This window comes from Furipterus horrens, unplaced genomic scaffold (genome assembly GCF_987537825.1).
Source record: "Furipterus horrens unplaced genomic scaffold, mFurHor1.1.pri manual_scaffold_5, whole genome shotgun sequence".
Lineage (NCBI taxonomy): Eukaryota > Metazoa > Chordata > Mammalia > Chiroptera > Furipteridae > Furipterus > Furipterus horrens.
In genome coordinates this window covers 197,641,405-197,778,749 of record NW_028327175.1, presented here as the reverse complement: position 1 = coordinate 197,778,749, position 137,345 = coordinate 197,641,405, and the positions used below count along the sequence as shown (strand labels likewise).

At 51.7% G+C, this 137,345-nt stretch overlaps 1 protein-coding gene across 1 annotated transcript; it reads right to left on the bottom strand.

The window, feature by feature from the left end:
* Window positions 1-20,331: 20,331 nt before the first annotated feature.
* Window positions 20,332-103,973, bottom strand: CPXM2 (carboxypeptidase X, M14 family member 2). Its single transcript, XM_090278712.1, has 14 exons — window positions 103,573-103,973; window positions 94,023-94,121; window positions 84,542-84,651; window positions 71,686-71,825; window positions 49,778-49,862; window positions 48,736-48,886; window positions 43,588-43,676; window positions 35,997-36,120; window positions 34,661-34,857; window positions 33,367-33,546; window positions 30,805-31,102; window positions 26,637-26,776; window positions 23,931-24,030; window positions 20,332-20,850 (listed from the first exon to the last, which is right to left on the bottom strand). Exons 1-14 carry the CDS (start codon window positions 103,877-103,879, stop codon window positions 20,582-20,584), a joined length of 2,289 nt encoding a protein of 762 aa, XP_090134838.1. The 5' UTR covers window positions 103,880-103,973; the 3' UTR covers window positions 20,332-20,581.
* Window positions 103,974-137,345: the final 33,372 nt, after the last annotated feature.

Here is a 137,345-nt window from a genome sequence, read left to right as displayed (position 1 = left end):
ACCCCTTGGTGGGGAAGAGTGGACCTGAAGTAGGTGTTCATTCAAGAGAAATCTTAAGCCCCGATCCCCTCCTTTCTTTTTGTTGGTGAAATCTAAACCCAGGGGGGAGGAGTGCCTGTCGGGGGGAGACTTCATTACTTACATCAGTATTTCTTACTTTTCTTTTATATTGTATTTTTCAGTTATAGTTTACATTTGATATTATTTTGTATTCATTTCAGGTATGTGTACTGCACAGTGGGTAATTGTGTCCTTTACAAAGTGATTCCCCTGGTATCTCCATACCCACCTGGCTCCAGACATAGTCGTTACAATATTGTTGAGTGTATTCCCTGTGCTGTGCTTTACATCCCCATGACTATCTTGTAATTGCCGATTAGTGCTTCTTAATCCCATCACCGTTGTCACCCAGCTCCCCAAACCACACCCCTACAGCCATCAGTCTGTTCCCTGTCTCTCTGAGTTCATTTCTGTTTTGTTTGCTCATTTATTGTATTCTTTAGATTTCACATGTAAGTGAAAGTACATGGTAATTTGTCTTTCTCTGTTTGCCTTATTTCACTTAGCATAACTCCCTCTAGGTCCGTCCATGCTGGTGCAAATAGTAAGAGTTTATTCTTTTTCATGGCCGTGTAATATTCCACTATATATATATATGTACGACGGCTTTTTTTATCCACTTGTCTATTGATGGGCAGTTGGGTTGCTTCCATAGCTTGGCTATTGTGAATAACACTGCAATTAACACAGGGGTGCATATATTCTTTTGAATTAGTGTTTTGGGTTTCTTTGAATAAAGTCCCAGAACTGGGATCACTAGGTGATAAGGCAGTTTCATTTTTAATTTTTTTGAGAAACCTCCATACTGTTTTCCACAGTGGCTGCACCAGTCTGCATTCCCACCAAGAGTTCCCTTTCTCCACATCCTCGCCAGCACTTGTTTGTTGATTTACTGATGATGGCCATTCTGGCCGGTGTGAGGTGATATCTCATTGTGATTTTAATTTGCATCTCTCTGATGATTAGTGATGTTGAACATCTTTTCATATGTCTATTGGCCATCTGTATGTCCTCTTTAGAGAAGTGTTTATTCAGGTCTTCTGCCCACTTTTTAATTGGATTGTCTGTTTTTTTGGTGTTGAGTTGTATAAGTTTTTAAAATAAATTTTGGATAGTAACCCCTTATTGGATGTATTAGTGGCAGATATCTCCTCCCATTTCGTAGGTTGTCTTTTTGTTTTGTTGATTTGTTGTGCAAAAATGCTTTAGTTTGATGTCGTCCCATTTGTTTCCCTTCCCCGAGGAGATATATCAGAAAAAAAATATTGCTAAGAGAAATGTCTGAGGTTTTACTGCCTCTGTTTTCTTCTAGGAGTGATATGGTTTCAAGTCTTACATTTAAGTCTTTAATCCATTTATTCTTGTAGATGGTATGAAAGGTGACCTAGTTTCACTTTTTGCATGTATTTGTCCAAGTTTCTCAACACCATTTATTGAATAGACTGTCTTTACCCCACTGTATGTTCTTGTCTCCTTTGTCAAATATTAATGGACCAAAACAGGCGTGGGTTTTAAATCTCTGATTCTGTTCATTGGGATCCAAGGGATGAAGCTCCATCTTACTCACGTCTGTGCCCGGGTGCTCTGCACAGAGCGAGGCATGCAGCGGACATTGGACAAATGCTTCTATATATGAATTCCCGTGATTAGCCACACTACGTGAGTGGCACTTCCATGATAGATTTTTCTGTCACCTCTTGAGTTTCCGCAGCCATTAGGAGTCGCTGAGAACGCTGTACTCAACGCCAACACATTCCTCGGGACACGTGCTGTTTGCAGGCCCCACAACCCCGCTCATTATTACCCTACAGTGAGTTCAGGGCGGAAGACAAACCTCTCGTGGAGGTCGGAGCTCTGCCTCTACACTCGGCAGCCTTTTCAAGGGCACCTCTCTGCTGACCTTGACCGGGAGGGATTCCAGGCCTGGGAGCACTGGCCAGGGGGCGGTCAGCTGGACAAGACCCAGTGACCCAGGCCAAGAAGCCCCTGCACCCAGGGATCACGACCCCTCCTACATGTGCCGACTGCATCACGCTTGTTTGCAGTGCTGGGTACCCTTTCGGTCCTCAGAGAAACAGATCCTTCTGTTTGACATTTTCCCGTTCACCTCATAAAATAATAGCTGAGCAGCGCAGACCTTTGCTCCTGGTCTCATTAGCTGCCTCCGCATAATTGTAGGTTTTAAAACAAACCCAAGGCAGAGCCTCTCGGGGAAATTAACGCAAAGAGGCAGAGAGCAGGCAAGGGGCCTGGGAGCTGCGTAATTACGCGCCTGCGTCTCTGGCGGTGGGATCGGGTCAGGCGTGCACAGCAGCAGCAGAGGGGGTCTCGACTGAAGGCAAAATGGAAATGAAGCTTGGCTTGGGCGCAGGGCGCAAAGCCAGCCCTGAGGACATTTCAGGACAAGCCCACGAGCGCTCTAGCTGGTGAGTGATTTGTCTGGAGACCTGACTTGATCACTGGCTCTGATGTTTCTCTCCTGGGCCTGCAAGCACTCGGCTGGCCCTCCTTCTGGCTGCGGCCAGGGCTGTGGGTCACCGGACACCAGCCAGGGTGGGGGTGAGAGGTCAGCCTGCACTTTCCCTCCCGGAACTCACTTGAACCCACCCAGCTGCAAACCTCACCGGGGGGCGTGGGCTCCTAAGGCTGTACCCTCACAAAGGAGATGCTAGATTTTTTTTTTTTTTTAACCTGAATTCTGTTTTGCCCCTCCTCCAGTTTGGGCAAGCAGAAAAGTTATAGATTTTGCAATCCGAATGACCCAGTACAGAATCCATTCGTGGCCGTCCTTGGGACCGTAACCTCTCAGAGCCCCCATCAGTGAAATGGTGACAAAGGTTCCCAACCTGTGAGGACTATGAGTGCCGTACCTCTGGAAAGTGACCACACACAGCAGGTACCCCACTGACGTGAGCTCCCGACATACCTCCAATTCCCAAGAAATGCATCACATCCTCTGGACAGGAAGGCAGAAGACTCTTCGGGGTTTTCAGAGTTTCTAGCTTCCAGGGAAGCGTCTACAAGGGACAGTGAGGGGCAGTGGATCTTCTGTGACCTTGGCCGTGGCCCCGTTCCCTCAGGGCCTGTACCTCCTGGGCTGGCAGGGACCTGGAGACACTGTCCGAGGCCTGGCCTGCTCAGCGATGGGGCTGTCATGAGTTCCGGGAGGTGAAGGTGTGAGAAGGAGCTCCTAAACCGGTAAAGGGGACCCCTCATTCCAACCCAAGTGGGTGGCCTCTGGGAAGAGGCAGCTGCAAAAACCACCGAAAACAGTTCTAATGAACTTGGATTGGGGACTCCGCGTGGGCTGGTAGCATGACAGCCGTGCAGCTGGACGTGGTGTGGGGGAAAGAGTGACCACTTTGGAGTCACTCGCTGACAGGTCCCTGCCATGTGACTTCAGGTAGTTCCTCACCTGCCAGTGGACAATATATTGTGACAATGGACACATGTAAGTTGTCCAGCACAGGTCCCCAGTGAGGTGTTCCTGCAATTCTTCCCTCTCCCCTCAAGGATGCTCAGCTCAGCATCAGGCACTGGTTGATACTTAATTTCAAGTCCCTGTAGCCCTGGCCGGGTGGCTCAGTTGGTTGGAGCATCATCCCACACTCCAGAACGTTGCGGGTTTGATTCCCAGTCAGGGCACATGCCTAGGTTGTGGGTTCGATCCCTGGTTGGGGTGAGCATGGGAGGCCACCGATCAATGTTTCTCTCTCCCTTCTTCTCTCTCTAAAATCAATGAATGGATCCTCAAGTGAGGATTAAAAAGTAAAAATAAAAAACTCCGGTAGAATGGAAGCTAGCTGGACACTCACTGAAAGCCCGTTAGGTTCACGCAGCACTGGAAGCAATTAGCCTCCACCAAATGATGTCGGCAGGATGACAGCTCCCTAAACATGCCCACGTCCTCATCCCCGGAACCTGTGACTGTGTTACCTTATGTGGCAAAAGGAGCTTGGCAGATGTGATTGAGTAAAGGATCTGAAGACGGGGAGATTGTCCTGGAGAATCTGGGTGCACCCCATGTCACCACAGGATCCTTGGAAGGCGGGAGATGAGAAGCAGGAGAGTTGGAGGAGACAGGATGGTGGAAGTGGGGTCAGGGTCAGAGAAAGACAGGGAGACACTGTGCTGCTGGCCCAGAGCTGGCAGAAGGGGCCACGCACCCAGGGGTGCAGGAAGCCCCTGGAAGCTGGGAAAGGCCGGGGCATGGATTCCCTCCCAGAAAGAGGGAATGCAGTTCTGCTGACACTGTGAGATAATAAATCGGTGTTACTTTAAGCCACCACGTTTGTGAAACTTGTTACAGCAGCAAAAGGAAACTAATTTCACAGATAAATGGAAACATCGCAATTTCTGTACAAAACTCCAATAGCCCAGGTGCAAAATGGGGAAACCTGGTTTAGCGGCCACATTTCGGAGCACAGCTCAGTGAACAAAGGTCGGTGATGTGGCCGTGGTCACAGGGTTGATTCAGTGTGGAGGGGCTGACGTAGGAGGGGGGATGGCCCACATTCACTGTGGCCATGGGTTCACACAGAAAGCAGGTTTGATTTGGGGCAAAACCATTCCAGGAGGGTGTGACAAACTGACCCGTCTCCTAAGCCTGAGGAGAGAGCCGAGACTCTTCCTGGGGGGATCTTGTACCGTCTCTTGGATGACAGTTTGGTGACGAGGGTTCCAAGGTCAGGTGCACACACATTTGATCTGGCAGTTGCCTTGCTGTGAATTTATCCCACAGACAATGTACACAAAGAGGCAGACACAAGGCGAGGACAGTAACGATTGCTTGGCTTACAGCTGCAGGAGACTGGACACCACCTAATGGCTGTCAACAGGGGACTGGCCACCTAAGGTAACGTTTTCCCTGCTCTATCAAACTGCACGCGCAACTTTGAAAAGAATCAGGCGGAGCTTCATATACTCAGATGGACTCATCTCCCAAATTCATTATTAGGTTTAAAAAACCAGGGTGCAGAATGGTGTATAGAGTATTTTTGTGTAAAAAGTTGTGTAGAGTTTGTAAAGACGTAGAATTCCTTTGCGAAGAGAGAAAGCAGTGGCACGATGGGTCTGGGGCCTGGAGGACTGGCATTTCCGGTCTCATCTGCTCTGCCCCTTACCTTTGACACGTTCTTGCTCCCTGTGCCTGCATTATACATTAAAGGAGAGGAAGATAGGAAGGAAGGGAGGGAGGAGGGAGGGAGAGGTGAGGGAGGGAGGGAAGGAGGGAGGGAGGGATGGAGGGAGGGAGGACAGAGAGAGAGAAAGAAAGAAAGAAAAAGAAAGATCACGGAGACCAGCTGCTGTGTGGGGCTGTTAGAAGAACTGGAATGTTTACTCCGTGCAGAGGTCAAGGCTGAACCCACGGAGCAGATTTGGACATGAAACAAGGAAGAATTTTCCAACCATTAGAGCCGCCCGATGAAGAGCCAGGCTGCCCCCGTGACAAGTGAGCTCCCCAGGGCTTCTGGGCGGCTGAAGCAGGGGCAGTGTGCACCTTTCTCGTGGGGCCAGCCACGCGGGGTCCCCAGCCTTGGATGACTCGGTATAGTGCAGAAAGTCTCCCCTCGGCCCCATGGCAGAATCACACAGGGGACTTTTAAATCCCACTGCGGCCTGGGGCCCCACGGCAGAGCGACCGGGTCAGCAGAAGGTGTCTCTCTAGACTCAGTTCCTGTCCCAGCCTGCCCCGCACAGAGTGCAGAAGGACTGTAGAACATCTCACAACTCCCTCCGGAACCTTCCAATGGCTTCCCATGGCACTTAGGGCAAAGATACGTCCTTATCAAGGCCCGAGGCCCCCTGAGTCCTGGTCTCCGCAGGGCTCCCCACTCTGCCTTTGTCCCCGTCACCTGCTCCCCAGGGCGCCTTTGAATGGCTCATGACCTTGCACTTATCAGAAGCCCTGCCTAGCACATTTCCTGTGCCTCTCCCCTGCCCCTCGTTCTTATTTTTCAGGTGGATTAAAAACGCAGGTGCACATGCTACTTACTTCAGGTGACACAGGGGCAGAGCCAGCCAATGAGGCCATTACAGAAATCAGGCACCTTGAATAACAATTATGCCTCAGAGGAATCCAACCTCATTCATCTGGATGCAGTAAAAGCATCTATGTGGCTCCCAAGGAAATCGGGCATGGACAAACTGACTGATTTGTCACCAGGGGAGATACTAGCTCGGGTGGCCAGTGGCTGGAAATTCTGCCAACCGAGATCAGGAAGCTGGGGTGGGAATGGCGGGTCCAATCGGGGGTAGGTTGAGCCCGAGGTGCAGGCAGGAACTGCAGGGGGAGATCTGGTGCAGAGCTGGTTAGAGGATTTGGAGAAGGAGGGGGAATTCTAGACGGGAGGGAGACAAGAATCTGGGAATCATTAAGAATCAGGAAGTGGCTGAAACCAAATGAACGAAGACATCATCGCCCGGCGAGTGTGTGTTCAGTGAGAGAGCCCCCGAGAACCCCAACGTTGATGGGGAAGGTAGAGGGGCAGAATGATGGAGACAGAGAAGATGTGGAGAGGCCGAGTGGCAAATCGAGGAGTGAGGGAGTTTCAAGAAAGAGAAAATGCAGCAGAAAAGACCAGTAAGCTGAAGCCATCTAATTAATCTTGACCAGAGGAACGCGGAGCTGGGAGACAGTGTCCCATAGGTCGGGTCAGGGCACAGGGTGGGGGTGGGGGGGAGTCAGAGCCCAGAAGACGGAGCCGTGAGTGAGAAATAAAGCGAGGCCCCATAAATTGTGGGTTGTGTGTGTGCACGTGTGCTGTGTTCCAATCTCTTTGCTTTCAGACTCTTGCCTTTAAAACTATGTTTTAAAAAATGTAGCGCATCCCATATCGGTCAGGGATCTCCAGGGAAATAGAATATGTAAAGAGATTTATTTTAAGCAACAAGCTCATGTGTGACAGGAGCCAGCGAGGCTGGAATTTGTAGGGCTGGCAGGGTAGACACTCAGCCTTGAGACGGAATTTCTTCTTCTCGGGAAATCTCAGTGTTTGCTCTTAAGGCCTTCCACTGACCGGACAAGCGCCCCCTCCCGTTAGGGAACGCGACGCTGTGATCTCCTTTAATTAACGTCAATTGATGGTAGTTGTTACCCACACCTGCAAAACACCTCCCAGCACCACTGAGCAGTTGATTAAACAGTGGGCCGCTCTGATCCAGCCGAGCTGATGCAGAAAGTTAACCATCACGCATCCGAAGTCTTGCAGACTGCTAGTCTCCCGCTCCAGCTAGACCACTGGTACGGTGTCATAGTTGCCTAATAGAATACTAGAACATGGAAGGACTTTGGGGTCCTCTCAGGGCCCCTCGATAAGTCATAAAAAAGCAGAAGAAACTGCAACCCCTCTTTCAGGTGCTTTTCTGCTCCTTCGGAATCTCCCCCACATGGCCTCGAAGATACAAGGAAACGTCTTATTATTTACCCAACACTTGTAGTCGCAAAGGGACTTTCTCCACAGCGTGTCGGGAAGCAGGTGCCTTTCCTGTGACAAAGTTGGGGAGCTGATAAAATGCTCCCTCCCACGCTTCGTTCTTAGGGTGTATTTAGCAGGATTACATTGATCCGATGCGCTTGCTTCTTGGTTTTTTCCCTCCCTTCTTTGAATGTCAACCTATTAGCAACTTGAGCAGATGTTCCTCGAGGCCACACATCTATGATCAGGAGGGAAGTGAGATGCCCCCAAGACACCCACTCCACCACACCCGAAGATGCTCTTCGTCCCAACAGAATGTGGCCGACCAGAAATGAATCCGACCGCAGGACCCACGCGTACTGCGCAGGCAGACAGTCCCTGCTTTAGACCAGGAGGGAGGGGGTGCCGGGGTTGTGGCTGTGGGGGCTGCTGGGGTCCCTTCCTGCTCACCCCTTGCCATTAGCTCTCTGGAGCCCTTACTCCTTTTCCAGCTTTTACATCAGTAGATCCACAGTGACCAGCGCCCTCAAGAAGCGTGGTTGTAAGTCCACCTGGGATGTGAATCAACATTTCTCTAGGTGACCAACAGGACTCAGTAGCTAACAGGAAAAAAATGATCAATAGTGGGCAACTGGGGGCCCCTCCGACCAGTTATGACAATTACTAATCCACCGTAATGCATCGGCTTTTCCTCTGAGTGCCTTTGATCCTGCTGCAATAAAACGTTTGAGATTATTGAGATCAAGTGGGAAGCGTGGCTCCACCGGTCCAGGATTCCGGTCCGGGAGCCAGGGGTCCCCTGGGTTCCATGAACTTGAATGGGGGAAAACCTGTTTCTTCGTTTTCACTAACTTTTAAAATTTAACATGTCTTCAGTTGCCACAGGTAGGTGGCTTGCCAGCGGAGTTGCCCCAGCACCCGCATCTTGTCACCTGCGTTCATCCCAGGTGTGCCCACGTCACGCTACGGTGGTGGCAGAATCCTCAAAACCTCACCTTGCTCCTCGCCCCTTCAGAGTTACAGTCAGCATGAGTCTCTGCCAGTTCTTTCGTTTCCTGTGTTTTAATAAAGCACATATATTACTACGACCCACATTGGTGTTCAAAACTGTTTATAATTGTGTTTCAGTGCGGTAACTCTCTGTTGTAACCCAAAGCGTTGAAAACCAGGATTCTAAGAAACAGGTAGCCAAGAAAAGACACAGAAGCTCTGCACTAGGACCATGTTTTTCAAATCGCCAATGTGATCCAAGCCGTCATGGGTCATAAGATCAATTTAGGGGGTTGCGACTGGCCCTTAAAAATAAGATAGAAATCATCAGAGTGCATCACGTGTACTAAAGACATATCAGACTTTTATTATTGTGGGGGGGCGGGGGCATGTGCACTGGTCCACAAAGGCTAATGCATTTCTTAGGATGCTCGTGGTTCACCAATTTGGAAGTCATGGCCCTGGACAGCAAGCCTCATGGGGACCGGCGTGGTGTCTGCATCTTGCTCACGATGCTGCTTCTCTCTCCAGGTCTTAGGCCAATGCTTGCAGTTAGTAGATGCTCATCAAATATCTGTAAAAGGGAGAGTGGAAAAACCCATAGAACCATACGCTACACACCTCCACCAAATATGGTCATGAAACCACTCGGGAAATATGGTTTGAGTACTTCCTGTGTGCCCGGCACTGGGGTTTCAGAGCACAGTCCCAGGAGGACAGTCACAGCAGAGTGCGTGAGTGCGGAGTCATCGGTGCTGTGGCATCAGGTGCAGCGAGAGAAGAAAAGGGGTCTAAGACCCGGGTCGTGTCCCCTAGTGTCCCCACTCACACCAATCAGGGTGCGTGATACAATAACACCTGGACATTGGTGGCATCTTTAAAATAACTCAAAGGTCTTTCACGCCTACTGGCTTGGCAGATACCCTCTCCACAATGCCCCCGGGGGCCACCCTGGCCCAGCCGACTCCTGGTCACTCCCAGCTGTGTCATCTCCACTCACTGCCCCTCCCCGCCTACTTGCTTTTCTCTCTTTGAAGAGCTCTTCCCCATTTCACCAACTGCCAAGTGTCCCTTAGGAACTGACCACCTCCTGGATTCAGCAACTTTCCGGTGGCTACAAGGGACAGAGAACAGACTCAGTCTAGTTTAGGAAAAGGAGTGGGTGCGTTTGGGGTTGGTGGCATTGGTTTAAGTCACAAACACAGGGAGAGAGAGGTGCCAGGCCAGGACGGTGCACCTCGTGGCTGTCTGCTCCGAAAGGTGGGGTCGTGGGAAGATGCACACCCCATCCCCTGTGTGTGTAGAAGGAAGAGAGGGAGCTAAGCAGGTCTCTCCAAAGGGCAGGGACCCTCCCGACCCCTCCCCGGGGCTGTACTGCTCTGTGTGGCACATGTGTGCTCTGGTCCTGGCTGGCTTATCTGCCTCCCCAGGTAGACTGAGAACTTCTTAAGGAAAAGGGCTGCATCTTATTCCGCAGCACGTGGAACAGTGCCTGGCAGGTGCCAGGTGCTCAGTCCGAGCCCCATGGTGAAGCCACAGACGAGGATTCCCAGACAGAGCACAAGGCTGGGGATGCAATAGACACATAGACCCGCTTGTCCTCACCCCCTTTCCCAAAGCACACAAGCCCAGGCCCCAAGGCGCCACAGTCGCTGCACCCACCTCCACCTTTGTAGCAGACTGGGTGCTTTGCACCCAAGCCACTCACATTCCAGTAAAGAAACTCTGACGCAGTCTAAGCTCTGACCTGAAAGGTTAACAGCCACCAGCCACCGAGCAGCCCGGCTGACCTTCGGCAGGGGGGGCCCGTCGGTCGGATTTGCGGTCAGCAGTCCTGGAGATTTCTCCTACGTCACCCAGGCATGGGTGCTGGCTTTTCATCGCCGTTTCCAGGAGCGCATCGTCTCTCCTAAGAGAGGACCACCTGTGCACACATGGGTATATAATATCAAGCCTCTAACATACAAGCATGTGCACACGCACACACATGCACACACATGCACACACACACCTCACCACCCACCCCTGACCTCGTAGAGCAGCACCCAGGACTGCCAGTCTGCTGGCTGCTTGAGAAGGAGTCAAAGCTTCCCAAGCTACCTCTGCCTCCATCCCAGTCTCCATGGAAACCTAGAACCAGACAGGACGAGGCCAGGCTGAGCATCTGTCTCTAAACGAGGCGCTCCCTCCGAGTCCGGTCCCCGCGGCTACGAGTTAATGGGACAGTGACTTTTCACATAAACAAGCACAACAGCTCTCCAGCTCTAGGTACTGGGGCCACGTAGACTGGGGCCCATCCTTTAAATAGAACCAAATGGACTTCTATGTCAGTAGAGCCCGTGGAGGGTCCGAATGTGGGCTAATGTCTGCCGAGAAAGGAATAGCTATTGTTAAGATTCTGGAACTACTGTTTAGGAATCATAATAAAACTAAAATAACAGTAGCTAGCAATAGCTGAGCACTTACTATGCTTTCCTGAAAATCAGCTCCTGTAACCTGCACAAAAGTTAATCTTGTTGTAGTTGCGGAAACGCCCTCAGATTCCCTGGTCCCCCGGTTTTCTCCCTGTGCTGGGAGCCCTCTGTCATCCAGGGGGTGGGCTTCTGCCTGGGTCTGCTCTGCCCTGCACTCATCACCCCTCTTCTGGGCACCGCACTTGGATCTCCCTTTGGGAAAGGACCCGGCCCCTTCTCTGTCTGGGTGGCCTCTGTTTGAGCGCTGACCCCACTCCAATGTCAGGGGTGACCCAGGGCTGCCTGCCTTGCACCTCCCTTGGCCACTAGGTCCTGGATGAGCACTGGGCCCGAGTCAGTTCTAGGAGGGACGCCTCCAGGACATTTGCAGGAAGTGCTTTAAACAGACCTTGCTTTTACACGAGAGTCACTGAGCTAGTAGGATGCAGGTTGAAACTGCCAGGAACTTACTGGGTTATTTATGGCTGTAGAAGAAGTCACCCCATGATTCAGTGGCTTGATTGGGATCAACTTGGAGATTCTCCTGCTCCGTGTGATGGTGGCTGGGAGGCAGCCACCTGGGGGCTCTACTGGGCTGGCACCTCCAAGGTGGCAGTCACTCAGTGCTGGCTGTGGGCTAGGAGCTCAGCTGGCGCTGCTGGTGGAGGGTCTCTGCTCTTCATGCAGCACCTGCCCATGGCTCTGGCTTCCCAGGACAGCGACTGAGCTCCAAGAGCAAGGTCAAAAGGACAAGCGCCAGTGCGCAGGCGCTGATTAAGCCCTGTCACTTTGTGACCGGTATGTAGGTAAAATCCTACCGTAGGCAGCTTTCTGAGCTGGGCACTTTCTACTTACACAATGACCTTGAGGTTCGGCCAGCTTGCTGTGTGTTATCAATAGCCCCCCCCCTTTTTTTTATTCGTGAGTAGTGGTCCATGGTATGAATGGACGACAGTTATTATTTTTTTAATCTATTTACTAGCTGATGAGTATTTAGGTTATTTCCAGCTTGGGGCTATGACAAAAAGCTGCTATGAGCATTCACGTCCATGTCTTTGTATGGATACATGCTTCTGTGTGTCTTGGGTAAATACCTATGAGTGGCATTGCTGGATTATTTAGTAAGTCTGTGTTTAAGAAACTACCGTACTATTTTCCAAAGCAATGGTGCCATCTTGCATTCCCCCTAACAGTCTATGGGAATTCTAGGGCCTCCACACCCTCCCAACACTTTGTGTAGCTGGTTTTAAAAATTAGAGTCATTCTCTTCATACCTCAGGGACGTTTGTGTCATAAAATGAGATAAAAAGTCCCTGGCAGAGCCCGACTGCTCGCTGGGGGTCATGCAGACACAACGCTAATGACCATTGAAAGGGGGTAGTTTCATGTGTGGAGACCACAGTAGGTAGAAAGGCAGAGCAGATGCAGGGTGCGGGGGTGGGGGGGGGTCCCTGAAAGGGGATGGAGGGGCTTCTGCAGAAAAGGGAGGCAGGAACTTGGGGGCAGAGCAAAGGATGCTAGGACTACTCTGCCATGCTACCGGCCCCTGGCCTGCTGGGGGGTGAGAGACGGGGGACAGCGGAGCTGTAGCACCCAGCTGGCTCTCTTCTGCAGTCATTTCAAGCCTCCCGAGGGCACCACAGGGGGAGGGGCAGCCTCTGGGTTCTCTGCAACAGTAAGATTCTCCTGCTTGGGGACCCCCAGGTTTGGTCCATTTGCTCCTTGGAAGTCCAGCCTGCAGGTATCCTCTCAGCCTTCCTGGGCCGTGTGTGCCTTGTCGTTGAAAACAGACATGGTGCCCGGACTGTCTCCAGTCACCAAAGCTGCCTGAGCCCCAGGCTCACCTGGGGACTGGCTGGTTCAAAGCACAGGAACGCCAGGCCTCCCTGCCCCAGCCCGTCAGACTCCAGGCATTTCTGAGCACTGCCAAGCCATTTCCCTGGGGACAGTGCGATGTCGCATCCCCAGTTCCCCAGCCTGTGTCTAGCCTTGGTCAGGTTCAGGGTCAGGAGATGAGAAGAAAAATCAACAGGTGGACAGAGTGACCTACCTGCCTGCTCATGACTGCTTTCACCCCTCACCGGCTCCTCACAGAAAGTCCTTATTTAGGCCACCCCAGACCCCAACCCAGAGGTGGCATCATCTTGACATTGCAAAGTACACTTTTTGTACAGACATCCTTAATTACAAAAAGCATTTTGATGGCAGAGATGTACTGTTACATGTTCAAGGGTGTCCTCTCATTTTCTCAGACACAGACTAAGAGAGGATACTCAACCCGCAATGCAAAGGCTCATAAATAGAAGGATGGGGTTCGGGAAAGGCTCCCAAACAAGGCGCAGCGGCACATTGAAGTTCCAAGTGTGACCCAAACCAGAGCTGTGTCATCTGAGCTTGCTCCCTTCACATCCAGGAGTCCCCAAGTCCCCGAGGCCCTTTCTTCTAACACAGCATGCCCTTCAGGGCCATTAAATGTCAAAGGGAAAGGGCCTTCCCCAGCTCACAGGCGGGGCCGCAGAGAGAGAAGTAGGGGGGCTACCCGCCCACAGGTGCGGCTCTCGTAGACCCAACATGGGGCTGTCCTAAGTCAGAGAGTGCAGTTAACTTGAGGACTTCATCTACTGCCCCCAACACAAAGGGTGCAGGCATGGGGTACACCCATTCGGGGGGCAGACAGACATCCTGTGGGGCTTATGGAATCTTATTAATCGGACGCGAAGACAGAGAGGCCCGGTTATGTAAGATGGGTTTATCGCGATCACTTACAAAATTGATGCTGTAATGGCCAGGCCAGGTGTTGCTGCTCCCAGTCCAGGGTCCTGTCAACAGAGTGGACACACATCCCACATGGTGGTCAACCAAACAACAAGCACCTGGGTCCTCACGCAGCGAATGTGCAGCTTTGGCAGCCCCAGGGATCTCTTTTCCTGGGAACGACAGTCCGGTTTTCCCTCTCCCCGATTCAGGGTCCGGGTGATTCCCCGCCTCCAGCCCTGGAGCTGGGCATGGAGCCCAAGCCCGGCCACTTCGGGTACCGCATTCTTCATGCAAAGACATCGGGGCACAGATGGGCACGCAACGTGTGAAATAATAAGCAATAGATATAATGTCTCTGCTCTTGGTTCCCACCAGCATTTGGTCTTTGACCCAGGTTTCTAACACAGAGCTCCTGAATTCCTAAATCTGGGGGTGTAGCTCAGGGGTGCAGCGCTTGACTGCAGAACTCCTAAAGCCCTTGAAATTTCCTGGGTAACAAGAGCATCTTTTGTTTTTACGAGGAGACTCTGGGTGGGTTCCTGGATTGGGGGCTTGCCACCAGAAAGACCAAGCCGTAGTTAGAAGCTTGGCCCCAGTTCTTCAGAGAGGAGAGAGGGGCTGGAGATCTCAGTAACCCCCTTCCCCTTAGAGCCCCCACGTCCCGGGGACCACGTCTTGGGGATTGGCTGAGAGTGTCATTGAGTTAAATGCTTTGAAAAGATGGCATCAGCTTCTAAAGCTGCAAGTAAATGCACCTCTTGTTTTCCAGAGTCATTGATATTATTTTATTTTTGAAAATGTTTCCGTTTAGAGAGAGTGGAAGGGGGGAGGAAAAGGGGGAGGAGCATCAACGTGCGACAGAAACATCCATCAGCTGCCTCTCTCATGCCCTCAGCTAGGGAGGGACCTGGCCCACAGCCCGGTCATGTCCCCTGACAGGGAATAGAACCGGCGACCCTGTGGTTCTCAGGCCAGTGCGCAATCCACTGAGCCACACCAGCCAGGGCTATTGATATGATTTTAGAGGCCTAGGTTACATACACTAGTTCTTTGGAGAAGAAAAGGAAAGGAACAATTAATATAGTTGTTTCTATTCAAAGTCACAAACTCAGCCCCGTACAGCAAATCTGGCTCCTGACAATATTTTTAAATTCATGACCCACATATGAATCGCATAAAACTCCCAATTTCTGGCTTTTCTTAAAAAGTGAGCAGAATCCAGTAACGCCGGGCTGCCTTCCAGGGTGGTATGCGGTAATTCTGGGCTGGGCAGCCCCCTGCCCCCAGCAGGTTGCCCCTCCTGTCCCCGGTGCCAGCTCCAAGGAGAGCACAGTGGCACCTCCCGTCACAACCGCTGCCTGGCCTGGGCACCTGCTGGGGCAGGCAGGTGACTCACCCTTCAGGAAGTGCATGGGCATGTGTAGGAATGCCTGACCTGGTCTCGGGCTAATAATATGCAGGTCCCCAGTGGCTGTGGTTTTAGGAGACTGGCAGCTGGCAAGCGGCACCCACTGTAGGGCACCCCGCAAAGAGCCTCACAGTGCTCTCGCCCACGGTTACGCTCCTGTTGCCTGATAAATACGAAATCCAGCACTCGTGTCGGGAAGGAGGGTGTAAATCAGCCTCCGACGTCCAGGCTGAGTGGGAAGACGGATGGCCGGTTAGTTAGCTGTGTACGCTGGTGCCAGAGGTCTCCGGGAGACTGACGCATCCCCGGGAGCACACGCGCCTTCTCTGTAGGACACAGCTTCTGGCGACAGCACCTCCCCTCCCACAGAAGGCTGCTCGCTGTTCTATGTGGGCAACGCTACGTACACATGGGACAGAGGGAGTAGCTAAAAGGAATGGATTTAATCAGCTCAGCTCAAAGAACTATGGTCTGAAAATGGGGGGAGAGATGGAGAAGGCCCGTGGCAGCCTGGCTAGTCCCAAGGCATTGGGTTCAGTCTATCAGATGGAGGCAAAGGAGGACCGGCTTGGAAGCACCAGAGGCCATGGCTAGAGCAACATTTTTAAGTACTAACTGGATGAATGAGACCTGTTGGACGGGAGACTTGCCATTTCCACTAGAACCTGAAGCACGAAATCCTTTGAGACAGCCCTAGAATGTCTGCTATGCGACGTCACTTCTGCTGCGGTCACTGCCCTGCTTCGGACCTCTGTCATCGCTCACCTGGGCTGGGGTAGCTGCTTCGAGGTGCCTCCTCCTGTCCCCAGTCTTGCCCTTGCCCACTCCATCCTTCTTGCTGCCGTTGAAACTGTTTCTCTAAAATATAAAACAGATGCCCTGGAGAAAGACCACCCATGCTTGGCTCTACGGCATTCTTCAGTGTTGCTCAGCCACCTATGTGTGGGGGTGAATAACAGACCCTGCCGCCTTAGCCAGGCCTCATAGAGGTGGGGAGCATTTTCTTCCCAGAACATCTTGTTCCCTTACAGTTAGAGGACCTGCATCTCCCAGTCCCACTGCCCCCCTGACCCCAGCAGGAAGGCTCGAGATTTATTCCCAGCCTCTACCTCCCTCCAGAAACCCACTTTCTTGGATGGAGATGCTTCCATCCTGCAGCCCTCTCCCCACGTGTCCACCTGATGACTTTTACCTGCACGGCAGCCGAGCCCATCAGTACCTTGGACAAGAAAGGCGTCACCTTGGCTGATCCCCTCCACCTGCAAGCTCCTGGTCCCCCGCCCTGCACAGCCGCAGGAAGCACGCCAGGGCTGCCGAGAGCTGCTGGGAAATGCTGCTTCCCTGAGGACGTTCGTCCCTCCCCTTGGTCCCTCCCGGCTGCACCCCGAGCCTCAGCACAGTGGCTGGTGAGCGCTGGGCTTCCGTGCCTGGGAAGTGAAGGAACCCATGACCAGGAGTCTCTGTCCCAACTTGCAGGTCACTTGTGGCCCTCCAGTTATGGGTGGCTTAGGTAGGATTCCTTGTGACCCACAGAGTATCTAGGAGAGGAGGGGACAGAGATCACGGAGGTGTCCCCTGGTGCAGGACACTGAGGGGTGAATTAGGAGCCTCTTCTCCTCAGCCGTCACCCACATGCGTCAGTTTCCTGAACCCGCCTCTCAAACACGCCTTTCTCAGGGTTGCAGGTACATTTTGGAGACCAGGGCCAGTGCCCCTGCGTCCACCTGTCACCGGAACGTCACCCTCACTTCCTGCTGACAGTGTCCCCTCAAGGCTCTGTGGGGCTTGCATCTCACACTCAGGCCCTACGCTGACACGCAGGAGCCCACCAGGCCTCACACCGGCTCCAGCCAGAGGATCCACCTTCTTCTCAAAGACCCCAGGTGGGAACCGCCCCTGTCCGCGGCAGCGACTTTATCTATATGGGGCTCCCTTCCTCCTGCTTCCTGTGGTCACCCCACCCTCCCCTAAAGAAACTCCCTGCACCCACATTCTTATCTCAGACGGGACTTTTAGGGAATGCCAAACCAAGGCATGCAGTTAGAAGAAATATCCCACTGTGGACAGTTTTCTGCTCCAAAGTCTCATCTTGCAAAGCTTTCAAGGATCGATCCTTTTACTAAATGCTATTCCCTAAAAATTTGTGCTTCCCCATAAACTGAAAAGAGCATAGGGGACTTAGCGACCATCCTCAGGCCCCGCTTCCCCAGTGGTAAAGTGGGAATAATTTCACCGCCCCCACCCCTCCCCCACCCCGCCGCCCAGTCCCACTGCGGTCCTGGGGGGCAGCACCAGCCAAGTTGCTGTGTGAGAAGTGCTTGCAAAGGTGCCAGATTGCCCAAATTTAGGTTCGCAATGAGGTCCTCAAGCCCATCCTGCAGTTTCTTGACTTTTTTTTTAAAAAGCTTATTTATCCTCCTTTTTATAGAATTAAACATTTCCCACTCCGTTTATTAAAAGAAAGGTTCTTAGCATATGTATTTTTAGACTCACTGAAATGGCCCCATTACTTCCCAGCAAGAAGCCATGTTTCTGCTTTCTTGTATTTCTTAGAATTTTGTGTGTCGCCTCTGCTGTTTTCCAAGGGCCCCGTAGCGCTTACAGGGTCCTGCTCAAAACCTAATCCAGCCCTGGCCAGGTAGCTCAGTTGGTTAGAGTGTCATCTTGATACGCCAAGGCTGCAGGTTCAATCCCTGGTCAGAGCACGTACAAGAAAAAAAACAATGAATGCGTACTTAAGTGGAACAATGAACTGATGTTTCTCTCTCTCTCTCTCTTCCTCTCTTCTCTCTCTCTCTCCCGTCTCCTCTCTCTCTAAAATCAATAAAAAGACAAACAACCCAACCCTGCTTTCCTCTGCCATCACCTGCCTTTCCTCACCTGATTTTTCCCTGGTCCGATGGGGGTCCTTTTATAACCCTTCAAAGACAGCACACCTTGTGTCTCTGTGCCATTGTACAGATTATACAGACTGTCCCCTGTCCCCAGAGAGTCCTGCCCTGCTCTTCTTCTCCTGGGCTACCCAGTGAATGCCAGTTCACCGTCCCAATCCAGCTGATGGGCGGACCCCCTCTCCTGCCCTACATCCCCTATCCCTGTCACTAGAGAGAAGTGACCAGTCTCTAAAGTGGCCAGCAGAGTACATCAGCGTGTCTCTGCGTTTGCCTGTGCTCCAGCTGAGAGGCTGGGGTCTTTTCTATCCTCAGTCCCAGTGTGGTCTCAGGAGGGGACCACAGCAGACACTTTCCTGATAAAGGCCTTTGACAACAAAGCTTGTCTTATTTCAAGGGACTCCACACTGCATTGCTTACGGCAGGATGCAAGATTTCCATTCCAGAAGCAAGTAAGAGTTACTGTAATTCCACACGGTCACTGGAATGGTTGGGTGTCTTTCCACCTCAACTATAAAGGGTCCCAGGACATACACTGGGTACTTTGGTCACATCTGGCTCAAGGCCTCTCCCAAATTTCCCCTTTTTCCAGGCCCCCATCACACCTGGGGGTTGAACTGGCAATTTCAGCTCCTCTGCATGCTCAGCCTTGCTCCAAGGGCCGGCTTGGAGGAGGCCCCAGAAAGCCGATGGATGGATGAGGCGTGGACAGAGTCCATTGACCAAGGCCCTGTGGGTGTGAGCAGAGTCCTGTCCCCTTCCTCCCACGATAGACCAGATAGCAAGAAATGGCAGCTGACCTGGCGGCAGGTGACGCGGAAGCTGTTCTTCTGATGAGCGGCACAAACCGGAAATCAAAACGGGGCCACGCGTCAGGACAGCACCCAGCTGTCAGGTCGCCTCCAAGTGGACGGGGAGTCATGATCGCAAAACAAACCAGACTCAGGCTCTGCGACCTTCTTTGGGGTTACACACACGTCATCAGCCCCTCACGAACAGTTTCCCCAGACAAGTTGATCAAATGAGGGTTCCCATCTTTTGTCCCCTGATTTCTGAAATGTACCTGAGGCTCCTAAGGCTTCTATCAGTGCCTGGGGGCATGGTCTGCTCCAAAGAAGGTCAGGCCCGGAGGCCGAGCCCAGGGCTGTTCCTGGACCTAGTCATGGGCCTGCGGGGAGGCAGTTCAGGGAGCGTTACCCTGGGCATCCTGTCCCAGCTGCTGTGTGCAACGTGACTTCGGATGCTTCGTGCCCTCTGTGGGCGTTGGTATTCCTACGCCTAAACCCAGGGGGGCAGGACTAGCTCAAGGATGGGAACTTGAGGCACCCCTCCTGCACCCCTTCCTATCTCATCCCTGTGCCTTGGCTGTGAACTTGGGGCTGTGTTTACGTGGCAGGGGACAGACGGGCAGGAGGAAGAGCTTCCAGGGCCTCGTGGAATCGAGCTGTGGGGAACCTGCCTCCACCGCCTTCCAGCCAGTCCTGCCGGGTGTGGTGGCGAGGCTACCCAGGAAAACCACACGCTAGAGGCATCTTACCATTTGCTTTTTTATTTTTCTCATTCTTCCCAGGTCAGGGAGGCAGCAACAGTCATAAGAAGTGAGACAAACTTTCTGGCATGGTCATTCAATAACCCCTCCTGAACCGACGGGCCCCAGATATTAGTTCTCAGAGCTTTTCACCAACTTTAGTGCAACCTGGAAGGTCGCGGACGTCTGGTATTCCATACGTCGGAAGTGCCTGCCAGGTCAGGAGAGCTCACGTCCGTGGAAGGAGGAGCATCTGGGGCAGAGAGAGGGCTGGAGGTCAGCCTGTCGCCTCCTTCCAAGTCCTAGCAGCTCACAGAGGAGCCCGGCTATGCTAGACGCGGTCCCTTAGGAAGCTGGCACCTCCTGCTGTCATCACCCAGGAAGCCCCCAGGGCTGCAGGAAATTCGGGGCTTCTCTGTAAACCCAGGATGCACACAACCAGCCCCCGGCATGCCTGCTGCCCAGCCATCACTCTTGACTTATTTCAGCCATTCTCCCCTTTTATGAGCACGCTGTCCCTTTGTGGAAAGGGAAATACATGGACTCAAGAGGCTGCCTGACGCGGCTCACTTGGTAATGCCTCTATTGTCAACAGACTGCAGAATTGATTTGTAGCAGCTTGGATTGTCCTGGGGCCAGAGAGGGTGGATTCTCTTAGAATGTGAAGGGTGACATTTGGGACAGCAATGCACCAGGCACGCAGCCATTTCAGCCACGCACGTGGCAGGTGCACAGGAGCCTGCTGTCACGCAAACAGGGGAAGCACCAGTTACCCCTCCTGCGCAGCCGGGAGCCCCTGAGCAACCCCCCCCACCCCACCCCCCCCGCTTCTGCTTGACCCGCTGACTCCGCTCACTCGCACCAGCCTCTCTCTGCTGCTCCGTCCAAGTCATTTGGATACATGGGAACAAAGGAAAGAAAAGACCCCGAGCCTTCAGCCCTCCCCTGGAGACCAGCCCTGCAGCGCCCACATTCTCCCAGGCCTCCTTGAATTACAGAGCCAACGACCGGGAGCGGGTCCTCTAGGGAGCTCTGGCCAGGGGGGGCGGTGTCATCTGCCGGGGTCTGGGCGCGGCTCAGGTGGCAGGAGGTGACCCGCGCTGCCGCCTCTTCCGAGCCCGCAGCTTCAGCTGCCGGGCGGGCAGCCGGAGAGGCTGCTTTCCAAACTTCTCCATGATCTCCCGGATCCTGGCCAGGTTGGTCTTGCTGAGCGTGAAGTCGCAGCGGGTGGCGCCCATGCCGTAGCCCACCATGCAGTTCCTGGTGGACGAGGTGAAACCTTCCGCCTTGGCTGTGACCACGTACTCCCCGGGGTTCAGGAGGCGCCAGTAATCCCCGTCGCTGGCTGTGAAGGGAAAGCAGAGGCGTTGGGCGCAGTTCCTGCCCAGTGCGGATCCCAGCAGCCCTGTTATTTCAGGACCAGAGAGGGACTCCGGGGCGGGCTGTGTGGAAGCCAAGCCCCTGCGGATGCAAATGCTTAATGCGTTTTGGAAGCCAAGACGGTTTCCTCTTTGGAAGCCCCCGTAATGGTTTGAACAGGCAGGGACTGGGGGCGTGGGCTCCTCACAGTGTTAATACACACAGGCAGAGGGGGAGAAATGATCACCAACACTCTGTACTCCGTGACAATACGTGCCGTTCATTGTGAACTTGGGCTTCCAAGCGGTGTGCCCTCGCCGTAAAATGCCACCTTGAAAAGCCATCAGTTCGTGGCGTTTTGGCTTTCCTTAGCGCGGCTATAAATATAGAATAGTAATTTAGGGGTGGGGCTCCTCACTTCTGGAAAGAGAAGGGAAGGACGACGTGGGACAAGGGCCAAGGGCCTGGGAGGAGGTCCTGGTACACGCACCTCTGCCCACAGCCCATTTCCAAGTCCTGGGTCCAAGAGAGGCTTGGAGCTGCAAGGCCGACCCGCTGCCTCCCCAGTTACACCGTCGGTCAGTTATCCAGCGAGCACCTAACGGGACCTGTATCCATCCTGAGCTCTAGGTTAGATCCCTTTTGTGTAAAGCAGGGGTCTAGGCCAAGGCCACTCCTTGCCGGGAGCCTACCACCTGCTGGGAACACAGACCCCTGACCTTAAAAAGGCTGCCAGACAGAAAACGAGACACAGCAACCCCCACAGGGAACACCGCACGCGGAAGAGGCCCACGCCGGCCCGCTGACCCTCCAAGAAACTCTGATGCAGGTCGGATGAGCCCTCCCTTTCCCGTGTCAGCACGCGGATGCCTGGGGAGCTGTGATCTCCTGCACAAGGTCACACAGCTGGTGATCAGCCGGTCTCCCAGGGGCAGGGTTGGTTCTCTCTCTTACAACAAGGGGAAGGCCCTGCCTGGTCTAAAGCTTCAGCGGCGGGTAAAGGAGAGAAAGGGCTGGGTTTGATGAAGTGTGAAGTCAGCCCTGAAGTCTTCTCCGTGTACATGGGAGTGAGCACAGAAACCCACCCCCCCGACCTAGATAACACCGTGATGCAGCGTGTTTAAGTTCACGTTCCGACCTCGATTCATCTGAGATGCCCCACGTCACATTGTGAGGTCCCGGGGCCTCAAGTTAAGAGAAATGAAATCCGTCAGCAGGTCTCCCGCGTTCACACAGTCTGCTGTCCGGTAGACCGGACTCCATGTGAGAGACCAGGAGCTCCACCGAGGTAGGGGGCTCCTGCATTTCTGCGCCCTGTGTCTTCCTTTAGTGAAAATGCAGTTTTCCACCAAATCTACTGCCATTGCACAGGCGATCAAATGGCCACACAGTCCCCCTTTAGGGGACGGCTCTCTGGGTTCCCACGCTTCCGGGGAAACTGAGGGAGCCGGCCCTTCTCCTGCCACGTGTCCTCCTGCCAGACCACACATCCTCTTCCTGTCCCGCCCCTGGGTTAGGGGGTGGGCACCTCCCCCTTACTCTCCGGCACTTTGCAGTGTGTTCTCCCCAAGGCACTTTCTCCACTATGCTGGCTCCATTGAGTGGGATGAAGACAGACATGGTTACGTAAGTCAGACTGTCTTATGGACACGAGAAGCTGGGCATGCTCAGTCTCAGCTACTGTTGGGTAACTGCCCCCCCTGAGCCATCAGGTCCGCTCGGGGGGGGTGGGGGGAGTGGCGGGGGTGGCAGGGAGCATGCTGTGGAGCTGCAGGGGTAGGTGACACACAGCTGGTGCCATCGACACTGGTGATCTGAAGGGCCAATGCAGGCCCCAGCGACTGTCCACTCGACAGCAGGTCAGGTTAGCATCCACCAAGCGAAGGACAGTCCCATGGCATTCTGAGCCTGGTACTTGGCCAACCTATTTCTGTGCACTGAGAGAGCGTTCTGACTGGCTTCTTTCTCTGTAGCATTCCATTTCACACCCCTATTTATGTGGCACAAAATCCCCCCTGAAATAAAACTTGTCGGATCATGTAAACCTCAGACAGAAATCCAGGCAAATTCAGAGCCGATGCTCAGCACCGAGAGAGGCTGAAAGGAAAACAGGAAGGCACCGTGCATGAAGTGTGGAATTCAGCGGCGCGAGAACACACCGGGAAGTTATTCATGGGGCCCATAAAGGCAGAGGGAGACGCAATTCCCGTTAGCCCATCGAAACTGTCGCCTTGATTACAGGGGCTTGGAATTCAGAGCTCATTAGGCAGAGGACTCTCTGCAAGCTTGTGGGGCCCCGGGGCCTCTTTATCTCTCACTCGGTTTAAATCCCCCATTTTTCTCACAGTGCGTACAAGGCATTAATAGTCCAAGGAATGTTCCAGGCTCTTTTAGGAATCACTCTTTCAAAGGGGTCCATTAGCAATGTTTAAAGTAGAGTCCTATGCGGAGCGGTCCAACAGCCTCTTGTGTTCATAAGGAGGCCCTCACCGCACAGGCAGCCGGCCCCTTAGGGGTTTGCAAGTGCATTTGCTGGCTGAATAAATGAATGAATGAATGAATGAACAAATGACTGAATGAATGCCTATGAGGGGTTACAACGCACCCAGGACCATGCTAGATGAAGAAACAGGCAACTACATGGACAGAGCGTGACTCAGGGCGTTACATGGCCATCGGTCGCTTTGTACAGTTCAGACACATTCCAGCCATTCTCATAGTGACTGGCCTCCTAGGCAGGTAGCCTGGCATCGCAGGACACAGGGCCAGGTCTGAATTCCAGCCTCACCCACCCCGAGGCCCCGGGCCCTCCGTCTCCTCGCAGGTCAAATGGGGTGCTTGGTTGGGAAGACAGTGTCAGCTAATGCAGGTGAGCAGCTTGGGGGGAAGACCCCTCCCCCCCTTCAGGAGGTGCAGCAAGGAGGACCGGAAGGGGCCCTGCACTGGCTCGCCCACTCACTGCGCAGTCTTGCAAACACCACGTGAGGTCCACGCGTTCATTCGAACACTTCCAGAAAATGGGTATTTATTCCTCCGGAGAGAAAGTATGCACACGTTTGCAGCTACCTGTTCGGACGTCATGGCTGATGCCTTCTACGGAGATCGCAGCGTCTGGAATCCCTTTCCCGTGTAAATCCCTCACCAGGCCTTTGATGCCGCGATGAACCTGCTCCGCAAACACAAGACACGGGGTGAGCTCACCAGCGCACCCCACCCAACCCGCACCGTGAGAGCAATGAACCTAGGGCCCGCCCGGCGCCACCAGGAACGCCCACGGTGCCGCACCAAGCTCCAAAGCTCCCTGGCGCTGTGTGGATTTGGTGTGCAGACTTCTGTATTCCTTTTGGGCCTCTGCACCGGAGTGAAAACATGTCAGAGGGTTCAAAAGTATTAGGCTCTGAGATGGTTTGGTTTAAAAATATCCACTTGAAAATGGACTTTTTATACATATATTTATTTTAATTTTCCTGTACTATATGGACTTTATATTATATGTAGACGAGAAAGGGTGAGAGAGAAAAGAAGAGTCAGCCATTCCGGTAAACAGCAGCTCGGGCTGCAGCCCTTCCGCTGATTGGCCGAGTGACACAACACATCCGTTCTGACCCTCGGGCCTCAGCTTCCCACCGGCAGTAAAATGTGACAATCCAAGGTGACATGGCTACGGTTCCAAAGACGTTCTTTATACTTATCACTCACCCTGGGCATTTTACCCGTAGGAGGCCCTTTGGCTAAACTGGGATCGTGACTTTAGAAGGATCAGGATTGTCTCTCTTTTCTTTTCCCTCACGAAATCCCAGGGAGGAGACAGAAACTGGGCGCACAGCTTCCCAAGGGTGAAGAGCTAGCTCACACGCCCTGTGCCCACTCAGCGCCCTGGGGGCTGCACCGACCCGCCGGGGACCTTCCCGGGACAGAGGTGGACGCTGGGTCCTGGGTCAGCCTCTGCCACGGTGCGGAGCTGCAGGTGCAGGAAGCTGGCAGCCCAGGCCATTGCCAGATGCTCCTTCGGACTCACCTACAGCACGCGGGGAAGAAGGGGCAGGCTCCGTGCACGGCCTCGGGAGCTGACTCCCGAACGGGCCGGAATCATGGTAGAGTCATGCAAGAGGGTCAACACACATCTTTGTTTATTCCTCTGGATTCAGGTTAGTCTGTTCCTTTTTGGGGCATGGGGGCTACTCAGTCAGTTTTAGCACCAAACTCTAGCCTGTGCCCTCAATGCTCCACGGCATGTCCTCGAGAGCGGGAGGCAGGGAAGGGGTGCGAGGTTCCTCATGTATAGAGCAGCCCCCCACCAATGGCTGCAAGGGGAACCTCGAAACCTCAGTGGGCACTTGTTAGAACTGCTCCCCGGGGGCGGGGGGGCGCCCTGTCGCCCGCAGCAGGGACTCCTCGGCCTGAAGGTTGTTATGGGCTCAACTGTGTCCCCCCCAAATTTCATATGTTGAAGACCTTACCCGCAGTACCTTAACATGTGATTATATTTGGTGAGTGTCTTGAAAGAAGTGATGAAGTTTGTTAGAACGAAGTCATTAGAGTGAGCCCAAATCCCATTTGACTGGTGTCCTTATAAGGGGAGGAAATGTGGACACACAGAGACACCGGGACTGTACGCCCTCACAGGCAGGGCCACGTGAGGAGGCGGGCAGAAGGGGGCCGGCTGCAAGCCAAGGAGAGGGGCCTCAGAGGGAAACCACCTGCAGACCCCTTAATCTTGGACTTCTAGCCTTCGGAACTGTAACCCCTGTTGTTTAGGCCCCCAGCCTGTCTATTTTGTTATGCAGCCCTAGCTGACTAATACAAGGAGCCTGGACATCTCACCTCCCTTCTTACAGAGTAGTATCTGAAAACCCCCCGGACTAGCTTCACCCACCGTGAACCTGTGGGAGTGATCAACACTGACTTACATTTCACTGGCTTGAGTCCAACAAACAAACATTGGTTCCTTCCCACACTGGAGTGGCCAGCCCAGGACAATGGCAGCCCAGGATGATGGAGCCCAGGATGATCAAGCCCAGGACAATGGCAGCCCAGGATGATGGAGCCCAGGATGATCAAGCCCAGGACAATGGAGCCCAGGATGATGGAGCCCAGGATGATCAAGCCCAGGACAATGGAGCCCAGGATGATGGAGCCCAGGACAATGGCAGCCCAGGATGATGGAGCCCAGGGTGATGGAGCCCAGGACGATGGAGCCCAGGATGATCAAGCCCAGGATGATGGATCCCAGGACGTTGGCAGCCCAGGACGATGGAGCCCAGGACGATGGAGCCCAGGGCGATGGCAGCCCAGGACGATGGAGCCCAGGACGATGGAGCCCAGGGCGATGGCAGCCCAGGGCGATGGCAGCCCAGGACGATGGCAGCCCAGGACGATGGAGCCCAGGGCGATGGCAGCCCAGGGTGATGGCACCCCAAGATGATGGAACCCAGGACGATGGAGCCCAGGACGATGGAGCCCAGGGCGATGGCAGCCCAGGGTGATGGCAGCCCAGGATGATGGAGCCCAGGACAATGGAGCCCAGGGCGATGGCAGCCCAGGATGATGGAGCCCAGGGCGATGGCAGCCCAGGGTGATGGCAGCCCAGGATGATGGAACCCAGGACGATGGCAGCCCAGGACGATGGCAACCCAGGGCAATGGCAGCCCAGGATGACCAGCCTAGGGTGACGGCCACAGTCTGAGGCACTAATGCGATCTCTCACTTTCAGCCGCCTCAAGGGCCTCACTCCTTCTCTACTTCCCCATTGCAGCGCGGGCCACGCCGTACCTGCTCCATGAACACGATTAAGGATTCCCGGTTATTCTCCCACTCCTCAGGCAGCTGGCTCTCGTGCGGGAATTTGTCACAGCCCACGTAGATGGACAGCTCGAAGCAGTTGGTGTGAAGGTAGCTGAAGTCATTGAGACCTGCAAGCCAACCGACACGTTACTGAACAAGGCTCAAGGCGGCACTGGAGAGATAGCAGGTACAGGCAAGGGCATGGTTCAGAAGATGTCCTGTGAGCAAGGAGGTGTCGAGCATCTACCAGGGACAAAAAGTTAATTAGAGCAAGTGCTGGGGGATGGGTCTGGGGTGCAGAGAGGAAGAGGATGCGGCGGGATGGTTTACGGGAAGACAGGCACCATGGAAGCGCCGTTGACAAAAGGAGAAGTGACGTAAGTGCTTTTCAGATCAAATCCTCTTACGCATTAAGCTCAGGTTAACACTACTTTCAGAATAAGGGTATCATTAGTTAACAGCATGCGTTTCTTAGTAGTTAATTAAATTTATCTCTGGAATCACGCTGCTCTCAGCTGCAGCTTTGTTACAGTTTTCTATCGTCGTTCATAAAAGCAGCTGTCCAGGCCACTGTCACCCGAGCGCCGCACGGGAGCCAGGACCTAGCCGTCTGCCCCAGTCTTCCCCACAGGCCAGCAGAGCAGGACGCAGCACGGCCCAACTTTACAAATACGGAAGCTGAGGCAGAGAGCGGTTAAGAGATACGTTCAGAGTCGTGTGTCTGGAAAGGGCGCGAGTCAGGGTTGGAACCCAGGTGTCCTGTCCAGGGGCTGCGGGGCAAAGGCCCTCACCGCGGAGCCCCAGAGCTGGCCGGCCTGCGCATCCTCACATGACTGCATTGCACGTGAAGGGCCTGGCCTGACATGGAATCGGTCCCTGTTCCTCTCCTAGGGCTGCTGTTACAAATGACCACACAGTGGGGGGCTTCACACAGTAGGATGTGATCTCCCCATAGTTCTAGAGGCCAGAAGGCTGAGATCAAACGTATCAGTACTGTGGGCCCTCCAAAGGCTCCAGGGGAAAGCCCTTCCTGCCAGTTCCAGCTTCTGGTGGCCGCTGGTGGCCCTGGGCTTCTGGCCGCATGGCTTCAGTCTCTGCCTCTGTCATCACGGGACTCTCTCTTCTGTGTCCATGTTTTCTCCTGTTGTTTATAAGGACATTTGTCAATGATTTTAGGGCCCATCCACGTGACCCAGAATGATCTTGTCATGAGATCATTAAATTAATCGCACCTGCAAAAGACCCGTTTTCCAAATACAGTCACATTCACAGGTTCTGGAGGTCAGGAGGTAAACATATATTTGGGGGGCTACCAGTCAACCTACTACTGTCCCCAGTATTTGGGAAAAAGATTAATGAATGTTGGATGGCACAGAGTCCCAGTGGCTCTGTTCCTAACACTTTTGCTTTTGGACAGCAGAGTGATGAGCAAGAACACAGTGCGGCAACCTTCTGCGTGGTCACCAGCAAGCTCACCGGCAGAAGGTGCCTCTAGGGAGCTCTCAGGGCCACGCGCACAGACAGCGGAGTGGGCGGGCTGGGTTTCCCTGTGTGGACTGAGAACAAGAGCAGGTCCTCCCGTGACCTGACCAGTCTCGGTCCTCCCCTGTCCTGCCTTCCCTTCCTCCTCACTTCGCTCGCCATAATGCTAAGTGATGCATCGCTCCGTATACATGTGTAGCTAAAAATCACAACTTTGGATACCAAGAGAAATTCTGTACCAATCTGCTGCCTAATCTCTAAAGTCACAGGCAAAATGGTACAAAACACACAGTCACTCTCTCTGCAGATTCCAGATTCAAACCACTCATGTGTCATCAGCTACAACCTGTGTGATACACAAGGACATGTGAGCCGTGGAGTGAAAGCATGGGACGCTGTCACGTTCCTGGAAAATCCTTCACCGGGGCCTGGTCTGGTTGAAGAAGGCGGGTCCAAAGGCCAGTTCCACTCACTCAGCTGAACCCCAACTGTGGAGTTACCGAGGACACCGGGAGGCCAGCCAGTGGCACGTGCGGGCAAGATACTGATAGCTCTTCCTGAGCCATCAGTCCTGGCCGGGGACAGCGAGACCCTCCCTGTGTCCTCTCCTTGCCCAGAACCCTGCTTGGTCATGAGCTCCCACAGGGGCCCAGAGCTCAGTGTGCCCAACGCTCTCAGGACACCTGTCTCCATTGTGGGGGAGGGCACAGGAACAAAGAGGGTCTCCCGCCACCTTGGAGTCACAAAGCACACCCCACATACAATGTGCATTTGGAGATGCGCGGAGCTCCGCTCTCCACGAACAATGCCTATCAGCGCCGTGCTAATGAGTGGGTGAGACGTGAGCAGAGAGACACGGCGGAGGCGGAGGGAGAGGCGAGGAAATGAGAAATCACATCTCATTAATCTACAAAGAAATGAATCCGCAGGCCTCCTCACAGCACCAGGAGGAAGAATGATTAAGGAGGCTCGGGCCACCACGTGGCTCCGCCACAATAGTCCCTGAAATAATGGAAACTATAATTGGTAGAAAAAAAAAATTAAATGCCCCCAATGGGACTGTGTGGCAGTCAACTGTTCAAAACATGACCGTTGACCTGACGCTAAGGAATGCAGCTGTGCCCACACTGAATTCGTCATGGCAGCCAGGAAAATAAACACAGGGTTCACGCAAAGATGATTGCAGGTGTGAGGGGCTAGAATTGAACAGCAAGAAGGCTTTTGGACCATTAGGAAATTTTCTTGACAGATAGGGATTTGCATTTATTTTTTTATTCTGTGTAGAGCAAATCCATGACAGAGATAAATAAAATGCCTCTGCTTGGTAGGTCACCACAAAAAAAAAAAAAAGGCAAGCTTTCGTGTGTTCAAAGAGCCACATATACAAATATTTCTGCTGCTTTTTATTTATCTTTTCCCAAGGGTGGAAGTATACCTGAATGGTATGTGAAGGCTGAGTCTCCAGCAAAATAAAATGATATTAAAAATAAAATGGTTTTGATGTTAACTGGTGCAGTGCAACGGAGAGATGGGATATGCTTCTGCAAGAGGCTTCGTGGGTTTCATGGGATTGGAACTGACCACAACTGAGTGTCCCCAATAAGCCAGACATGGAACAAAGGCACATCTTTCACCTACCCAATCCTCCTAACTATACTAGAGGGATCATCATCACCATTGTTATCAGCATCATTGTCATCATGCCCATTTTACAAATGAAAGATATGGGGGTTCAGAGAGGTAAAGTAACTTGCCCAAGGCCACACAGCATCCAACTGATGAACCAGACTTTGAATCTAGGCCTATTTGACATGGGATGTTTTTCAATTTCATCAGCAGCTTGAGCAACCCTCACAAGGTCAAGGAAATGACTAATGAGCAATATGCTTGGGGTCCTGCCGCCCCAACACAGAGGGACCCTAGGGAATGTGACATCCTTAACCATCCTTGTGGGGGAGCCCTGGGCCAAAAGCAGCCCTGACAGAGGAAGTGAGTGGTTATCCTGACATTTGGACCTGAAGACTCTGTGGGAAGCATGTGGTCCTGTGTGGATGCTGGAGCAACACCATGTCGTTCCCCCCACCGGGCTTCCACCAGAAAGACTGCGTGGGAGGCCAGCCTGCAGACCTCCCTGGGACAGGAGGCTTGTGAAACAGTCTTCCCCAGCTGTCAGGCCTCAGGACACACCTGAAGCTCAGAGCCCCTTCACGCCGGGCCCCCTCTGCGGGCTCGCAGCACGTATGGGGTGTCCCCACGGTGGGAACAGCACCATGCTCTCTGCTGCTTTGCTGGGTTTGCTTTTCGGTCAGATATTTCCCTGCATCCACATTAACCCACCTCTGACCCTATGAAGTCTGAAAGGCTCAGGGCTAAGAGCAGACCTCGGAGTCAAACAGACCCCAGCTCTGACCCTTTCTCGCCAGGGCAGGTCACTCCCAGTGCCCAAGCCCCGGTAATTTATAAAAGGGGAGCAAGTCATGCCCCTCCCAGGCTGGTAAGGATGAAAGAGGACGGTCTGCAGAGCTGGGACCTCTCAGTGGCTACCTGTGGGGAGCCGGTGTTCTGATAATGCCAACAGGAGGGTTAGGAGGAGGTGGCCCGCAGGGTCCCTCCCCGTCCCTGCGGTTCATCATCATTTGGCCCCGTGAGGACACCCAGATGACCAGAGACTTACTTCCGGCCACAGTGTGCCAGGAAGCCCCGTTGACCGTCCCATCCTCTTTCTGGAAGTCTTCGGTGTGGCACACCCTCCTCCTGGCGTCCGTCATGAGGCGGTGCGTGGAGGCGTAGGAGTAGGCCAGCCAGCGGAACACGTGGTCGTCCGGGGTGGGCGTGTGCTCCTGCGTCTTCCACAGGGACCTCACCATGTCGTAGGGGTACGCCACCACCAGCTCGCCCCCCTGCAGGTTGCCGCCCAGCACGAAGGGGACTTTTTCCATCCAGGCTATGACCGCCCTGGTCTCCACCGCCACCTGCGAGCGTTCCAAATCAAGTGCACTTGGATGAGAAAAATAAGGAGCAAACTGCTTTCTTTCCCCGGCTTTCCAAACAGCAACAAGGTGGAAAAGGCCATAATTTCATGGACGAATCCCAGCAAAACTGAGACTTTCAAAATCAGTCCTGAAACAATGGCACTTTATAGAAATAATGGATTTACACAAGAGAATTCCAGGTAAGTTTCTTTTTATAGGAACATTCCAGTTAATGACGAAGAGGGAAGGGTAAAATCGGAGGATGAGCATTTCGAAACTCTTGGTGAAATGGCCTGGGGTGCCTTCATCGCTGGCTACGGAGAGTCCAGACAGAAAAAGAACCACACACACTGTTACAAGCCTCAACTATATTTAACCCCGAGTCAGGCCAAGCTTTCAGCCCAGACTCTTTCTGTAAAGGACCAGGCAGTATGTTCACATTTTAGACCTTGCAGGCCATACGGTCTGGTCTGTGTCCCGGTTACTCAACTCTGTGGGGAAGCACCACAGACAATCTGCAGATGAATGAACGAATAAACAGAGGCCGGGTTCCAATAGCCACCATTGACAAAAGCAGGCCTGGGGGGACGCGGCCTGCGCGCTGGAGCCTACCAGCCTCTGTTCTCATTAGCCTGGTCTGAATTCACTGCCAATTTACAAGAAGTAGCGGACTCCATTACAGGACCTCACCAGAACACAATTAGCCGAACCCAGACAAGGGAAAAACGCTACAAGACAGTCTAGCTGTTTATAACCTAGTTGTTACAAGATCAAGAGCAATAAAATTGCAAGGGGAAAGGAAAGCGATAGAGGAGAAATCTGTCACTTAAATGAGGCGTAAAAGATTATAAACCAGTCAAAATGATGGGCTTTATTTGGATCCTGCTTTCAGGGAGCTGAGAGAGAATGATGATAACAAAATGTGAAGACTGGCTAGATATTTTTATAATATTAAGACATAATTTAGTTTTCCATGATAATGGCAGTAATTTCCATTTTGAAAGAGAGTCCCATCTTTTCGAGATAGTAAACATTTACAAATGAAATGATACAGTATAAATGTAAAAGTGGGTGAAGGCAGGCAGGAAGGGCACTGACCATGTTAGAAACTGCAGCTGGGAAGCTTGATATGATCAAAGACTGATCAATGAATCGGGTATTTGTCTTAAATTACTGATCCCTATAAAGATCATTCCAGTAGAATAAAATTAATAATGAAAAATAAACATTGGAAATGATTTAAGGGAGTTTGCCATGTGCTTGCCTAAAATATACCATTTCCCACCCTTCCCTGCAGTGGTCAGATAGCATCTTTTGACTAAATTCTGGCCAATGAGATTTAAGCAGAAGCATTAGGTAGGAATTCTAGGAACGCCCCTAGAAGTTATGAAATTCTCGGAGAGGAGGGCTTCTCTTTAACCCTTCCTCTTCTCTCCCTTCACAGACACAACAGCCAGAGCCCCCACTGCTATCTTAGATCATGACTTTGAGGATGAAAGTCATATGCTGACAAGATGGAAGCAGGAAGATGGGTGAGTCCCTGGTTCCTGATGACCGTGGGGCTTCTGGGTGGCCAGCCACGGATCATCCGCCTCCAGGGTCCTTTTATGTGAAAAAAGAAATAAACTTCTACCTTGTTAAGCCACCGAAATTTGTTTCTTTGTTTGTTTGCTTTTTCTGTTGGTGCCACTGAACCTAACCCTAACTCACATAGACCTCTTCAGGACATATACATTCAGAGACCGGGGGTCAAGACCATGGGCAAAGAAGGCAATAAAAAGGGCAGGAAATTCTGTGAAAATTATTTCTTCTACAACATAGTCTTTGTGAAACAAAGGACTTAAGATATTTGGGGGAAACATTTCTCACCTCATTGTGTTTCTCCTTCCAAAGAAGGATCCCATGTAATAAGCCCATGGGGCATTAGTAAAATAAAAATAAGGTATTTCCAGCAATCAGTGAGGATGAAGGACAGAGCAATAGAATTGCCAAAGGTGGGGTGCTAATGACAGGTGCAAGCATGCAAATCAGGGAGGTTTTTTAAGCACTATGTTCTTATAAAGGAATGTAACTCAATGTTTGTTTTTCTCTGTAATAAAGAATCTCCTCGAATATCAATTTGGAGGGTGTTTCATTATCTCGCACACTTCCCCGCTTCTGGAGAAGACGTGTAGAAGCCACGGCTTTGCCCTGTCCCCCCGCAGAGGCCGGGGCTGCCCATGCCGGCCTCCCGCTGCCCTGAGGATCATGGGAACTGTGCTCACAGTGGCATTCTCAGACAGAAACCAGTCGGGGATGGCGATGTAGTGGTTGGGGACTTTCTGGGGGGCGTTCTGTCGGTCCTCTGCCTCCCAGAGCAGCGTGTTCAGGTCAGGGAAGTTGTTGTTGATATCAATGCCATCGTGGGTCCAGCGCCCCAGGGACCAGCCTCCCAGCTCCGAGCCCTGGGAGAGAATCCAGAGTGAGAGGGGCCCACAGACCGCGGGGCAGTGCTGACGGGGCCACACACAGGACGCCTCCGCCACCCTCCGGGCCATGTCTCTAAGCTGCCGCCCACCCTCCGACCCGATGACAAATCCCGAGCAGAGCGCCGAAACACCTCGTCATACCTGGTGGGGGATGGATGACAGCCAAGTCACTCCAGAGGGAGGGGTTCCTGCACCAGCGCTCAGAAAGTATTGGCACCCCTTACCCCCACTCACTGCCCCTGAGAGCTTCTGCACTGGTCCGATGAAACCCTTGCGTAGTAACGCGTCTGAAAGCCCATCATCACTGCAAAGTCAACAGCCTCCCGGTCCAGCCCCCAGTTCTGGCTCACAAATCCCGACCGACTGGCTCCGCCAATCCCCATGTGTGTTCATAAACACAACCAAAGTTCTGTATCGTGAAGCTGGTGCCTGGTCGGTAGCATTGCTTTAGGTAAAGTTTTCCATTTTATTCCTAGATAATACCGACTCTCTTCTCTACGTAATTCTACACATAACTGTACCCTAAGCAAATTCTACATCATATTCAGAATGTGAAATACAAAGGATGTGTCAGAATCCTAAAATGACTGTCCCCAGAGGACTGAGGAGAGCCTTACAGGCCAGAGCATGCCCGGATAAGGTGCGTATGTGAGGTGCCATTACTCTGTTATGATCAACTGAGTATATAACAGTATGATTCATGTCTGCTTTCTCCACTCGTTGACATGTGCCCCTCTCAGGGTCCCCACTACTCTCAATTCCAGTTTGGTGTCTTTCATAAACCTTGTGTCCCTGCCTCAGCGTCGAGACTCAACAAGGAAGCTCCAAGTGGGCTTCTATTTATTATTATCAGTAGTAGTATTTTTAGGGGTGAAAGACATTGATCTGTTCTACTTATGGATGCATTCATTGGCTGATTCTTGCATGCACCCTGACCAGGGACTGAACCCGCAACCTTGGCGTATCCGGACAACGCTCTAACCAATGGAGCTACCCAGCCAGGGCCCAAGTGTGGATCTGAACTCCTGGCCAAGTGAGCTGTGCATCAGGGGCCCAGCTGTCGCGTTGGGCGGGGGCACTGGGCAGTTACCCCTTCATAGGCCTTCTCGTAGCCGTCGGGGTTGAGGGAGGGCACGATGTGGATGCGGGTCTCCTCCACCAGGCGGACGATGCGCGCGTTGCCGGCCAGGTACTCCTGGCAGAGGAACTGCACCAGCAGCAGCAGCAGCTCGCGGCCCAGCACCTCGTTGCCGTGGGCCCCCGCGATGTAGTGGAACTCGGGCTCGCCTGGACTCAGAGACGGGAAAAGGACAGGGTCCGGTCAGATGCTTGTAGCAAAACAGCCCTCATCACGTTGTGCTGGGACAGAACAAACCTCTGAACGCGACAAACAAACAATCTCAGCCCCCTCGGTTCTTTCAACTAAACCTCCAAAATTCTGCCACCATCATTTTTTTATACCCAAGTAGGTAATTAAGAAAACGTGTAGAAAAATCTTAGGGGATACCTACCACTGGGTAATAATGCTTCTTCCTGTCTGAGGGTAATAGATAAAAGAGGGTTTAAATTTACAAATTAAACACAAACCAGAGCCATTATTTTTCTGTTTGGGGAGGCAATTATTCTCCCTAAAAACACCTCTTATTAAATTTCACAAGGCCACAAAACAAGCAGAAGACGGTTCAGCAGGGCAAGTCACGGACGACCCAGTTTTGGAATGGGCTGAGTTGGAGCTTTCTCTTGGCAAAGCTCGGCTTTTCCAGTGGTGGGTACAGAGGGAACACCGCGGCCCCCCTCCCTGCAAAGCCACTGCCTTCGAGACGATGGAACTTTACCGGCAGATACGCCCCATACAAGACACTCCTGAGAGGAGGTCCAGAAATACTGGTGAACACCCAAGTTGGACAAATCAGACTAATCTCTGAATGGAAATATCGGGAATCCCCCAAGGGCTCCCAGATTTACCAGAAGAAAACCAGAGAAGCCCCTCTGACTTAGAGGTGGAGATCGGCTAGGGGCGACTAAGGGGAAATGGGATTGAAGTTTTTAAAAGTAATCAGGGACCTCCTCTAACGTGAGCCACTAGTGACCAGGGAGCCCAGAATTTATTTCCAGGAAAGGACCCTGTCCCAGCCGTCTCTGGCCATCTTCTTCTTTGGTTCATGTGCCTGGACTCAGAACAGGATGGAAAACGGGAGAGATCCCCCCTGAAGAGAGGAGGGCATTTCCAGCCCCAATAAGCCGACAGCCCGTATCACAAGACAAGAGGCTCACGGAAAGAATGGCGCAGAATCTGTCTAAGTGACAGTGGTGCATGGGCAGCCCCTGCCCTGTGCCCAAATGCCCTCACAGACCAAACCACCTCTGGTGCTTTAGGAAGGCCCCAGACACGAGGGGACACGGGCGTCCCAGAGGGGCTGCCTCACCAACTTCATGCTCCCCGGGGTGGTCGGAGATCTCCACAGCGTACAGCTTCAGGCCCTGGTGGCTCTTGCCAATGTTGTAAATTCTGGTGACATTGGGGCACATCTCATTCACGACCTTCATCAGCTAAAAAACAGAACGGATCAGGGCTCTAAGTAATGACTGCTACACACTGAAGGGGGAGTTTCCCAGAAGGCAGACACCAGCTCCCCTCCCACAGGCTCCCATCGCCCCACCCTCACTACACAACAGTGCTGTCCTGACCTCCTGGAAAGTCATCCTCCGGTCCCCTCTGCCCTGCCCTCCCAGAACCCTTGGCTGTGGTTCTCACCTCCCTTGGTTCTGGTTCTCACCTCCCTTGGCTGTGGTTCTCACCTCCCTTGGCTGTGGTTCTCACCTCCCTTGGCTGTGGTTCTCACCTCCCTTGGTTCTGGTTCTCACCTCCCTTGGCTGTGGTTCTCACCTCCCTTGGTTCTGGTTCTCACCTCCCTTGGTTCTGGTTCTCACCTCCCTTGGTTCTGGTTCTCACCTCCCTTGGCTGTGGTTCTCACCTCCCTTGGTTCTGGTTCTCACCGCCCTTGGCTGTGGCTCTCACCTCCCTTGGTTCTGGTTCTCACCGCCCTTGGTTCTGGTTCTCACCTCCCTTGGTTCTGGTTCTCACCTCCCTTGGTTCTGGTTCTCACCTCCCTTGGTTCTGGTTCTCACCGCCCTTGGCTGTGGCTCTCACCTCCCTTGGTTCTGGTTCTCACCTCCCTTGGTTCTGGTTCTCACCTCCCTTGGCTGTGGTTCTCACCTTCCTTGGCTGTGGCTCTCACCTCCCTTGGTTCTGGTTCTCACCACCCTTGGTTCTGGTTCTCACCTCCCTTGGTTCTGGTTCTCACCTCCCTTGGCTGTGGCTCTCACCTCCCTTGGTTCTGGTTCTCACCTCCCTTGGTTCTGGTTCTCACCTCCCTTGACTGTGGCTCTCACCTCCCTTGGCTGTGGTTCTCACTTCCCTTGGTTCTGGTTCTCACTTCCCTTGGTTCTGGTTCTCACCTCCCTTGGCTGTGGCTCTCACCTCCCTTGGCTGTGGCTCTCACGTCCTCAGCTTGTGTTATCACCTCCCTTGGCTGTGGTATCAGGTTTTCACTGTGTTTTTCTGCTCTCTTTTCTCCCCTCACTGGACTGCAGGTTTTTCATGGGATGAACTGAGGCTTTTATCTCTAAACCCCTGCCTAAATAAATATCTATTACTGATTATCAATTTTCCTTCTAATTGAGTGAGCATCTATGATGTTAGGCCTGGAACACACAGGGCAGCAGCAGATGGCAGTCCTACAGTGACCCGCACAGCATTGGTGTGGTGGGGGGTGGGGTGGGGGGAGCAGGCCTCCACTAGGAAGAGAATTCATGCGTGCTGTCTTCTGAATTTTAAAGTCAAGTTCATGAGACTGACAGCTGCCATCTGCAGGAAGGAGACAGGCTGCCAGGGAGGTAAGGAGGGCTCTGCCTGTCACAGGACACAAGCTGCCCTCCGGGGACAGGGAGCACAGAGACACCCTCTCCTCAGGTCACTTCACCTCCCATCTCTGAACAAGGACCTGTGAGTGGCCTGTTATGTGGGCTGGAGTTGCTGGGTGAAATGGTTCAGCCATGCCCACGTGAAAGACCAGCTTCCATCGTGGTGGGAGCAGGAGCAATGGGACCGCTGTGGTAACAACCTGGTGTTAATGACCCGGGGGGCCATAGAAACAGCGAGGAAGGACATCCCTGCCACAGAAGTGGGCAGGCAGGTGCCCATCAGAGAGGGCTTCATCCTTAGAACAATGGCAGAAGCAGGGTTGGTGGTGGCTGGAGGAAGACCTGGCCCAGAGGGATGTGCTCAAACCATCTTTCAAAAAATCCATGATCAGCCAAATTATACATAAAATGTCTTGTAAATTGCAAGCACATCTGTTGCGAATTTTATGGTGGGTTAAAACCTATGAGGACTAGAGAATTGGTAGTACGTGGAAATTTATGACACAGAGGAGTTATATTGCTGTGTGCTTCATTTCCCTTTCCTAACACAGCATCCTGCATTTAAGAAGACTCAGCAAGCCTTTCTGCAGGAAAGGAGGGATTTCCAGCTGGTGGGGCTCTGTTTTATGACATGTCTACGAGGTGCGACATGGCAGCCATGGTCAGGAACACAGGGTCTAATTCTTTCCTGGGGGCAAACATGCCTCCTTCATAACAACTCACCTTGTGTTACAATATCTTGTGTTCTATCTCTCTACTGAATCGCACCATGACCACCAGGCGACTGTCCCCACTCTACAGATATGGAGACAGGCTGAGAGAGACGCTGAGTGACCAGCCCGGTCGCCCCTGCTGGTTCCCAGTGGAGCCAGGGCCTTGGACAGGGAGGGCCCTCAGCTGTCTGCAAGGAAACGCAGCACTGCTCCGCTGCCGGTTTTCCTTGGCATGCTGTGACCGTTCTGCAAGGTGGCCACAGCACCCTCGCCCTCTGATCTGGGGCCCCGGGTCCTAGTCCCTGCCGGCTTCATTCTCCGCTTCCAGCGTTGACCTCCGCAAATGCTGAGCAGCGAGCAATGCACTGTCCAGCGTTCCGGTCAGTCACGAGTTCTGCCGGCACAGACCCACGGGGCTCGTCCTGAACTAGGCAAGGAACGTAAACACTCCGCACAGAGCCTGGCCGTCCTGAGCTGCTGGAGAAATGGTCCACCTGTGTTAGCGGTCATGACCCTGACACTGGAAAAAGACAAATACTGTCTTCCCTGGGATGCACACTTAGCCAAGGGTAGTCTCTCCGTCTGGGATGCTCTCGGCCATGAGTCGCCGCCTGCTCTGTCCATCAGACCCACCGGTCAGTGTTATTATAGCAGCCACGTCCTCCCTCTTCGGGTTGTGGTAATAGAGTGCATTACTGTGTTGTTACAAAGCATCCTTCCAACACACAAGAATGAGAACACTGGCATCTGAAGAATCTTTTTCACAAGCTTCTTGACGATCTTGTCTGCACAGTGGCTGTGGTGGCTTCTCCCGTGGCCAGCCGCACCGTCAGAGACCTGCGTGATGACCCGCCACACTTGTTCCTGAAACTGGTCAAAGATGGTTTTTTTGGAGTTTGGGTCTTAGAGGTAAGTGTTTGGGTCTTGATGTGTCTCGAGGGGAAGGACTAGAATTTCTTCATGGCCTTAGAAGAATGATTTTCAACCTCTTTCCATCTCAAGACACATATAAACTACTAAAATTCTGTGGCACACCAAAAATATATTTTGTTGATCTGACAAAAAAAAAAAAATAGGTATGGTTTTGATTCATTCACACCAGACGGCTATTGTTGTGTTGGCGGTTGTCATTTTTTTAATTTGACCGTCTAAGGGGAAAGAGGTCAGTGCCCCGACTCAACAGTCAGGCATGCGTGTTTTAAATTCTTGCAGCGCGCCCACGGAACGTCGCTGCCTGCGAGCACGCATTCTGGACAGGGATGACGTTGCCTCTGAGGAGGTGGGGATGGGCTCTTAGGGCTCAGACGCGCTGTGGCCCTCCAAAGCTCAGCCCTACCCAAAAACACAGTCGGGGAGGGAGGATAACTCATTGACGTTTCTAAAAAGTCCGCTTAGGGAGGAGCTAATGAGACAGTGTTGAGAAATGGCACCCGAGAGAGGACCTGCACGTGCAGGACTCACGGCCCCGTCAAGACCCCATTTCCTTATCGCCGAGATGGGGGGTGGCGTGGGGGGTACTTCGCTGTCTGTGCACCTTCTGAATTTGGGGTTCCGTTGCTTCCCCCCTCTCCTGAAGGAAGGAGAAGAAACAGCCTCCTTTCCCGGTAACCAGTTTCCAGCAACACATCGGAAGGAAATTGTCCACGGAGAGGAGTGAAATGACAGGCAGGGTCACAGCGGCTGCGGTCCACTTCGTTAAATCCAGGAGCAGCCCACGTGCTCCGGAGCGGGAAGATGGCTGAGGAAACGGGGAGGCACGCGCTCCCCTGAACCTTCTGCAGAATTACGGTTACTATGACAGCACAGAGCCTGGCTACAGGTCCCGGGTTCTCTGAGAAAAGCTGGGCAAAGTCATCACCAGCCTCTAAACAAAACCACGTGAATTCCGTGGACACGGAGAGATGCAAACGCTGGGCAGAAAGGGGGGGTGGGGGCGTGAAAACCGCTGATTCCTGAGGTTCATGAGTTCATGGATGATGGACTTTCAGACTTCTTTTGCACGTGATGCTGACAGAATAGTATTTATCCAGTGAGTTAAAAAGGAAAAAAGAGGAAGTCCTCTTCTACCATCTTTGCTCATTGGTTGGAGAAACACGTTATCTTGGATCAAATGGAAAAGGAATTCCAGAGGCGGGGAGGTGGGAGAGAATCATGGTGAGAGAGGCGCCCATGGGTGAGCACTGGGGAGCACTGGTCTGGGTCTGCGGGCCTGCTGCCCTGCCCTGGCTTCCTGCCAGGCCACCCGCCCCAGGGGCAGGCTGAGCCACTCCCCTCCCAGGGCCCCACGCCCCCACCCCTGCCACGGCCCACGGCCCCCCAGCCATGCTCAGCTGCCCTACAAATCAGCACCGCTAGCTGGCTGCCTTCCAACCATGTTTCCACTGACTCCCTCCTCGTGCATCACGCTCTACTTCCCAGCCAGAACCTTGCAAGCATTTGGAACCTGACAACCCCATGCTCAACTCCAAAGTCAAATCAACCTTTTCCTCAAAGCCACCTCTCTTCCTCCCCTTGTGGGTAGTACCCCACACTCTAGGAAGCATGCCAGTCACCTCTCTGCCCAACTCGCTCCCACAGCTGACCTAGGTCTAGCCAGGCCACCTCAGAAATGCATCTCCCCTCAGCCCCCTCCCGGGAAGGTCCCCCTCTTGGGGACTCAGCAGCACCCACCAGTCACACTCTGTACAGCTTCCAGGCTGCTCCCCCTGAGCTCCGCTCACAGAGAAACCCCCCCCCCCCCCCCCCCCGATGCCCAGATCCAGCACAGAAGCCTCTCCAGCACTCAGGCCAGCTTCGTTCCCAGCAGACGCCCCCTATTCCAGAGACGCGCCATCGGTCCCAGCTCTGCGCCTTGGCTCTTGCTGCCCTCACCGCTCGGAGTCCCCTCGTCCATCTCTGCCTGCCCAGGCCTGGCCCGCCCCATCTCAACCAAACCCCACCCAACCGTGGCCAGCCGGGCCGGTCTCTTCTCCCTCCCTCCTATTCCCCAAGTATCTGCCCTGGGGTAACATCACACAGACATTTTACCTAGTGTGCATTATGAATTTATGCTAAAATGAGAGCCTCTGGCCTCACGGTCCCAAGTGCAGGAGTCGTGAGGAACAAGCAGACAAACGCGTGCTAAGCACCTATAAGCCGTAACCCTGCTGTGAAAGGCCTTCGGCTCCCTGGGAATAACTAACGCATTCTGCCTTGGGGTACCAGTGTTTGAGAGGCACTCTCTCTCCTCTGCCTTCCCCACCTGGCCCCGGGGCTCCCCTGGGGAGAACAGGGCCTTCCGAGTCCCTGTGCTGGAAGAATCTCCTGCCCACGGGAGTCACACACGTTCTCAGGACTTTCTCCTCCAAGGCAGTGTGTTTTTCCATTTTTCTCTTCTGTCTTCCTGCTCCTGCTGCTGCTTCTCATTTTTTGTTTGTTGGGAACGTCTCTTTCAGTTCTAGGACAAGCGAACTTGTCTTGCCCCCGAAGTAGAAAGATTTCTACAGTAACCTAGCAGACTCCACGTGGGAAACTGTTAAAAACGCTGGTTGCTCTCCCACCCCCGGGAACCAGGGATGAAGTGGCAAATCACTTCCCACTGAACACTCTGCAGGACGGACAGATGCCCTGCAGGTGAGGGCTGCTGGGCCCTGGGACCTCGGAGGGTCATCCCACATCACCGGCGGGGCTGCATTGACCACGCCAAGGTTCCTCTTAGCCCTAACATCTACCCAAAATGGTGGCCAGGTGGTGAAGCACAGTCCCCATCTCTTCTTACAGGAGAACAGCCCCAGTTTTGCATGTGGGACGCCTATTTAAAGACACCTGCTGCCTGGACTCTCTGCACAGTTCACTCATTTTGAAACGCACTTAGAGTTATTGCTTTTGACATTAATTGCACCAAGTTGGTATTTGTCTAATTCCTGGGCTTGCAAGACGTCCTGAGATGTTCTGTGAGCAAAGCCGAGTTAACGCACAAGTGCTCCTTAAAGTGGAGCGGTGAGCAGAGCCATATAAACACCCCAGATGACTCACGAACCTCAAGTCCAAACACATTACTGTGATTTCTGAAGAGCAAGACAGCAAGACAATTTCTTTGGCACATTCGCCCTCTAAGTCCGTGCTGACAAGTGTCTGGAAGCTGGGTGACTGTCTCCAGCTAAATGACAGGGAGACAAGCCGGATTTGTTGATTCCCTTGGATGAGCCAGAGAGCCCTCTGGGCTCAGTCTAATTGCTCCGACCTCCGGAACGCCCGCGAACTTATACTGGGCCGCTGCACCTAGCAGCCCTTGCTTTAAGCCTTGTTGGTTTGGCCTCGGTGAACCCTTGTCCCGTGGATGCATTCATGAGAGCGTTTCTCTGTTTGTTCTCTTTCTTCAAACAGATTATTTGATATCGAAGGATTTCTCATTTGCCGGCACCGTTCTGCCCCCCCCCCCCCCCCCCCACACACACACTTTTCAGTGCCATGCTGGGAGCAGACCCTGAACAGGATTTCCGGAGCAAAACATGGGCTCAGGGACGGCTCGTTCAGCCTGTCCTAAAGAACGTTTGTCCCCTCCCTCTTCTGCACCTGGTACGCAAATGGTGTCCATATAGCTCAGAATTCCGTGGTGTCTGTCATGAAGCTGGGGGTGCTCAGCTGGAATTTTTGTGTCCTCCTAACAGTACAAAAGGACTCAGAGCTGGAGGGATATCAGCCGGGGGCTCCGAAGCCAAGCTGTACACTAGAACCATAAACAATTTAGGCCCCCAGGCCCTCCTGCTGAAGATTCTGCCTTCACTGGCCCCAAGGAGGGGATCATGTATAGGTAGTGTTCTAGTTTCCCCGGGTGATTCTAATGTATAGCCGAGATCGAGAATCAGAGAATCTGAATAATAAAGGACGGGGTTATGTATGCTCAGTGACTCAGTTTCCCCATCAGTAGGGTAAGGATAACAAGTCCCTGCCCGCCCAGGGTGGTTGGAAGGACCGACCACATTAATACAGGTAATGTAGGTAAATCAATGCAGATCCTAGGCGAGGGCTCCTGGCTTTCCCCATCATTGGTGTTATTCTAGATCCTCTTTCTTCCTTGACTCTGCGTGTGACCCACGCAGTTTGAATGATCCCTAAATCAGTGAATCATTCAAACACACAGAGAGTCTTAAGAACTAGAGCATTAAATCAGAAACGTCTGGGGTTGGATTCTATTTCAACCATTGCCGGTAAGGGAGCCTCACTCTGGTCACGTACATTCTCCCATTCTCAACCTTGAAACTGCAAGCTTTAAGTGTGGCTTCAGCCAACCAAAGTGATCCTTTGGATCCTGTCCCTAACACAGCCTCCTAACTCCTGGAGATAAAAACCCGTGTGCTTCTCTGCGGGCACACGGCTCCCGGGCAAACCCGGGCCTCACCTGGCGCATTTCCTTATAGTTGTGGTGCTGGAAGTCCAGGTCGTCGGTGCTCGTCATCTCGTTCCGCCGGTGGTAATAGTTGTTGGGATCTAGGGAGAGAAACGTGGTTTTGAACTCACTGGCATCGTTCTATTCTTCGTGGTGGCTCTGTGGGGTGCCTGATTCATGTGGGGACACAGCCCGATCACCAGCTTCTCACGCTCCCACGGAGGTGAGGGAGACAGCTTTCTAGAAGCGTCTTACAAGTCGGAATTACCCCGTGATGGAGAGCGTGGGCACAGACCAGGATGCCTGGGCTCCGATCTCTGCTTCTCCATTTATGTGCTACATGGCCCTGGGCACATCATTGAAGAGTCTTTGCCTTCGTTTCTTCGCCCATTAACAGAACATACTGGCATCTCTCTCATTGGTTTATTGGTGATATTAGTTGGAATAATCTGTGCGTCTGGCAAACTGTCAGCACTGAATGAATGAATGAGTCAATGAATGAATGAATGCCATACCGCACGCATAAATGGAAATTTTGGGAAGTGTGCTGGACACTATTTGTTGCTCATGCAGCCTTCAGTCCACTGCCACCCTTCCTCACAGAAGCCTGTGGCCTTTGGGAACCCCTTCTCCACTTCTCAGAAACATACCTCACAGCCCCAGCTCCAGGGGTCCGATGTGACTGGTCTAAACCAATCGAGCACAGCATGCCCTGGCCGCTCTTACTGGTCCAGATGGAAGGAAAGGACGTTAATGTCACAGAGGAGGAGTGAGTGGAAATCTCTCCCAAGGACAGGACAGAGAGAATCCCAATAATGTCAGGAGCTGATGGGTGAGCCAACCCCAGAGCCCAACCATCCTGAGGACTTCCAATCACACGAGATGAATAATTCCCTTGCCCATCGGGGCAGTGGGAGCTGGGGTTCTGTTGTTGGGTCTGAAGTGCCCCAAGAGGCATAATCAGGATGTATGAACAGGGGTCACTGCTGGGGACTGGGATTTGGGGTCAGCAGAGGACATGTCTGCTCTTGACTTGATTCTCCTCCATATAAACTGATGTTTGTTTCTTTCATGCTTGTAATTATATAAGTGTGTATTGTTTATATAATTATAAAAACAAAGAACTCTTAGAAGAAAGGAGAGACTGGGAGAATGAGCAGGAGGAGAAGGAGAAGGGACCACTCAGTGAGCCCTGAGGTCTTTCTCCTGACCTAACAAAAGGAGCAAGGCAAACAGACCTTCAGCCAGCCCGGATGGACAACTGCTCTGATCTTCCTTCAACCGGAGAGAACACAGTGCTTCAGTTTTTTAAATTGATTTGAGAGAGAGAGAGAGAGAGAGAGAGAGAGAGAGAAAGAGAGACATCGATGTGTTGATCCACTTATCAACTGCATCGTTGGTTGATTCTTGTACGTACCCTGACCAGGTATCGAACCTGTAACCTTGGCATATTGGGACGATGCTCTAACCAACTGAGCTACCTAGCCAGAGCCAGAAGACAGTGAGTAAGACAGGTCAATGTACTAGCCCGGGAACCACACAGGCAACCTTGGAGCCACAGCAGGTGTTGGCTTGATCCCAGTGGCTGCAAGGCCAAGTCCGGAGGCAGAGGCAGCGGCGGATGATGCTCCCAGTAGTACCAAGAGCAGTGCGCCCTGATTCACGCCACCAAATGTGGTCCACAGACCAGTGGTGTAGCCGCTTGGTAGACCCAGCCCAGAACTACTGAATCGGAATCCACATTTTAAAAAATCCCGGGTGACGTCGTGGGCTCAGAAGGTTGAGAAGTACTGTGTGAAGGTACTGAGCACTGTGTCAGCAGGGACAAGGTACTCAGCGCACAGTGCTGAGTACACACATCTGCAGTCGCCTGAGGCAGCCACACGTCTGTGTCCCCACGGCCGCAGGTCATGACTGGCTTCACCCCTGAAATTGAGGCCTCACGCATTGCGCTGAAAATCACATACGGACCCCTACAATAAAAAGACAGTTTTTCATACTCACAAAAGGTGTGCCAGGAATACTATTAGGAACAAATGACTGTCATTAAAGGGAAGTCATGTGGGAGGGCCAGCTGGCATTTTGTCCAGAAAAGAAAGCAAAAGCAATTCAGTTTCAGCCAAAAGGCCTCCCTTCAGCCCACTTACTTTTCAAGGCTCTCCTTCGGGGAGTGCAGGCTGATCCCATCAGCAGGCAAGCTGCCTTTCCTTTGATTTCCAAACCTCTGAGTCAGAGCAAAGGTACGGCATATTTTTCACATTAATTTACACCTAACTTACAGACGTGCTGTGTTCTAAGAGCTATTCAACCCTCCAAGTCCCAGGGGCCTCTTTCCAAGACTCTGTAAAGCCCCCTTTGCCTCTGAACACAAGTTATGGTTCTTAGAAGGGATTGAAGAGAATCCCAGAACTCGACAAAAGAGCCCCATGCCCGGCTCCATTCTTCCAGCCTGAAGACTAATCAATTCGCCTAAACACATAGGTATGAGGTTCAGAAGGGCCTCAAAACCACAGTGAGTCTTTTTCCCAACTTCCTGCCTCCCATGTTTTGAATAAGTCCTTCTTTGCCTGTCCATTCATTCTGATTAGATCAAGTATTGTTGGGAACCTCGAAGGAGTCCAACGCTGTAGGTAAGCAGACAAGTGAGAACTGAGCCTGGCCCTTCTCAGGCCCAGAATTCCTAGCACATTTTTATCTTGCAAAACTGAAACTCTGTGACCATCAGACAACACTCCGTATTTCCTTTACCCCTGAGCTGTAAAAATCCTAATAATAGACCATGGTATAAGGGAATTCAGTTTCCAGGGCAAAAACTTCTGGAAAAACTATTCAGGAAGTCTTCAAAAGAGTCAGGACTTTCCTCTGCCCCACCTGAGAGTCCCCAGGATGTGAGCTAAGGGATGGAAGGACAGAACCAGGAGAAGCAGGAGCGAAGGTAAGTGAATTTTTCATAAACAAGAGTTCCAGGAAGAAGAGAATCTGGGTGGCTGCCTTTAGGCCGCACGGTCACCGTGGGTTTGAGCGGCTGGGCCGTCCCTGCCTTTGGCCTCATTAACTTGCACAAACGGATTGTGCTGACAACAGGGCGATGAGCCTTCTGCCACCCGGGTCCTGCGATGTGACCACCATGGGGCAGCTCCCCTCTGGGCAGACGGCTAAGTAACTTCTAGAGAAAAAGTGGCCCTAAGTATTTAGGATTGGAAAATAGAGCCATTCCGGGTCCACGTTTGAAACCCGTCCATACTTCACACTGTAAGTCTGTCTTTGCAAGGCTTAAATTGCCTCCAGGATATAACTTCAAACATGCACGCACACACACACACACACACACACTCACACACTCACACACACCAAGAATAACTTCACAGGAAAATGTATATTATATTTATTTCATGAGACTCTCACAGCGGCCCTGTGCCCTCTCAACAACAGATGAATCCTCTGCTCTTTGAAGCAAGCAGACGGGGGCTGTGCTGAGAAGCACAGACGGTAAGCCCCCCGGCCTAGCCCACAGGGAACCTCGCAGACACCTGCCCACCTCGGGGCCTACACACGCCATGTGCTTGGAAAAGCCCAGCAGGCCCTGGGGGGCAGCAGGCAGGACCCGGGATTGCAATTCCAGGATGAACCAGCCACAGAAGGAGGCCCAGATCGAAGACCAGGTAGGCCTGCCACATTCTTCCTGCCTCGGCCTTGAAAACGCACACTCCCAGCGCACCAGCAACTCTGCTTTTTATAATTGAATTAAGCAGTCATCCTATAATTGAACAGTCTTATGATTTATATAGTAATCCTGGACATGCACAAAGACACAGAACCAAAGGTGTGCACTCTGGGGTTCTTTACAGAATCAAAATATTGGGAACTGAACTTCCTACTCGAAAATGCAGATTAAAAACATGAGATTTTGCCCATGAACCAGGAGAAAGGCATCCATAAGACAGATGGTCTCTAATTCTTTTAATGACATGAAAAAGTTTTGCAGTTAGTAAGTACAAATACAGCACAAAGAATCTGTCTGGTGTGCGGGTAAGTGGGCAGACAGACCCATCTTTCTCACCAATACAGAGACTGTGTTCTAAAAACTCACAGTTGGCAAAGCAAGGTCGGGGATATAATGGGATTGAGAGACAAGCAATAAGTGACATTAAATAGGCTTTGAAAATGCGGCAAAGTAGTAACTAGTGGGGGGTGGCATGGTTACTGAAATAGCAAGATGGCCTCAGCAGCACCTGCAGACATCAGAGCTGGGAGGGGGCCCTTCCCCAGGCAGTGCTGGGGGACCTGGGGATCCCTGAGGGAGCAAGGCTTGATCTCACCCCACACAGGAATGGGAAAGCCTCACCCCGCGCCTGTGCGCCTTCCTCCCTGCGGCATGGCTGCAGGAGCAGGAATGTGCAATTCCAACGGGGCCTCTGGGGGCCAGTTTCCTGGAGCTGCCTGGTCAAGGTGAAGAGGCTGCTGCCCGTGGGCTCCATATGGGCACAAACCCATGAGCGATGAGCCAGCCAGGAGCCAGGCCAGATCGGCCTGACCAGAGCAGACACCAGCAAGGATCTGGATAGCACATGCCCCTGTCAGGTCATGGCCAGACACCAATGTGTCAACATAGAGCAGCTCATTGAGAACAGAGGTCTCCTTGTCACTCATTCCTTCACATATCTATCGACACACAAGGGGAAGGGGAGAATCGTTTAGAGACTGATTAGCAAGGGATCCAAGAGTCAGTAACTCACTCGTTCCAAAGGAGTAAACATTTACCCAAAGACAGAGCCCTCCAGGTGCCACCACTGAAACAGAAAGACACTGTGTACATGGTCAAGTTCAACATTAACTGCTACCCTCTCCTCTACCCACGGCAGCAGGGACACTCAAGAACATTTACATGTGTTACTGCTTGCATGTGGGTGGTAGAGTGGTGTGAATTTTCAACCTTGAAATATGTATCATCTTAAAATCCCAGCAGGCAAACCACCACAGGCTCACGGTATTTTCTGAGTGGGATGATGGGAGGTTTTTATTTACTTCCTTGTTGTTGACCCACGTTTTCTAAGTATTTTGCAATAGATAGGAGTCTCTCTTGACGTGAGAAAAAGCTCGCTTGGTTTATCTTCATTTGCCCAGGCGGGGCACCCGTGGGGACACGGAGGACGGACTCACCGGGCAACGGGCAGCCAAGGACCTCCATCCTCAGGCAGATGCTCCCGTTGTCGAACCAGGACTGTGGGTTGATGCGGATGTAGCGGGCCACCATGGGGACGGGCAGCTCGTTGAGAACGGGGGTCTCCTTTTCACTGTTCCCTTCAAATATCTATTGACACACAAGGGAGGGGGGAGAATCTTTGGGAGCTCGGTTATCAAGGGATCACAGAGTCAGTAACTCACTCACCCCCCAGGGTACGAGGGCTCTTGAGGAATGCCACGTGCGTGCTGGGCATCAAGGGGAAAGGAGAGCAGAGTCAGGCCTGGACCTTGCCCTCAGGAAGACCCTGTCTTCGGGGGTGGGGGGTGGTAATAGTTAGATATCACAGGTGAAACCGGTTCGTGCCATGGCAACGGGACAGCCACAGAGCTCTGGGTTCCCAGGGGAAAGGACCAGGCAAAGCTCCGGGGAGGAGCTGTCCTGCGCACTGGCCCTGAGGACAAACTACCCAGATCTGTTGGGGTGCGAAGGATTCTAAAACAAAGCAGCAACGCCTGGAGGGAGGGGCCCGAGAGGGGACGCAGAGGGACAGGCCTGGCACACAGGCTACGGAGGCTACAGTCAGGCTGTGCGAGACCCTGGAGACCACGCCAGGAGCAAGCGTGTGAGAACCTGAGGAAGAGGGGATGCGACCAGAACTGGCCAGCCTAGAGCCAAACCTGGAGTCGCACGGTCGGGGCCATCACGGCAAGTCAGGGCACTGCCATCACTGAATGGCTGTGAGGGGGCCCCCTTCTTTAAGTGCTACACAACTTCCGGGCTGACCTGTGAGCCATGCAAGAGGCTGAGCAGCTCTGAATTTTACATGAGCCCTAAATGCAGGGCCCTTGGGGCTGCGCTTCGGGCATGGAATGGGGGTCGGTCCCTGTCAGACCCTGTGGCTGGTTTGGCTGAAGTGAAATCGGCCAACGCCCAGGTGCAGACACTGGCCGGGCGCCCTGCCCATCTCTGCAGAGCCTGCAATGCCAGGGACCGAGGTGGCCCGGAGAAGAGACTCACCATGTCTCCAGATCCATTCTTGACAGTGACCCACGTATGGCTGTCATTGCTCACCATGACCTTATAGGAGGTCACCCAGTCACTCCTAAGAGGAAATAAAATGTCATTGAAACCATGCACTTTAAAACGTCCACCTCTTACCCCCTGGCTGCGTGGCTCAGTGAATTGAGCGTCGGCCTGCAAACCAAGTGTCGCTGGTTCGATTCCCAGTCAGGGCACGTGACTCGGTTGCACGTCAGGTCCCCAGTTGGGGGCGCAAGTGAGACGCAACCACACAGTGATGTTTCTCTCCCTCTCTTTCTCCTTTCCCCTCTCTCTAAAAATAAATACATAAATAAACAAATTAATTAATTAATTAAAATAAAATGTCCACCTCTTCCTTGTAGAAGGGGAGGCCTCAGCAGAGTCGGCTTACCCTCCCCATGGCCGTGGCCTAGGTCACAGTGTATTCACATGACGTGAGAATCATAAAAGTACGGAGCTTTCTTAACACGGTTATTCAATAAAGACACGAAGCAGTTTTTCCTTGGACTAAAACAGAGAATAAAGGATTGAGCTTCTAGAATGAAAGCAAGCATTGAACGATTAGTACCATTTAAACACTTGGGATGCTGCCTGGCCCCTGGCGAGCACTACGTGTGGGTCACGCATAGGAAGACAGACCATTGGGCACATATTTGTTCACAGTGAACGTTAGCGTCACACACAGTAGTAGCTTAATAGAGTCCCATGTGGAAAACTAACTTCAGTAAACACTGCGAGTTGGCCCAGAAATTTCACTTGGGAAACTGATGTGGGAACCTAACGAATGAGAGCCCACCAACCACAAAAATGACAACCTGAGTCTCTAAGAGACACAGATTTTCTCCTTGGCTGTCCACCCCAACCCCGCCCCAGCCCCAGCACTGATCCAGGGGCAGCTGGGTCCGAAGCCAGACCCCTGCACAGAAACTACAGGGCAAAACCGCCCTAACCTGACTTCCCCGAGTGGAGGTCCATTTGATGGGCTTGACAAAGAAACAACCTTCGGGTGAAAAATACCCTTTTCGCTCTACCTCGGTTTCTTACAACATTAAGCGTTAAGCGATATAGAAACATTTCACTGAGCATCTTCCTTTTAAATTTTTAAAATATTAGGCCTCAGCACCATTTGCTAATCTTTTAGGACATTCTGCCAGCTGACACATTCAGAATCCTTTCCGGACTATGAAACCTTGGTCTCAGGATCCAGCTATACTCCAATAAAGCTCTGATTTGCTAGTCTGAAGCAATACTGTCTAGTAAGATTTATTGAGAAAGGGGGGTGGGTTCTATTCATTCTGGTCCATCTGATGGACTTATCACAAAAACGTTATTCTTCGGCGCTTTTACATATTTGGAAACACAAATATGTGTTTCCTGCTCTCCCCTGCCCACCGGCTTTGGCTGATACCCTCTGGAAGCTGGGATCTACCGCCCACCACGCTCCTCCTTAGAGGGGCAGGGGCCCACGCCTGCAGATTCAGATGCAGTAAGCAGGCCTTTCGAAAGGGCACCTCAGTGACAGCTCACGTCCTTTGCACCGCAAAACTGTCCTCAACCCAAATAGCAACCTGTTCCCCACGTTCGAGTTGCTTCCCAATGGCTCGCACCTGCCATTCCGTTTGCTGCTCCCCGTGATCTGGCCCCGGAGAGATGCCACAAGGCGAGGGCAGGAAGGCCCTGGGTCCCCAGGAGCACACAGACAGCGAGAGGGGCCAGAAAGAAAATGAAGTCAAGTTCTCCAAAGGAAAGCAGAGAGAAGACGGGAAATGAAAGCCAAGTAACAACCACACAGACTTAGAAAGGACATAGGGACACGTCCACAGCTTGGTTTGAAGGGTGGTTCCTGTTTATGTGGCTCAGACCTCACTCTGGACGCAGACCTCCCTGCCAGCCTTGGGCCATTTTGACCTTGTCACTCAATGTCTCAGTGACATTACAAGTTTAACTGGCCCCAAACCAAGGGATTCATTTCAAACCAGCCAACCTGGGGTCTGACTGAGTTCCTGCCTCAGAAAAGGTACCGCCATCCACCCACGGGGACCAAAATCTGAGACTCGTCCTTGGCACCCCACTTTCCCTCCCTCCCTCCCCTATATTGAATTCGTCACCAACTTCTGTCAGTTTTACCTCCCACGTTGTCCTAGAATCTATCCAACTCCCTCCATCTTCACTGTCCCCCCGCCCCCTAGCCCATTTTTTTCAGGCCAGGGCTATTACAGTCTCCTGGCATTTAAATCCATCCTGCAGCCAGAGGCTTACTTTTCTAATGAAATGCTACGTCATCCTGCTAAAATACTGCTCTTATTTCAATATGAAGACCCAGATCCTCATTGCGTTCTACCAGACCCTTTCTTACCTCTTGTTTTCTATGCTCTTTCAATTCCTGATGCTGGTTATACTCTCTTGCCTCAGGGTCTTTGCACACACCCTTCCTCTTGTCCATGGGGATTCCTCTTCCTCTCTTGTCCCCTGGCTGGGGGTCTCTAAGTTATTCAGACCTCAAACCTTATCAGATAAGCCCTTCCTAATCCTCCAGTCTAGGTGACTTCTTGCCTATTCCCTTCTTGCATAGTTTAATTCCATTTGAAATTCTATACTCCTTCCTAAAATTATCTGAAAGGGTCTGTATCCCCCTCTGGGGTATAAGCCTTCCATAGAAGGAGGAAAGAGGGACACTGGTACTTTGGGGGAATATGAAAGGCAGCTGAAGTTCCTGGAGACCAAGGTGAGGGATGAGACAGCGGAAGGTTTAACTGAGTTCTTCCCAACATTGAAGAAAGAAATAACACTTCTCATTTATTATTTTTTTTTCAGAAAATTGGGAGCATTTCCCAATTATGAGTTTGGCATAACTTCGATATCAAAATCTGATGAGGACATTACAAAAAAACCCACCAAAATTATAGAAACATTTCTTTCATGAGCATAGATACAAAAAACCCAAAGCAGTTTATTGCCAAATTGAACCCAGCGATATAGAAACAGGATAATGCATCCCCAAGTGGGATTTACGCCGGACACCTAAGGACAGGTTAGCCGCAATTGGAACCATCCAGTGTCACCGCAGAAACAGAACTGAGTAGGAAAATCATGGGATCTCTCTGACAGACGCAGAAAACGCACTTGAGAAAACTGTATAGCCATCTGTGTTGAAAAGGGAAAAGACTCCACTTACACTAGGAATAGAGAGAAACTTCCTTCATCTGAAAAAAAAAAAAATTCTACAGAACTCCTACAGGCGAGTGGAGTCGGCCCCACGCAGTGAGGGCCCCGGGCACAACACGGACTCATTCCAGGAAACACGAGTTTTTGTCACGTGACAGCAACTCCAAACAGCAGGGGCCGCGCGCTCTCCTATGACGGCGCCAGGGAGGGGGCTGAGGAAGCTGCAGGCCTTTGCTCAGCACCTTCTGGGCACGGACGTGACAGGAGCTGCCGCGGCTGCTCTGCACCCCAGCAGCGTGGAAAGTAAACATATCTTGACATTTTCCCAGAACCGAGACAGGTCTGAGCAGGACGATGTCTTCTGAGGATGCAGTGGGGACACGTATGCAAAACAAACGTCTCCTGGGTCCCCCTGCACCCCCTGCACCCTCCCCTTCAGCTCAGAGCGTCCGAGCCTGAAAGATAAATGCCGGGGACGCCGGCTCTGGCCCCACGCAGGCAGCCGCGCGAGCGCTCACAGCTGCAAACATCCAGGCTCTCTTGTTACATGCGAGAGAACGGACTCAGACTGGATTAAAATAAAAGCGAACAAACAGGGCCAAAGACCTGATGGACAGCCAACGTGTCACTGACGTGTAAGCGGAAAATCAGCTAAGGAAAGGTTCTGCGTCCGTTGGAAGCCCACATAGAAAACCCGGTGTCTGGACTCCACCCCACACCGTACGGCCATCAGCTCCGGGGGTTCCGGGGCGCGTGCACACCCAAGTGTGAAAGGCAGAGGGAAACATAGCATATCCATATGTTCCGTTGGCACAGTTGTCCAAAGAGACTGTCCCTGTTCACACCCATGAGATTGTTTTTTTTTTCCCAATGAATACCTACATGTACTGCTAACAGCTGGCTGGTTTGGCTCAGTGGATTGAGCGTCGGCTTGCGAGCTAAGTGTCGCTGGTTCGATCTTCCAGTCAGGGCACATCAGAGAAGGAAAACTCTGACTCCAAAAAACCTCCGCTGCCTTGCGGCATACCTCTTCAGGGGAAAGGCTAAGGGAGTAAACCCCGACAGAAAATCCGGAGCCGGAGTCCCTAAGGCGGTTTGACGTTGTAGTCAACACCGGCAACTCCTGCGGCGCACCTGAAGCCAAGCTGTATTGACTCCGTCTTTCCCTTGGACCCTTCAGCTGCGAAGAGGGGGGGGGGGTCTGCTGCATGGGCAACAGCAGACCCTCCATATCACCCTGCCCAGGCTCTGTAGCTTCAGCTCCACTGGAGAGGACACTCCAGCATCATTGCAAGATGTCGATTCAACACGGGAGGAGACAGATACCGTGTCACTCCCGAGTCGGACTGCACAGCCATTCTCGGCGGTGCAGATAGACTCTTAAGAAGCTACACCATCGTCTCTCAAGACGGATGGCTGCCGACTGCTAATAGCTTCTCTGGCTTACCTTCCGTTTCATCCTTTGTGGTATACTTTGATGGCAAGAATTTCTTAATCTTTACATAGTCCAACTAAACATCTTTTTCTTTTTAGTTTCCAGTATTTGTGCCTTTAAATTTTTGCCTCCTCTACGATTATAAAGCTATCCTCCTATGTTTTCCAATGTTGATACGGGTAATTGTTTTGTTTTGCTTTTTTCTTCTTTTTGTGATCATCTGTGAGACGTTCCTTTTATTCATCTTTTTAAAAAATCAGCGTTTGGTTTTGTTTACTACGGTTAGCTTTCTATTAGCTTGAACCAGATAAAAGTGCCATTTTTATAGATCCAAATGGTTGAATCTCTGCAATTTCCTAAGGCTCAAATTAATATTTTATTAATGTCTACTCTTCATTATGGTCTTCTTGGTCCATTCTTTCAGTTTGATTCACTGTTCTTTTTGTATAGCTTCTTGAGATCGCTGTCTTTCAGTCTTATTTTCTAATATATACCTTTAGGATTATGAAGTTCCCTCTGAACACTGCTTTAGCTACATGCTATAAGTTTAATATCTTATCTTCACTGTTGTACGGTTCAAAATATAAATTCCTATTGTGATTTCTTCTTTGATCATGGACTACTTAGGAGTCTAATTTTGAATCCCCAGGTACTAGGTTTTCTCTGGTTATCTTTTTATTCCTGATTTTTAGTTTAATTCCACTGTGGTCAGAGAACATACTTTGAATAATGTCAATCTCCTGACATTTGCTGAGACCTTTTGTGGCTCAGCATATGGTCACTTCGGGCTCATGTTCCGCATGCCCCTGAAAACAACGTCAGCTCTGTAATTGCTGTGTGCGACGATCCACATGTACTATTTTGGTCAAATACACTGTGTTCAGATCTTCTGCATCCTTAATGAATTTCTGCCTGCTCATTCTATCCGTTACAGGGAGAGGTGTCTGCAGAAACACCAATCCGACTGTGGATTTATCTGTTTCTCCTTCTAATTCTCTCCATCTTTGTTTTACATATATAGTCAAGCCAAGATCCTGAGTGCACACAGATTTAAGACTGTGTCATATTACAGTAGATGGATTTTTATAATTATGAAAAGTCCCTTTTTATTTCTATCAATGCTTCTTGCCTTTAAAGCCCACATTGGCTGATACCAAGATAGCTAACCACTTTGTTTGGATTCGCATTTATATGACACATGCCTTTTCATCCTCTCAATTTTAACCCTGTCTCCTTAAATTTAAAGTGTGTCTTCTAAATAGCATACAGTTCAGTTTTCGGGCGTTTTCCCCTAAGTACAGTCTGATAATATTATTCTTCTATTGGAGAATATAGTTCATTTAAATGTAATGTAACTACTCTTCTATTTGGACTTATATCTACTATCTTACTATTTGTTTTCTATTTGATCCATCTGTTCTGTTTTCCTTTTTCTCTATTTTGTGTTTTATTATTTCATTATTATTATTCTGTTTTCTCTTTATTAACTTACTAGTCCTACACTCACTTTATTTGTCTACTTATTACCCTAAAGAATTATTACTCTCATTCAAATTAGAATTTCTACCACTTCTATGATAACACTGGAATCACATTACACCTTGGATCCACTTCCTGCTCTATCTTTTGCATTATTTTGGAATTCAGTTTTAATCTTTCTATGTCTTAAATTTTATAAGACATTATTATTCTTTTTGCAGTTAATATTGATAAAACCACTTATTTACCCTTTCTGGCACTCATTAAATTTTGCATTTCTGTATTTTCATGTGAGATCATTTTATTTCTGCTTAAAGAACTTTCTCTGATATTCTTTTTCAAACACATAGGCTGGCAATAATTTTTTTCAGTTTTTATTATCTGAACATGGCTTTATTCCATTTTCATTTTTGAACGATGTTTTTGTTGTGAATTCTAGGTAGACATTTATTTTCTTTAAGTACTTCAACAACGGGATTTCACTGGCTTTTGCGACATACACACATTTTGCAAGGACTGTTGCATATCTAGTTAATGTACAATAAGAATATGAGTAAAGAAATAAGTGCTATTTTCGCTCAAATCCAGCGTCCTTGCTTGCTTCCTACATAAACTTGGCAAGCTGCCTAGCCTTTCTGAAATAATGAGGATACCTAGCAGGAAGTTACATATTAATGTATACATTGAGAGGTGTTATAGTACACTGGTTAGGACCTCAGATTTTGAGGTCAGGAAGCCCCAGCTGAAATCCTAGCTTCTCCATTTCCTAGCAGCGATCTTCGTGAGAAGCCTATAAGCTCTAAGCCTCCAGCTATAAGACCAGGTAACCCCGCAGTGAATGAGGATTAAATGAGGCAATGTATGCCGAGTCTGAGCAGTGCCTGTAACACAGCAACTGCTCCATAAGTCTGAGCTTTTAACAGAAAGAATACCATCATAACGTATAAAATTACTAATTGAACTATAAACATAATTCAGATGCCCCCTCCAGACACCTCCAGGGAGCAACTGATCTTCAAGCTTAACCCCTTGTGCCTTAGTAATGGTGATGATCTGTTGCAGCCATCAAAAAATAAAGCGTTTAATTAATTAAATCTTCATTAAAATTAAGAAGGTTGACAGCAGAGCTATCTGCCAATCAGTAATGCTGAGGGAGGACTGAATTGTGTCTGACAGTCGCCTCCACATGAAAAAATTAAAGCCTCGTGGAACGTGTCAAGTGCTGCTCCTCACCCTGTAGTTACTGTATCACAAATGCCACGCCAGCCTCTGGGAAGGCAAAGGTAAATTATATGTGATCCCCGCACTCAGGGCTTTTACAGGCTAAGGAGAAACAGGGAAGTAAACTGGAAATTTCAAGGCAACGCGACACAGTGCTGTGTTGAGACAAGCGCGGGCCGTGGCGCGAGGACGGGGACGGTGTGGTTCTGAGGGAGGCGGGAGGCGGGGGTGGGTTCACGAACGCAGCCTGCTCCTTCTGCGGAACCTAAAAGCCGCACATTTGATTCTTCTGTGACAGGCACCCCCGTTGCTGTGAGAGGGCCGGCTTCAGAGATCAGAGCTGCAACGTCCACGTTTCCTGGCCTCCTAATCCTCGGGGACAGGTTGAAATTCACAGCCCTTTGTGGCTTTTCTCCACTTCCCCCGGAGAGATTTTTTTTCCACGTCGCAAAACCGCTTTGACATTTAATTCTCTGTGATGGGATATTTCAACTCAAAGCCACGCAGCCCAAGTAAAGCAGTATTTGCGGCACAGACTTTCTGACGGCAGAAGGACGAGAGGCGAGGCTCCCTCCAGCTGCTCCCTCACTTCACACAAAAACAAAAAACAAACCACCAACAATCCTACCCTTGTAGGAGTCGGACTGAACTCGCTGGAAGGAGTTGGATTGTTTTCATTTCTCCATACCTGCATATTCGGGTCTCCCACCTTTGGTCTTCCTCATACTCCCTTTTCCTTGGTCTCTAGGTGCAGAATGTCAGGATCCCTGGATCCATCACCACCCTTTTGGGGTCCTTCAATGTCATAAGCCCCTGAAAACCGTCTCGCTTTCCTTGCTAATAAACTGCACTGACGTTGATCCCGTCCTCAAAATAGTTTTGCACAAAACGAATGGAGAATTACCTACCATGCTGTTTTTAATTGTGCAGAGTAGGGTTTCTCAATCTCAGTCCTACTGGCATTTGGGGCTGACTAGCTCTTGGCTGAGGAGTCTGTCCTGGGCCCTGGCCTCTGCCCACTCGATGCCCCCCTGCCATAGCACCCTACTTCAGCACCTGACCCCCTAAGTCATAACAATCAGAAATGTCTCTGGACATTAATAAATGTCCCCTGGGGAAGCAAAGTCCCCCAGTTGAGAACCATTGCTCTGCATGGGTCTCCTGTTGAGCTGAATCCAACTGGACACACAGCCCAGGGTCACGGGGCATTCCGCAGCCCAGCGGAAACACGCCTGTGGTTGGGGGCGGGGTGGTGGTGAGGGGCTGAGAGAAGCACACTGGGCCTTGGGCCGGAGCCGGAAGAGTTTCCAGAAGTCTCCAACGGCCAGTATGACCACCTACTTGTTCCTGCCAATGGGCCCACGATGGGCAAGGACAGAGCGCACCCCTTCCTGGAACGTGGCTTCTAACATAGCGCTGAGGGAGCAAATGTTGCAGGAAACCCAGGAAACTTCAGCAATGGTCCGTGGACCGTGAAGTCCAACGCTGATTTGTCATAGGAGAAGGACTCTAATGTCCACTTCAGGAGACGGGCTGGCAGGCCGGGGCGGACAGAGGCTTCTGCGGCCATGGTTTCTGCCTAAGCCCCCTGCTTCCCACCCAGTGAACGGACTTGGACTTAGACTTAGGGAACAGAGTTAGTGGGAGGGAGATACCCAGGAAACCAGGCAAACCATTCAAAAGAAGGGGTTATTACCTCCAGTAAAAGCAAAAAAAAGTTGCACAGGAAAGGAAATGAGGTGCAGTACCCCAGTTACGAATAATGGTTCCACAATCACCATGATGCAAAGGTAAATACTGATTTACCTAAAACTGACAATATAACGTCTTTGGGAGAATGAGCACACACACACACACACACACAAACACACACACACGGGGGTGGGAAGAGAGAGAGTTAGAGGCAGGTCAATAAGAGCCTTCAATTCTTACCTTTCACAGTAGAAAGTCAACAGATAATACCTAATTTAAAAGAATCAAAAAGCAGTATGAAAAGTATTTTTTCAGAAATGCAGAGATTCAGAAAAATACAGTAGACGAAACAGCTAACGGGGTTTGTAGTAATTGCCCCAGGACACCAAGATCGGGGCCGAGGGGTACAGAACAGGGGCACCTATTTGTAATGAGAAGTAGCGCTAGTTGGCATTTAAAACGACACACATGATTTGTTGATTTAAAAACTAAGTCCCCATGTTTCTCTGGCTCACTTCTGCTTTACTGCTCTGGCACTTACTGAGTTTTTCAACCCAATTCGGGGTCATTTTCTTCCAATACCGCAAGAATGGAGGCCAATTGGTATCTCAGTTATAAATGTAAAGCAGCAGGAAGCAGCTCCGTTTCTTGTTTCTTTCTCTCTGCGTCCACATTTTACTACGTTACTCCAGAGAGAAAGGCAGGGCCGTTTTTTGGAGGAAAACTGGAAAGCTTTTTGCTTTTCACTTCCCGTCGCCGGCCTGTGTCCTAAACACGTTGCCAACTGGCTACTCTGTTGGCTGTGCGCTCGTGTTATTTTTTAGATAGACTTCAAAGAAAAACTGGAGATCAGAGAGTTGTTCTTTAAAAAAAGAGAGAAGAAAAGAAAAAGAATGGATTCTGTGAAACTTGGCAAAGATTTTAACTTTCAAAAGTGCTTGGAAAAACCGTGGGCTCACCTGAGCCATCAGTCTGGCCTGAAGGTGGCCTGGTATGAAAAGTCTCCTTCAGAAAGATGGCGAGAAGAGGAGGCCTCCTCCCAGGCACGGGAGATGCTCTCTAGGGAGCACATCCCCAGCACCAGGCAGCGTCGAGAGCGCGCGCAGAGGGCTGCTGCGGACACTACCTGTGGCTGGGTGGCGTCCTGGAAGCCGCGAGACCCGCTGTGCTGCCTCTGGCCTTGGCAGCTAAGAGTAAAGGCTAGGCCCTGACCTCCAGGGCTGTGGTCAAGAACAACGTTAACACGTGCGACGCACGCACCACTCACAGACTCGGCACACGGCAGTTACTTCCATCACGGCGGCTTTGTCATGAAACGTGGCATCGCCCAGCACATCAAGGACTGAGAAACTCAACTGTCTGCCGCCTCGTCTGAAGGGACCAGGCCAAGGCACCCAGAGGAGTCATGTCTTTTCCCATTTGACAGTCTCCTTTTCTCCCAAATCGAAATTCCCAAACACGATTTGGAAATTTCTGCTGAGATGGTTGGGCACCATTCCAGAAATCCCAGGAAGACCAGAAGCTTCTGGGTAGAAGATAATGAGGGGAAAACATTCATTTTCTGAACCTAGATTTTGCCTTGACCACAATTCAGAATGGACTTCATAATATAAAGAACCAGGCTCTGGCCGAGTCGCTTAGTTGGTTGGAGTATCATTCTGATATGCCAAGGTTATGGGTTCAATCCCCAGTCAGGGCACATACAAGAAACAACCAATGAATGGATGGATAAGTAGAACAGCAAATAAATATGTCTCTCTCTCTCTTTTCCCTTCTCCCTTCCTTTCTCTCTCTAAAAGTCAATCAATAAATAAAAAATATAGAGAACCCCCTGGCTAGACTTCATGGAGGCCCCTCCCACCATGTTCTACTATAATTAGCCCCTCAAGTTAAGTCAGTCCCCCTCTAACATATCAACCAAAATACTTTTTGGAGATAATTTAGACTTATTGAAAAGTTCATGTGAAAAAAGAATATGGCAATAATATCCAGGGAAGTTCTGCAAAGATTAATAAGGAGAAAGAACTAGCCCTCTAAAATGGTAAACAGTTCAAGCTGTAATAACAGGGGGATCCCGGCGCAGGAGCACAGAGTGACGAGATGGAATCAAAGGGCCAGAAGTAGACCCCATGACCAACAGTGATTTAGAGTATCATGTTGAGGGCACTTCAGCTGGCACCTTAGTCCCTGCAGGCTGCTCTGACAAACCGTCGGAAACTGGGTGGCCGATAAACAACAAACATTTATTTCTCATGGTCCTGGAGGCCGGGAGTCTGAGATCAAGGTCCAGCATACTTGGATGAGGCCCTTCACTAGGTTGGAGACAGCTCGCTGTGACCTCACGTGGTTGGGGGTGGGGCCACGGAGCTCTGAGGGGCCTCCTTATAAGGCACTAACCCCAACACGGGGGCTCCACCCTCATGACCTCATCACCTGCTGAAGGCTCCACATTTAAATACCATCACATCAGGTGTGAGAGTTCACATATGAATTTTGGGAGGACACAAACATGAAAACCATAGCTGTTGGGTAAATCATGGATCATATAATAAAAAACGTTGGGACACCCTGGTAGCCATTTGAGGGTAAAAAGAGAGATCTAGTCCATATACTGTACACCCAAATGCATTCCGTATGCCTCAAAGATTTCAATGGAAAAACTGAACTCATAAAAAAGCACTAGAAGGAAATTTGGGGAAAATAACTTCCATCTCAAGAAGGGGCAAGGTCTTTCTAAGTAGGACATAAACCTTAAGAGATGTATTGTTAACCATGTAAAAATTCAAAATTTTTGTGTAGCAAAAGGTGACAAGAAAGGGAAAACATGAGTAGTTCACATCATAGTCAAAGAACTAATGCTGGTATGCGGGGGATGGGTGGCATTGGTTCAGAAAATTGTGACCCCCCTCTCCCCCTACACACACACAATGCCCTGAAAACAGAGGCAGAGAAAACAGGCAGAAAACAGTCTTGGGGGAAGTCACACATTTCTGATAAGATAACAGGGAAGTGATAAAAAGATAACCACCCTTTCGCCGGGCTGACTTTCACATGGTAGGTTCAAAGCTTTGTAGATAAGTTATCTGCATCCTACCTGGCAGAATGGCTGAATCCCCGTTTGGCAGGATTCCTTGCATGCTTGCTACTAAATAAATCTGGGCTCTAGGGAAGGGTCTGGAGCATTCTCTCCGCGAAGAGTTGCTCACCCTTCACTCCCCAGAACAGGCAGATGGTTTCTGGGTCATTTTCATCTGTGCCATGGGTCCTGCTAGTCAAGGAACCCCTCACTGGCAGACACACGGTAAGACCTGGGGGTGGGGGGGCAGGTCCACCACACGGGCTTCATAGCCATTGGTCTTGCCCATCAGATTCTTCCCTCCCTCCACCTCACAAGAGATAGCCACCATCAGCATCAGAAAATACCATTTGACATGGCCAAGGAGTGAAGTCAACCAAGTGGACTGTTAAGCAGCACCCCACAACCTCAGTTGTGAAGGGTACTGGGTGCCGTCCCTTGCTCACACAAGTCGAGAAAGCACTGTTAAGTCCCTTCTCAGTCAGAAAAGGGAGAATCCAACATCTCTCCTAGTTTTTAGGCCAGTTTTCTGTTGGAACTGCGAGGGAGTTGGCAGCTTCCCCTTCCTGGCACTTCCTTGATGGAGCTTAGCAGGCTCAGATCCTGGCTGTGGCTGACTCAGAATGCTAGGTGACAGAGGTCTAGTCTTGCCTTTAGTAGCGTCTAGAAGCAATAGAAAAACCAAGTTTTGTGTTTCGTCTACAGCAAGCACGGGCGCACGCAACACTCCAGCACGTAAGTGCATCCCCGTTCCCATTCTCGCCACCCCCCTCTGCTAGAACCACAGCCTCAGAGTTAAACGCGTCCCTGCCATGTTCTCAGCCCAGCCAAAGGCGGGATCCTGAGAAACCAGCCTGTTGGTTTATTGCATTTTTCACTTGGGACTGGTTACCATGGCTTTTTGAGAATGCAGACCATAGGAGGAAATGTTGGAAACTTAGCAATATTATCTATTTTCCATTCCCTCCAGTAAAAATGTCTACCAGGAAAAGAGGGGGAAATGCCACTTTGGGGGCCAAGTCCAATAAATTTGGGGAGGGTGAGGCAGTTCCTAGTTACAAAGCTCCACTGCTAAGAACAAAAAAAGAAAAAGAAGGTATTTGAAGTCCTCCAAATCTGAGATTCGGGAAGAAGGAAGAAAAGCAATGGCTCACAAGAATCCTTAAGAAGGGAGAGGGGACTGGTCCCCATTCTATTCAGTGAGGACTGTTGAGCATGGGGGTCTCTAATGGGCATCAGAGAGTAAAGGTGTGTGACCACCAGGCCACGGGAGGACTTTGTGGGCCCCAGGCAATTTGCCATCATGGGGACTGTAAAATGACTGCCAACTTGGTGGCTTAAACAGCACACGCCTATTTCCTTGCAGGCCTGGAGGTCAGGAGCCCTGGAATCCAGGTGTCAGTGGAGCTGCGTGTCTTCCGGAAGTCTAGCAAAGAATCTGTTTCCTTACATTTTCCGGCTTGTAGAGGCACCTACATTCGCCACCGTGGTCCAGCCTGCACCCTCAAAGCCAGCGGCAGAGGACCCGTGCTCCTGCGGCCACCTCTGTGGTAGTCTCTCTGCCTCCCTCTTCCACTTTTAAGCACCTGGGCCCACACGGAGACCCAGGATCGTCTCTTCATGTTAAGATCAGCTGATCAGCAACTTGAATTGCATCTGCAACCTTGAGCCCCACCTTGCCATGGGACGTAACATATTCACAGGTTCTTAGGACCAGGATGCTGACATCTTTGGGAGCCACTAGTCTGCCAACCACATGCCCCTCTTCCATAAAAAAAATTTTTTAAAATCATGTCTTATGACTGTGTTGATATAAAGATGACTACATTAGCATCGTATGTCTAAACATTTTCTTTGGCCCTAAAGGTTCATTTATTTCCTCTAGATTGTAAAAGGAGCCTAACACTTTCTTGGGCCCCTAAGTGTCTCCAGGCCCCAGGTACCGTGCCTCCTGTGTCTGATGGGTGAGTTGGGCCTGCGACGTCCCCGGGCCCAGCCTCAGGAAGCGCTCAGATGGAGAACGCACGAGTCCATTCACGGGGCTCAGGGCCTCGCAGCACGGGGGGGAAGCAGCAGTGACAGCGGAGGGGAGGAAGGAGCAGAGAGGACAAGTATATGCACAAGAAGCAGAGAGAGATGAACCGAGTTCCGTAGTCTCTCTAAACCTCGGTTTCCTCATCCATACAATGGGGTCTTGCCACCAGAAAACAGATGAAAAAAGCCCGGTGTGTCCAGCAAGTGTCCTCGGGAGCCAGAACCAGGGGACAGGGACCCTTGCACACAGCAGGAAGCTTCCTCGCCAGGAAGGAGTTCTAGAGTGGTTTTGCTCTCAGAGATCTGACCGTCCGAGATCCTGTTCCTTAGTCATCGGCACCCAGAAAACCAAGGCGAGCCACGGAGCTGTGACGGCTTTATTTAATTTCAAATGACTTTCTCTGCGTGGTTGAAAAATAACATGAAATGAAGAAATGATTGCATGCTGGCCTTCTCCTTGAACTTGGAGATGTTTTCATTTCAAACCTCTCCATTTCCTGCCAAACTCACAGTTCAAAACTGACAGTTTTCAAAGAGGTTAGAAGAGAGTTTGGAAACTTCTGTCTCTCCAACGCCCACAGAAGCCAACATTTCATTTTGTCAGTAATAGAAGAGGCACAGCATGACACAGCCTGAACACACACACACACACACACACACACACACACACACACACACACACACTCCCAAGAAGACGAGCAGATGATGTATGAGCACCAGCCGCCTCCCAGGAGCTTTGCTCCCCGGGGCTGCCCCAGCTCGGCGCCTCTTCCTCGGCCCCTGCCAGGCCCTGCCGTGTGGGGGCCCAGACCCACTGGAGGAATGAGAAAGGACAGGATCCATCCTTAAGGAGCGAAAACCAGAAGAAGTCGGAGAGGGAAACCAGGTGAGCACTGCTCACTGTGGACCCGGAGGTCCGGCCACTGGGCGAGAAGGCGATGGGAAGGTCCCAGCTCCTTCCGCGGTCCCTGCACCGGCACCCTCCAGCGGCTCCTTCATTTGCCTCTGCCTCTTCCCACTCGGACCCCACCACCTCTTGGGGCTACATCCGCCTCCCCTCCTGAGCTAGGGTCCAGGGTGTTTGGGCGATGCTTCCAGCAGGGACAGCGCCCCACGGCCAACCCCGCAGCCTCACGCTTCCCGGACACCTGCTCCTCTCTAGCCCCCACCCCACTGCCTGGTGACCCCTGGCATCGCCTCTCCTGCCCATGGAGCCCTCAGACGGCCACTGTCCTTCTCACCAGCCCTCCATCACTTCCGACGCCTCATCTGCCCCAGGGGCTCCTTGAACCTGACCTTTGCTCCCAGGGAATCAGCCCTCTGGCTCCGGCTCCTTCCCGACCAGCCCCGGGTCCCGCCTGGATTCCACAGCGACCCCACCGGGCCCTTGTCCCTGCACCTCCTGCAGCTGCTCTGCCAGGGACGCTACTGCCCCCAAGTGGGCCAGACGCCAACAGGGCCGCACGGGCCGTTCCTGTCCCAGCGTTTCCGACGCCAGCTGGGCCCTCCGTGCACCTGGATGGGGAGCCCCTGCCCCTTTCTTTGCTCCCCGCCCCTAACCCTGCCCTGCTCACTGGCTGCAGAGGATCCTCCTTCTACTTCCCCAAGAATTATAAACTCCCGAGTGGGAAGGCTCTGAATCACCCCCAGCATGAGTCCCCACCTTCAGTAACTCAGGGGACCAGGACGCTCCCCTCCTTCCAGAGCCAACCCCTCAGCCATGTCAGCCCCTCGTCCCACCGCCACCCGCACCCCAGTGGCACTGTCCCCTCGTGTGATCACAGCTGTCTTCCAGAAAGAAACGGGGAGCAGACCTTTCTTGGGCCTCCTGGGTGCGCATCTTGTATCTTGTCGGCTCCCTCCCTCCCTCCCTTCACCATGACCGTTCTCGAGCGGGACGCCCACGTGCGGAATCAGGTAAGACTTCCCCTGGCAAACGAGAGCCGCCTTCCTCGGGCTGGGGCTCGGTTACCTGCCAGCGCCCGGCCCCCGGCCCCCCGCAGGACCCCCACTCAGCTCACACCCGTTAGCCGACCGCCTTCTATGCATTCAGCCTACACGGGGAGCCTCCCTCAGCCCCCACCTTCCAGGCTCATCAGTCACGCTGCCCCCTCACGTTCAGGACATGTGTATAGACTCTCAAGAGATAATGACGATCATTTTTCTTATTAAACAATTAAAATGGAAAACATTTGGTTATTTTAAATTGCTGGTATTTCGCCTAAGTCATTAGAAGCATCTAGGCACCTCAGGCAGGATCATTAGCTCACCATCATCACATTGTTTATAATTGTAGCCTTCGCATCGCTAACGTGCTTGGAGAAATCAGGGGAATGAGAGATTGGCTTTGATTAGTACACTAACGTGCTGCTAAATTGCAATCAGCGGGGAAGGATCGTTTATATCAGTGAAAAATGTAAGTTACTCAATATCAGGAAAACAGTTATCTTTTGTTACTTTCAAACAGCATGAATTATTTGAAAATACCAAAACTAGAATCATAGAGTTTTTCATCCACGTGGTTAGGAACTAGTCACGGACCACGGTTACGCCTCAGGAGCTGCTTGCCCTCTGTCCTCGGAGCCTGGGGACAGCTCTCCCACCCCATCCCACGTCAGCGTGCACTTGGCTGATTCTGGCAGACCTGTTAGCACGCTGGACTCTCTCCCCAGCCTGAAAACTCCCTGAAGGTGGCCACTCCTCGCCCGCCTTTGTGTCCCCAGTGCTTATACAGAGCGTTCGACAGTAGATGATCGAATCCATAAAATACATAACGAGAACATCGGGAACAAATAAGATTACGGTTGTTCGCTGAAAAATAACAACTACAAAAGTTCTGTAAGTGAAAAGTGTTAAGAGTCCTCTTAAATGCACTCTGCGGGGTGGTTTCCAGTCCACCTCAATAAAGCAAGTATCTCAATAAAGCGAGTTGCAATCTTTTTGATGGTGGAGGGTCTTGCCTTCAAATTGTAAAAAACACACCATCTGGGGCATGGTAAAGAGAAGCCCAATAAACCGAGGTGTGTCTGTACGTAATCCCACCACCATCCCAAGGCACCTCTGTGTTCCACCAACCAGACAGAAGCCATTTATAAACAGCAACATGCATTTGGCCAACCCCAAGGGCCTGGCCACCCTTTCCCTTCTGTTTCTGAAACATTACCACCAACATGCAGCTCTCGGAGACTGGGGTACATTCTGCACACTGAACTAGAAAGTCAGACCCTAACGCCAAGTCTGCCCTTGCTTGCCCCGGTCTGAGTTCCATGCCTGCCTGTTACCCTGCAGGGTTCTGGAGGCAGGAGGCAGCAGTCAGCAGTCGGCGTTGGGAGGTGCTGGCAGAGGTGTACCTGCACAGAAGTGCCCTGGAGGTTTTTTCAGACGCTTGTTACACAGAGATCCTTGGTGAGCATCCTCCAGGGATGCTCTGGGGGGGAGGGGGCAGGCAATGGTCCCCACCCCCAGATACACACAGATCAGCCTCACGGGTCTGTCTTCTCTAAGTGTTTCCAAGACAGATTTTATCTGAAGGAAGGCTTTGTGGTTAAAGATACAGGTTGAAAACCACTGCTCTAAATAAACCCAGAGAAGGGCAGAGAAAGGAAACTCCCAGTTATTGAGCACTCGTGATGTGTTGGGTAATTTTAAAACGGTAGAACAATTTCATGTAACTTCCACCACATCTTTATAAGATAGAGCATAGTCATCTTGTTCTAGAGAAGAGCAAACAGAGGTTCAGAGCAGGGAAATCTCATACCCAACAAGAGCCAAGAGCCATGATGTGATCCCAAAGCTGCAAGTTACATCTCACCCATATCTAGAAATGTCTGTCACTTCTCAGTCTTCCCTTTCCAGGCCTTCCTCTCCCCCCACTTCCATTTGAAGTGTGCGCTCGGTCAGTGACACTCATAGATTAATCAATTCATTACCATTCGGTATGAACGAACTTTTGTCAATTTCTTACTTCTTAGCAATATTAATTCATTAAAGAATCCGTGAGCAAGCATCTAATAGACGCCTGGTACTTGGCCAGGTCTCAGGGACACATGATTAGGGCACTGTCCCCATCATCAAGGTACTCAGACTAGGGGAGGAACAGAGAAATCAATAAGTAGGAAAATTAATAATGGTACCGTGGTTGCCTGTCCTGAGAACAGCGTGAGCACAGATGTCATCGGAAGAGGGAGACAGGAACAACTACTGTCTTCCTTCCTATTAGGATTTGATGGTCTCTCTTGTTGATATACCTTCTGGTCCTAGTGGAATAGATTCTAATGCCTCCAGCATTATTCATGCCTCGGGCTAAAAGGCCTCAGACACCAAAATGTGTCCTCTTCAAGTTTCTTATTCAGCCCTTAGTGCAGACAGTCCTATTCCAGGCTCTCATACAAACTGAAACTCATCAGCTTTCTTTTCATTGTCCTCGAACAATGGTTGGACTTGAAATACATTTAGACATTAAAAAAAATAAACTGCCTCTTAAAAGCAATTCTAGCTCTTCTCTTCCCTCTTAGATGTTCCTGTCCTCGGCTGGATCAAAGAAAGATATTGTTCTACCGCAATATCTTGTTCCCCCAAACCCTCTTGAGTTTCTAGTGGTAATGGAAAGGGAGCGTTATTCTTATGCTGCTCTTTTTCTAATCCAATAATAACCCAACCAGCAGGCTGCTAACAATGATTGTGGTCAGACAGGTTAATATCCCAGCATTAAGGCAGAATCCCCAGTCTCGGTCCCGTGGATAATCTCAAATCAGTCTTTCCAAGTTTCCATTGTTCTTGAGTAATTCAACTTTTTTTTTTTTTCAAAACTCTTGCCTTTCTGAATCTAAACAGTGAGAACAATTGTCATGGTAATGAGCCACTGATTAGGGAGAAACACAGGAAGAAACTGACATATATAAACACGTGCGTAAGTGCAAAACAAATAAAATGTGAAGCACAAATATATAAGCAAGTGTTGCCAAAATGCACAAATTATCCCAGCTCTGGAAATTTAGTAGAGGAAATCATTCAAAGGGGGAAAAAAAAAAAAGGTATAAAAATGCATCCTTGCAAAATGATCTGTGACAGTTGAAAATTGAGATGGGGCTAGAAGCCTGGCTGAGCAAATGACAGGTTATTAAAAATAATCATTATGAAGGCTGAGTACTAGCATGAAAATGTCTCAAGTATGTGTTAAGTTAAAAATAACATAATTGCACACATAATATGATGGCAAATATAATCTGTCTCTTGCTCTGGATTGAGGTGAAGAGGTTTTTTTGGGGGGGGAGTTATTTGCACTTACATTTTTTCACATATAACAAAATATACATATCATAAAATTTATTATTCTAACCATTTTTAAGTGCACAATTCAGTGGTATATTAAGTACATTCACATGGCTGTGCTCCTCTGACGAACTCCAGAACTTTTCATCGCCCCAAAGTGAAACCCCATACCTATGACACAGTAACTCCCCACTCCCCTCCCCAGCCCTGGCAGCCACCATCCTACTTCCTGTCCTTATGAATCTGCCTGCTCAAGGACCCCACGGAAGTGAACGCATGCAGTATTTGTCCTTTTGTGACTAATTTACTGCACTTAGGATAATGTCCTCAAGGTTCCTCCATGCTGTAGTAAGTGTCAGAATTCCCTTCCTTTTCATTTTTTTACTTTTAAATATATTTTATTGATTATGCTATTACAGTTGCCTCAATCCCCCCCCCCCTTTGCTCCCCTCCATCTGGTATCTGCCCTGCCCTCCCTTAGTTCATGATCATGGGTCATGCTTATAAGTTCTGTGGCTGCTCCACTTCCTATACTGTTCTTAACAACCCCCTGTCTATTTTGTTACCGATTTGTGCTTCTTCATCCCTGCACCATTTCCCCATTTCTCCTCCTTCCCCCTCCCAGCTGTTAACCCTCCAGATGATCCCCACACGTATGATTCTGTTCCTGTTCTGCTTTTTGCTTAGTTTGTTACTCAGATTCTATTGTTGATAGCTGTGCATTTGTTGTCATTTTAATGTTATAGTTTTGATCTTCTTTATCTTATATAGTTCCCTTTAACATTTCATATAATAATGGTTTGGTGATGAAGAACTCCTTTAGTTTTACCTTGTCTGGGAAGCACTTTATCTGCCCTTCCATTCCAAATGATAGCCTTGCTTGATAGAGTAATCCTGGTTGTAGGTCCTTGCTTTTTATCACTTTGAATACTTCTTGCCAGTCCCTTCTAGCCTTTTGAAAAAGTGTCTTTTGAGAAATAATCTGATAGTCTTATGGGAACTTCTTTGTATGTAACTCTCTGCTTTTCTCTTGTTGCTTTTAAGATTCTCTCTTTATCTTGAAACTTTGGCAGTTTAATTATCATGTGTCTTGGTGTGGTCCTCTTTGGATCTAGCTTGTTTGGGACTCTCTGTGCTTCTTGGACTTGTTTGCCTATTTCCTTCACCAAATTCAGGAAGTTTTCTTTCATTATGTTTTCAAATAAGTTTTCAATTTCTTGCTCTTCTTCTTCTCCTTCTGGCACCCCTGTGATTCAGATGTTGGCACGTTTAAAGTTGTTCCAGAGGCTTCTTAGACTGTCATCGTTTTTATAAATTCTTTCTTTTTCTTGCTGTTCTGATTGAATACTTTTTTTTCTTCCTTATGTTCCAAATTGTTGATTCGAATCTCAGTTTCATCCCCTCCACTGTTGGGTCCCTGTGGATTTTTCTTTATTTTTCTTAATGCAAACTTCATTTCTTCCTGGGTCTTTTTTATGCTGTTGCCATACCCGGTGAGTTCTCTGAGCATCCTGATAACCAGTGTTTTGGGCTCTGCATCTGATAGGTTGCTAATCTCTATTTCATTTAGCTCTTTTCTGGAGTTTTATTCTGTTCTTTCACTTGGGCCATAGTTCTTTGTCTCCTCAATTTGGCAGCCCCCCTGTGTTTGTTTGTGTATTAGGTAGGGCTGCTTTGACTCCCTGTCTTAGTAATGTGGCCTGTTGCAGAAAAGGCACCCTTCTGGATGAATGTGGCTTCTTTAAATCCTTGGTTGTTGGGCTTCCATACAGCTCAATTTTCTGATAAATCTGGGTGTTATTTGTTTTGTAGTCTAGTTGTAATTTTTGCTATAGTTGTGCATGGAGGCAAGGAGTGTTTACCTTCTGGCCTCCATCTTGGCCAGAAGTTCTGCTTCCTTTTTATAGCTAAATAGTATTCCACTGTGTTTAGGCACCAGGCCATGGAGAGTTCAAAGGGACTGTAGCCTACCCTGCTTTGGATTACTATCAGTCAGCTGTTACTGACCCAGCCCTGACCACAGGCTGGATTCTGAGCAATGGGATTCCATCTAGTTCTTGGGCCTCACGCTGGCCCATGCTTGCAACTTCTCTAGTAATCCTTTATCTGGGAACCTGCCTAGGCCTTCAGCCCTTCTCCCCAGAGTCTGGAAGATTTATACGTTTCCCCCCAGGACAGTCGCTCAGACCTGTCACCTGTTGCTTAATGCTTCTCCAGCACGCCCACCGCAGGCTGTGTTCAGGCTCCTAGTCAGGGCAGTAATAATACACCTGCTCAGACTGCATTGTTTTGATGGTACCTTCATCTCTCCAGCCTAACCTGTCAGGTGGATCCTTCTAAGAGGTGCACCTTCCCAGGAGGGCTTGAGTGTACAGCAAACCCCTGCCCACATTCCATCCCCTCTATGGCCTGTCACCAGCCACCTCCCTGCAATTGTCTGGTCTCTGTCCAAACCCTAGAACATGAGACCACGGCGCAGAGTCTGCAGAAGACAGGCCCGGCCGCACTTACAGCCAGAGCGAGTTCCTCCCCTGAGTGATGACACCGGTGAATAGGGTCAGACGCCTGGCGTCCACTTCAATCCACTGATGGAGGTCGTTCCTTCCCGCGCACCACGCCCCGTCGTAAAAGTCATTTTCATTAATGCCTGCCTGCAAAGAAACAGACGTGTTCTTCAGAAAGACCAAGTCAGTGGACACTGAGATATGCCTTTTCAAAGGGGGCAGGGAAGGAGAATGAGTAAGAGGATTTAAAAGAAAACTGTGCCCTGAGCTCCTTATTCTAAATCAGGAAAGGGAGTTGCTTCTTATTAAAAGTTAGGAATGTTTCAATATGACAGGTTCTCTTCTCACTCAGCATGAAAGATGGAATTTAATGAGTTCTGCTCTTACTCATTCATCTAACAGACACAATCCATCTCCCACGTACCAGCCTACGCATGCCAAGTACTGGGACACGAGTGAATTGTCCATCCCAGAAGCCCAGCATCCAGGCAGAAGAAAGATATGAGCTGGAACACATGGGACATATGTTATTTCAGGCATAGGAGCAAAGTGTCATAAGGACATTTAAGGACAACATGCTAACTGGGTCTGGGGGAGACCAGGAGAGAAAGCCCCAAGGCAGAGGTAATACTGCAGCTAGGTGTCGAAGGTTAAGTTCATCTAGTAAAGGTTTACCTATTAGTTCTTAAGTAACTTGATGTGTTGACTACCAACTACTATTGTTACCAAAGTTCCCTTTGATCTGAATTTATAAGGTAGGTGACACTTCTGTTCTGGAATTTTCCTTATATCAGCTGCATGTGAAGAGAGAATTCCCTGCCGAGCGGAGGCCTAGGCAACAGGGAGGAAAAGGTGGAAACATGGGCAGCCCCACCCCCCTGAGCTCAGCATGGGCAGCTGGACAGCACCCCACACCTGCAGCTTGCATCTCGGTCCTGGCACCTTAAAGTCAACCACTGCCCCGTGTGCTGGTTAGGGGCCCGGGTGTGCATCCTGCTCTGCCCCACTGACACACTGGATAAACTCAGGCGATTGGCTTGAATGCCGTGCCTCGGTTTCCCCATCCGTTGGAGTGGGGACAATGATTACTTCTTCCTTTGGGAGCTGCCTGTGCTTATAACAGGGCCCTGCTCATAGCATGAACTCAGAAAGAAAGAGGGGCTCAATAAAGGCCAGAGAAGAGTACATCTAAAACTATGACTTTTTTGGCCACTCATGGAAATGTGGGGGCTTTGCCAATTATTTCACACTGTCTAAAATTTTAGGGCATTACAATACTATTCCAGTTCACTGCTGCCACACTTCTTATAACTTCAAATATCCAGAACAGGTCACAAACTCTGAAAAAAGAGAAGACTGTAAAGTTTTCAACAACAGTCCATGTTGCCCTGCCCCCGCCCCCCCGGGGAGTATTTGGCAATGTCTAGAGTCATTTGGAGCTGTCACCTCTCAGGGAGGCGTGTGCCCTTGGCAACTAACGGTTCAAGGTCAGGGATGCTGCTAAACGTTCTACAGAGCACAGCATAGCCCTGCCGAAAGGAACTGCCCAGCCCGGGATGTCAGCCGTGCCGAGGCTGGGGGTGCCTGGTGGTGGGCCAAGCAGATGAGGACAGGGTTGTCACACAGCCCAGGACTTTTCCCCAGAGGCCCCTGGGGCTTGGGGGAGCTATGCTTCCGGTATTCAACCAGCCTACTGCCTGTGATCTGGAATTCAAGGTACGGTTCCTGGTTTTTCCACCCTGGATATTTTGCTTCTGCTGCCAATCTCAGCTCTTCCTGGACTCACTAGACAGTCCATTAAAGACAGGAACTTGTTAGGGATTGAGGAGCCCTTCCTGAAACTGACGCACAGGGCAATGACAGCCACCTCTGCAAAATCAATTATAAGTGGGTAAGCAAGTACCTGGGAGAATTCAGTGAGGGAGGAGGTGCCGGCCCCAGAGATGTCACCAAATAACACCACATTGCAATAAATGACATTTGTACGGCATCTCTGAGGAACTGAGAGAGGGGGGCATTCCTCCCATTCCGTTTCATAATGCAGAGAAATACTTCACACATTTTGGAGAGCCTTCAATCAGAAGTTGTTAAAATTAAAGGTTTAATTCCTTAAAGGATAAGCTAGTCTTGAAAACTCTTACTACATGGACTGATTATTTGTAATATGATACGAAGTAAATTGAGAATTAATATAATTTTCTCAAGGCAGTTAGATTATATGTATCATTACTTTACATTAAAAAACAATGCCTCTAACAGATTAAAGTTTCCTTAAGATAAATGTGGGAATTACATATACATAACAAAGAGAAAACCTGATACTATCCATTTGAGATCAAATCGGATTTTTCTGTGTCAAGATGATAGAGTAAATAAATATTCTGGTTCTTCTGTGTTCTCTCAAAAATTGCCCCCAAAGGAAACATGATAAAGAAATAACAACCTTGATCTCTGACAAGACTAGGAGACATTTATTATCCCAAAGTCAAATACATGAGGACAGAAATCAGGTGCAGAAACCCTGAGGGACTCAGCAAAGGCAGGAAGGACTTCCTGACACAAGGCACCCCCGACGAGAAGCAAGCCACGCAGAACCTTAAAAAGCTCTGACATTAGCTTCTTCGGTATCTTCGAAGGTGATAGTGAGGAAGAGCTGAACACAGGGAATTGATTCAAAAATGTATATATTTAAAAAATTAGATTCTCATGTCCCCACCCCCACGCCACAGAAGACCTAAATTTTTCTCTAAAGGGAACAAACCACCAAGACTCGGGAGCTCAGACACAGAGCAGGGCAGGTGGAACGTGAAAGAGGAAAAGCAGGGAACTCAGTGGGAATCGGCACATTGAAAAAGGAGATGCAGCCCTGGCTGCTGTGGCTCAGTGGATTGAGCATTGACCTGCGAGCCAAGTGTCGCTGGTTCGATTCCCAGTCAGGGCACGTGACTAGGTTGCACGTCAGGCCCCCAGTTGGGGGCGCGAGTGAGAGGCAACCACACAGTGAGGTTTCTCTCTTTCTCTTTCTCCTTTCCCCTCTCTCTAAAGATAAATAAACAAATAAATAAATAAATTATTAAAAAGAAAAAGGAGGTGCCCCGGCTCCCTTTCTCCACCCAATGCTAGAACACAGTGCTGCCAGGCCTAGAACAAGCAAAAAATAAACTAAAAATATAATGGAGGACAGGAGAAAACCTCAAAAAACTACATTATTGTCCTTTGAAAGAGAAAATCTTGCTTGCATGAAACAAGAATAGGATATTCTCAGAAAGAACACACGTATTACACAAGAAAGTTCTTAAAATGTGAAAATTCCAATAATGATAGACAATAAGAGAAAAATGAGAAGAGCAGAGGAAGAAATTCAGAATATTTTTAGGGGAAGAAATTACCAAAAAAAACAAAAATGCTATTAGATAATGTCCCAGACCTGTAGGTCTTAAGTCTCCAAAACCCTAAGAACCTAGTACAATAAATAAAACGAGCCCCACACCAAGACATATCACTGTAAAACCCCAAAACATGGGAAATAAAGAGAGGATTCTAAAGCTTCCAAAAGGAAACGAATACTAAAACAAATATATAAAACAAAGCAAAGGAATAAGAATGATACCAGAATTCTCAAGAGCAACACCTAAAGTGAGAAGAATGGAGGAATAAGGACTTAATTCTGAAGGAAAAGGTTTTCATCCTAGAATTTTATACTCAGCCAAACTATCATGTAACTATGATAATAAAATAAATATATTTTCATTCAAAGAGCCTCAAAAAATTCCTTGCTCATGCACCATTTCCATGAAGCTACTGCAGGATGTGATCCACCAAAAAAGAGGCAGAACACCAAAAAGAGGAAGCTACCAGATCCGCAAATCAAGGGTCCGAACCTCGGAGGCAATTCCCAGAAGGATGGGGAAGGGAGGGCCAGGGCCGTCTCTGCGCAGAAGACCCAGGAAGCAGCTCATGCGGAACACAGTGGGCTGAAGGGCTCCCCAGCGGGGCCACAGAAACATAGGAACAAAAGCAGCGCTAAAAATCACTGAACGGGTTTGACCTAACAATTATATCAAAGGGTATGTTACAGACCCAGACCTATTTCAGGGTGTGGGGAGAGGTTTTTAAAAAGATTAGCAGATCTAGAAAAAGAAAGAGTTGTCAAGAAATGATATCCAATGAATTATTTCTCGGCTCCAAACGACAATGTTTCTTAGCTCAATAGTGAGCAATATTTACACAACCACACTATCTTGAATAGAGATTTACCCAAAATTTGAGATGCAATTTTATTGGAAGCATTAAAGAGAAGTCAACAGGTAGTAAAAATCACCTGCCGTGCTCATCTTCCATAATAAGAATTCAAAAGATAAAGTTAAAAGTTTCTATATCAATACATATCGATATGTACGTATTATTTAGAAATAAAGACTTAAGTTCCCAAGAAACGAGCTGCCCTGTTAGTGGCATTTGGTGACAGAAGCTGCAGGTAACTAATAGGCATGGTCCTCTCATTCTGAGTTGCAATCATGCATTCACTGGCAAGATTTTCTTTTAATGATTCAATTTCCCAATTAGATTACTGGAGGCATCCTTGACTCCTCTTCTTATCTCTTGCACTCCTCACCCAAACCCCACCCACCTCCTTATCAGAAAACGCTACTTTCAAACTTGCAAAATCCAACCACTCTGACCCACTCCACCCCTCCCAGCGTGGGGGGGCCAGCACCACCTTGTCTGAGATGCAGAGGTCGCTTCCTAAGAGGCCTGCCTGCTCCGATGCTTGTTCCCCTAAGTCCACACAGTGGCTTGGTTGGTCCTTTGCATACGTAAGTCAGAGCATGTCATTCCTGTGCCCAAAACTTTCCATGGCTCCCCCACTGACTCAAGAGTCAAAGTCCTTCCAGGGTGAACTCTGGGTCTGCGTCACCCCTCGCCATGCTCACGTTGCTCCGGCCACAACAGCTTTCTGCTGCCCCTTGTGACACAGACCTGCTGGAATGGCAGCCATTCCCATGGCCCAGCATGCTCCTCCCACAGCCACTTGACTCCCTGCAGATCCTCAAGCAAGCTTAACCCATCTCCTCCAAGAAGCCCACCTTGATCACCTTTAACGATGACCTGCCCCTCCCTGGAACCAGCCCGACTGACCCCCACTGCTGCTGTAGGTTTGTTTTATTTCTCTCCGTGGCCCCTCTCACCTTCTAGTTGCTATAAAAGTTCTATTTTATTCCATTTCTGACATTTACGTGCCTCCTCCACTAGAATATAAGCTCTCACACGGTAAGAACCACTGTCTGTTTCGGTCACTGAGGAGGCCCAAGCACCTAGACAGGGCCGAGCGCAGGGCAGGTCCTCCGTAAATATTTGCTCACAGACCAGGGGCTGTTTCTACATTTGCTCATCATTGTTCCCTAGGACTCACGCAGTGCCTGGCACGTAAAGGCCTGCAGGACATGGCTTTGCTTTTGTCTTGGGGAAAGGAATAAATAAAAGAAAGAACTTGCTCTGATCTTCCTTCTTTCCCTCTGTCTCTCCCTTTCCTCTCCTTCGTCCTCACCCCACTGTGGCTTCATCATTTATGCAGGTGATCATGTCCATGGAAAGTCTGGCACAGAACGGCCCACACGTGACTCCCCACCATACCTGTCCGGGAGACAGTCTGCCTGGCCTGCATGGGCCTAGGAGGGCCCATCCCACACGGCATCCTTCGAGAAGTCAAGTTCGGCTGTGCCGGCTGAATGGACACATGGCCGTGGGTTTGACCGCTACACACCTCAGACATTTCTGGGCCCGGCCAGGAGGTGGGTCCCAAGGGGACTAGGGGCTGGTTGGGCCAGACATTAGGGGGATGAGCCACAAGATGGAACCCCAGGAGAGACTGCAAGCTGGCAGTTACACTGACCTTCTCCTGGGCACTGATGCCGAGGAAGGAGCAAAGACGTACCTGCAGCCAGAACCTTGAATTTGAGTCTCAGCTCTGCAACATGACGAGCTGTCGGGTCAGGGCTGGTCATTTAGCCTCTGAGAATTCAAGTTCCTGACCTCTAAAACCGAATTTCTCTCTGCATATTCTGAAGATGAAACGAAATATTAATTTAATGAAGTTTAATAAAATAGATGAGAAAAATTCAGAGAGCAAAGGGGAACAGAATCCACTTTTGAGCCAGAGAGTGCTGAGTCCTTAACCATCTGTGACTTGCAGGCTGGGGTCTTGGTTCCCCGGGCTCCCCTTCCTTCTTGTCTCGCTGTTCTTCCGGTTGGTCCTTCTAATGGCTCGTGTGCTACACGCAAGCTTCCCAAGAAGAATAGTGTGTTACCAACATTACGGTAACGTTCATGTTGAATTTTCCAAGGGAGTCATAATTTAAAATATTCAGTCCTGTTATTCCCATAAAAACCCAAATATCCCAAATTCCAGCATTTTGGCATGCAAACCCTGTCTCCGAGACTGTTTCTTGAAGCCAGACGCAGAACAAAATCTCTTTATCATAACAAGCGGGCCATTCCTTGGTTTGGAAACGACCCACACTGTGATTAATTCTGCCTCCGCAGCGACTCGCACACAGAGAGCCCCCACCGGGACCCGCTGAGCTATAGCAAGGCCTTGCCCAGCCAGTAACAGGCTGGAGGCTGACCACCCAGAGAACCGGGACGGCCCGAAGGAACAGACGGGCTTGGGGTCAGAGCACTGGGCGCAAATGACCGCAGAGAGCAGCAGGAGGGGCGTGGGCATGCAGGGTGCCTGAGAAAATGATGCTGCCCGCGTACTTCCTGCCGGGACCCACGTGGTCCCCACATCTGAGCAAGGTGGGACACCGGATGCCGCAGGACCAAAGGGCAGATGGAATGTAGGATGTCCCCATGCACAAGAACTCTGACACGGGGATAAAGCTTGGTTCAACATCCTGTCACCGACGTCCTGTCTTCCTGCGGGTGCATCTGGAGCCACGGGCACTGGCCATCCTCAAGGCTAAATACTTCATTTCAGGGAAAAAGAGGAACAGAGAAAGCAGATCCTCATTTCAGCATCCGGGTGTTCTTCAGAATTCCTTTAAGGGAGTAACAAGGGCGCTGTGGTTCATCCCAGCGGTGCTGAGAAATGGCTCCAATTTATGCCAGCGTTGTACCCAGACCTTTGCTCTCGAATGGGGTACCAGAGGTGAGCTTCTCTTAAGGGTCACACTCCAAGTCATTCTAATGCAGGGGACAAGATGGGGCCCCAGTGTCAAATGACCGTGACCAGGCAGCATGATGACATGGAGGTGTTAATGCAGAGCCCCGTGTGTTTTCTTATGACCTCAAAACGTCAGCTCACCCAACACTCAGATCTGGGCATCGGCTCCCTTATATTCCTGTTTATAGGCCGGGATCCTATAGTCTAGCCACGGTCTCGGTACTTCATTTCTTCTGATCACATGTCAGGCTCATACTCACTGTACTTTAGAGTCTTAAGAATGAACTTGAAACAAGCCCTTTGAAGTGGCAAGTCTGCTTACAACTTGCTCAAAATTTTCCAGCTAAGAAGGCACCCATGTAATAAAGGTGGGGGGGGGGGATACATCACCCAGGAAAGAACACTGTCTCTGACCTACCCACCCACCCACCCACCCCTGCTCAGCTTATGAGCCATGGATAATCTCTTGGGGTCCTCAGAGAATTCTACATGAGATCACAGCCTCACGGGTGAGTGCGTACACAGGGTCCTAGGCACACAGCAAGACTAACCCTAGGTCAGAGGGCAAGCCTCTGCAACCCTGCTGAGCTGTGGCTCTTCCCTGAATTCTTGGAAGGTCTATCTTGTCCCAATGTACTGATGAAACATATCCTAGGTTTCTTTTCTAAGCTTATATTAAATTGACATAAATAAAATTCTACTTGCAAAAAGAAGTTATAATTGAGTTATAAGGAGCTTTTACTCGTTCAAAGTCCTATGCTTAAGATGCAGACAAGAGAATGCTATAGGCTGAATGTTTATGTCCCCTCGAATTTCATATGCTGAAACCCAATGCCCAAGGCAATGGCATTAGGGGATGCGGCCTTTGGGGGTAATTAGGTCATGAGGATGGAGCCCTCTTGAATGAGATTAGTGCCCTTAGGAAAGAGGCCCACCACCTGGCCCTGTGTGTGAACCAGGAAGCGGAGCCTCACCACACACCAAATCTGCTGGTGCCTTGACCTTGGACTGCCCAGCCTTCAGAATGGTGAGGAATAAGTTCATGTTGCTCGTAGGTCACCTGGTCTATGGTATCCTGTTATAGCAAACCCGAGAGGACTGACACAAAGAGACAGGTGTTTCTGCTACAATGTGGCAAATGCAATTCAGTAACAGCTCATTGTCTGCAAAATCTTGTGCTTTGAAAACCAAGTTTGTGGGAAAAATAGGTTTGAAAATCCATGTAGCTCAGTATTCAGAAGACTTAAAAAAACTCAATCCAAAAAAATACTAGCACAGTTAAGGAAACATGTGAAATTGAGTTTTGAAAAATGTAATATAGCTAAAAGGCAAGAATTTGACCTTGAAAACCACCATGGTAAAGGCAGCACGATAGAACGGGGTGTAAGGAAGACTGGCAGCTGATGATTTGTGGGTCAGGAACAGACTGGGCCAAAAAATCCTGAGCAACAAGCCTCCTAAAACAGAGCACAGGCCCCGCCCCCCTCCCCGGAGCCCGGGGAGCACAGAGGGCGAGCGTGTGTATAGGACGGACTTCTTCTGAGGTTCTGCACTCAGCAGTCCTGGTGCAGGCTGGGGTCAGATGCTGGCACCTGGTGCCACAACATGTGAATACACCAGCAAAAATGACACATGAACAGATGCTTCTTCCCTGTCACGAAGACCTCATTCCATATGTGCCAATTACCTGGGAGCAAACGTGCAAAAGCAGAACCCACGCGGCCGCAGGGCAGCCCACGCCGCCCCCTGCCCAGCAGCCGCGGTGCCCTGAGCATCGCAGGGACCACCCAGAGCGTCCAGCGAGCACAGAACGGGGACAGACACCACTCAGGGCGGGCACTCAGGAAACAAGGTTCACACCACCCACAGATCATCCTCTGGTGAGGGCCACGGATGAGTAAATCCGTGTGAGGTCATCGTCAGCAAAGAGGGACGGATGTGGCTGCATCCGCGCCCAGAGCTCCTATCTGCTGACCCGGGCGCAGGTTCACGGAGTCGTCAGGGACAGCGACTCCAGGCTTGAAGTGGCTCAAATTCACAGCCCGCCTCTCCCAGGAGAGCATCACCTAGTTACTGGCCCAGCCCGCACGTCTGTTTTCGGTAAGAGAGAGGCACTGGCAGTAACTGGACGTGTCTCGTGTTGGGGAATAAATGAAATAACGTCCAGCAAGCAGTCCAGTGCCAATAACTACGCGAGCACGCTCCCTCCCCCTCGGCGGCAGACAGAGGAGGCACCCGAGAAGTGGATATAAACTGGGGCTTTGCACGTCTGCCCTCGGGCCCGGCACGGACCCTGCCCACGGGGGCCACTTCACCACGTTCAGACGAGTGAATGAGCTCCAATGGCATGAACATGGCGTTTCTCACTCCGTGTCTTCTGACCCTCACATTCCGGGAAGGTACCAGAGCTGGCGGCGGGACCTCCGCTTTACGGATGGCACAAGCCTCAGAGAAGGCTGGTGGCTTGCCTATGGTCACTCAGCTCCTTAGCAGAAGCAGGACGCCTCAAGCCTGCAACCCCCTGGGGTCTGGACGGCCGCATATGCGCCCGTGGAGCGAGGCAGCATCCCGCCCCACAGCACTGAAATGCAGTTTCTAGTTCTGACACCTTGGCGCTTCTCACCCACAAAAAGCTCTTTAATTGGCACGCCTACAAAATATGTGTATGCGAGACAAGCCGTGGTTATTTTTATATTGCATTTCAAACGGCATGGGTGGGGGGACGCACTTCAGAGCACCTGCAGCAGGAGTCACGCTCCATGAGGCGCTGATTCTGGAAAGCAAGAGCCACAAAAGGGGCGCAACCTGGTCGTCATTTCCCTGTGGGGGCTGCAGGCAATGTGGCGCTCTGAGATTAACCCACATAACCTACAGGGCAGGGGAGCCCAGGGGCGGGGGGTTGTCAGATGGCACTGGGGTAGGTGACATAGCACCGAAGGGAAAACAAGTCCCTGGAAGGGCAACTCCCTTCTGTCACCCTCACCGAGGGAGCTTCCCGCCGGGCATGTGCCACCGTTGGCACAGGACGCGGGAGGAAGATGCGAAGACCAGGAAGAAAGGACAGTCTGCCAGGTGCTTCCTGTAGGGCGACCCGTCCATCAGCCGGGCTCCTGTGTAGCCCAGCAAAGGCTGGGCCATGAGTAAATGCTGCCTGCTCTAGAGCCCGGTCTTCACCCGACGCCTCGGTTCACTTCCTGTATGCTGGGTGCTGTTCTGGCCTGGGCAGGGGGTACGGTGGGGGGTACAGGGGAGGAGGAGAAACAAAACCCCTTCTAACTGTGGCCTCCGCTCTGGTGGGGACAGATAACACCCAAGGAAACAAGTCAACCGTCACTCAGGGTAACGCGCCACGGAGGGATTAGGGGGCTGATCATCCAGGGCTGAGCGGGGAGTTGGTCCTCGAGGGCACCGGGAAGCGACCGGAAGCTTTCAGCCAAGTCGTGAGATGACCCAGTAAATGTTTCAGATCATAAGTCACCGACTTCCACCCTTCAACGAGTCCTGTGAACGCTTGGGATTCCCGTTTTACTGAGGAGGCAACTGGGGCTGGGAGATCATTGTTCCAAAGGTGCCCTGATCTGTACATGTCACAGTCAAGGTCTGAGCTCAGCATGCCTGGCCCTGACATCCGCCTGCGCTGCCACACTCCATCTGTCCGCTTTGCCGGCAGGGTGCCCAACTGAAGCACACAACCCTTCACCCCTGTCCCCACCTCCAAATGTAGGACTCATGGGGCCTTTCCACTTTGGACTGAAGGTGTGGATCATATGAACACTTCCTCTTTCATAAAGGATAACTTCACTCACAGAGAAAGCGGCCAAGGCACCAGACGACAGCTCCCAAGTGATGCCCGGCATAGCCCCCCACCCGCGGGAGCCGGGCCCTGCTTGGGTCTGATGTCACTGGCTTGGACGACTGGAGCCTATTCAAGGTGCTGGGGGCACTGGGATTTTTCATTGTTACTCCTGTTCAGACTTTGAGAATTCGTTCTCAAAGCAGCGTCCCCTTGTATACAACCCAAGGTTTCTTAACAGCTATTATTTAAAAAGAAGAAGGAAGAATATTTACAAACCCACTTTCATGGAAGTTAGTTCTGGAATCATTTGGCCTGGATTCTTCTGAACCGAAAAGTGGTGACGGTTGAGTGGCTGGAGAGTCCCTTTGACACAGTCAGGTGTCAAGGGAGGAGGGAAGAGCAGAAGCTTGCAGCTGGCACGCTGCTCAGATGCCCCAGAGTCCGTGAGCCTCCCCGGGAAGGGGCCTCGTCTACTATGTCCTGTCCCAGCATAGCAGCTGCCCAGAGAGGCACATTTCCAGTGACCACAGGGGTCAACTCTGCCACTTGGAAGTGGCGAGCCTTGAGTACAGCCTTGATGGCCCCAAAACTCGGGGATAAAAGGACCACCCCCTCCCAGAAAGCTTAATGAGACGGTACTTTTGCAAAATGGGTTTGGACATCACAGCCAGTTATAAGCAGTTGGGGGAACAGCACGGAAACACTGCAGAAGCCGCCGTGAGAGAGCCCCACGGGGTGGCGCGAAGGCAGATACTCAGGTGAGCGAGGCTGAATCAGCAGGAGCCGGAGCCGGAGCCGGAGGGAAAGGCATCACCGTAGGTGGGTTGGCGGGATCGAGGCCGCTCCCCGACAAAAATGTGCACATGCTAATTCTGGAACGTGTAAACCATGCGAGGGTTTATGAAGAGGGAATGCAGGCTGCAGACGCAGTTAAGGTTGGTGAGATAAAGAGGTGATGCCGGGTTATCCAGGCGGGCCCGATGGCATCCCACGGTCCTTATAAGTGGAAGAGGGAGGCAGAAGGACTCAGTCTGCCGTTGCCCACCTTGAAGAAGGAAGGAATGCAGGTGCTTCAAGAACCTGAAGAGGCAAGGACATAGATTCTCCCCAAGAGCCTCCAGAAGGAACACAGCCCTGCCCACACCGGATTTTAGCCCCGTGAGACTTCTATCCTCCAGAATGACAGAAGATTAATGTGTGTTGTGTAAGTGGCTACACTTATAAATTGTCAGAGGAGCATGACATCACGAGTACCGTGGCTGAAGCAGGCTTTTCCCTGCCTGTGCCCAGTGGAGGGGAGGGGGCTGCAGGCAGGGTGCCTGCTTGAGAAAAGACCCGGAGTCTAGAAGGGCACAGTGCACAGAGTGGGCAAGGAGCTCACCTCCTTGGTGCAGGACCTTCACAGTCCCAAGGGCCAAGATCACCGTGGCCCCTGAGTCTCAAGGAGGGAGGCGGGACATGATGTGCCAGATCCAGGACAGCCACTAAGGGTCTGACCTAGGGGGAGCCCCAGAACAGCCTGGAAGAGGTGGGTGTGGTGGAGCTGAGAAGCACCGGCAGGGAGGAGACAGAGGACAAAAGCCATTGCTTGCCCACGCCCACAGTGTTCGGTGGTCACCTCCTGCCCTTTCCAGACACATCACGTGGAAGTGGACTGACTGGAGTCCTGATATAAGCAGCATCCTTTTTACTAAGGGGCCCCAGGAGGAGACCTATCCTGGCCCTCAGAGCTGTCTCTGTGAGAGGAGGGTCCTGTAGTCATGCCTCTCCTGCGGTGAGAAGCCGGGCTAACACACGTTCAAGGCCGTGTGCCGTGTCTGACCCCAGCGCAGCGAGCCATGATGTATCTATGACCCGAGCAACTAGCCACGTAGATCGGAGCCCTTCCCCGGGTGCCAGTACCTGGATGTTGAGTCGCCCACGATGTGCCCCCAGGCCGTAGCGCTTCACGGTGGACGCGTGGAGCTGGAAGTCCGTGATTTTTAAGGTTTCCAGGCCAAGAGGTGGGCAACCTGGAAAGGACAATGCTTGTTACAAACAAGGACAGGTGTTGAAAGAAACAAGTTTCAGGCTTTCTAAATCTGGCCGCATGCTTCTCCCCTGAACTCCTGCTCCCCATTGTGGCCCCCCACACGGGCATGCTCCGCGTTCCCGGACAAATATTGTCGGTTCTTCTATCCACACGGTGCCAATTTTCCGCTCTGGGTGTTTCTGCTCTGCTACCCCTGCTCTGCTCTTGTCTGTGCTACCGTCTGGGGCTGTTTCCAATTAAGGGTCCTTCCACGGCGTGACTCAGCCCGGAGCGTTACTGGTTAGCAATCTCGGAGCGGCCCTGTGGCTAGGCTCGGCAGATTAGCCAGAACTTAACTGACTTTGCTTCGGCAGCTTTGCCCTTTGCATTGTGCGTGTGCCCGTGCAAAGCAATATAAACAGAAAAAATATCATCCTCTGTTCTCGGCAACACTGGTATCTTGGAGAAGGGCTGCTAAACAGTCTGGTACCAGCTTCCCTGGAATGAGAGTCGGCCCTGGGGCGGGCCCTTGGCCATCATCCCAGGCCAACCCATGATCCTGCAAATAAGAGATTTAATAGCAGCCCCAGGGCCAGACCCCAGGCCTCCTGACTCCTGGGCAGTGGTTCTCGCCAGCCATTGGGCTAGAAGTCCCCGAGTGATGCTATCTCCTTCAAATCCAACCCTGGAGGAAGAAAGCAAAACCCCACAGTGGAAGTGAACAAAGTCTATTTCTACGAGAAGTATTAGGAAGTCCCTAAGGTAACAAAGGTCACTGCTGTCACGGGCCAGCAAGGCTGTGTCAGCTGACACATCAGACAAACGCCCACTCTTGTTCACTCTTGAGGTGATGTGACAGCCAGAAAGGCCACTCCCTGCATCCACAGCATGGCTGACCGTGGACACCTTTGAAGGGAGGCTCAGATACACACACACACACGCACACACACACACACACTGAGCCTGCTCGCAAATGCAGTCCCAAGAAGGATCTTATTCCTTATCAGAAGACGCTCTCTCCAGAGGAGTCTGGAAACCTTCTCCACCATCCACACTATTCGTGAAGAAGCTAGAGACGGTTTCACACGAGAAAATGAATACCTTTGCCAGGCAGAGGCAAAGGTGCAATGCACAGGGTTGGTGAGGCTCCTTTAGGTGTAAGGGCCAACAACTGTCGCCTTGAAGAGGAGGATCAGCATTGGCGCTGAAGCCACTCCGGCAGGGACTCACTCAGCGAGGACTCAGCGCTGGGTCAGCCCACGCCAACAGCAGCCCCCGGGTGCCCCTCAGGACGGCTGGGCGAAAACAAAGCAACCCTTTACCTGCCAATGAAGTTTCTGTTGTCCCTAAGAGTGAGAAGACTCTGATCCTGAGACGCACGTGGGTGAGGAGAACGTGGAAGGAGTGTGGCAGGAACACTTCGGAAAGACGTGAATTAGAGGTTGGAGCTGAGCTGTAACTTGCAGGCACGAGAGTAACAGCCGTCCAAGACGACTCTGCTGTGTTCTTACAGGCAGCACACCCCTGCACCCCCTTCCGCCAATGAACACGCATGTGCGCACACATGCACACACATGAACACACGCACACATGTGGTCATTAATCTGTCCCCCGCCAGAGGTGTCAGCAGTGCAGCCACTTTACACACCGGGTATCAGCGCGATGGCCCATAGTTATTGGTTCTCCTTCTCGTCCTCACTCTAAATGACCTACGCGCCCACCAGCTCTTTAGTGGTCGGAGGGTCCCCTGCTTTCAATGTCATGGAGGTCTTCACAACACAGGGCCAAGTAAGAAGACAGCGTTCGAACGGGATTCTAAATCTAGAGCTTCGATCCCAGCACCTCACCCCAACACAGCTAATCTGTCTGGAGGGAAGCGGTTAGGAGAGTCAAGTCATTAAAAGGACTTTAAAAGGATAGTGATTTGGGGAGCAACATGGCTAACGTGCAGGCAAGGACCGGGAGCCAGACCCCCTGAAGACATTTTCACCTTTATAACGACCACGAGAAACCATTTTGCATGGAACCAACTAAGACTCCAGGAGGCTCACATTGTTACACAGCTACGAGGTGTCCAAGTTGGAATTTGAAACTTGAGGGTGACATAGAATTCCAGGCGCAATCTTTACGCCACCTCCGTTCGACTTGGAAACTCAAGCGTGTAACACAAATGCAAGTTGTGTGGAGTGTTTGTGGTCCCAGCAGAAAGGAAGGGAAGCTGGACCCAGCGTCACCCGCTGGCAGCGGGCAGCTAGGCTCCAGCGGGCCTGCTGCGATCACGGCTGGAAACGGACCGAAGAATTCGTCAGGACTTCCAGAGCCCTGCCAGCTCCTCCGCTGGAGCTTTCATTGTTGCCTATAAATCGAGGAGCTCTGACTCCTGACATTCTTTCCTTCACCTTTCTGAACTTGACATTCCCTTTGATCCATGAGAGTGTGCAGGCAGCTTCCTGGTGCACTGGGGACTGTGGTCCCAGTGGCTCTGTGCCAGCCTCAGAAGTCACCGGCTCCCCAGAGGGGCGCCTTGCTCTGGGTCTTGGGAAGGAGCTAATCTCAGCCTTATCTAATCGTCCTGAGAAAGTTCCATGACACGCTTGTCCAAGAAGGCCCGGCAGGCATCACCAGCACCATTGGACTCTTCTAGACAGCAGTTCCCACTCCCCCCACCCCAACATCAGAATGTCCTAGAGAACTTAAAAAAAAAAAAAGGTAGCCATGCCCTTCCCCACGGGACTGCAGAGGGCCCCTGGCCCTGGTCTAAGGCTCGCAGGTAAGTCTTCTGAGACATTTCCTAATACATTAATGAATTTGTATTATGACCCAATATACCTGATAATCACCGTGTCTGCATCACCATGGAAAATAAATTGTTCTCCTATACAATGGGGGACCCCAAAAACCCTAGAATTATCTTCTGGAAGGCAGGCCCCTTGCAGTACAGGCGTCCCCCGCTAGGTGAGTGCTCTAGGAAGCCATCTGGGTCAGTGTGCCAGCTGGCGTTGTTGTGAGAGGCTGCGTTTGGCTTCAGTGAATTTTTTTGAAAACTCTTTCAAGGCATTTGCCCATTTCATGATGAGTGATTTATGAGCACACCTGCCCATACCATGCTGAGTGTTCAGCAGTTTTTGACCAAAAAAACAGCATGACCCTCATGCTCCACCCTCCCTATTTACCGGATCTCGCCCTGAGCAAAATTTTTTTGTTCTCCTGGGTGAAAAAAGTCTTCAAAGGGAAACATTTTGCTGATGTGGAAGAGGTGAAACTAAAAACAGTAGAAGCGCTAAAAGGCATCAGTGGAAAATAAGTCTCAATGGGTGTATTGCATCACATGGAGACTGTTTTGAAGGTGACTGAAGTTTAAACATGTAACAATAAACACACAATTTTTTATAAATTCTGGGGTTTGGGGCTCCCCCTTGTATTGCTTATAAAGCCCCCCCAAAAGGAATTATTGGTTTGAAATAGCATTTCTCCAACCTCAGTCGCTTGCTTATCGTTTTCATGAAGTCCTCCATGGCCATGTGACACCTGCACTATTTACCACTTAACAGAGTTCCCCCGGGAAGGGCTGCTACGAAGCTCAGTCAGTGGAACCTTAATAAGGCAACAGCTAACCCTTCCTGAGCACGCATTATATAACAGCCACTGTCACAAGTGCTTTGTTCAAGGTACCTCACTTAACATTTATCCCAATCCTATGTGTAGCTCTATTTTATATTTGATAAAATGGAGGAACGAAAATGTTAAATTATATGGCTAAATTCACACAGCTAGTAAGCGGTGGACTAGGCTTTGAACTCAACTCAGTCTGACTCCAGGTCTGTTAACTACACTCTACAGCAATGTATAAACGGAGGTGTCTTATCCTTCATATACAAAGAGCTTTTATAAATCAACACATGCACACACACGCACAAAGAGAAAAGACTGGAGAGACAGACTCCAAAGTGTTGACTGCAGTTACCTAGGAAAGAAGAGACTGTGGGTTTGTTTTATGTCCTCCTTTGTGCTTTTCTATGTCTCCCAAATATCCTACAAGGTGCATTCACTACTTTCACAAACTGTTTAATAAACCAAGAAAAAAATCGACTTTAGTACAGCTTCCACTTCAATAGGTTAAACTTCTTTCTTTTCTTTTTTTTCTTTAGTTTTAGGGTATGATGTGGCGAATTGGGTTTTCTGCTAAATCTATCCCAGGGCCAGACACACAGAATAAAAAGGATCTCGTGACAGAAGCACAGGGCAGACAGAAGGACAGGGTGTCCCAAGACCAAAACCCAAGAGCAAGAGAACCACACATGCTGGCCTTTGTCGTGATGACTCAGAAGAGCTGCAGCGCTGGAATTCCTCCCCTGCAAACACAATCATGTGATCTTGGTGAGCCAGAACCATACTTGGGGACAACTGGGTGACAGAAATGAACAGAGCCTTTTAGAGGCACCCTGGGGCCCTGGTGAGCCCGTCAGAGCTCTGTCCCCTGACCCCTTGTCTGGAAGGTATTTCTATGCTGGCAAGTGGACTGGGGCTGTGGCCTTGGGCCAAGGCCTGTGGAGCCTGCAGGCTTGCTGGCCACACTGCCCACCTGGTTTTAATCATCACTCAGTGTGTCTACTGCGAGCAGCAGTGAACCCAGGGGCCAAAATAAATCTCTCCAAATTGGGAAGGAAGGCTAGAAAAGTATTAGGAGGCACAGGTTTCATTTTAGAGACTGAGAACCGCAAGGTGGGGGAGCCCTCCATTTTCTGGACAGGCATTTTTCAGGCTCCCTCCCCAGGTTCTGTCCAAGAGGGTGTGACTCTGTCGCAGTTCTGCCCCTCACCTCCCCCTCACTTCCAAAGAAGTCTGACATACAGATGCGGTCATTTTTACCGCATCTGCCAGGGCAGCCAAGGTCACATCAGCCACTCCCCATCCAGAATCAGGAGTCTGGGGGTTACACCATGACCCTCAACAGCTGTGCCAGATGTCTGAGGGAAGCCCAGAGCGGAGCCCCAGAGAACATCTGGCTGTGCAGTGATGCGGAGAGACACATAGGGTTTGGATGAAAAGCCTCAAGTTTGATACACACACACACACACACACACTAAGTAGGCCAATCCCCAAGCAGGATACTCTGCTGAGGCCTCACCCAGGCCACGCACGAGGCAGCAGAACTGAGTTCTGACTCACCAACTGGTATGGCTTTGGGAAAACCACCAACTTCCATGATGGCTGGAAATCATGCTTTCTTCCTACAGGTCACAGACCATGTTGCGTGGAGGCTAGCCCTGCGGTCTAGTCACTCTGAATCCACATGTACATATGTGGGACACCTGTTCTACACCCCAGAAGACTCGTTCCGGCACAGTGCAGGTACTCAGTGAACCAGTTTGCCGTTCTTGTCACGTGCTGCTAAAAACGTTGGGCATGTTCCGAGATGGATCCGACCGGGACCCCACTCTTAAGCATTCCTAGCCTCCCAGAACAGAACAGCCATGTCTATAAGTCACTGAGCTGTGAGAGAGGAGAAGATGGGGACCATGAGGAAGAGGTACAGAAAGAGAAAGAGAGGCAATCAAGGCAGGCTTCCTGGAGACAGCATTTGCAGAACCCTGAAGTTCACAAGCCACAGCCTGTGTGAGGGCCAAATCCAGCCCACCATCTGTGTTTGGATGATTCATGATTGAAGGGTGTTTTATATAATTTTTTAATGGTTGTAGTTTAAACCGTTTTTTAAGTACCTACTTAATATCCTTGATTTTGTGTCTTGGCCAATAAAGCATATACTATTTATGATCTGATCCTTTAAAAGTGTCTGCCAACTCCTACAACTAAGGCACAAAAAACGTCCCAACATAGCAGAGAAAAATCATGGCTGAGGGCTCATTATATACTGTGTGTGATATGCTCCGCAGACACTATTTAATCTTCACAATAGCTCTGTAAAGGGTGACTGTCCCCACTTTCTAGAGCAGGAAACTGGGGCACAGAGAAGGAGCAGATTGCCTAGAGTCTCACAGCCTGTGTGGGCAGAGCCTGACCCAAAGCTGTTCTCGGCATCACCCACTTAGGCGCCTGTTTGGTTTATGTGGCGGAAACACGTGAGCCACGTCTTCAGCACGGGACAAGGGAGAAACAAGCCCCTGTGTGGCTGGGAGGAAAGGAAGGCAGGGGCAGACAGGAGCTCTGAATGCCGAGTAGGGAATCATGGGGCAACCAGTGCACAGCCAACAGGCACAAGGTCACTTCACTGCAACACTGTTTACAGCAGCAAAATCCTGGGAACAACCTCAGTGCCCATCATTAGGTGGTTAAATTCTAGAACATGTTTTGACTAGAACACTATGCCCTGTTGTTAAAAAACGAGGCCCTTCCTTATCTTCATTGTATTAGTCAGCTATTGCTGGATAACAAGCAAGCACCAACTCTTAGTAGCACATAATAAACAAGTGTTTCTTAAGTGACTACAGACCGGCTGGGCTCAGGTGGTGACCCCTGGCTGCAGATTGGGGCGTACCTGCCCACTCATCCCCCAGCCTCCTTGAACCAGTGGCCCAGTGCACACATTATTTTCATAAAAAGGGCAGAGGCCCAAGAAGCTGATGGAAACAAGCAAAGCCTCTTATGTCCTTGGCTCAGAGGGCACCTTGTCACTTTACCTCGTCACTCTGTCTTAATCTATTGGGCTCAACAGGGACATGGCCCAGCACAAAGTCAGGGGGCTTTTTTCACCTTTTGTGAAGGGAACTGAGGAGTTGCACAGCCAAGGGTGTGAACCTAGGGAGAGGGGAAGACCTAGACCGATAATTCAGCCAAGTGCATGTCCTGTCACAGAACTATATCCACAGGCACCCCCGCCTGGCCCAGGCCTGCGTCCTAGCTGCCCGGCCACCTGCCCTTGTGCGCAACACCACCATGGCTGTCATCCCCCTCCTTCCGCATTTGCATAGCAGGGGCTGCCCCGGCTTCTCTTCCCTCCACGGTTGTCCTCAATTCCTCAATTCTGCTTTAACAGAAGAGCGATGTGAGGAAGTTTCACAGACGAAAGTCACTTCTAGGGCACGCAGTGAATCAGAGCCACACTGGCCGCCTTTGAGACCAGCGGTCCCAGCCCGCTCAGCCACAGCTCAGAGGTCAAGGTCAGCGAGACTGTCTTGAGTGGGCCAGCGTGGGCGTGGGGAAGTGTGCCTATGGCAGAGCAGGAGGCAGGTTCAGACTTTTCTGTGCCTGCGTGGGTGCACGTGCTCCTACGCGCAGAAAAACGGGCCTTGAAAAATCCTTCTGAAAATGCCTCCTAAAACTTCAACGACTTTTAATTCTGCTAATGACGAACTAAGACAATTCAAACCAATTGTTCTGCTGAAGGCACAAAAAAGAATTTGGGGAAAATATTTTTTTAAATGTTTCAATGCACTTAAGGGTTAGCAAGAAAGAGAAGAATTCTCAGGCCCAGACCTAAAGGCAGCAAGAACCCAAAAAAGGCTCCGGAAGCTGCTTTAGCATCTGTAATCCTGAAGAACAGCAGGTGTTTTATCAGCCTGCAGGGACAAGGGGACAGAAAGCCATGCCCAAGGCTCACCCACAGTGAAGAGTCCTGTGACCACCCATGTAGAGACACAGAGGGTCCTCAGTATGCCATCCTGATGTGCGGGTCCCCTCGGCCCAGGACACACCTGCCTGCTTGAAGACGGAAGGTCATTCTTGATTGTTACCTGATGGCACAGGCTCATTTTTGCTGGCCTCCCTTTTCTATCTTACGGGGCACTGCTGGTCATAGGTAGGATTTCTTGGACAGCGAGTTCTTGGTTAAAAACACAGCCCCGAACCATTACCTCGTGCCTACGGGAACGGGCAATTCCCCTGGTGACAATCAACTCTGTTACATAGCTCAGGGGCCTTACAGGGCAGCGGAAACGGATCCTGCTTCTGTAAGTGAAAATTTGTGAACTGCTTTTTCCTCTAAGCAGCTGTGCTGTTAAGGAGAAAGTCTAGAATCGGAAAATCTTGGGCTCAGATCCGTTTTGACACGTATAAGTTGCATAACGAAGGGGCCTTTTCCCCGTCTGTAAACTATGGATAATGATGCTGATAGTAACAATGATGGCAGGAATCGTATCCACAATACTCAGAGGAGCAGGCGGAGGGGTCAAAACAGGAGGCCGGGTGCCAGGCAGCTACTGAGAGTGTCCACGCTTAATAAGAGCTTACTGTTACGATATTAGTGGAAGAGCGTCCTAGGTATCGCAGCCGAGAGCAGCCGTCTGCAAACTTTTTCCTCGCATGGCACACAGACACTAATTCCTAAAATTCTGCTGCACGCCATAAAATAGGCTCTATTTTTGCCAATTTGACAAAAAAGGTATAATTTTGATTGATTTACAAAATAATAATAGTTACCTACCCTTTTTGCTCCAAAGTGACTTTAAAAAAAAAACCAGGTGCGTATGCTTCTATATAAGAATTAACCAACCAGACACACACTTACTATGGGACGTGACCAATAAGATGCAGCCCTATCACATGACCTATATATTTACAGTTCAGGACAGGGCATTCACATCAGGATGGCTAGTGTGTTGGCTGTTGCCATTTTTTTTTTTTTTTTTTTTTTTTAGTTTGACAATCTAAGGGGAAAGAGGGCAGTGCCCCTGACTGAATAGTCAGGTATGGCACGCTTTAAAAGTCCCTGCAGCCCTGGCTGCTGTGGCTCAGTGGATTGAGCATCGGCCTGCGAGCCAAGTGTCGCTGGTTCGATTCCCAGACAGGGCACATTACTAGGTTGCATGTCAGGTCCCCAGTTGGGGGCGTGAGTGAGAGGCAACCATACAGTGAAAAAAATAATAATAATAAAAAATAAAAGTCCCTGCAGCACAGCGGTTGAAATCCGCCGAGTAGGAGAGAGAAATATGAGTAATGGCATAGTTAACAGCAGTAATGGCTATCAGTCAGGGGGCAGCGTTTGCCCACTAATGGCGGCGGCCCTCCGAAGGTAAGTAACTCAAGGGCCAGTGTTTTTCCGTGGCAGCGAGACACCGGGACTAGCATCGCCCGCAAAGTACGGAGACCTGCTCTCTGACCCTGGAAGCCCCTGAGGCTGGCTGGCGGGTAAGAAGTGTAAGGCCAGGGCTGGGGCAGCTGTGAGGGCCCACAAGAAAGGAAATGATCTTGCCTTCGGGGAGGCACGGGGAGGGCAGGGAAGGTAGCCCAGAGCTCCTCAGCGTTCAGAAGTGACGGGGAAATCTGGCCGCGCGTCCCTGTTCACTGCGGAGGGGAGCGCGGCTGTGCCCGTTTTCACTCCCAGGCCGGGCAGCCCCACGCAGGAGTCTGCTGCTCACGGGGGTGGTGGGTGAGGGGCCTGGGATCGGGCGCGGCTCTCCCCGGGGCCTCACTTACCCTCTCTGACATCACCATGGGCCACGTGGACGCTGTGATCATCATTGGCAGCCTTCTCAGGGCTCTTGCTTCTCACGCCTTTTCTGTTTCTATTTTTACCTAAAAGAGAGAGAGAGAGAGAGGGGAATGCCTTTGGTGCACATATGTCGGAGCCGTCCCAGGATGGTGAGAACCCAGCTATCTTCTGCAGAGCAGCCGTCTCCACCGCTGCGGCCCCTGTCCCCAGCGACATGCCCGGGACGCTGAAGTGCTCCTGGTTAGAGGAGAGGAAGCGGGGTCTTGGGAACACCCGGGGAAATGAGCCCACCCGACACAAACAGTGTACGCAGGCAGGTCGGTCCTATTTGGAGACCGCAGACTGCCCTGCGGTGGGCCCTGGGCCCTCACCGGGACCTGGAAAGCGATGTCGCATCTAATCGATAATGTGGAGCTGGAACTGGGACTTCTGACCGCCCCAGCTAGCGTTTCCCTTGTGCAGGGCTTCTCCCACTGCTCCCTCCAAGACCCTGGCTGGGTACCTGGGGGCTGGTGGGGGGGCTCCTTCCGGACACCTAGGAAGCCTGCCTGCTCAAGCACTGCCGGCCCCTCCAGCTTCCTCCTTCTCTCTCTGCTCCAGGAACACGGGCATCTTCTCAGCCTTCGGTCCCTGTTTCCTCCCCTCCAGGTCTTGTGCTGTTTCTCCTCCTGCAGCCCCGTCCCCTCCCCTCCATCTAACTGCCTGGTGCCCCGCCTGTCAATCAGCTTGAGTTTCCAACCCCAGAAGGCTTTCCTGCGCTCGGGCCTGAGTCAATGCCTCCTTTGATGGCTCCGCAGCACCTGTCTTAGGTCAAGGGGCCTCTCTGCAGAGACTGATGCAGGGCCCGGGTGCAGGTGGCTATTGAGGGCGGGCTCTGAGGGGCACGGGGAGGGGGAAGGAGGATGGGGTGGAGGAAGGAGCCAAGCAAGGCTGTGTTCTCAGCTGGCCTCCGACTCAGCCTGATCCCGTGGGGACCCCTGGAGCAGGAATTGAACACCGTGTGCTCCCCATCCCCCCATGTGAGACAAGGGGCTGCTTTTCTAGGGCGGGTTAGCTCTGGCTACAGACTAACAGGCTGAGAATTGGAAACTATGTAACCTGCCGAGGGCAACACTCCAGAGATGGGAGCAGCCGTGAGCCATCGCAGTGCGTGCAGGAAAGAGGACCTGGGGGGCGTGCCCGCAGGCCCACTACAGTTCTGCACACCTGTGCTCTGTAGCAGCATCACACATGTGTAACACATGTTGGTCTGTTTGCGGGGACAGGAACTGCGTCTGGTTTTGCTCACTGCTCTGTCTCCAGAATCTGATAGATAGTCAGCTTGATGAAGGAAGGAAGGAAGTCAGGAAGTCACTCAATGACCAAACAGACAAAGACCAGAGTGGGGGCAGCAGCTCTGTGGAGAAAGATACTTAGTTTGGACTTTATAAAGCAAGTTGGAATACCAAAATTGGACTGTGTCAATTAAGGAAATGATTTCAGATTGTTCTACAATCACCAAAAGAAAAAAATGACCCTTATCAAGAAAAACTTACATCTACAAAAAAATTCAAAGGGCACACGGGGTCCAGCTGAGGGCCCCCTTTCCTCCGCTGCATTCTGGGTGATGCCAGCCGGACACGTTGCTCATTTTTCACACAGGCTAAAAAATCACAACATTTAGTGTCTCCCTCAGGTCAAGGACATCAAGAAACCAACCGTCCAGAAAGGCCAGAGCAGAAAGGCGTCTGACATCAGACAGATGTCGCCTGGGCCTTTGTGCTATTTTTGTGCTATTTCTATGTGTAGAAATGTCACAGAGAGTGACCTCCAAAGGTGGCTTCTTCTGAAAGAGTCTGACCTTGGGTCTGTAAAGCCCTTGACCGTTTGCCAAAACCAGTGCCATGACTTTTGTGACCGTGGAGTCTGCTTTCGCAGAAAGAGAAGGTGTCAATGGGGAGAGATTTTTATAAAATATGTGAGGAAAAGCTGAAGTTCCGGGAAAGAATGTTCCATCCCAACTCTCCCTGGAAGGTGGAAGCTCGTCACGTGACTTCTCTCTGCCGGGGCTACCTCTCTGCAGCCTCCACGGCCAATAGGGGAGTGACAGTCAGGGACCTCGGCCCCTGCGACACCCTCAGCCTCACTTCCCGCATGCCGGATCCATGCCCGTGACCAAAACGTCCCCGCTCCGCTGGGAATCCAAGAAAAGGCCCAGATGTGGGCACATGTGCTACAACCCCAAGAGGTCAATTCCCCAGGGGACCGCCATGGGGGGCGGGGGCAGGACAGGAGCTCTGAAGGTCGTGACAGAGAGGCAGAGCCCAGCCACCCTCTCGAAGCTCCACAGGCCTCAGGGTCTGGTTCCAGGGGCTGCCGCTGCACGGACCGCGGTGTGTCCGTGGCGACACACTTCGGCTCTCCGCGCCCTGTTCCCTCATCAGTAAAACGAGGAGACGTGGCACTGGCCTCAGTGGCAGTTACAGGAAGGAAACAAACAATATGTCACATGTCAGCACCTCGGGCCAGGCCTGACGGCAGCGCTCACGGAAGAGAAGACAGCTTCTGTCTTTTCATCAGTCACATTATTACAGAGTCTCTCACATCACAAAGCACGTGTCCAGTTGCTGAAAAAAAACAACAGCCGACGTGTGGAGAGTGATTCACAGATCGCGAGGCATTGCCACATGGATTATAACATTAGATCTTGGCAAGTACTCAGTGAGAGCGGAAAGCTTGCTATGGACATTATTTTACAGGTGGGGACACTGAGGTTCTGAGGGGAAGAGACCCACCCCAGGTCACCAACAGTACCAAGCAGAGCTGGAGTCTGACTCCAAGCTAGGCCCTTCCCGGCCCCTTCCTCTCTTAGAGCAAGAAAGGCAGCATATGGTGTGTCCAGATGAAAGAAGAGAGTGGAGTGCAGACAGCACACAGAGAAGGAGCCAGGATTAAACCAACAGCTCCATCTGGGCTGCGTGACAGGACTGAATTCCTTAAAAGTAGCAAAACGGAATTGCCAATGTGGCCTCAGGTTCTATTTTGGTCTGTGGTGATAAATAGAATGCTCCTTGATCGATCGGAAACAAATTTTTCCCTCTCTATACAAGGAGCTTACAGTAGCAAACCCCAGAAATTGAAAAATTCTTTGCTGCATATTTTCATTTTCCCCAGGAAATTCCAGCCCAACTGTCTCTGCCTTCCCTCCTGTGAAGAGCTCTGCCCAGGGCCCCAAGCTCCCGGCCTCTTGTTGAGGGACCCACAGAGGAGGGAGGCCTCGCTCCATGCAAAGGGGTTCTCAGGAGCGCCCCAGAAATGCAGCCTCAGGGCATCCAGACAGGCAATAATGACAGCTTTCTAAACCACCATCACCCACGCACACCTGCAGAGAACCTTGCCCACGAGAGCCCACAGGTCTCTGCAGGTGAACATGAAAATTCTGAATGACAGTAGCTACAAATTTGTGCTCCACTTGGCGTTAGCAGAAGGCCCATGATGTAGGGAGGGAATGGCCTGTGTCCTCATCCACCTCTCAGGCTGCCAAGATCCCTCAGAAACAGGTTCCCTGGGGATCAGATGAACCCTGAAAGGAGGATAAGTGGCAGAATGAGGCACTCACTTCTGCTACTCACTGACCTGGATGGTCTGGGGTTGGGATGGAGGTACCAGTGCAATTTTCTAAGTCTTTCATCAGGACTGGGCCAAATCAACCAACCAATCAACCAAGCAACCAATCAACCAAGCAACCAATCAACCAACCAACCAACCAACCAGTCAAACAACGGACCAATCAATCAAAAGCCCTTCCCACCCTCCCCACCTGTGTGTTCCCCATCAGCCTCTACCCTCCTCTGGGCCAGCTTTTGTGCAGAAGGCTTGGTCTGCATCAGGGTCCCAGGGTATGAGGGACAGTTGCTCCCAGCCTCTGGGCATCCATAGCCACTTCCCTCACGTGCAACCAGGTAAGGAGCTCTTTAAAGGAAGAGCCACGACTGTAACAGCAGCCGATGGAGGTGTGCCGGGGCCTGTGTGGGGAACCATGGGTACCTGCCTGTCTCAGTTTGGGTTCAGCCTGGAAACAGCCTCAGACGAGGCCTTGGTGCAGGAGTGTCTGTGGGAGGTGACTTCATGGAGAAGTGGAGGGACAGGGACGCGGAGGAGGGAATGCCAACAACCCAGGCTATGTGTTGAGCAGGACCCTCTGGACTCTGGGGAACTGAATAGAAAGTGCCCCTGAACTGTCCCTCCGAAGGCTGGGAGGCAGCCCGGTGACCCATCTAACCTCACACCACCTCAGGAAGTGGGGCTCATTACTATTCCCATGTCACAGTGAGTAGTCCGAGGCTTGGAGAGGCCACACACGCCCGTAAGTGGCAGAGCCGAATTCTGATCCCAGCTCCCTCTGAATTCTGAATAAACTTTGCCAAACACTTACACCTGCCATGCACAGATGAACTAGTCCATAAACACCTGTGACAGGTGAGTCTCCATTCACATTTGAGGGTGTTTTGTAACACTGGCCGCCCTAGGTGCCCTGTGCCCAGATGAGTGTCCAGACAAGCAGCAGACTGGATGCCAGCCAGTTACAGACATCAGTCCTTCTGGAGGTCACCAAAAGATACCCCAGCTTCATGGGTTTCATGATTGTAGAGGGGCAGTATGGTGGCAGGGATCTGAGAAGGTCACAGAGGGCAGAGCCATTGCTGGAAACTCCAAGCCTGAGGACGAGGCCCCCTGGTCCCTGGGGACAGGCGGCAGAGCCCTCAGGTGGCCAAAACGCTTCTGATTTAACTCTTCAAGTGAGCAAGTAATATCGTGATATAGAGGTTTCCTGTTCCTTGTTTACATGTGCTGAGAGCATTGTGATTGCTGTTCAGATACACGCCGAAATAGTTACTGACACACTCTCCCCATCCTCAGCCTCCAGCTTTGCCCAAGAGAAGACGTTCCCATCAGAAGGCTCAGTGAAGCAAGACAGCCCGAGAGAGCACAGCAAGGCTGAGAAGGGACGCTCTTTCCAGAAACAAGCTTAGAGCACACGCAGAAAGAGCTCTGTTTACAAACGAGGATACTCTAATAACAACTCTTCGGTTATTGCCCCGCGGGCTGGGCACAACACGGCACAAAATGCAAACTCGCAGATTCTGGGCACAGACATACAAGCAAACGTGGCTCACTGCCCGCTCTGCAAAGTCCCCTGCTGGGAACCACGGACCAGGACTGGAATGAGATGCGGAAACGGACATATTCAAACGGCACATTGTCCCCATCCTTGAGGAGAGCAATAGGCAGGTAAAAACCCTAAAGGTAAAGCCTACATGACTTAGTCCACTTCTAATGCAAGGCACAATGGAGGAGTGAGGGAAAGATACTTTCAAGTTGCCTCTTTAGGGTCTTGTTAGTTAACTTGCTTTTTACTGCCACTTGGAAAAGAAAAGGTAAAATACGTAGCTATGATGTACTTCTCTGTTCTATTCTATTCCCTACAAATAGTATGGCCGCAAACCAAGGTCACCAACTTGGAGATGACATGCAAAGTAAGTACACCCCAAACCCACTGGAATGCCCTAAATGTGGTCCCTTACCTGCTCTTCACCCTGGCCTGATGAAAATGGGACCTGAGACTCACTCTCTGCACCCCAACGCATTCCAGGCCCAGACATCTAGAAACGATCGGATTCTGCCAGAAATAGCTGGCTACGTGGAATTAGAGCGAAGCAGGATGTCGGGTCCTGAGGAGGACCAGCACTCTGTCAGTCAGCGCCATTCCACGGGAGGGAGGTGGGCAGAGCCCACCGGAAGAAGGGTTGAGCAGAAACCAAGTCAACCACGGCGGGAATCTTACAGAGAACAAGATTCACTGACCTCTTGGTTTCCTACAAGTTCTAAGATTCTGGGATGAACTGACGTTCACAATGAGGAGCTCAGAGATTGGATGATACTGGGTCCCACTCCGCCTCAGAGAAGGATGCACAGTTCTGGGTCCTGATGGGGGGGGGGGGGTTCCACACATCTGCATGTGTAACAAAATTGCAGAGGCCTACACTCACGCATATGCACGCACACGGGCGCACACACACACACACACACACAGAGTGTACGTAAAAACTGCTAGAATATGAGGTATGTAATCCGGTTAACGGTATTGAACCCATGTAATTTCATGGTCTTGATATTGTACATAGCAGTGATTCTCAACCCGCTGGGGACTTTTCGCAATGTCTAGAGACACTGTCACAACTGGGGGGTGGGTACCACTGGGATCTAGCAGATCAAGGACGGGCATGCTGCTAAACATCCTACCGTGCACAGGACAGCCTCCTCCACATACACGTACACAGTTGGCCCCAAAGGGCAATATTGCCAAGGTAGAGCCCCCCGGCACTATAGAGCCCAACGACGCCGTCACTGGGGGAAGCCGGGCGGCGGGTGCACAGGACCTCACTGCACTGTTTTCACAACTTCCTGTGAGTCTATCATTATTTCAAAATAAAGACGTAAAATTTTTTGAAATTCAAGTCTACTCCATATGTCAGGGCTCCACTTCTCTGGTCATCAGCCACTCCTGCAATGCTCTCAATTAACCAAAGGAGTCAGCTGTCCAACCCCCATGCTGACGTCCACGGCAGATTTCGGTGGTAGGATGAGGGGGCAGCCAAGGGTCAGAGGCAAAACTCACACCGCAATCAAATGAACGCCAAGGCCACTGGCTCCTTAAGTCGGCCCTCCTGTGAGATGAAGACGGAACTCCCCAACACTCAGAACACTTGCCTTCTATCTTCCCTTGCGCGCAATCTTCATGCAACCCAAGGACTACCTGGCCCTGACTTGATGTGGCTCAGTGGGTTGGGCATCATCCCGCACACCCAAAGGTCCCAGGTTCAACTCCCAGTCAGGGCACAGGCCTGAGTTGTGGGCCAGGTCCCCAGTTGGGGGCATGCGAGAGGCAACCAATCGATGTTTCTCTCCCTATCTTTTTCCCTCCCTTCCCTTCTCTCTAAAAATAAATAAATAAAATCTTGAAAGAAAGAAGAAGACAAGGGCTATGTGGAAAATATTTTGTCATCTGCAAAGACAAAGCACATAATAGACTTTTAAATCAGTTATATATATTCTTACATTCGTATTCACCTCTGAATCTAACCTCTCACGCCTGCCTCAGTGCCTGGCAGTGCCTGATACGTAGCATGCACCATCCACCCAGCAGAGCCGGCACCTGAAGTCCATTCACAATGTACACCCCAACCAAGGCGCAGTGTTTCTTCTTCCTCTATAAATAAATGCCTTCCTCAGATATGATGGCACCTGCTTATGAAACGGTCCAATGCAGAGATGAATGCATCTATTACATCATGAACAATACATACATCAAGCCGCCACTTCCAGGGGGAAAAATGATTTCTCTTAACACAGTTTAACTGCACAGAACTAACACTGGCTCCTTCAGGCAAGGTCCTTCTTAACCCAATCCCTCCCACTTGGGGTCCAGGGTGAAGGATTGCACTGGTCACATGCACCTGCCCCCCTCCCCAAGGGACAGAAGTTGAAAGCCTGTGATAAATGCCACACTTGGCTTGCCATAGCTGGGGGTGCTCTAAAAAGCCGCCCACAAGCCATCAGAAACATGGCAGGCCTGGAGGCAGCCCTCTCGGAGGCCTTGAGCTGAGCGTCTGAGCCGAGCTTGGAATTTTTGAGGACCTATTTTCACTTTGGGGATCAGCGATTCAGCCGTCAACACACCTGCCATTACTGTCTCAGTCCCCCAACTTCTATTCCAGGAAGGTGGGGACAGGGCTGTTTGCTGTCCTACCCGCAGGACCTCATGTAGCACCTGTGTTGAGCATGTTCTTGGTCAAGACCTGGAGCAAAGGAATGGTTCACAGCGGGACGAGCACAGCCACGCAGTGACACTATGGGAGGTTTTGTTGAAAAGCTTCTAGAACAATTAGCAAAGTAAAGGGAGGTAGCAGGCCCAGTCTTGCTACTTGCAGATGAGGAGGTGGGGTGGTCTGGGAAGCTGAGGGCCCAGCCCCAGACCTGGGTGTTCAGTGCCGCCCTCAAACTCTCAGCCTGGAGCTTCTTCCACACACCCCTTCCTCCCCACCATCCCCCCAGTAAATACCAGCACCTGATATATGTGTCTTTCACTAAAAGAAAACACTAAAATAAAAACACATGCAAATTTGATTCAAACCACTAAACAAACAAACAAAAAGAGCCTTGTGTTGAAAACCACAGGAGAAGGGCTTTCAAATCTCCCAAGCCAGCGAGCGATGCTGAGTAAGTTAGTAAACTGTCAGAACCTTAGGTTCCTCATCTGCAAAGAGAGTAAAAGTGCCCACCCTCAGAGCCCCTGAGAGAATCAGAGGAGACAGTTAATACATACAGCTCCTCATGGAGTGGGTATGAGTGTCTCTTCCCAGTCCTAATCCACTGCGGCTTTTCCAAATCTTAATTTTTATAATTCTGTAGAAAATACTGGAAGTTCTGAATGGTTCTGTTCAGGGTTACACAACTAACAGATTCGCAGAGTTGCCTAAAACTGAAAAATGGCATGCAGCCCCACACAAAGGGACAGCCTACGTGGTCCACACGTTCAAGAGTTGTATCCCCAGCTCCACTCCTTGGCCCTGCCTCCCTGCAGACTTCCATGAACAATTTAGCCAAACAACGGCAATTCCTTCCGTGCCAGGAGCTGTGTAAGGTGCCACGGGCACGTATCTCCTTTCAAGGAAGGCCATTACAAAGCCACTCCTCAATCCTGAAATACTAGGACAGAAGCCCTTTGCAATTTGAGCAAAGAACATTTGGACCGATAAAGAGCGAGTTCCCCTTCACAGGGAGTATAAGGAACAGAATGGAAGTCATTTCCCCAAGTCCAGGCTGGCAGAAGCTGGAGGTGGATTCCAGAGGGGTGGAGAAATGGATGGACGCGGCAGCACCCCAGGCTGCCGGGGCTGCCGGCCTTTCCCGGTGTCCTCAGCTTGCCCTCTCCACGGGGTGCACCAGGGTCCCCAGCAGAGGCTCTGCCATCCTGTCCTCACTGGGCAGAGGATTCAAGGGACCCACAGAAGGCGGGACACTGGGAGGCAGCCGAGGGGACTCCGGCTGGGTGAAGGCCTACTGCTGAGCTGTCTCCAGAAGGCCATTGTGCCAAAATACACCAGCCCTTCACATCCCCAAATCCAAAATTCACTCTCCAAAAAACACCCTGTAGGAAGATTGAAAACTAGGCAGAGAAGGAAGAGAGTCGGGCAGAAGGATCCTTTGCTCAGTACATTTCAAACTTGGTGCAAGAGGTAGCCAGCTCCCCGGGGCAGCTCCCCAACTGCAGGGCTCCCAGGAGGCTGCTGGTCAGGTTTAAGTTCTGGGGAGTTCCGAGGGGCCAGCGGGTGCGCAGTGCAGTCTCTAAAGACGGGGGGTGGGGGATGCCCTCATCCTAGCCACACGGACAGGGAAGCCAGCGGACCCCTCAGCCTCAGCGAGCCACTGCTGGGTGAGGGTTCACGGGCGCGGACACCCCCTCGGGCCGCCCCTGCGCAGAAAGTTACTTACCTGGCGGAGGCGTCTCCGGAGCCAACTTCTCCCTCTTGGAAGCTTTCTTGGGCTTGGTCGCCTTCTTGGGCGGCCTGGGCTCGGGCGGGCGCAGCTCCCGTGCCTCCTCCCCAGCTCCCGCAGGCAGCGGCGGCGAGAAGGGCTCGGGCTCGGGCTCCGGGCGCGCATAGTAGGGCTCCTGGCTCCAAATCTCCTGCACGTAGTAGTCGGGGTCCTCTAGGGCTGCTCCCTGGGCTCCAACCCCGGCCAGGGCCACCTCCAGGAGCACGAGGGCCAGCGCCCGTGCGGCGGCCCCCCGGCGGGCCATGCCCACTCTGCCCTGCGCCCTAGGCAGGGTCACTGTGGCCGGAGAGCCGGGCGCGGACGGCGGCGCGGGGCAGTGGCGCGGGACACTGCAGCGCTGCGCACGGGGCGCAGGAGGCAGCCGTCCGGCGGCGCGCGTGTGACCGGCCCGCTGGGCTGGGCCGGGCCGGGCTGGGCCGGGCCAAGGGCGGGCGGGCGGGCGCAGGGGGACCGGCCCCGCCCTTCGTTCTTCGCTCCCTTTCCCCGCCAACCGAGCCCGCTGCGCCAACTGCGAGGCTGCCGGCCGGGAAGCAGGTACTGAGCCGTCTCCATCCCAGGAACTGTCTTCAAACTTCTCCCTTCCCAAAACCCGGACATTGGCCAAGGAGCTGCGCTGCTGGGCGCCCGCTTCCCCCGAGAGGCACAGGGGCTCCCATCTGGAAGAAAATGTGCCCCTTCCTTTTGTTTTATACGTTGGAGAACCATGAAGGGAGATCAGAAGGCCCTTAAGCAAATTGGAGCTGGAAATCTATCCAGGACACACGTTCCCTGCTGGCCATAAAATCCTCCACTCACCCCGACCCTCATCCTATTTCAGGAGCTGTGATGGAATTCCTGAGCCCGCAGGTCACCAGGGTTCAGAGGAGCAAGTTTTGTCCATGGGGCCTGGGCCCAGCGGATCACTGCTCCCATCTGGGAACGTGACTCTGTGGGACTGAAAAGTGAAAAAGTGGCGTTATCCGCGGGCTGCCGGGGCTGTCGCAGGTGACTTGGGTTCATTCAAAGAGCAGCTCCTGCCCAGAGCCACCCCCACCCCCACGCCCACCGCGTGGCAGGCAGGACGGAGCTCACTGCCTTTGAGAGGGTACCTGCTGCCCTTGGACATCTTTGTGCTGGTCCTTCGGGCTGGAAGTTGGGAGGACTGGCCTGCGCTGGTTTTCTTGTTCTTAATTTTCTACATTGGTTTTCTATTGCTGCTGTAACAAATGAGCACGAATTTTATGGTTTAAAAGAACAGGTAGTTATTACCTTACAGCTCTGCAGGTGAGAAGCCCGAGCAGGTGCCATCAGCCAAAGTCAGCACCGGCAGGCCGGGTTCCTAGTGCAGCCTCTGGGGAGGACCCTTCCAGGCTCACACCTGGTGGTGGTTGAAGCCCGCTCCGCAGGTGGTAGCCCTGAGGCCCTGTGGGCTGGCGCTGTCGGCCCGGCCCCTGTGGGTTTTCTTGGGCCGGCGGCCTGCACTCCTTCCCCTGCCTTGCACGCAGCCCTTCTGGCGGCCTCTCTGCACTTGGCCTGTGGGTTCATATCTCAAGCCAGCACCGGTCCACCGACTCCCCCCCCCCCCCCCCCATGGTTGCCGCGCTCTCTGACTTCCCCTTCTGCCACGTGCTTCCTCCGAGCACTGGAGCGAGTTCTCTACTTTTGTGGGCTCCTGCCCTCAGGTGGGCCCAGACAATCTAGGCTAATGCCCCGCTCATTGGGTGATACCCCCAACCACATCTATTGTACAAAATCCATCTTGCCATGAAACCAATATATTCGCACGTCCCTGGGATTCACGTAGGGACGTCTTTGGGGGGGTCATTCTGCCTCCCACAGGGACAGACTGACCCTCGTTTTCCAATGGACTGTCATCTTGCCGGTCCCTATGGACCCTGCCATTCCAGGGTGTCGGTGAGCTGAATCTGGGTACCTGGGCAAGGCCTCCCCATTTTCCGGGTGTCACATTTCTGAGCCCACACAGTGGGCGGGAACAGAACAGCTTCCACTGTCTGCCTCTAGCCTCCCCCATTTGCCACCTGGTTTTTTCTCATTGCTCCCCCCACCCCCAACAGGCCACATAGCCAGGCCGTCCTTTAGGGCAGAGCTTCTAGTCCCCCAGGCCACAGGCAAACAGGATGGCCTGATGGCTCAGGCAGGGTGCCACCTTGTCTGCCCACCAGGAGGCCTGGGACCAGGTCATCAGTCCCCAGGATGTTCCAGAACCCAGAGCCAGCAGAGGTCCCAGAGTGAGAGAGGGGGCAACCCCATTCCCCTGAAACCACTCTCCTAGCAGGCCTGGGCTGGGCTGGCCCCCTCCGGATGCCAGCTCACACTCTTCCTGGCATGTCCCCAGGGACCACTCACACTGCGCTTTTATCTTAAGCCAGGCACTCCAGACAACAGAAAAGGCCAGCACAGGGCTTCAGAGGCAAAATGGAATGTGCCTCCTGCAGCAAGCAATCCACTGTGAAGGGCCAGCTAGCTGTGGGAAGCACAGGGAGGGGGGCCACCCGCCACCCTGACATCTCAGAAGGGGCCTCAGAGACCGTCTAGGCCAGAGTCACAGTGCACCACCTCCATCAAAGACTCCAGAGCTTGCCCCAGGCCCCACCCCAGACCCGCAGAACCTCCTGGGAGCTGGGACTGGGCGCTGGCCTGTCTACGAAGCTCCTCAGGTAATTCTGTTACCGTGAGAACTAGAGACTAGCCTCCCCCTCCCATTCCACAGGGGAGGGAACTGAGGCCCAAGCTCACGCTGGGACATGAAGTGAACTAGTGACAGTCAGGGCGATATTTTGCTCGTCTGCCTTGACGAAATCGCTCACGTCAGGCAGTGTGAACCCGAGTGGCCCCAAACACCTAAGTTCTGAAGACATGTCCCTTTCCCGGCACCTCTTAGCCACCAAGTTAACATACACCTGCTCCTCAGTGTTTGTCCCACTCCAATGTGATTTTCAGCTCACCCCTGGAATCAGGAAATGTATCCCACTGCTCGCTGCCCTCCTTATTACTGCGTGTTTGTTTGCCATGGAGAGGCGTGTAATTAAAGCAAGCAGAGCAAACAGAACAAGAACTGATGCAGAGAGACTGATTCCCCTGGCGTGCAGGAGCCTGCAGCATGTCCCCAGGCTGCCCTGTCACCTCTGGTCCCCCTCTCCGGGGCTGCTCACCGGGCACAGCCAGGGTTCAGGGAGAGCAGGAAGCCAGGGTGGCAAAGCTGACCTCATTTTCTTGCCCCCAAGTCTCAGTCCTGCCTGGGAGGGTTTCCTCATTCTTCAGCTTCCCAGATGAAGACGGTCCTATCTCCCCTTCACTGTCTGATAAGCAGAGGGGTGGGCCAAAGCAGGTTTACAGTTGTTCAGTGGACATGATAGGATTGATAAGTAACAATGCAGGAATAAACTCCATGTTTTTGTGTACTCAGAACTGTAAATCAGCTTTGGCCCACCCCTGTGTACACATGTAGCATGTTAATACGTCCTATTGCTTCTTGCAGCGCGTATCTCTTGATTCTCCTCTTCCTCCCTTCCCGAACCCAGCCTCCTAGTCTGCTGTTCGGAGCCTCGCGCCAGATGACTGGAGCACTGACTCGGCGGGCCTCCCTCGAAGGCTTGCCATCCACCCTGCGTGGGAAACTGCCAGCTCTCTCCCGTGAATAGTGTGGCTTTCCCACTGAAGAACCCAAAGTGCTTATGGATCCCACGTAAATCCAGCTCCTCTGCATAGCACGCACCCACGCTTGGTTCTCCCAGCTTACCAATGCACACTCTTTTTTTGTGTGTATTATTAATTTTATTTATTTATTTTTTAGAGAGAGAGAGAGAGGAAGAGGGAGGAGAGAGAAAGAGAAACATTGATTTGTTTTCCACTTACTGATGTATTCACTGGTTGATCCTTGTATGTGCCCTGACTGGGGATCGAACCCACAACATCAGATTATGGGGATGACGCTCTAACGAACCGAGCTACCTATCCAGAGTGATAAAGTATACTCTTCACTGCTCCCTGCATCGTGCCTATAAGCTCTTCATTAACTAGTGATGATTATGATCTGCTAACTTTACGTCCTCCATGGAAGCAATAGAGCACACGAAAGACAAAAAAATTCCCAGTAAATCCTTGCGGCATGATTTACTCTGGCGAGGGCTCTTTTGTAGCGTGAGCAAAGAGTGCTTTGTTCTGAAACCGTTTTGTTCTCCACCTAGTAATGTGTTTGACTTAAATCTGGGACCCTACAAGGACTATGAGCCTCTCACCAAGTGGAGCTTGGTAAGGTGCTGACTTTTCTTGGAGATTCGCCGTGATATAAAGCCAAACCTCCAGCTGGGTGTATAGCAGCTGACGCAAATCTGGAGACCAAAATGGCAGCTCAGAATCCCTCCTGAGTCTTTCTAATGGTGTTCTTTAAAGCCAACCCATTGCTTGTTTCTGTTGGGAACGTTCTATGCACCTCTGTTAAGCAAGGTAAGCCAATGTTTATTCTTTCATTCATTTCTGACACTCGGGATTCTGTTCAGCTAATTTCTATTACATGACCTAGATCTGTCCTTGTCAAATAATCCTCCAACACCTTACAGAGTGAACAACTTTTTAAATATTTATGAGCCCCACAGAGGAGATTTATGTGAAGTTGCTTGACAAGGAACAGTAGAGTGCTACAGGCCCAGAGAGCATTCTGTTGAAACAAATGTTGTCAAGACATCAATACTTTCATGACGTTTCTCATAATGAAGTTTCATACCTGCTCGTTTCCCTAATTATTCCTGAGACTTTTACACTGAGGGAGAACGAAAAGGGAATTGTTTTATTTTTTAAGATCAGTAATTTGAAAAATTAGCTACTCTATATATAAACATGCTCTGACACAGTCATTGCTAAAAATATAGCCTTGAGATGGATGCTCATGGAAAGAGACACTAAGTTGTTATGGCAACTGTGGTTATAACGACGAAGCTGGAGGGTTTTTCCCATCGTTACTCTGTTGAGATCTGGTGGTTTGGAAGGCAGCGTCTTTCGTCATATCTTTCCTCTCATTCCTGCGTCATCGCCCAATCTCACATCTAACTGTCACATGTTTGCTCTCACTCCTCTGCCCTGTGGGTGTGGCACATTTTGATAGGCCCCCTTCTTAGTCTGTGCCCCCTCGCAGTCTCAGCTCTCCTCCTCACTATTGCCTCTATGCTGTGATTTCTTTTTTGGGGTGACCTGGAGAAGCTGGCTTTGGCTTGAGAGATTCCGTTTGTAAATAAGAAGATGCTGTTGTGACCCTGTTAAGAAATCACACCAACAGACTCCTGGGGAGACCGGGATGCTTAGCATCCCTGGAGGGCCAGCATCCTTGGTCACCTGCCACGTCCCGGACAATTTCCAGGTAGGAGCGTGTCTGACCTTCGTGCACAGTGCACAGTGGAGAACGGGAGCAGACCAACAGCACCGAAGAAGTTAAAATGGGAGTCAGCCAGTCTTTGTAAAGAAGTTCCCGATGGTTTTACAGGTGAATTCACTTCTAAGTTATAAAAACACCAAAATTCCCAATCTTATCAAAGTTTTATTCCGGGAAAAAAAAGAGTAAAAGCGTCTTAGATCACTTTATGTAGCTAATGTAATCTTGATCCTAAAACCAGAGAATGACTTTTTTTTTTTTTTAAGGACATAATGGGCTTGTTTCATTAGGAACATGGATACAAAAAATTCTAGGTCAGCTATTAGCTAACTGAATCAAACAGCCTATTTTTCTTTTACTACGGAATAATAAAGTTGGCCTTGTTTTAGGAATCCAAGAATGGTCCAGCAGCAGAAAATCTCTCTAGATAGTTCCTCAGGTCCATAGACCAAAAGACAAAAATTATATGACTATCTGAATCAATAATCTATCAATGAATTATCTGAGTCAGAAAAGCATTTCTCAAAATTCAACACCTATGTAAGAAAGAAACTCATAGAAAACTGCAAATAAGAGTGAACTTCCTTATTTTGTTGAAGGTTACACACCAAAGCCCACAGCAAACATTACAGTTGATGGAGTCACCTTTGAAGCATCCTCTTTAAGACGGCATTTCGGGCCAGATGCCCACTGTCACTGTCATTGTTTCACGTGGTCCTCGAAGCGGTGGCCAATGCTATAGGGAAATAAAAAGGCAGAAAAGGCATATATTTTAAAGGAAAAAAATTTAAAAATCATTGTGATTAGAGATTAATAATCTGATCATTTAATAATGCTAAAAGATCAGCAGAATCATCAAACAAAATAAAACATAGTTTTATAAGATTGGGTGCTGAAAGATAAATTTTTTAGAAATCAATAATATTTCTCTACACCAGTAATAACAAACATGAAAATATAATACAGGAGAAGATGAATTCACAAGAGTCGTAACTATGACTGGAATTATTTTGGACTTTATCTAACCAAGAAAATTCTGAAGTAAAAGATACAGAAGATGTCCTGAACAAATGACATTTCCTGCTCCTCCACGGACAGCCCAGTATCACAGAGACTCAATCCCTCCCCCCACAAGTTAATTTATAAATTAACTAATTATAAATATAAGTAAATTATATGCAATTAAAAATTTATTTGGATTTTTGAGGCATTCAATAAAATTATTCTAAAATATACATGCTAGGAGAAACATCCTGACATAGCTAAATTAGCTTAAGTTACCTAGCCAGGTATTAAGACCTATGACAAACTCGCTTGGAAAAAAGAAAGAGGAATGAAACAAAATCATTTTATTGATACAAAAATCAATCACAGACTAATGTAACAAAAGAGAGAGCTTAGGTGCAGTCTTATGTGCGTTGCTTTGACAACAGTACACAACATGAGAATCTGGGGAAGCTGGCTGCCCACATGGGGAAAACGATCGCTGGCTCCTTACCCAACACCACTCACAGAGGTGGACCCCAGATGGGTTAAAGAATTAAATGTGAGAAGTGAGATCCTAATAGAAGAAAATGTAGGAAAGTTTCCCTGTGATCTACAGATGGGGAAAAACTTTGGTGCTCCAAAGCACAAACCGTAAAGCAAAAATAAGAATGCCAGTCATTGGTGACGGCTCTTATATCGAGAGCAGGGACGGTGTTCCACAAAGGCACCCTGGGCTGAACGAATAGGCAGATAATGTGCTGGAAAATGAAGGCAACAGTGTCTGAATCTGTCAAAGCAATTAATGCCCGTGAAACACAAGGAAGGAAAAGAGAAACCCAACAGAAAACTGGGCAAAGACTATGAACAGGCGATTTACAGACAGAAAGTACAGAAGTCAAACAACGTATAAAGAGAGGCTGAACGTCATTCGTAATCAGAAATGAAAACTTGAATGAGGAGATTTCCTCTGGCAGCGATTAACTGGGCATAGCGGAGACAGTAGAAAGGTGCCCAGTGTTGGTGACAAAGTGAGGTGGCAGGTGTCCTCAGCACGGCTGGGGACGTGGGGACGGGGACGCCAGTCTGGACAGCAGACTTGTGCTTCCTGACACATTCCAAATGAACACATGTCCAGCACACCTCAATGCTCATTATTTGTATCAGAGGAAACATTACAGATTACGAACCCAGTGAAAAAGAAAGCTTTCACTGAGAGGCATGTTTTCCTGCTAAAATACTTGTGCCAATAGAGAACATGACATGAACCTGGGTCACAGATCACCGAAACAGTGTCTACTTGTTGCCATTTGAAAACAGAAGACTTTGGTCCACTGGAATGATTCATTCATTTCTGTTCCACTGAATGGAATCGTCGGCAGCCGTCTGTCTCGAGAGACGATGGTGTAGCTTCTTAAGAGTCTATCTGCACCGCCGAGAATGGCTGTGCAGTCCAACTCGGGAGTGACACGGTATCTGTCTCCTCCCGTGTCGAATCGACATCTTGCGATGACGCTGGAGTGTCCTCTCCAGTGAAGCTGAAGCTACAGAGCCTGGGCAGGGTGATATGGAGGGTCTGCTGTTGCCCATGCAGCAGACCCCCCCTCTCTTCGCAGCTGAAGGGTCCAAGGGAAAGACAGAGTCAATACAGCTTGGCTTCAGGTGCGCCGCAGGAGTTGCCAGTGTTGACTACAACGTCAAACCGCCTTAGGGACTCCGGCTCCGGATTTTCTGTCGGGGTTTACTCCCTTAGCCTTTCCCCTGAAGAGGTATGCCGCAAGGCAGCGGAGGTTTTTTGGAGTCAGAGTTTTCCTTCTCTGATGTGCCCTGACTGGAAGATCGAACCAGTGACACTTAGCTCGCAGGCCGACGCTCAATCCACTGAGCCAAACCAGCCAGGGGTACTGAATGGAATAAGCCAATCAGTTTTAAGGGACTACCTTCTAAGGTCTGCCCAAATTATTGATTTAGTCATTCAGGTTAACCTATTAGTCGTCCGTAACTTTCCGATTATTTAGGGAGCGGCAGGCCTAGGGACAGGCCAGCAAATGGAGTATATAAGTGTTTGCAACATGCCCTGATGCCACCTAGAGGCTGTATTACATAAATACCCTGAACGGCAGGAAAACTAGATCCTTGTCCTGATGCTGCCACTCCCTGACTAAGGTCATTTACTCTGAGTGTATGCCTAAAGCAGAGGCGTGGTAGCTTTTATAATTCAATTTAATTACGTAGGCAGGGCACAATCGGGGAGTCCTTTTTTCTTTTGAGTCCTGGCATCGTTCGCTCCCACCTGGGTCCCACCAAAGGTGACCGCCAAGTTGTATATCACGCGCTGAAATGCAGGGTTGCTTCGAGGGGCTCAGGCAGAAAAGGTGGGAACTCCTGGGAGCAGCAAACACCATTCCCCTTGTGCCAAGCACACCTTCTCCTCCGTGGGTGAGAGAGGGTAAGCTGTCACATCCGGTGATGAACGCTGGAGCGAAGAATCCGTCCCTGTCTCCAAGCAGGCTCACCTTCAGGGCCAGAAGCCCGGCGCTCTGTGCAGCCCACGCCAACTGGCAACCACCGAAACCACCCGGGGGACATTCGTGAGTCTCTTGTAAGCCTAAGCTTCCAAACTCCGGTGCCTAAAACAAAAAACATGCTTATTCATATTGTTTCCACGCGCCACCCTGGAAGTGGGGGCGAGGGGCGTTAAATATTGAGGTATTTAAATTTTATATTTTCATATACAGGGTGGGACAAACGTAGGTTTACAGTTCTGCGTTCACAGAAGAGTTTACTCTTGTATAGTTATTTATTAATTATTGTACTATTTCCCATACAAACAACTGGAAACTTACTTTCCACCACTCCTGTCTATAAACACCCTCCAAACATAGTCACCCCATCAGGAGCAGCCCATCGGGAGAAGTGGCAGCTGCACCATCAGAGTCAGACCAGCCTGGGTCCGAGGGCCTCTCATCCTGACTCCGCCCCTCACTAGTTGTCAGCCTGGAGCAGGGACCGCTGGCACCATCCTAGCCTCAGTTTACCCATCATCTGTAAAGCGGGAGAATCCCACCCTGACCCGAGAGAGACTTACATGAGAACGGGATACAACTGCGCCCACAGCTGCTCAGTGTGAAGCTGGGTGCACAGGGCGCCCTCAGAAAAGGGGAACTGCTGCCGTTGCTGCTACCTTGTCCTGTCGGAGCGAGGTCTGTCCTCGTTGCATCCTAATGGAGAGTGGCAACTGTCACAGAGGCCACCTCGTGCCTTTGCACACGCTGTGGCCGTGACCTGGATGCTCTTCAGCCCGGCCTGTCCTGGGACCCTCTGCTTGCACTTTGAGGTCCAACCCTAAAGCCCCTACCCCCTCCGGAAGCCCTCCCTGCATGCAGATGGGAGAGGTCCTCTCTCCCCGCCACCTGGGCTCCTACAGCATCCCACACATGGTGCCCTCAGCCCTTGGGACACTGTGCAGGCACAGCAGTGAGTCACCCACTGCACCATGAGCTCTTCCTAGAGCGAGAACACCGGAGAGCCATTAGCACCTCCCCTGTGTGCAGAGGGTGCTCAGCATGTGCTGACTGGCTGCATGAAAGGATCTTAAGCACAGAGTCCAAAGTCTGACTTCTCTCACCACCTACTGTGTGCCTATCCCAGTGCCTGGCACACAGTAGGTGCTCAATGCACAGGCATGCACTGAAATCGACTTTGCAAGTCCACACTGCCTGGACTGCACTTTCCTCCAAGTGCTGCCTCCTGGCCTCCCGGCAGAGCCTGAGACCTCAGACGTCTGCCTGCCCTGTCCTGCTGCCTGTACCATCACCTAGTCCCCAGGTCCCTCCCAGTGTCAGTGAAGCCCTCCCCGGGGCTCAGCATGAGGAGGACCTGCCACTCCCATGAGCCCGGGATGCATCTCTTCCCTGTCTCCCAGGGATGGAGCCCAGGCTGGGGGAGAGGAGTTTGCGATGTGCAGAGAGTGGCACAGCTACTTTACATCCTATAATGGACTCGTTCTCAAAGAAGGAAAAGCCGGAGCCAGACCAATTAATTTTTTAAACACCCCAGAGATCCAAATTAAACAAGGTTTGCCAGGCAGAGCTGTAGCCTGACAAAATAGGAGCTCTTCTCGGGGAAACTCTCAGCCTCCAGGTGGGTCAGCTGGTCAGGGCCTGCGCCTGCCCCGTTTAGGTCCCACCCTCGGTGCTTAGCTCCCTCTTTGGAGAAAGAATAAATGAGTCTAAGGCACCGAAATAAAAATAGCATCGCAACAATTAGAATCAACACACAATATTTTCTTTTTTAAGTAAAACCTTCCCAGGTGTTAGTCTCATAAGTAAAATTCCTTTCAGCCTTCAGGGCTCAGCTTAAATGTCACTTCCTCGGAGAGAGCCCTTGCTGGAAGATTCTATTTTAAGTAAGACTTACCCTTCTGCCCTCTTTTCCTGGCTCTGTGTTCTGCTCTTCTCCATGCCGGCAGCCACCACACATTGTCACTTTCCTGATTGTGCTGACCCTCAAGTGAGGAAGAGCCAGGCTGGCGCGGTGGCCACGATGGGTCCCGAGTAAGATGGCTGAGTCCCGATGTGGGCCCAGTCCCCTAGCAGCTGTGTCCTGGAGCAGGTCACCTCCCCTCTCTGTGCCTCAGTGTCCTCATCTGAATATTGGGGGCAATCATTTCGACATCACAGGCTTGGGGGGAGTAAGTGAGTGAATACACGTAACGTGCTCAGAACGGGCCTCACCCTGGGGATGGGCTGAAGTATTTTATCATCCCCACCATTTGCGTCACATGTCTTGTTCATTGAGGTGTGACCACACCTAGCAGGACTCCTGGCAGGAAGGGGCATGTGCAGTAGAGGCTGAAGTGCCCCCCCACCTACCCAAGCTGACCCCACTAGGGACCTTCTCTGGCCAAACTGGCTTCCTCTTCTGCATCCACACATCAGGGTGCAGTCCCCTGTGTCACTGCCTGTCCAACCCATCATACTAGTTTGTCACCCCACCACCCACCCACCTACTGGAGTCCCTGAGAGGGAACCCAGGGACCACGCTCTGGGCCAGGCAGGTGGCAGGGGTGCAGGGACGTGACCTAAGACAAGGACAGAAAAGGTTTTCAGTTCCCTATTAGATGCCTCCCTCCCAAATGCGCCGGACTCCCCCGCCGAGGCTACTTGCAATGGGTGCGAGCAGTGACGGACCTTTCAGCAAAGGCACAGAGGGACAGAGAAAGGACTGAGGGACACTGCACAGCATGCAGCTGGCCTGTCTGCGGCCAAGGTGTTTCCAGATTTAAGGATGATGTGACCTTGATGATGACGCCGTGACCCCAGAAGGAGCAGTACAAGGAGGGGAGCCCTGGGCCCGAGTCACCTTGGTTCCAGGGATGTCACTCTGTGCCTCGGCCTTTCAGAGCCTCCGCTGCCCATCTGCACATCAAGTGGCTCAGCAGGTGACCTTGGAGGCTCCTCCTCCTTCTCCAGCCCCAGATTTCCCGACACAGTGACCGCACCCCCGACGTTTTCAGTCCAGGGCAGACGATGCTGGTGACCGAGAGGTGGCCCAACCCAACACATCCAGTCCCGGTCCCCGCTGTGGCTCCCGGGCCCAATGACACATGCCCCCTGCCCTCCACATGCATGGCTCCTCCTCCTTCCCAGCCGACCCCTGCTCTCCGCCTCCGCAAACCCCAGTTCCGGGGACACAGCAGCACAGTCACAGCCACTGCTGCCAGCAGTTTCTCTCACTCGGGGCCTCCTTGTCCCCATCAGTGCGCAAGCCCATCAACGCTTCCTCGCCACCTGAGGACAATACCCAGACCCTGAGGTCTGCATGAGCTCCCCCTCACCTCCTGATGTGCTCCTCCCCCTTCACTCCACCTGGGGTGTCCAGGTCTGGAAATGAGGCCACACCATCCATGTGGCCCCCACTCTCTCACTCACCCCCACGCCACTGCCAGGAACGGCCTCACCAATGGCAGGAGGCTCCCCCCCCACCCCCCACCAGCTTCCTCCATCTGCTTCCGCTCCCATTCCCACGGCTCCATGCTTCATACCAGAAACATGCAAGAAAGAGGCACATGGGCAGAACATGTTCCAGCCTCCTCATTGAACCCTGTTGAGCCTCAGTTTACTCAGCTATAAAATGAAACAGTAATGCCTCCCTAGCTCAGGAAAGACAAGGCTCACAAACTGGAAACACCCCCCAAACGTCAGGCCCACGCTAAGCCAGGGCTCCCACTCCTGGCGACGGGGCACCTCGCCTGCCCGCAGCCCCAGGATCTCGTGGGGTCTGCCAGCTGGCCGCTCCCCAAACAGCCCAGCTATAAATCATCTCGATCCCCCTCGGCTGCCTCCAAGCCTCCTGGCATGTGTGCACGATATTGGAATAAAGTTTAAATTAAATCCAGAAGCTGCAACGCTTCATAAAAATCATACTGCAAATCCCTTGCCGTGGAATGCCAAACTGAAAAATTAATAAGTAAATTCTACCTTCTGCCCCATGGGCCCTAAATTCCCCCCAACTTGGTTCCACAAGGACCCTCTAAAGATAAGGAATCTGGGCAGGAAACATTGCTTCCATACGCAAGCCATTCCCGGGCTAGAAGGAGAGAGAGGGACAGGGTCTCAGACCACCAAAGGCCAGGATGATGGAAAGCAGCCCCCGTGTGATGCTGGGCAGACCATGGGGGGACGGATGCGCTGTGGCCCACATGGCCGCCTCCTTGCCATGTCTTCTTCTACGGGCCGGCTTTCCAGCTGCCCCACTGTAGCCCATCTGGAGCTCACCTAAAGGACTCAGGCGTTCCTGCCCCTACAAGTTGGGTGTGATGAACTTGATGTTGCCAGGCACCTGTCAAAGCATCAGAAAGCTGTGTCTGTCTGTGTTTTCTAAATACCTGTATTGCCAGGCAGACTCCTAGCAGTAAACAATGGGGCAGTTACAAGACAGGCCGGGCCCGGTGGGGGGAATACGTGTTCCCACGGCCAACATGATTTGCTCATGTAATTGACATTACGGCCGCAATGAGGAAAGCGGTTCAAATCACAAGGACTATTTTTAGAGGCTTCCTAATGGAAAACTCTTCTTTCCAATTACACAGCTTTCCGTAATTAGAAGAGAGACTATTCCGCAAGCCAGATTTTTTTTTCCTCAAATGTCTGTGCTTCATACGATGTTATCGTGAAAATGCATTTGCTTGAGATGGAGCAAGCGATACCGCAGCGTGGGTGTGAGCAGGACCCCCGTGGTGTGTCAGCCCCCACCATGAGCCCCCACTCCACAGCCCCACCTGGCCCTTCCAAGGGTCCCTGAGTGACACAGAGCCATCCCTGGGCACTTTTCTCTTAGGATCCTGTCCCAGGTCCCCAGGAGTGTAGACATGTCTGGAGAATGATTTTTTTAAATGTTTCTTTTCTTGTTCGATCACAGACTCTTAGACACACTACCATGGGGTCACTTGTGAACCTGGAGCTCATCCGTGAGCATGGTTGGTGCCCAGAGAGGGACTGTCCCCTGAGAGCCCAGGACTCACAGGTTGGCCACGAAGCTGCCCTCATGGAGCTTATATTCGGGGCGGGGGGGGGGGGGGTGGTTAAGTAAATAAACCAGAACATCCACAAAGCACACACAGCTTTGATACACACTTGCAAAAAAAAAAGAAGGGACGAGGGCCATGAGAGAAGCAGGCAGGGAGGGACAAAGAAAGGAGGAAGGACAGGAGGGACTGCGCTGGGAGAGAGATGGAGGGGACGGGCATGTTGGGAAGATGTGGGGCAGGGCAGCCCTCCCTGGGGAAGCCTCAGCTGAGGCCGCCGAGGGTGCAACGAAGCCAACCCCGCACTCAGCTGAGAAAGAAGCACTCCCGAGGGAACGCCAAGGCCACAGCGAGTGACATTGGTTACCTTTCCACAGCCATTCATTCGCTGCGACATGCCTTGGTCCGGGGTGGCCTGAATCCAACGGTGCTTAATTGTGGGGGCTATTAGAAGCCTGCAGAGCCCTGCGCGTTCCTTGTATGTGACCGAGTCTCTGTAGGCACGTCCCCGAACGCAGAGGCTGAGAGTCCGTCTCCATGTCTAAAGTAGGTCTCAAACGGAGAGCCGGCGAAAGCCCCCGTGGAACGGCGCTCAGCAAGTCGATCTGATTTCATTTAAAATGAGCCAAAGAAGACGAGGGCTGGGTGAGCGGCTCTGCTGGGCTTCTCTCCCTGTCCCATTCTTTGACAATGGAGGAGAGGGACTGGGGCTTCCCTGATGTCCAGGGACAGGACCCCCGCCACAGTCTCACCCACCGAGATCCAGCCCCTCCACAGTGATGGCCTTGAGCTCGTCACGTGAAAACAAAGATGCCTCCAGGAGAGGTGTCCCCCTACTTCCCTATGTCGGCCTGCTGGAGTCACAGCAACCTGCCTGCCACCTGTGTGTGCAGCCCTGGGAGCTCCCAAGCCCACACCGCCAGGGCACGGCGTAGCAGGCGGCAGGGGCTCAGACCCATCGGCAGAGAGCTGACACAGAAAGCTGGGGAGAGAGGAGGCAAGAGGGGCACAGGGGTCAAATCCAGAAGGTCCCTGGAGGCACCTGTCAGGTTGCTACGAAGGTGAAGTCACTCCCAGAGCCTCCGGGGGCCTCTGATAGCAGGCGCCTCATTGCACACCCGCTGCGTGCAAACTGCTCTGCCCACGCCCTCTCCTGTAGCCCCACAGCAGCCCTGCCAGCGGTGGGGGGGGCAGGGCGGGGCTCTCAAGTCTGCCACGCAGCCGAGGAAACTGAGGCCCATCTGCCCAGGCCATGGGAGGGGCAACAGCGGCTGAACTCTGGGACTCTGCTCCTACGCCCAGGCCATAGTCTTGCCTCTGCAGGCTGGCACTTCTGAGATAGTTCCCAAGGGGATAGGGAGGGGATGGGCTGGTGGCTGGGAGGGCGTGGTGGCCAGGGCCTATTTCTTGGTATGCACCACAAGGCTCCCCACTTTAGGGAGCATGACCTCAAGCACATCTACCGCCCCTCAATCCAACCCCGAGAAGCGATGAAAGACAGTTAAATTATGCCGCACTGGGCCCTCAGAAACAGCCCACTCTTGCCATTTTGACTTCCGTGACTTATTCATTTGTTTTTTTTAAATATCCTCGATCCAGTCAACCATCTAATTATTTTTGTGTCTCTGAAGTCCAGCAGAAGCATCGGTTGCTTCGTTGCGACTGTTTTCGTTTGTCAGCTGACTCTGCAGAGTCACACAGAGCAGAAACGGCCGGCCTTGGGCAGTGTCTCTCCCTCCATAGCCAGGCCCTCTGTGCTGACAGGCTGGGCTGCAGCGTGAGTTCCCGGGGTCGGTGTCCGCAGCTGTGGGGTGCTGGAAGATGGCCTAGTGAGGGAGGTGGGTCCCCGGGTCCAGCTCTGAGGGATGACGAGCTATACCCCAGCAGTTCTTACCCCACTTGGCTGTGGGCTCCCTGCCTTGATTCGATTAATGAGCAGAGAGCTTGACAGAGGTGATCTGGGAAGAACCTCGATTGATTGGGTGTCTACATAAAATAAAGATGCTCTGTGGGATTGTGAGCCACATGTGACAGACAGCTCTGCTTGTTGAGATAGGAGCCATCCAACCCTGGCTGCTCACGTTACATGCTGACGGGCCAGAGAAGTTCTGCCCCATGGCAATGTGGGCTCTCCGGATGGGGCTACGGGAAAATCCTGGACTCCAAGTAGCGTCTGGGGAGCGACGAGGCTGGAGCGCACTTCCCCCACCCTTGATTCATTTCCTAACCACCACAGCGTGGGCAGTGCTCGCATAGAAAAGAGCACCGGGGTTATTGCATGAAGAATGTGTTTACGTGTGTCGGCGGGTACGTGCCTGTGTAAATGAAGAGAGGTATGTGCTCACCACCCGATTCCCACAACGAGAATTAAAAATGTACCACAAAGCTACGCATTATAAAATAAAATTCAAACGGATGAGGAGAGCAGGATAAGCCATCTAGAAAATGAAGAATAAAAATAGAGGAAGGAAAGTAGAGGGAAGAGAGCAGAGAGTGGGTGGGAGCACAGGAAAGAAAGAAAAGCAGGAGGAGGAGGAGCGAGAAAGAGGGGAGAGAAGCGGTGAACAAAGCTTCTGTTTCCATGGTGACCGGCAGCTCCAGGGCCGCAGAGAGAAAGCTGCAGAAGATGCTGTAAACCGATCGTTTACCAGGATGCAGCAGCAGCAGCAGCAGCAGCAGCGGGCATCCTTCCAAGGGATGGGCCAGCCTGGGGTGGGGGGCGGTGCTGGGAGCTGCCTCAGTAGGTGCACTTCCTGCCCAAGTTCCCCGCCCCAGGCCACACCTGGCAGATCCAGGGTGACTGCCACACAGGGACATCCAGTCGGTGTCCTGTGCATGGGGCCTGTGAGCTGGGAGGGGCTAGGCACTGTCCTGTGGACTGAGAAGCAGGGAAGTGAGTGGAAGGGCGAGGCAGCTCTCACCAAGGTCAGTGACAGACTCCATGGGACCATGCCGGACCGTCTCTTCCTAGTCATTCCTGCAGCAACCCTGGGCACCGGGGACAGTGGCTTGCTCCCCAAACACTCCCCCATTGTGGCTTCCAAAATGCTGCATTCCCAGGGCTTTCCTCCCTCACTCTGACCAGGCCAGCTCTGCCTCCTCGTCCTGTTAAGGAGATCCTGGGTGATCACAGTCTTATCCCTGTGCCGGTCCCTTGCCTTCCAGCTCTCACCTAGAGAGGGATCGCTTCCTTCCCTGGACACTTAAATTCCACACGTGTGGATGGGTCCCAGGTAAGCGCCAGGCCCAGGCGGCTCTGCGTGCTCCAGGTCTGTGTGCCCACAGCCTGCTGGACAGCCCCGCTAAGAGGCTGCACCTACACCCCAAACTTAAGTGCCAAGTAAATTCTGGGTCAGCTCCCCAAAACTTGTCCCCTCCTCTCAGTAAAGAACGCCGCCTTATCGTGGAGGGCGACCGACCGGAGCCTCGTGCGCACACCCCCAGCACAGATCCGTCAGCACACCTTGCGGATTCAGCACTTGGGGTGAACCGTGAGCCCCTGTTCGCCTCCCATTCTCCAGCATCACACTTCCCGTCCAGGCCACCACTGCCTCCAGCCTGCACTGCTCAACAGCCCCCAACCTGCTTCTGTTTCCCCTCTTACAGCCTGCACGCCACTCTCCATGCAGCAGCCGAGGGCATCAGTTTCTAACAAGAATGGATGCATGGCGCTCTCCGGCTCTAAACCCAGTGACTTAAATCACGGGAAGACTCATGTGCACACTCCTGCCTCAGGCGTTTGAGACCGGACCTGCTCCTGTCCTGCCCCTGCCAGCAGCATCTCAGCCCCTTCCTTCCTTCAGTGTCTCCGACCTGTTGAGCCTTCCCTGCCTCGGGGCCTTTGCTCTCCCGTCCTCTGTCTGAACCTTCCTGGCCCTGCGCTTCACACACCTGCTTGTTCCTCATCCGTCTCTCTCTGCACATCATCATCCCCCAGGGGGACGCCCTCCCACCTCTCTACCCAAAAGGAGCCCCACCTGCTGTTCTCCATCTCGGCCACATCCCTGTTTCCTCTCTGAAACGTCACATAATGGGTGACATTTTATCAGCTTGCTGCCTCGTGTCACGTCGGCTTCCCCCGCTGGCCCGTGGCTCCCCAGGGACAGGGACTGTGCCTGGGTTACTTTCACTGTATCTCGGAGTCTGTTCACAGCGGCCATTCGGTGACTATTGTCCTGAAAGCTAAGCAGAGAGAAGAGAGCAGGAGGCGGAGAGAGTGGGCTCCAGAATCCCAGGTCTGATCTCTCTGGACGCTGGCGTGCACCCCCTGAAATGCCAGTGAAGACTTCTGGAGTCTTCCAGCAGAGCGCCGCCCTGGCCTTGAGCAGGCTTCTCTGTTCCAGGAACCAGGGTCCCATCGGTCCCCGCCCCCCGGGAAACCAGCGCCAGTTCCGGAAGCTGGGGGGGTCCCCAGCACCTGGCAGAAGGCCTGCCCTGCTCTCTGGCTTGGAGGCTGAGGCTGTGCTCTGTGCTCTTGGAGAAAGTAAGTAGTGTGCTGCTCCAGATGACTGCAGGAGGGAAGCCACCTTGGCCACCACCCCTCGCCAGCCCTGGCAGCACACGTTGGCCACCACGGAGCTTGAATTGCATCCAGGGGGTAGGGGCAAAGTGCCATTATTTGTGTGACGGGTTGGCTGAGTTAAGGGGGGGGAGGAGGAGGTTCGACCCAGGGGATGGGGACAGGGTCCCTGGCAGAGAGGAACAGCATGAGCTGTGAAGTGGATTGGACTCTGGATTCTTCTCGGCTACCATGTCCTGGTCTGTAAGACTGAGACAGCCCAGCCCCCGAGCCACCTAGTTCAGTGTGCACATACACACGTGTGTGCACACCCATCCAGTGTGGCAGGAATGTGTGTGTGTGTGCGTGTGTGTGTGTGATCTCATGCAGACTCTTCTCAAGGGCGAGGACCTCGGGTCCCACCCCTCCCACCGCTCAGAGCCTGACGTACAGCAGGTGTCAAATTAATGTTCGTTGGTTTGATCCGGGTACATTGGCTCAGGGGTCCCTCCCAGCTCTGGCTCAAGCTGCCTTCTGCCTGTGCCTTGCTGGGCGGAGTGGGCAGCGGGGAAGGGGAGGCGGGCAGATGGAAGGTGGAGGAGGGGAGGGAGGCTGAGCCTGGCTTTCTCGAAACGGGGTGCGGGGGGTGGAGGCACAGACATTCAGACGAACTCGAGGCACAGAGAAAAGAGGGGGAGATGGAGCGGGTGATACTGGCCGGGCTCCAAAATGTTCTGAATGTTTCTGAGTCTCCCGGGAACGTGTCCCCAGAGAAGCCCATGGAAAAGGCCTTCGCTCTGCTTCTAATTAAGGGTTCTCTTTGATGTGCTGAGCCACAGGAAGGAGAGTCACAGTGACTAACATTTTAATGTCATTAGAATAATTAATTTGCACAGTCATTTCTCACACCCAGCCGGGACTTTTTTTCAACACTTCCCTTCCAAGCAAGACGCTGCAAAGACCTCCAGGAGCTGGAGAAAGCCCGCAGACAGACCTTCATTTCCATTGTCACTCCTGGCCAATGGTTGTCATGGGCTCCGGAACCCGTCCGAAATTGTCTTGCTATTTTGTATGCGTAATGGACATCATGCCTCAGATTTTAATGGCTCCTTCCTACCTAACCACCCAGGGTGCACTCACGAGCATTTTTGTTTTGTACCCCGAAGAGGGGGAAAGTATTCCCAGCCTTGTGTCACGGAGGCAGCAATTTCATGAGAGCAGAATAAGTGCTTAGTGATCATTGGATGTCCCCTCCACCCCCAGGCACGGGGCCTCCTGGGAATTCACCTTCACAGCCCTCAGCTCTCATTGGAGGTCTGAGCCAGGATTCAAACCCGGCCATTCTGACTCAGAACAAATGTGCTTACACACTGCGTTATCACATTTGATCACAAATCTTTCCTGAGCATCTACTCTGTGCCAGACATTATGCCAGGTGCCGGCGTCCCCACAGGGAATGAGGGGGACAGATCCCTGACTGGAAGGGATGACATTCTAATAGGAACACAGAGCAAACAACTGAAGATCATGAGAGCTTCACAAAGAGATGTGAGCCAGAAAGAAATTAAAACGGGGTGATGTGGGCAAGAGTATATGGCAGGCAGTGGAGGAGGGAGGGGCCTCCCTGAGGAGGTGACATTTAAACATGAAGTTAAATGACAAGTAGGACCCATTTTCAGGAAAATACAGGCCAGGGCATTCCAGACGGAGGGAAGCACATGGGTCTAACAAGGGTCACATTATTAGTTCAGTAATTCCACTCTTGATATCTGTATTAAGAAATTTTTCATATACAAAAGATGTCCACGGAGCTTATTTATAACAATGAAAAGTAACAGAAATGACCTAAACCCAATAGGAGAACATTTCAAAGAATTGTGACATATGCACTTGGTGAAATGTTGCACAGTCATGAAAAATAAATCTGTAGTTTTTATTCTGCCTGACAGGTGTATCCAACCCTGTCCTTCCGACCGATCACAACTAAACACCCGGTAGACTATGTGAAATAACTATCAAAGTCCTCTACAACGTAAGTACGAACAAGCAGAGTGGAAAGAGAAATCAAACTCGGAGAAATGCAGGTGCGGCAGTGAGAGTGCTTGGTTTCCCCCATATTCTCTGGCGGAGGTATCGGGGTATCACGCCCTGGAACGACACAGCCGCTCTGGACAGATGAAACTCCAAGGGAAATCCTTTTCCTTTTTCATTTGACAAGGGTAAACTGCTGCCTGGAGAGCACGTGGTTTTCCTCATGCTAAGTTTATTGCTATTCCTCTTGGATACCAGGGTTGGGGGTACTCACACATGCATTCATTCATTCAAATGGCGCCCATTACGTGCTGGGTTTCTGATGTTCCTCCCTCGGCAGCGACCAGCCTGATCAGCCAGCATCTGTGACGACCCTCCCCGGTTTGCAGGAACAAATACAGAACTTTACAGTTTATAAACTCTACTTGTCCTCACTGAGTCTCACAACATTTCTGAAGGCTGAGATTAATCTCCCCAGAGCAAAAGAGGCTCAGAGAGGTCAGGGAACTTTCCCAAGTGGGTGGGAACCGGGGGTGGAGAAGCCCTTCCTTACGGAATCACATGGAAGAGCTCATTTTGCATCTCCAATGCAGTGACGGGAGCAGGCTAGATCCACTGGGTGACAAGTTGCTGGGAAACAGGACATTCACACGATGGCAGTGCTGTCACCCCGCAGAGGCAAAGCCACCAGCCTCACCTGTAAAGTAGCATTTTGCCAAAGAAATCGAATGAAGCCCAGTTTAGGGAAAATACGGGGGCCAGGAGAACAGATAAAAAACCACAAGGACCCAATTAGACAAATCCAGAACGCGGCATTCTACAAGACAAGGACCTGCAGGCTTCAAAACGTGAATGTCATGGAAAAGAAAGGGGAGAAGAAAGTCTGTTTTAGATTTGAAAAAGTTAGAGCCAGAACACCCAAAGGCAGAGTAAAGCGTGTTGTTAGGACCAGTGAGGAAGTATGAACAAAGACAGGATATTATCTGGTTAAAACAAGCGTTATTTTACAAATGTAATAAAAAATGGTACATTTCTACAAGGAATGTCATATTAGCTGGAACTAATCTTCAAATGATACATACATGTGTGTGTACGATACACAGATACGGATATAGTCATACAGAGAGAGAATTCAAATAGGCCAAATGTTCAGTCGAATCTTGGTCAAGGGGACACATGTACAATGTTTCTGTAAGGCTGACAGATTTTAATAAAGGTTAGTGGCTCCAGGTCCCATAGCAATTCATTAACATATCCAATCAACCCGTGAGAACAAAGATTTGCTGTTATCTGCAGTCAGCACTGTACTTGACCTGGTGACTTCTAGCACTGCCGGCCCCTGATCTGAAGAAGCTGACCACCCATAGAGCGGTTAGGGAAGACATGCCCCTGGAGCCCACTTAACCCTCAACTCTGGTGCTTTTCCACTGCTTCTCACATCTGGTTTTAGCAGTGGGAGACGGGGTAGCCTCTACCGGCCATTTTTCTCAATTCAGTGTAAAAACTGCAGCACTTCAAAAACTCAGAGACGTTGGGCTTGAATGCTTGCCTAGTTCTGCGGCAAGTTTCCAGAGCTCATTAAGCAGTGGAAATTATTAGAGAGACGCTCGCATGCTTATTAATCTTGTTTTCCAGTGAATCAAAGATCATCTTTGCCAGCCTCCGCTGACTCTGCAAACCCCATCAGCTTTGTGATCGCTAATTAACGTCCAGAGGAAGAGAGAGGCTTCCACAGCAATTCCACACAACAAGCGTGATCAAACTGCATCCATTTAAACAACACTCTAATTTGCAAACATCCTCTTGGAAATCTTACATGTGTGCCAACACTGTACACATCCAATGAAATTGGCGTGTCCCCAATTCTCACATGTGTTCCGAGGTAGAAGCTGCAGCGCCTACGACCACTCTGAGTGCTTCCCCACCCACCACATGGGCCGAATCGTGTTTTCATCTCTGGTTCACCCGTCAGCTCCTCCTCTACATGGTACAGTTCCTCCCTCCCTCCCTCACTCATCTAATACGGGGGGAGGGGCAGTGGGCAGACATAGGTGTATAGTTATGAGTATGGGAAACAGAGTTTATTCTTGTAGTATTATTTATTTATTAATTATTGCACTATTTATTTTGTATTGCGTTCTTGGCCTATACCAATGACTTAACCTGCTTCGCCTACCCCTGTACGTCTGGACAATCTGGAAGCATCAAGACTGATTCTGAAACCCGAGAGGGCGTGGGGAACGACACTCACGGCACGTAGGGATGTCACCGTAACAAACCGCAGCACCTACACAGTCGGAGTGAGGCGGCACCATCTAGACAGAAACACCCTCTTCCCGTTGGTTCCCAATGAAATCCCAGTGACATATGTAGGCGCGTAACGCTTGAAAAGTACAGCAGGATTTGGGAGCTAGACGGGCCCTAGAGGTCATGAATTCCAGGCCCAGCCCCTTTTCGAGAAGCTACCCAAGGCATGTTCTACTTGCTCATGGTGGGTCACAAGAGGGCCAGAGGGCAAGGTTGCCGTGCCCGGGCCAGGTTTTTAAAGTTCCATTGGCCAGAGCCAGTCACCGGACGCTCCCCAAACTGAGGGGCAGTGAGGAACTAGAAACACAGACCCCGTCTCCCCACAACTGGCCTTGCAGGGGCAGCGATGCTCCCTCTGCCCTCTGCTCTTCTTCCTCTGCCCGCTCCTGCTGCCCTGAGGATCTAACCTGGACACTGTCTTCCTGGAGGAGCGCTCACCGGTCAGATGCCCCTCACTGGCCGCTCCCCAACCCCGAATCCTCGGCCTACCTCTGCTGGGGCACCAGCCACATTCCCATGTTCACCTCTCTGCTGGTGCCCCAGCCCGCTGGCAGCTCAAACCCTTCCCTGGGGCCATCCCAAAGCCAGCCTGACTCATCTTCTGAGCCACTACCTGTCCTGGCCCCGCCTGCCCATCACCTGTGACTCTCCCCTCTCTCAGATCTCCTGACAAGGACCTCAGAATGTCTTCTGGCTCCAAGCCTGCTGGCCTCTCGGGGATTTGCTGGCCTCGCCTCCCGTCCAGCAGAGGGTCCAGCTACAGGCTGCTTGCCTGTGGGAGTGCTCCTGCTCCACTCAGGACGCAGGTGGCTTCCCAGGCACTGCTGGGGCAGCCCCGCATCCTAGTGACTGCCTTCTTATGCGCACAATACGGTTGCAATATGGCGCTGCGCCTCCGAACATCGCATTCATGTCCCAGGCTTCCTGGTTGGCCCCACTGGTGGCTTTATAGCTGAGCAACCCCAGGTTCCTGCCTAAAGGGCAGTTGCAGAAGAGCACCTGCATCTGAGCAGAAACCAGGTGAAGCGCGGACCTCGCAGACAACAGGTCTAGGAGGAAGGAAGCTTGGAGGCCACCTGGAGAAGGCCGCCTTGCCCTTGGACCAGCTGCTTCACTTTCCTGTGGATCCCATGTTGCTGTGGGTGCTCTGGCCAAAATCCTGGCCATCTCTCCTTCTCCTCCCTACCTCTGCACCTGCTCAGAAATGTCCCCCTGCCTTCCACAAGCCCTATCTCAAGTCAGCTGCCTCCAGGTGAACTGCTGCCCCAAAAATCCTGCTTTGGCGACAGCCCAGAGAGGCAAGCAGCCCTTCCTGGGGCGAGTGTGCACCACACACACACACACACACACACACTGACACACACACATGCACAGCCTGCCCCAACCAGTTCTCACTCATGTCCAAAGACCCCGTCTGTAATTGCCAGAAAGGGCCAAGTCAGCAGGGACATGCATTCCTGGCCACCTGGTCCTGCACCCTGTGGCCAGGGGTCCCTTGGTTTGCCTGGAGCCCCCCGCCAAAGCCAACCTGACAGCACCCACCTTGCACCTGGCCCATCCACTGTGCGGCGCGCACACTGCCTGCCGTCCGTGGCTGTCTCTCCCGGGAAGCCCAGCTCCTCTGAAGGGCCTGCTTCCTCCAGCCCCTCTCCAGCCCAGCTGCCCCCTGCCCCTTCTCACCTAGATAAATAAAACACACCTGCCCAAAAGGCCAGCTCGCAGCTCAACACCTTGATGGCTTTATTAACGTGCCTGGGAAAACCCTGCGCCCAAGGCACATGGGGGACCCATGAGGCAACCCCAGACTCTTCCCCTAAGCCTTTCGCTTGCCCCCGCCCCGCCCACACAGTTTGCTCTCCTTAGCACATCTGAACTTGAGACAGAGGTGCTGTCAGCAAAATAAAATCCAACTGGGGCCTGCTGCTTCCAGCGGCCCCATGGCTCCGCGGCTCCGCCTTAGTTTGTCTTGGGCCGGAACCTTCGCAAAGGAACGCAGACCCCTTTGCAGGGGACGCCCTGGAAGGGTGCCGCGTGATGCGCTTCCTGCTGGGGCCGCACAGGGTCCCTGGAGCCGCTGAGGCACTAAAGCTCCTTTCTTCCCAACAGGCCTGGCCTTCCACTGCCATCAGAACCTCCAAGTGCACGCGAGTGAAAGATAAGGAGCCTAGAAACAGGTTGATGAGCCACTCGGACTTCCAACAGGGGAGCTGGGATTTGAAATTTCAAACTATGCCTAAGCGCAGTCACGTGCTTTTAATTTTTTCCCTGTTACTGTAAAAGCGGGGAAAAAATGGACACTCAGTGTGGATTCAACGAGTCACTCTAAGAAGGCTCCCCAAACGATTCACAATGGCATCTTCCTGGCATTAATTTTCACTGGACAGTTTCATGTTCAATATCACAATCCTCTCACTGTTATAGAAAATGGGGGGTCCGCGAGGCCCTCAGAACTGGGTAACGAGCGCGGAAACCTCACCCCACGGTGGCAGATCAGAGAGCCGGGGAGGTTCTCGCTCACACTGGGTTTGCCTTAATATCCCCATTTATGGTCCAGGCTTCTGAGTGTCCCACCATAACCACGGGGACAGCCTGACGACAGGTGACCCCCTGGATGTAACCTCAGAACCAGACGTGAGGCCGCTCCGTGACCTGGACGGGGAATGAACACGAGGACAGCGCAGGCAAGCACAAGCGGGACGGTCTCCAACAGCAACACTGCAGGACAGCCAGAGGCGGCAGCAGTCCGCACTGACCACGTGACGTCCAGGCCTCCTCGTCTGCCGCTGGCCCGGGCCCAGCTGCCGTGGGACTAAATGAGTCCCAGGTGTTCGGACCCTGTGAGGCAGAGGGGTTGGCTCGAGACGGATGAGCTGTTACAGGGATCAAGAAGAAAACCAAAAATGATGTCACCACTTTTGTTCTTCAGAAATCAAAGAAGGAAGCACCCCAAAACCTGGGCCCCAGCTGTTCCACCGACTGGGCTAATGGCCACTTACACTCTCTCCTGCTCGGCCAGGGGGTGGGGTTGTTGTCCCCTGCCTTCCTCGGCATCCAGGCCTGGGCTGTCAGGAAGGATGTCACAGCTTCACAGACATGCAGACTGACCTCAACAATGATGATTCCTTATCTTCCCAATCGGAAGCCCAGTCCTACCGGCGTCGGCCCCTCCCCCCGCCGCCTGGGCCATGTGAGGCCCTTGCACTCTTAACAGAAACGATGTGTGTGGGAAGAAGGGGGCCATCTTCTCCCCTGGAGCCTCCTTTTTGAGAAAGGGGTAAAACCTGAGCAGATGCCCGGTTCTGCTAGGAAAGAAGGAGGAAACAGGCTGGTGGGTTTCCAACCAAGTCCCCTGTATCTGGTGACGTCAGAGGGGAGCGCTGAGCCAGTTTCCTTGGGCAGTGGGACAAAGGACCCCACGCTGATGTCTTAACACAACAGAAATGTATTCTCCCATGGGCCTGGAGGCCAGACGTCCAGACTCGGAGTCAGCAGGGCCATGGTCCCTCCGGCGGCGGCTCTGGGGAGAATCCTTCGGGGTCTCTTCTAGCTTCTGGGGGTGGCGGCACTCCTTGGCTTGTAGCCACATCGCTCCGATCTCTGCCTCATCTTCATCTGACCTCCTCCCCTGTGTGTCTGGGTGTCTCCGTCCAAAGTTCCCTCCTCTTATGTGGACATCAGTCGTACGAGATTTAGGGCCCAGCCTAGTCCAGTTTAACTTCATCTTGACTTTATGACACCTGCAAAGACCCTGTTTGGAAAGAAGGTGACATTCACAGGTTCCATGTGGACATGGATTCAGGGGAGGGGTCACAAACGCTGTGAACCGCATGCCGAGAGCAGGCCTGGTTCCTAGTCAGGCTGTCCCGAGGAAACAAAAAGGCCAGCATAGCTCCTTCCCTCCTGTGGGAGGCCCCTCCTAGGAGCAGACCTGGTAGGTCCCCCTTCATGCCCACCCGCGCCTCCCCATGTGGAGGAAGGGGGCTATGGGGCCCTTTCTCCCCTCCCCCCGTTTCCGGTTTCACTATGCATGGTCTGCAGCTGAAGCCTTGACTGTGCATCCTGGGGACCACGTGTCACGTGGGCTTTTCTTCAAGTTCCTCTCGAGTCCAGGGCTCAGCCGTCACCTTATCGAGCTGCCAAGGTGAGCTTGTCACCACCTAAAACAAGAAGCCGCAGAATGGTAAGGTGGGGACAGCCCTGCAGGAAGTCCCAGGCTGCTCTGTTCTGCACGTCCTCCCATCAACCCAGCCCCAGCAGTTATTAGCAAGTTACTGACCTTCATGTCCTCTGTGTCCTTCCCGGTAAGGGGGGTGGGTGTGCACAGCAGGAGGCGGCAGGGAAACGTCCAGCCACAGAGCACACACATGCTCAGCCCTGTGAACTGTGACCTATGGCGCCGCTCTGTGGGGGCGGAATGCAGAAGGGAGCTCACAGGGGGTTGACAGTGGCGGACCCACCCCAGAGAGAGGTGCATTTTAAATGGATAAAGGCTTGAACTGGTGATGTTTCCAGGGGGCTGGAGCAGAGGCAGCGGCCCTGTGGTTAGGACCAGGGGACTAGGGGCCACGTCCAACCCAAGCTGTCCTGGGAGGAGACTGGCAGGCGGAGCCTCAGAGACTAGGCAGAGCCTACGTGGCTCAGCTCAGCGCTCAGCGCAGGGCATAACAGCATTTGTCGCTTAAAGACCCACTTCTAGTGCTGTGTGGCTGCTGATCCAAATGCTGGCCTCCCCAGGAAGGCCCTGAAGCTGGGGAGAAAGGCCACGGGAGGCCTCAACAGCTCCAGCAAGAAGCTAAAGGGCCTCCTCTCCCCATTCTGTGGCCTAACTGCTCTTCCCACTGTGGCTGATAAGTGTGATGCCAGACATTTATACGTGGGGATAGGAGCTCATGCCTGGAACCACCCAAAGCAGGTGGGAAACAGAAAGAGCCAAGGTGAGGGATGGAGTCAAGGAGGAGCTCAGAGCAAAGATCCAGCCAGAGAAACAGGCATCATTACCATCACCACTGTCATCCTCACCAGGACCATCATCATCACTATCACCACCATCACCATCATCACCATCGTCACCACAGTCGTCATCACCATCATCATCACCATTGTCATCATGTCCCCATCATCACCATCATCATCATATATGATTATTAAACTTTTATTTTTACCAAGGATTAGGCCCTGTGCTACATAGTCATTGCTCAATTTAATCCTCAAAACTACCCTACGAGGTCAGCATTATTATCCCCATTTTACAGGTGAAGAAACCAAGGCTCAAAGATAGTAAATTAATAGCCCAACCCCCCAGACTGTGGGTGGTCCAGGACTCAGATCTGAAATTGCCTGACACTAGAGCACATGGTCTGAACCATCATGCCTTACTGACTCCTCAAGATCAATCAGCAATTATAGGAGCAGATGGGTCAGAAGCTGAGCGATTACTCAGAAGATTCTGGAAGTCGCTGTGGCTCTTCCTGGCCGCACGCCAACTTCCTGCAGTGTCGGTGGGTCAGGCTGGTGCAGAGGTTCTGCCTCTGGGCAGCAGCCACTCAGGAGAGATGTACCCACATTTACATGCTTCCCCTGTGAAATGGGGGCACTCTGAGCCCCATCACAGCCCCAAGGTGTATCCAAACAGAATGGAAAGGCACCCCCAATGAACGTTGAGAAGAAGCGAAGGTCTTGACTGAAAGGGCACTTACGTCAGAGAACACCCAAGATTTCTTTAGGACATTCCCTGTGTGTCCTCAGGCCTCCCCCAGAGCAGCATTTCCGCTCCACTCTGCCCTCCGACCTCTCTCCCCCCACCACCACACGACCCCCCACCTCGTGCCAGGTCATGGCCTCCTGCCCACCTGCTCTCCTCTCTCCCTCCAGGCAGTAGTCGACGCCCTGCCCCTGGCTTCCCCCCTTCTGCTTCGGGACCCTTTACCTCCGTCACCATGGAGACCAGGCATCTTTTGTTGTTTCTACCTCAATTGGATGGGAAAACGGAGGCTCAAAGGGACCAACACCAGCCAGAAGGAGGCAGCGTGGGGGCCTTTGCCAGACTCCGATCACGCAGCCATCCCCCCCTTCTCTGGACCTCAGCCTCCCTGACAAAATAAGGGGTAGTTCCGCTGACCTCAGCGTTCCTCTCCCGACAACGCAGGCCTGTGAGGGTGGGATGCTCACATGTGGAGAAAGAAGCCTGAAGTTGGGTTCCGACTCTGCCACTCACCAGCTGGGCATCTCGGAAGAGAGCCAGGATGCCCCTCAGAGCCTTGGTCTTCCCTTCGGCATTGGGGGTGTTGGGGCAGGAGGCGTGAACTGGGCGCTGGGGGGCCGTCCTGATCTAATACTGAGAATCCTTTCTGGCCCCACAACTCTGAGGTCCCTCCGCCCTGTTAGCTAATGCACCTCTCCACCCTGTTAGAAGGGGAAAGCAAAACATTAAAGTCCCCGTGTCACGGAGAGAAAAAGCGCTGGCCTGCGGGCCCCCGTGGACTTCCAGAAACTAAACACCCCTCCTTCAAAAAGTACTCGGTTCCCCCAAGTCTCCTGACAGTTCCTGGAAGCTGAAATTCACCACGAGTTTTCTCCTCCCAGCTTGTGGGAGAAAGGAAACAAGCTTTCTGAAGGAAAAAGCCTCAGGCAACATTTTTAGTTTTCAGGGCTCTGTTTTGAACGTGCAGGTTTTAATCTTTCTTACCCTAAAGCCCAGGCTTAGAAAAGATGAGGGCCGCTCTAACCCTAAGGACAATGAGCCAAGTGCAAAGGTCCCCACATCCTGCAGTGATCAGCTGTGGACCCGCTAGAACACACACACACACACACACACACACACACACCCCTTCTATTTCTGCAGCTGGGTGGGGAGGAGGAGACTGGGGCAGGAGGGAAGCTTTGCTGTCCTTCCGCATAGGCTTGATCTTGGCTCAAAGAGGCATAAACACACAGAAGCACCGAGAAAATGAATCTGCAGAAGAGGATCTGGTTCTTGCAGGGGCTCAGTGGTCACTGTTTTGCACACTTGAGGCGCCCGGAAAGCACTCAGAGATCGTCTGTCAAGGTGTATCCTCAGCAGGAGACCTGGAGAGTCCCAAGAGTCTGCGTTCCTAACACACCGCTAAGCTGGGGTCGCACTCTGAGCCGCAAGGGCTCAGACGAGAACAGGCATTCCATCACAGAGCAAAGAGCATGGCCTGGCGGCGACAGGCACAGGGTGGTCTGCAGCTCCATCGTGCCAGCGTGCTTGGTCAGCATCTGCGACTTTCCTAGTCTTAATGGAAATAAAAATAAGGGGGAGTCCAGGTGACCCCAACCTTCCTCTCCTGATAACTCTGGCGTGTGGGGGAGGGGCTAACATGTGGGAAGCAGAAAAGATGGCCACACCAGCCCCGCCAGCCCCTTTCATCAGACAGCCTAGAGCCAATGCCAACGATACACCTGGACTCCCCTTCTCCCTCTTCCGCGGGAGCAAACACATCCTGTTTTCTGGCATCCTGGAGAGCAGCACATCAGGGACATGAAGCCGAGAAGTGTGTCTTCTGAGCCAGCGGTGGGCGATGCCAATGAAACGCACCTCACAGCCCCAAAGAGCTGGGAGCCAAGGTATCATTTTTTCCAGCAGCAATAGGCTGCCCCTCGGAAACCAAGGTTACCATGGTGATGTTTTCTACCTGGGCCTGCCTTGCGTGAGGTTGGAAACAGGACGCAGGTACCTCAGCCAAACCAGGAAAGCAGGGCCCCGGGAGCAGAGGGCAGGCAGGTTCAGAAAGTCCCTGCTCCTGGTGCCCTGGTGGGTTGGGACTTCCGCGGTCCCATGGAGGCTCTTGGTGAGGAGATGTGGAGGGGCCCTGCTTTGCAAGCCAGCCTGGCGAAGGAGCATCTGAGCCTGGTAGTCTTCCCTGCAAGTTCGCTGACCTCCGACCTAAACGTGGGGGGTGTTTTAACAGCAGGGCCCAGTGACCGCACTTGTTCCAAGTTCTAGGGGAGACCTCAACATCCACCCAACAAGCATCTGCGTATCAGCAGCTTTTCTCTCTCCACTTCGGCATTTAAAGCCAACCCCGAAGTCTCAGAGGGGAGGGGGGAAGCAGCGCATGCCTCTCCAGGACACGGATTAGACTGAGACCCTCCACCCTGGGTGGGACGGGGTCCTCAAAGCTGCAGGACCGGCTGGGGCTTCTTCCTGGAGCGTCTGTTGCCTCCACCGTGTGGGTCTCTGTGTTCTGGGGCTGCCAGGATTAAAGGATCACAAACTGGACAGCTTGAAACGACAGAAATGAATGGTCTCCCAATTCTGGAGAGTGGAAGTCTGAAATTGGGGTGTCAACAGGCCGTGGTCCCCCCAAAGGGAGGACCCTTCTTCTCTTCCTCTGGCGCCTGGTGGCGGGGCACCCCATGGCATCCCTGGCTACAGCGGTAGCACCCCAATCCCTGCGTCCATCGGACGTGGCCTTCTGCCCCATGTGTCTGCCTCTGTGCCACCGCTCCTCTTCTTAGAAGGACACCAGTCACGCTGGATTAAGGGCCCACCCTACTTAAGTATGACCTCGTGGAAATTTACATCCTATTTCAAAAATAATGCCACATTCTAAGGTCCCGGGGTGGGGAGGCAGTTAAAAACTCAATATATCTTTCTGCAGGGCACAATTCAACCCATAATAGTCATTTTTAAACACTGTTTTTGTGTTAAACCCAACATGGATAAATGGGGGACTGAAACGTAAAATTCACTTGCGCTAAAACGCAGACCCTCCGCCTGCAGCAGGCTGGACACAGACAGGTGCTGGGGAAGAGCTCAACGCCGCGGCTGGAGCCAGAAGGCCTCCTTTTGTCCCTCGTCTTCAGCAGGCTGCCCACCGTCTCTGAGCCTCACCTGAAATGTGGGTAGAAGCAGCGTGAATATCTACACCTGGGGCCCATTGGCATGACGGCTCGCGAGCTCCAGTGTGCTTAGACCTCTGGGCAGGGGTGACGGGGGTGAGAGAATTTGAAATAGGCAGACAGGACCACAGGGTGTCCTGTCTCGTGTACCCCCCAGGGGCTGACTTTCCAGCAGCCTGCGCCCCTCACTGTCTTTGAGCTGTTTCACAACTCTGAGTCGTAGGAAGGCCCACAGCAAGGCAAACGCAGCGCATGCACAGCAGCGCAGGTGGACTCGGTCGGGTGGGCTGTCTGGCTGCTGTCTGCGACTGAGGACTGGTTTCGCCTCTATATCCATATTCCTGTCGGTCCGCCTGACCGCCTCTCTGTGTGTATTCTCTGGATTTTCCTTGCTGTAACATACCATTGGTTTCCTCCTTAAATAATGAGTTAAATAACCTTGACGTATGTTCATCTCATATTTTCTGAGTCACGATTTTAACCTTTACAAAATTATCTTTTTATAACAGGGGTAAAAGGAGTAGGCATTTGCAGGTACAAGTTCCTGGAAAGCTGAGAAATGGATGGTCACAAATGACAGCAGCCATGGTCATAGTAACAATGTTAACGTCAGGATGTGACGCCGCCAGGGATCTCGGGCACTAAACACAGTCTCAGAAGGGACTGGCCAGCTGTCCAGGACACATTCCACAAGAGGCGAGTCCTCGGGGGGCCAGCAGGCTGCAGGGAGGCCAGGACCTAGCCCTGCGTTTCAGCTCCACGAAGTGCAGAGTGATGAGGTTAGGTCTGAAAAATAACAAACAGGACCATAAAAGCGTCACCACCGGGTGTATGGCTGGGCCACGCGTGTGCCAACAGGCTAGAGCCAGGCTGCCGAGACGTTGCTGACAGCCCCGGCGGGTGCTGGGCCATCCAGCCCTGGGCTTCCACCTCCACAGACAGGCACACTCCACACCAGCCCGGAGAGACCCCACCCCCCAGACCCCGCTTCCAGACACAGGAGACAGAGCCCCCAGGAGCGTCTGTGCAACAGACAGCTCCGAGAAGGCATTTCTGTCTCCAGAGCTGAGCCTGGGGCAGGTCCTCTGTAGAAACCTAATTAAAGAAGCCCATTGGCTTGGTCACCTGCTACTGCTTCCACTTGGGGACATCCTGCAACTTGGGGCAGGAGGTACTTGCCCACGAGGTTAACGTCAGGAACTCTTCATCCACGAGGCTGTGCAGAGAACCCAGGCTGGCGGGTGTGGCTGACCCGGGTGGGCATCCCAGCTCCTTTCCTCGCCTGCCTGCTGTGTGGCCTTGAAGGAGGGGTTCAGTCCAGGTTCCTCAGACCACCCAAGGAGAGTGACGGTGGCATGCGCCTGGCAGGTTGGGGGATTACCTGAGAACATATGAAACATGGCAGCAACAAAGCCTGCAGTCTCTGCCTAAACGTGGGCTTCCCACCTGCTCCTTGAAGAGTGGAACACAGAAGATCTTCTGTACGCTCTCAAAGTACCAGACAAGGTTTTGCCGTGATTTGATTCCAGCTCTGACCCAGCCTCACTCACTTCTGCTCTCTGGGTCTTTAAAATAAGGGGACCTGAACCAGGTATGGAATTCAAGCCGTCCACATTACCATTTTTAGGACCTGGGAAAACTCCGCTGCTTTCCTAAGAAATGGCTGCAAAATTTCTGCCAAAGGCTGCTCCTACTCTCTCTTCCGCTTGACCCTCCCCAGATAGACGCTTTGCAGCTGGGCAAGAATTTCTGCACGGGGCAGAGTATATCCAAGGACAGCTCCTCAGCGTTCTCTGTGGTCATTTCTATTCCCACTGACCTCTGCCGAATAGGTAGCATCTCTGCCACATTCCCACCATCCTGCCGCCAAACGAAGAAGCCACGGTCCTTCTTTCCCTCATTAAGATGCTCAGCATTGTCAGACATCCGAGGCCAGAGCGTGGGCTCCCCAGAGCAGGTGCAGGACCTCAGCTGTCCCGAGGAGCCGGCCAGCTGCAGGTCCGCGTGGGCAGATGGCCTGTTATGCAAGGTGATGGAATTCTCTGGCCTGGAAAACTCACTGGGTCCACGAAGGAATGAGCCTCCAGGTTTTTGCCAAACAATTATAGTGTTAAGTGAAAAACAGTTCTGGG

Bases quoted from the DNA above. Each gene is read 5' to 3' on its own strand.
- CPXM2 (XM_090278712.1), bottom strand. From the start codon at position 103,879: ATGGCCCGCCGGGGGGCCGCCGCACGGGCGCTGGCCCTCGTGCTCCTG. The intron at 31,103-33,366 runs GTGAGCACAGTT...GAACGCTCGCAG, and splicing joins TTCTGTCTGAGAATGCCACT to GTGGCGGTGGAGACCAGGGC. The intron at 26,777-30,804 runs GTAAGTCTCTGG...GTTGGCTTGCAG, and splicing joins CTGGCACACTGTGGCCGGAA to GTCTCAATGACTTCAGCTAC.